The 144179-nt window shown below is 41.6% G+C and overlaps 1 protein-coding gene across 1 annotated transcript; it reads right to left on the minus strand.

Annotated features, from left to right (window-relative positions):
- Positions 1-32555: 32555 nt before the first annotated feature.
- MKX (mohawk homeobox) lies at positions 32556-102544 on the minus strand (the record flags this gene model as incomplete). The annotated part of the gene is made up of 7 exons (XM_079769339.1): positions 102515-102544; positions 99995-100267; positions 98022-98181; positions 90088-90241; positions 89349-89684; positions 32847-32874; positions 32556-32742 (listed from the first exon to the last, which is right to left on the minus strand). Exons 2-7 carry the CDS (start codon positions 100186-100188, stop codon positions 32556-32558), a joined length of 1059 nt encoding a protein of 352 aa, XP_079625465.1. The 5' UTR covers positions 100189-100267; positions 102515-102544.
- Positions 102545-144179: the final 41635 nt, after the last annotated feature.

Raw genomic sequence — 144179 nt, forward strand, 5'->3', positions numbered from 1 at the left:
ATAGTAACATGTAGAGAAAATAATCAATAAAAACATGGAATATCTGAACCTACTTGACAGGTATAGAACATCACACCCAGCAACTGCAGAACACAAATTATTTTCAAGTTTATATGAAACATTTACCCAAATAGACTATTTGATGGGTCATAGAGTAAGTCTCACAAAATTTCAAAGGACTAAGAGCATGTAGAAAATGTTCTTTGACCACAGTAGAATTAAACTTGAAATCAGTAACAGAAAGATAAGTAGAAAAGTAGATAAAGTTGGAACTTTAATAACACATGTATGAAAAAAGAAATAGTAGTCATGAGATATTTTGAACTCAATAGTAGTAAAAATTTGGCATATCAAAACTTGCAAATGCCATTTCTGACCAAAGAGAAATTTATAGTTTTAAATGAATATATTAGAAAAAGAACATTTGAAACTCAATTATTTAAGTCCCCTCAGGAAATCTATATATATAAAACACTAATATGCAAATAGACTGAATGGCGGAACAACTGAACTACTGAACAACAGGTTGCTATAATGTGTGCTGACCACCAGGGGGAATGCGCAGAACATAGTGGGCGTCGGCAGCAGACTGCAGAGCGTGGAACATGGCAGGCATCGGCTGTGGCAGGATGGTGGAGCAGGTGAGTGGGGGTGCCAGACCAAGGCGGAGCACCCGTCGCGGACTTTGGGGTGAGCCTCTGGTGGTTACTGAAAATTCTTTGCTCTCGCACACTATGGTCCTGCCTGGTGCTTGCACTGGCTGCCGGCACTGGCCCCACTCACACCTGCTGCCAGTGCCAGAGCCTCCACATGCACCCGCTGCTGGCGCTTGGCACCGGCCCTGATTGCTTGACACCATCAGTGGGTTCAAGCAGCAGCTGCTGGCCCTGATTGCCCCTGAGGGATTCTCTACCTCCCCCTTCTTCTGAGGCGTGATCGGGGCAGCAGCTGCCACTTGCACCTGTTAAAGGCACAGGCCTCGCTTGCACCCACTGCTGGCACTGGCCCCAATCGCTCCATACTGTCAGCGGGTGCGAGTGGGGCTGGCACCATCAGCACATGGAAGCAGCTGGGCTGCTGGCAGACAAGGGACCAGGGGCCACAGCGGAAGGGGCTGGGCGGGGGCACGGAGGATGGCCAAGATCCACCCCTGTGCTCACCACAGCCTCGCGGCCCACAGGTCCTTTCAAGGTGCACAAATTCGTGCACTTGGCCCCTAATTAGAAAATAAAAAGCAAAATAAACCCTAAGTATATGAAGCAAAAATAAAGCTCAAGCAGAAATTGATGACGTAGATAGCAAAGATATAATGCAAATGAAATCAACAAATTGAAAGTACAAACCACTTAAGAAAACTACTTAGCAATATCTACTAAAGCTAAACCTGTATATATCCTATGATCCACCAATTCCACTCCTAGGATACATACTAAGAAAAAATGAGTTTTTATGTCCTCCAAAATAAAATATATATAAGGCATGGACTAGACATGCATAAGAATGTCGCCCTAACCGGTTTGGCTTAGTGGATAGAGCGTTGGCCTGCAGACTCAAGGGTCCCAGGTTCAATTCCAGTCAAGGGCATGTACCTTGGTTGCAGGCACATACCCAATGGGGAGTGTGCAGGAGGCAGCTGATTGATGTTTCTCTCTCATCAATCTTTCTAACTCTCTATCCCTCTCCCTTCCTCCCTGTAAAAAAACAATGAAATATTAAAAAAAAAGAAAGAATGTTAATAGTAACATCTATGTATATAAAAGCCTAAGCGACTATTACGATTGAATGACCAGAATGACTGGTTGACCAGTCATTATGATGCACACTGACCACCGGGGGCAGATGCTCAATGCAGGAGCTGCCCCTGGTAGTCAGTGTGCTCCCACAACCAACCTCTCCCCCGTCGGCCAGCCCCCATCGGCCCCTGTTGTTAAACCATTCGTAGAGACCTGCTTCTGGGTCAGGGGTTTGTACATAGCAGAGCAGCTCCCTCACTGCGATCTATTGAAAGTCAGCCCTCGACACAAGGGTTTGTCTCGCTCCCGTCCTCTCTCTTCCCCGAGGGCCACCTACCTGCTGCGGTGGTGGCATGGCAGCGAGGAAAGGAGGAGTGGGGGAGATGGGGAACCGTGTGGTGGTGGGGCGCTGACGGTGGCGTCAGCATCCAGCATCCATTTTTTCCATGCCTGGCCCTGTGACTGCCACTTCCTCTTCTGACCCCACCCGGCTGGCCAACCTCCACGGTCCCTCCCCCACCCCCCGTGCACAAATTCGTGCACCAGGCCTCTAGTTATTCATAATAGCCCCCAAATGGAAACAACCCAAATGTCCTTCAATGAAAGAATGGGTAAGTAAATTATGATATATGCAGCATGATGAATCTCACAGACATAGTGCTGAACAAGATAAACGACATAGAACAAAGAGTAAATGCCATGTGATTCCAGTTAAATGAAATTCAAAATTAAGCAAAACTTATCTGTGGCAATAGAAGTTAGAATGACTTGAAGGGTATTGACAAGGAGGGTAGGTGTACATGAGGAGGCACTGCCTAGGTTCCCCCTTCAAGGAAGGACTTTGAAGCTGCTCAGCGGCTGGGAAAGCTGTCAGTGACCAGCTCTGGCTGTCAGTTGCTTCGGGGATTGCCTCAGCTGCGGAGAGCGGCCTCACCCAAGGTCATACTCTTCCAGAGGCAGCACACATCAATCACTGATAAGGGCCAAGGGCTGTCCATTTTGGCCCAATTCAGGGCAATCCTGATGGGTTCTTTAAGCTCTAGAGTTTCCTGTGGGTGTGGCCGAGGCTCAGGGTCCTGCACCACACCATGACATCTTCTACCCAATCCTGCTTCCTTCCCTCTCTCCCATAGGTATGGATCCTGAGAGTCTTAATAAATATCCTAAACACTCTGTCTCAGAGAGCCCAAACTGTAACAAGGGGGCAGAAGGGAGCCTGCAGGGTTGATGAAAATGGTCTATAATTTAATTTGGGGGTTGAATACACAAATGTATGCATATGTAAATACTCATTTAATTGTACATTTAAGATTTGTGCACTTTACTGTGTATAAATCATACCTCAAAAAGAAAAAAAAAGAAAAGACTCAAATTGAGTTTTAAAATGCAACTATTTGTTGTTTTCAAAAGACATACCTCAAAATAATAAGAGAAGTTTAAAAAATAGTGAAAACATAGTGTTTTGAGCACATGAGCTTATTCCCACTCTCTCCAGAAACCCCACTAAAATGACTGTAAAAAATATTCAAAAGGCATAAATCCACAAAGACAAGAATAATAGAATAGAAAACAATAGCAAATAAGATATATCAACATTTTGGAAGCAGGAAAATGGTGACTGACGTAACAAAGTAGAAAGTTGAGATCTAAGCCTACAGATGAAGAAACCAACTGCAACTTAAGTTAGGTTCTACAAATGGTCCATAAAAGCTCTGGGACATGGAGTGTAAGGTGTGGCCAAGATCAGGAAGGCTGGTTAAAAGTCCTTTATTGAGCAGTTAGACTCCTGGATCCCTTCCCTGACCCATCACTGTGTCTCTCTATTTTCAGCAGAATATTGGAGTTTTTATCTTTTGAGAGGGCAATTCTGACAGGTGCTGGATTAGGGCATACCCAGCATAGCAGAAAAATGAGAGGGAGGTGCCATATTGAAAACATCCTCAACAGTGAGACCTCTGGCCCTCTTCCTTCACTTGGGTCCCAGAAAATTAATAGCCAGCGTGAATGCTCTAGCAGAAGATTAGTTGATTTCTTTTTGAGGAAACCACCCAGACCAAATGAAAAGACTGCTCTCATCCTTTCTTGTAAGAGCCCTATATTCTTGAAGCCCAAGCATCTGAGTTTCAGCAGGAGTGGCTTCAGTCAGCTGAAGAGTCTAGGATATTTGTTCTAGACATTCTGCACATCACCAATATGCCAGCCTGTCCTTGAGTCTACCTACTCTGGGTTTCCCACTGCATTTGAGGGAGATTCAAGACAATTTGATTTGAATATTAAAAAAATGTACAAAGTCAGTATCTGGATTAAACCTATATGAAGAAAACAGAAAAAAATTTAAAGAGGAATATTTTAAAATAAAATTACAATGATGTTAAGTGAAATCTAACTTAAAAAATAAAATCTTATTAGAGGTGTTTTGTTTTTTTACAAAATCTGTCAAATGATTCTAAATTCACCCAGAATCTATATAATAAAAGCCTAAGCGACCACCTATGGCGGAACCACCAGAACAACTGGTCACTATGATGTGCACTGACCACCAGGGGCAGATGCTCAATGCAGGAGCTGTCCCCTGGTGGTGGTCAGTGTGCTTCCTCAGGGGGAGCGCTGCTCAGCCAGAAGCCAGGCTCACGACTGGTGAGAGCAGTGGTGGTGGCAAAAGCCTCTCCCACCTCCACGGCAGCGATAAGGAGCAGCAAGCCAAGTGGTAAGGAGCCTGCTACTAAGGAGCAGCGAGCTGAGCGGTAAGGAGCCAGCAGGCGGGTGGTAAGGAGCGAGGGATCCTGGATTGCAAGAGGGATGTTCGACTTCCAGCTTAGGCCCAATCCCCCCGAGATTGGGCCTAAGCTGGCAGGCAAACATCCCCTGAGGGGTCCCGGACTGAGAAAGGGCACAGGCCAGGCTGAAGGACCGAATTTTATGCACTGAGCCTCTAGTAATAAATATAAATGATAATAACATTTAAAGGGCAAAGAAAGTGGACTTACATAAGATATTAAAAGTACTCAGAAATTTACAGGAATAAAAAGTGTCGAACTCTGCTGCCAGATGTACAGTTCAATATCACAGAATAGAATTAAGTATGAGACCTCAACCTATGACAAACATGACATTTTACAATAGTGTAGAAGGAGTAGATTGTCCAATGGGTTGTACTGATAATCACTAGATAAAGAAATGGGAAATGATTCTATTTCTTTTTCAATGCTTTATTACGGAAGAGTTCAGGAGAGCTGGGCAGCCCATGTCAAAGTTGGTAACCTTGACTGCTCCCAGTTTCCCTAACCAGTAAATAAAACGTTGTCAAATTAGCTGCCCGCTAAGATCCCTCTCAGCTCCAATGTTCTGTAGTCAATCTAAACTAAGATGGTTGCTGCTTTTGTCTGTCTTTTTCAAAGCTCAATTGAGCAGTGGCATTTGGCAAATCAAAATAGAAAGACAAAAGTAAAAATAAACTTGTCTGGCTTTCTCCCTTGAAAGAAGAGAGATGACTGAGATGGGCCCATTCTAGCCTCCAAGGCCTCAGGGACTTGCGGAGCTTTTTGACATGCACTGTTTGTTTTCAATGGGAAATTACTCAAAATGTAATAAGGAAATATTTTGCTGAGTAAATAGATTCGTTTACATCTTGTGGCATGGATGGTTAAAAAGAATCCTGGCCTTTTAGCTCACTTGGCTGAAATCCCTAGTCAAAGAGAGGGATTTCTCTTTTCCTAGTACTTCTGTCTTTCCAAGGGCTTCTTCTTCCTTCTTCTTTTGAAATCAGATAGTTTAAGACACTGGAAATCCAAGGGAGGGAAAAGAAACTTTAGTCTACTGCGATGGGGAAGAAAATTATTAATGTCTGTGGTCACAGCCTTTCCAGAACCCCCTCTGCCCCTCTCATCAAGAGAATTCTAGTTTTGTCAGCTCAGAGTCTGGGTTTATGGTACAGAATTGAGGCGATGGCAGAGACATACACACTGGATGAGTGAGGACATAGCGTTTACATTGGAAAGGACAAGCTTATTCATGAGAAAGAAAACTGGAGATGAAAGGGAGAATAGACAGGGGGAGAATGGAGAGGAGCAGGATGTGGGCCTTGGAGGAGATTTGGATTGGGAGTTGAGAGGGAGGGAGAAAGAGGTTTCTGGGGTCAGTTGTGATTTCTGTGGTGAATATTGAGAGTGGAGGAGACTCAGAAAAAGGACTCAGGATGATTGGCTTTGCACTAAAAGTGTAGTCCTCTCCACGTTTCTTGGCAATTTTTCCCTAAGTAAAAGTTGGAACTGATTTCATTTGTTTTTCAGCAGAGTGTTGCCCTTTGAATCAAAACGTATGCACTGAACGAGGCCAAGTGGGTTCCAGTTATGTTTGAGTTATGCCACAAAAGCCAAAGGGTGTATCTTGGCCCTTCTCTCTCTCTTTTCCCTTGTCTTGCCCCATCTTTTTGCCCCACATAAGCATTCTGCTCCCTGTTTGCTAGCCTTCTCTTGGCTGCTGGCTGCCCTTTAACTGATTCCTCTAATCCAATACAGGTAAAAATACATTTATAAAATATCAGTGTCAAATACCAGCAATGCCACATCATATTTGTTCTCATCTGCAGTCTCTGAAGAAAGTTTGAGCTTGGAAATGATTATTCCTTTCAAAAATAATTGCAGGATATTCCCTTCCAACGGACTATCCATGGGCATGATGATATTATTTTTAAGAACAAAACCAAGGAAATGTTCAATGTTGGGTCCTTGCTTCCTCACATATCATTCCCCTGCCTTCAAATCACAAGCATGTATATTATACTCATGCATTCACTCAACAAATAGTCATTGAGTGCCTGTGTGCCAGGCACTACTCAAATGCTGAGGATACAGTAATACAAAAGATATAACAAAACAGACAAAAAAAAGTCTGCTTTCTTGGAGTTTGTAGTACAAACTCTGTAGATCATCTGTATTTCTATATTGTCTATAATGTGTATACTAGTTATAGTATACTATAATATACACTAATATATATAGGTATAGCATTATATATTATACTAGAGGCCCAATGCATGAAGATTCATGCAATAATAGGCCTTCCTTCCCCTGGCTGCTGGCACTGGCTTCCCTCTGGCACCCAGGACCCGGGCTGCTTCGCTCCTGCCATTGTCAGACACCCAGGACCCGGGCTGCTTCACTCCAGCCACCACCACCACCCACCGGGGGCGTGCTCTGAGCCGTGTTGTGGCCGCTTGGAGCACGCCCCCACCCCTGGTGTGTGTACGCTGGGGCTGGGGGCGGCACACAGTCCCTTCCCGCCCATCCGCGCGTGTAGCTCCTCCTGAGCCAGTCGTGATGCAGCCTCCTCCTGAGCCAGTTGTGACACCTTAAGGTGTCCTGGCTAATTTGCATATTACCTCTTTTTTCTATCAATTTTTAGGGAGAGTGGAAGAGAAAGGGAAAGACAGAGAGAAACATCAATGTGAGAGAAACACGTCGACTGGTTGCCTCCTCCACGAGCCTTGACCAGGGTCTGGGCGAGGGAAGAGCCTGCAGTCAAGATACATGCCCTTGACTGGAATCAAACCCGGGACCCTTTGAGTCTGCAAGCCAATGCTCTATCCACTGAGCCAAACTGGTTAGGGCTCAAGCTTTTACTTTATGTGAGATGGGAAGCCAGTGGAGGAATTTTGAGAAGAGAATGGACATGATGTGACTTAAATTTTAACAGGATCATTTTGGCTTCTGTTTTGATAATAGATTGAAGACAAGGGAAGAAACAAGATCAGTGTTGAAGCTTTATAGTAATCTATATGAGAGAGGATGGAGGTTTGTATCAGGGTAAGTAGCAGTGGATGTGGTGAGAAATTGAATTCTGATTTATTTTTAAGAAAAAGCTGATGTGATTTGCTGACTGTTGAGGTACAGGATGTATCCTTGAGGTATTTTTCTTTCAGTCTTAGTTTTTAGAGTGTTTTTATTATTAAAGGTTTGAATTTTTTCAAAAAATTTTCCTGCATCAATGGAGATGATCATGTGGATTTTGTCCTTCATTCTATTAATGGGGTGACTGCACTGATTTTTTACATTTAACCAGTCTTTTATCCCAGGAATAGATCCCACTTGGTCATGGTCATGGTGTATAATCCACTTAATATGTTTCTAGATTTGTTTCGCTAGTATATTTTTGATTCAATATATTTTTGAATCAATATTCATCAGAGATATAGGTCTGTGGGTTTTGTTTTTCTTATAGTGTCTTTGTCTGGCTTTGCTATCAGAGAATACTGGCCTTATATAATGAGTTAGGAAGTGTTTCTTCCTCTTTAATTTTTGGAAACATTTGAGAAGGACTAGTGTTAGTTATTCTTTAAATGTTTAGAATAATTAATTAGTGAAGTCATCTGGTGCATGGCTTTTCTTTGTTGAGAGTCTTTGATTACTGATTCTATTTCCATATTAGTTTCAGAGTTTCTATTTCTCATGAGTTAATCTTGGTAGGTTTCTAAGAATCTGTCCATTTCATCTAGGTTATCCAATTTTTGGCAGACGATTATTTATAGTACTCTCTTATAATCCTTTTTATTTTTGTTGAATCAGTAGTAATGTCCTTGCTTTCATTTTTTATTTTAGCAATTTGAGCCTTTTTTCTTAGTTGTCTAAGTTAAGGTTTTCTCAATTTTGTTAATCTTTTCAAAGAAACAATTTTTGGTTATGTTGATTTTCTCTATTATTTTCTAGTCTCTATTTTATTAATCTTTGCTCTAAACTATTATTTTTTTCCTTCTACTAGCTTTGGATTTAGTTTGTTCTTCTTTTCTAGTTGCTTAAGGTATAAAGTTAGGTTGTTGATTTTAAATCTTCTTTTTTAATGTAAGTGGTTACAGCGATGTATTTCTCTCTTAGCACTGCTTTTGCTATGTCCAATAAGTTTTGCTATATTGTACTTTTGTTTTCCTTTATCTCTAAACTAGTGGCCCAGTGCACGAATTCATGCACATTGAAAGGAAATTAATTAGAAGGTGGTGGGCGGGGTGGGACTGGGTGTGACGGGCTAGACACACCCTGGAGTCAACCTCCCGCAGTCCCTCCCTGGCCAGCTGCACCTGGGGCAGTGCCACGGCACAAAGGGCATCTGTGGAGTGAGCTGGGTCCCTCCAGCAGGTGGGGTCCCTCAGTCTGGCCTGCGGGGATTGGGTCAAAACCGGCTCTCCGACATCCCCTGAGGTGTCTCAGAGTTCGAGAGGGCACTCTGCAAAGTTGCTGTGGCTCGGCAGCTCCTGTGTTGAGCATCTGCCCCCTGGTGGTTAGTGTGCATCATACCTACTGGCTGGTTGGACAGTTGGTTGGTTGGACAGTCACTTAGCCTTTTATATATATAGATTTTTTCTAATTTCCCTGGTGATTTCTTTTTTGACCCATTGGTTGTTTAAGAATGTATTGTTTAATTTCACCTATTTGTAAATATTCTAGTTTTTCTTCTGTCATTGATTTCTAACTTCATCTCATTGTGATCAGAGAAGATAATTTGTATAATATTATCTTTTTAAATCTATTGAGACTTTGTGGACTAACATAAGGTCTATCCTGAAAAATGTTCCATGTGCACTTGAAAGAATGTGCATTCTGTTGTTTTTAAGTGAATTATTCTGCATATGTCTGTTAGGTGACCATGCTAAGTCCTCTATTTCCTTACTTATCTTCTGACTGGTTGTTCTATCCATTTTGAGAGTGGAATATTGAAATCTCCAACTGTTATTGTAGAACTGTTTCTCCCTTCACTATATTTTGCTTCATATTTTTTGAGGATCTATGATTAGGTACATAAAATCTTGTTTTATTTAAACTTTAATTAATATATAATATCTTTCTTTATTTTTTGTAACCTTTCTTAATATAAATTATATTTTGTCTGATATTGGTATGGCCACCCCAGCTCTCTTTTAGTTACTGTTAGCATGGAATATCTTTTTCCATCACTCACATCATGAATGTCAGTTGATAGTTTTGTTTATTTTGATTTAAGAAGAAAATAAAGCAACATAGACATGAACCAGAACTTCACTTGTTTGGTAATAATGTGAGAGATTTCTTTGTTGAATTGGATACTAGTTTTTGAATTCTGGAGAATGTTTTCTCAATTGTTCATGCTATTTATATGGTAACACTAAAAGACACAATACTCTTAATTTTAACATTTAAGAATATGTATTTTTAATATTTCCTTTCATTTTCTTGAATCTAGACCAGATCAGAAAATGATTTCTGTAAAGTTTTGGCTTTGCAGGCCATATTATCTCTGTTGCAATGACTCAACTTTGCCATTATAGCACAAAGTAAAGATAGAGAATACACAAACATGGCTATGTTCTAAGAAAACTTTATTAATAGATGCTAAAATTTGAATTTTATGTAATTTTCACATGTCATGAAATATTATCCTCCTCAGGAAATGTTTGAACTAAACCATCTTGACTACTCTTCTAATTGCACAGCCTGCCAACTCCTCACAATCTTCCATACCTCTCCCCCAATTTGTAGAACTTCATACCTCTCAGCACAAGAATGTGAGCCAGTGAGCTCTTATAACTTAACTTCTTATCTTCAGCACCTATTACAGTACCTGGAATCTGCTAAGTGTTCATAATTATTTTTAAAAGTAATAATGGAATTTCAATAGTAAATCCATATTCACCTTACAATTACTTTCATTCTAGTACGTGTTTTATGAAACAGAGCCAAAGACTATTTCACATTACAAATGATGTGGAGAATTCTCACTCCATTTTGCTCCAGGAAAGCTGCAAAGAGCCCTGCCTGGGCATGCTCATGGCTGCAGGAGGTCCTATGGCTCCTCGTAGAACGAGAGCAGTGTTTCAGCCAGGGTGGCTGTATAAGGCAACCTTCTGTTGGAAGTTGGTTAAAAAATATTTGTGAGAAATGTTTTCCTTAGTGTTCACAGCTTAATGGAAAGTTGTTATTTTAAAGGTGCTATACAAGGCCAGTCATGTTCCTCAAATGGGTTCTCTATGAAACAGCTCTAAATGAGTTTCAGGCTCTCTGGGGACGTTTTGATAGAGACCAAATTTCACCAAGTTCCTGACTTGGCCCTGTTTGCTCAGGGAGACACTCCTGTTTGTCCTGCTCGGTAATTGTGAGGCAGAGCTTCCTAAGGGACCAGCCAGTCCCACGAAGGACTCCCGTGCATGCCGGCTGAGGCTTCTGCTGCTCCTGCAATGTGTTTTAAGTCTGTCTTCTGACTCTACTGGATCTGCTGAGCTGCAAAACTTTGCAGAGATGTCACTACAAGACACACTCTAATAAAAATTGTCATCTTTAAAACTGATCTGTGTCCCTGTCACGATCTTGGAAACGTCTGGAATCATTTCCAAATAGAGCATTTTCAGTATTCTTTGCCACTTGTATCAGTAGAGAGTAACGTAATATTGCTTGTTGGAACATCTCTATTATCTAGATCCACAGCATTCTTACAATTTGTAGGTAGCATCTGCACTCCTAACATATAGTTTAAGCAGATATCCCACAGGTGTCTCAAACTCATCAAATGAAAAAAAAAATCAAATCTTTCCTCTGAACCCCACCAACCTGGTTTTCATTCAGTGTTCACTGCCTTAGGCCTTCTTTCATTTAAGTCACCCAAGTCAGGAAGGCCTCAGTATTGCCCTAGTTACTTCTCTCCCTGACACCCCACACCCAATCAGCCATCAGCTACTACAGTTTCTCCCCAACCATCCATTTCTCTCCATCCCTTTGCCACTCCTGTTTTGGGATGCTTTTATATCTAACCTTGGCCTCCTAGCTGGTCTCCCAATCTCCCACTAAACTATTCTACATATGGGATCAGGAGAGTGTTCTTGCTTAAACACACACGTGATGCTGCACACAGATTCTTGGATGCCCATTTCCCTCAGCATAACATCTGAACAGGTCAGCATGTAAGGCCTTCTACCAGCGGTGCCACTCTTCTCAGATCTCTCAACATGGCCCCCATCCTTGCTCTTCAACTCTCCCCCCTTGCTGGCCCATGGTTACGCCCGGCTTTCTTCTACTTTCAGACCTCTAACCATGCTCTTCTCTCTACCTAAGAAGCCCTCCCTTTCCTGTGCCTCATACGTCCAGCAGCCTAACCCACTTCTGCTATTTTCCTCTGGTCTCCCCTCAGAGGTGTCCACACAGGGAGCCTTCCTCAACCACCCTCACCTTTCCTACCTGCATCCTCTGCAAGCTTCGTCCTTCCCTGTGTGGCCCTTCCTCCTCCTGTTATTTGCCTGCCTTCCTAGTGGAGCAGGGACTGTGTCTTGTTCAGTTTGTGTCCTTAGAGACTCACGGAGTCTCTGGTTGTGGTGGCCTTGCAGGAAGTACATAGAGAGGATCTCAAACTTCATAAATATCCTCTGAGTCCAAAGGCAAGGAAAGATGGCCAGACTTGTGGTCCTTTTGGCCAGTATAAGGGAGACTCAGCCCACAGGCCCAGACACAGGCAGCCCTAGCCAGGGCGTGGGAACCTGGGCAGCAGCTTGGGGGACGAGGTCTCTGCGTTAGTGCTAAGGGTCTTCTGTCAACATTCTATCTTTAGGATCTGGGTCAACGGAGAGTGTGTGGCTCCGGGAACCCTGCCAAGCTATGGTCAGCGGTGAGCATTTTAAAGCTTCTCAGGCACCAGCATCAGGCAGAAGGCCAAGCAAAAAGAGTCTGGCTCGGCTGAGTGGCCGCGAGGTGGCCACACCATGCAGGAGCCAGAGCCGCTGTGCGGGGAGGCTGCTGTGGAAGAGGCAGAGCTGTGCCCTGAGGCAGTGGCTGCAGACTCAGGAGGAGACTGAGACACGGGGCAGCTGGAGCCTGGCCAGGCAGCATCGCCAAAAGCAGGCAGGAGTTCCACTGCCAGGAGAGCCCGCAAGCCTTTCCCTTTCCCCTAGTTAGTAGATTGTGTCTGTTTAGGATGTAAGAGGCCTTCCACGAGGAATCCTTTTGGCACAAATACAAAGCCTGTATAGAATCCTCATTGTTCAAAAAAAGTATAGAAAGGAAACAAAAGCGGCCAGCAGCACGAGGTTGGGGTTTTTTCTGCTTGCTCTCAGATCCTTGCATTATAATACTGCTCTGAATCAAAGGCTGTTTTACTCTCTGGAGGCTCAGAGAGACTGGAGCGTGAGAGGAGGGGAGAAGTCAGGATGTTCTCTCTGCTTCAGAAGGCTCTCGGCATGGCCTCATCTCCCCTGTGGCTCCAGCTGGCACCAGACAGGATAACCGCTCCCCCTTGAGGTCCCACTCCCTGCTCCTCCACCCCCAAGCAGACCGCTGAGGTTCAGCTCCCACCAGGTAGCCTGGCTCCTGGGCTTCACCTCTACCACTGCTCTCATCGCTCTAGTCAGCTCTAGTCAAGTCTCTGTGTATGACCTGCCTCTTTAAAATATCCAGAGTGTTTTCCAGATTGAACTATGACACATACAGGCCTCGGAAGAAGTTCTCTAATATAAGAAGGAAAACATAGTATTCAAAAGGCAGATGGAACATAGTTTTAGAAAAGATTTATTGCTGAAAAGGAAATACATTTGAATAGCATCTGCTATGAACTCAATAAAGTTTAAGGAAACAGACTCTATGAAATTGATTGAAATTAGGCATTAAGCTAAGATTTTCTTAAAAAAGCTAAGTGAGTAAAGAAAGGAATACTATGAAATATAAGATAAAATAAAAATTTGAATTGCCACCTTGATTAATGCGAGATTAGTAATTGAAAGACAAGCTTAAGAAATTTCCCAAAATGAAGAGAAAAGGAGGAAAAAATATCCTGAGAAAAGAAGATAGTTTGGGAGACCAACTTTGTAAACTTAGTAAGGAGTCTTATATTTTGGTAAATACAAGATGGAAACATTTATTATAAAGCCGAGGGACCTTTGTTTAACATTTTTAAGTTAGATTTTAAACAAAATATAATGTGTGTCATAGTTTATATCATGCAAACTATTGGAAGTCACAGGCAAGTCCAGAGAACAAAAGACAAGAGATTTATTTTATAGAGGAAAAGTGCAAGTTGGACAAGGCTGCTTTGTTTTTGGTTTGTTTTTTCATTTTGAATAAATTTTTTAAATCTTTATTGTTCAGATTATTACAGATGTTCCTCTTTTTTCCCTCCCATAGCTCCCCTCCACCCGGTTCCCACCCCGCCCCAGGCCTTTGCCCCCCCACTGTCCTCATCCATAGATGTAAGCTCTTTGTCCAATCTCTTCCCACACCCCCCACACTCCCTTCCCCCCGAGAATTGTCACTCCACTCCCTTTTCATGCCCCTTATTCTATTACATTCACCAGTTTGTTCTGTTCATCAGATTTTTTTATTCACTTGATTTTTAGATTCACTTGTTGATAGATATGTATTTGTTGTCACTTTGTTGTTCATAATTTTTTTATTTTCTCCTTCTTCTTCTCCTTCTTCTTCTTCTTCTTCTTCTTCTTCTTCTTCTTCTTCTTCTTCTTCTTCTTCTTCTTCTTCTTCTTCTTCTAGAATACCCTTCAGCATTTCATATAATACTGGTTTGGTAGTGATGAACTCCTTTAGCTTTTTCTTATCTGTGAAGCTCTTTATCTGACTTTCAATTCTAAATGATATCTTTGCTGGGTAGAGTAATCTTGATTGTAGGTTCTTGCTATTCATCACTTTGAATATTTCTTGCCACTCCCGTCTAGCCTGAATAGTTTCTGTTGAGAAATCAGCTGACTTCCTTGTAGGTAACTAACTGTTTTTCTCTTGCTGCTTTTGAGATTCTCTCTTTGTCTTTTGCCCTTGGCATTTTAATTATGATGTGTCTTGGTCTGGTCCTCTTTGGATTCCTCTTGTTTGGGATTCTCTGCGCTTCCTGGACTTGTAAGTCTGTTTCTTTCACCAGGTGGGGGAAGTTTTCAATCATTATTTCTTCAAATAGGTTTTCAATATCTTGCTCTCTCTCTTCTTCTGGGATCCCCATAATTCAGATGTTGGTACACTTGAAGTTGTCCAAGAGGCTCCTTACACTATCTTCCTATTTTTGGATTCTTTTTTCTTTTCCAGTTGGGTGTTTTTTGCTTCCTCATATTTCAATTTTTTGACTTGATTCTTGGGATCCGCTAGTCTACTGTTGAATCTCTGTATATTATTCTTTATTTCAGTCAGTGTATGCTTAATTTCTGACTGGCGTTTTTATTTGTTTGTTTGTTTGCATTCTCACTAAGATCCTTGAAGGTCTCACTAAATTCCTCGGAGGTTTCTAGAAGGTTCTTGATTAATCTTATAACTGTGGTTTTGAACTCTATATCCAGTATTTTGCTTTTATCCATTACTTTCATTTGTGACATGATTCTTTGTCTCCACATTTTGGCTGCTTCCCTGTGTTTTTTTCTATATATTGGGTGGCTGCTAAGTCTCCTTGAGTTGATAGAGTGGCCTTGTGTGTTTGGTGTCCTATAGGGCCCAGTGGCTCAGCCTCCCCAGTCACCTGAGGTGGACAATCTTGGTGCACCCCTTTGTGGGCTGTGTGCACAGTCTTGTTTTAGTTAAGCCTTGATTGCTGTTGGTATCATTGGGAGGAATTGACCTCAAAGCCAATTGGCTGTGAGGACCAGCTGTGTCTACAATGGAAGAACTGCTGTGCAGGAGACACCCTTATGGGTCAGGACTTGCTTCAGTGGGGGCTTTGGTGCTCACTGAGTCTGCCCCTTGAGTGTGTCACTTATGGATATGAGGAGTTGTAATCTGGTATGGTCTCACACTGACCACTGGGTATGCTGGCTCTTGGATCTCCAAGGAGGTGCAAAGTCAGCCACTGCCTGGTGCTGCCCAGCAGGAGCTACAGAGAGATCTGCAGATTCCTCCTCTTTGTATGGGGTTTGGAAGTGCGCAGATGAGGCCCAGCTGTGTAGCAAGGCAGGCTGATGCTGCTGGATTGATTACTTTGGGGCTCCCTGATCCAGCTGCTGCCTCTTTGACAGGTTTTAGGCTGAGAAAGCACAGACCATTCATATGCAAAAGCTGCTGTACACAGCTTGGGTGGGATTGTAAACTGGGTGGGGTGGAGTCTCAGGGAATCACCTGGGTGGAGCAAACCGCAATGGCTGCCAGTCAGCCCTGTACCAGAGAGGTCCCTGTGTCCCCGCGCACAAACAATGATTGCTGCGAGCACCTCTGAAAGAAAGCCGCCCTCGCATTCCTGTGTTCCTGTCTGATGCCAGACAGTCCAGTTTCTCCCCGTATGTGTCTGGGTACCCCAGAGTCTCACCTGAAACTGGAGTTCAGAGCAAGCTGGAGCTTGTATCTCCCTCCGAATTAAAAAAAAGCGGCACACCCGGGTGCCAGCCGGCTCTGCGCCTCTGCACCTCCTACCAGTCTCAATGTTCTTTCTTCACTTCTCTAGTTGTGGAACTTCCACACAGCCAGCTTTCCCGCGGTTCTGGATGATAGTTGCTCTGCCTTTTAGTTGTAATTTTGATGTGGTTGTGAGAGGCAGCAAGTATAGGTGTTTACCTATGCTGCCATCTTGGTTCTCCTCCTGAATAAATTTTTATTTTTAAATTATAGTTAATACAATATTATATTAGTTTTAGTGCACAACCCAGTGATTAGACTTCATATAACTTACTAAGTGATCACCCCAATAAGTCTAGGACCCATCTGACAACATACATAATTATTGCAATATTTTTTACTGTGTTCCCTATGCTGTACTTTACATCCCCACGACTATTCTTTAACAACCAATTTGTACTTCTTAATTCCTTCTCATATCCACCCCCCCGTATACCCCCAGCTCCCTCCCTTCTGGCAACCATCAAAATGTTCTCTGTATCTATGAGTTTGTTTCTGTTCAGGATTGTGGTGACTTCTCATTGGCTGAGATGTGATAGATAATCATTGGCTGGCTTGTTGCTGGGCAAGAAGTAAATCTTCCTTCCTCCTTCCAGGGTATGTAAACTAAACTTCTTCTTGCCAGGGTCTGCAGCAGATATGTGGAAGACATCTCCCCCTTCAGCGTTTCCAACTCTATTTAAATAAGGTTTTTCCTTTTATATTTTCCAGTACTGCACCACCTGATGGCAGCATATCCTAATTGCAGATTCTGGGCAGGAGAGGGGAAGGGTGGTTGTTGGCTAGAATAGAACCTAATTTCTTTGAACTGAGTTAATTCTATTCAACAAAAATTAGTAACTGGCTGCAAATGTTTTGGGAATAAAGAAGGAGATCATTAAGTGAATTAGCTGGGAAAAGGCAAAAGAAATACTAACATCCATATGAAGTAAGGCCAAGACACTGTCAAAGTAGTGTTATAAAGGTACTCCCTCTCTTTCTCTCTCTTTTTTTAAAGAGAAACCCCATATTTTTCTCTGCATTAGATTCTCCTCTGTAGGGTCATCATGGCCTTAGGAACTCATTGCATCCTTAAGATACCCAGAGCCTAAAAACTGGCAAAAAATGCTTTCCTTGACTCCCTAAGTAAAATTCTTTAATCATAAATGGGAATAACCACAGGCAGTTTGCCTTGTAAGGTAGAGCTTGCTGCGCAAAGGTGACAGCCCCATGTGGGATACCTGCTATCAAACCCAGCCTTCTTCTGAGACTTTCTTTTCTAGGTGTCAGTTTGAAAATGCTGCATTTCACAACCACATTCAGGAGCAGGCCCCTAGACATTGGACCTTGTACTGCCCAGGCCAAGAAAAGCTGAACCCTTTTTCATGCCCAGCCTGGTCCATGCTCTTGGTTCTAATTTCCTTTTTGAGGCACAAACTTCTTTCTCAAAGAAGTTGGTTCCTGAATCACTTCATGTTTCCAGTGAGACTCTACCTACCAATGGAGGCTTAATCCAACACTTACAGATTCAATAGCAAAACAGTATTGAAAAAACACCATCCTGTCATTTTTATTCTATAAGATATGCAAATATAGTAAAGAGAAGTTTCCAAAAAGAAGTTTTCACACCTGAGCTGTTGGATTTGTGTTTTTGCATGCGTTTTATGTTTGTTTTTTACCAACAGAGTGCTGACTTCAACTCAGAAACAAATAGCCGAACAGCTATGTAAAGAGGAGAAAGGGAAGAGAAAAGGGGGAAAAGGAGGAGGATTTGGGCAAAGAATTGAAGAGAAGAAAGTAAAACAAAAATGTGGGGCCTTGTCAGAGAAATCACATGCTTGTGTAGGCTATTTCTGGGGACAACAGTGGCAAAAAAGAGAGCGAATGTAATTCCAGATATTTTAGTGCTGCTACACTTTGAACTAAGAATGCAGTGCAGGAAGCAGTCGGCACCATTCTGGTTTAAAATGATCGGGAGCCTTCCCTCTGGGATGACATGCTAAGTCCACTGGCTCCTTTCTGACAGGCCTTAATGAGCCAGCCCAAAGCTGAGGCTGTTTCTCTATTGGTCAATGACACAAGTATGGAAAATTCCAGACAGTGGATAAACAAAAACCTTCCACTGTATTTGGCTTTGGGGTGAATGATATACGATGGTAGAATGTTCAGTAGCAGATTTCCTTCCTAATGATGTTTTTCTTAGGCTAATAAGGCAGTCCCCTTCCTGCGCCAGCACACTTGTGGCCCCACGGCCCACGCTGCCTCGGAAGCTCTGACACACTGCTTCTTGCCACCTTCACCTGCTTATGCAAATGTTCCTCTGATGATTCTTAACAATTTATCTCTACTTCCTATGTTTTCTGGAACATGGAATTATTTGTTATGACTAGGTAAAATAAAGAATATTTATACACTTATGTTAGGGCATGGTATCTCTCTCCCACTCTGTGTAACAAATACTATTTTCTGAGAACTATGAAAATAAGCTTTAGATAAACCAGAGTCATTTGTAACTGTGAGTCACAGGACTACGCATTCTACCTGAAAGCAAATTCACTAAACATGAATTCACTTAATCACCAATTTCCTGTAATAATGAAGATTTCTCCCAAATTTTGGTTTTTCCTTAGCTTCTGCACAGGTCTCCGAGCCTGCATCCTTCTGAGCTATCACTGCTGTTTTTTGTTTTTGTTTTTTTATACAGAATTCCCTGTGAGTCCCCAGGGAATTGACTCTTGGACTCCCTCAGATACCAAAATCCCAGGGTGCTCAAGTCCCTTAGTCGACTCTTCATATGCTTGGATTCTACATCCATGGATTCAACCAACCCCAGGTCAAATCATTGTTGGTTGAATTGCAGACATGAACCCAAAGATACCGAGGAGTGACTGTACAAATTGGAGGCTTTTCCTGTCACTACACACAACAGCTCACTATCTTTTCTACTCTGTCAGATTTAGCCCCTGGCCTGGTATTTGCTTTTTCAATGGTTTCTGCCCTTGCCTCTATAGTTTTTTGGAAAGAGAAGCAATCCTTCTTTAAACCCTGTTTAGGGCCTTCTCCGTTTGTGCTGATTTGTGCCATGCAGCTGCTCGGGTGGCCCTCCTCAGCCATGTGCCTGTATCTGCCCCTAGTTTCTGGCAGTGAAACCCCAGCAAGCTGGCCACCTGGCTTGAGGATTTAGGACATGGGCAGAGGTCAAACTGCTCACTAGCCCCTACATGGTGATTTGGAACCCTGGTTCCAGGCATCTGACCCTCTTCCTGAGCAGACAGCAGGGACGGGGCTATGGCTCTTCATGGTCACATGATCACTCAGTGAGCCACCTACTCTCTCTGAGAGCTCTTCTGTTGCTCATGAGGGGCTGCAGAGGGAGAGGAGCCATGGCATTTCTTCCCAGAAGGTCTTTGCCCAGCACAGAATTTAGCAAAGGGTATGCTTTGCTAAATTTCACAGCTGGGAATACTGCTGAGGGGAGTGTCACACAGTCTCAGAAATGAGGCAGAGGGACTAGGGGTTAGACTGTTCAGAGCCCCCTCATGAGAGAGAGGAATCAAGTGTGGCCCTTCCAGGGGAGAGGACCAGAAATGGAGAGACTGGGGAGGGTGATGGAGAGAGATTCACTGAGACACAGGCAAAGGGTCTTGGCATCCTAAGAGAGGAGAAAGAACCCTGGGTAGGACTAAGGACTGCATTTACCAGTACTCACGGTACCCTCAGAGGAGGGAAGGGTGGAAGAAGTAAAAGTCCTGAAGTTACTTCCCGACATCTTTTTTTTTTTAATGTGAAGTAATATATAAATCTTTTAAAAACCATGTAAACCACTTTTAAGTTACAATTAAGTGTCATTAATTACATTCACAACGTTCAAGCATCACCACTGTCTATTTCCAAAAGAAATTCTCTACCCATTAAGCAACTACTCCCCATTGCTCCTCTCCTAAACCTGGTGACCTTTAATCTACTTTCTGTCTCTATGAATTCACCTATTCTAGGTTCCTCACTTAAGTAGAATCATATAATATTTGCCATTTAGTGTTTGGCTTATGTTACCTAGCACAGTGCCTTCAAGTTTATCCATGTTGTAGCATGTGTCAGAATTTCATTCCTTCTTATGGTTGAAAAATATTCAATATCTTTTTAATTACTGGATTTTTCTCACTTTGGATACCTTTGCAAAAACACAGAGTACTTGATGAGATGCATGAAGTCATTTTGCACAGAGGTCTCATTCCCATCAAGTTCTGACCACATTCAACCTTACGAGTTGGGTGAACTTGGAAGAATGAACTGACAAGGAGTTGAACACTATATGGAGGCCCTGGCCAATGTGGCTCAGTTGATTGGGTGTTCTCCTGTGCACAGAAAGGTTGCTGGTTTGATTCCTGGTCAGGGCACATGCCTGGATTGTGGGCTTGATCCTAGGTAGGGGGCATGTAGGAGGCAGCCGTTCAATGTTCTACTCTCACATCAATGTTTCTCTCTCCCTCTCCCTTCCCTTCTTTCTCTAAAAGTCAGTTAAAAGGTCTTTAGAAAAAATATGGAGAAAGATAATTCAGTACCCATTTTAATATTTTCCTACACCTTAAATGGATAGAAATTTTCCCAATTTGTGGTTATTTACAGCAAGCATTGTAAATCAAGCAAATGCCATGAAGTACCAATAAAAATTTTTAAAAATCAGCCTTAAATAGCTAAACTTTCAATAGCAGCTCATAAAGTGAGGCTTGGCAGTTGTTAGGTAGTTATGGTTAAATTGACAGTCCTTTGGGGAATTAAGATATCCAAAAAGCAGAGGTAGTTAAGACTATAGTGATAAATGGTTGGGCTTGTTGGTTGGAACGATTTTATAGCACACATTTAAGCTTAACCGCTTGTGAGAAAGTGAACAGGAAATAGAGGTTATCACTTCTTCATAGCCACTCCATTCATTATTGACTTTAGGGGGTCTTATGACAAACTAGGAAAGGCAAGACTGGGGCTATTTAAAAGAGGAAAACATTTCTAGGTAACATGATATTGTCAGGTAGAGGTGGGATTAGAGAGTTGTGAAAATCTAGCAAAGGCACAAAAGAGAAAGTTAAAAAAAATGAAACATCAGAACAGAAAAATTTTAAAATCACAATAAAGAAAATGTTAAGAATGCAATTTCTCAAGACTCCTGGTGGAAGATGGTAGCACAAAGTTATACTTACTCTACTCTCTTTATTAGCTCCTGCCACCAGTACAAAGAAGAAGAAAAAACAGAGGGCAAAGTTCCATCTTTGATGAAAGTTGGCTTGGACCCAGACACAGAATATGAAGAATATCTGTTGCATGCAGTGACATTTTCACCAAACCCAGGGTTAATATAAAAGTTGATACATACCTCTCTACATCTCAGAGGATATAGATTGCTCCCCAAGTGAGTGAAACAGTATTCTAAAACAGCAAAACCATCGTCCCTTACTTAAAAAGACAAGCACTTGGATCATGAGCAGACCACAGGAAAGGAGGTGGGGATCAATCCTAATGGGTGTTCATTTTACAACATAGAATTAGAAGGGAAGTGGGGCTGCAAGACTGATCTTCTCTTATCAAGAAATGGATTAGAAGTGAGCCAGAACTGGAAAAGAAGAGAAAACAATGAGCTAGCTTATAGTTGCTGACCTGAGTCAGTTGAACAAAGAAGTAATCTCTAAGAATTACCGTATTTTACTATGAGCCTCTGTAGTGCCAGCCTGGGAGAACTGCTCGTGCTGGAGACAGGAGCTGTGCTCTCACACAGACACAGAGCCGCGTGGGGAAGGAATGTGAGCGCGGTGTTGTTCGGAAGCACATACGTGGACTAGAGCTGCAGGGACACTGTGCCCGTTCCGTTCCTCTCTCCACCCCTTCTTGAGCAAAGAGTACTAGTAAGGATAAAGGACAAAAAAATGGGACCTGAATGTAATTCTCAAAAAGGATAAAAGCAAACATAAGCAAGAAGCAAATGAAGAACCTGCGTAAAAATAACCTCCATGAAAAAAAATAACATTTCTGACAAATATTATTCTATATATTCAAAGAAGTTGAAGTGGAAATACAGCTTGAAAAGTGAGCTCAAAGTGGATATAAATGACATCACTATCGCAGAGGAGAGAATGGTAAGGAAGTAAAAGTGAACCTATTGAGGGCAGGAAAGAAATGGAAGATAATTTAAAAAATAGAACGAAACACATAGATGTAAAAACAAAAGGAAAACTTGATACTTCTAAAAGTAGCTATGAAAGACTGACTAACACAGAAAATTTAACTAGAATTCTGCTATACTCTGTCAGTATGTATTACAATACCCAATGCCTAGTAAAGTGCCTGGCATAGTATAGGTACATGATGAGTAATAATTGAATAAATGTATATGGCATATAAGCAATATTGAGGAAGAGAACATAAAAGGGGAACTTAAATAACTTAGATATAAGAAATATTTTTCTGAAATAAATTAGATTTTAATCTGTAGATGTGGAAGACACAAAATGCTACAGAATAACTCTTAGATGCATTTCGTTAAATTGCTGAATTTAAAATAAAGAATTGAATGAAATAGTAAGTAATGTATTGGTGGGAATACAAGGCTGGCATCAGAGTTTCCCACAACACTGTCCAACTAGTCAATTAGTAGGACAGCAATAACAAGAATCTGAGGATGAAAGTAATTCCCAGACCTATTTAGGTTATCATCTATTATATAAAAAGTCTGTGGTCATCACACCATCATGCCGTAACGACCAATGAGCAGGACGCTGCGTATGCAAGGTGGACAGGGACTTGACTCTGTATATCTTCTTTGGTAAGGGGACTCTTAAGGTCTTTGACCCATTTTTTAAATCAGGTTGTTTTCTTATTGTTGATTTTTAAGAGTTCTTTGTATACTTTGAATAACAGCCTTTTTTCAGATGTGTATTTTGCAAGTAGTTTCTCCCAGTCTTTCAGAAGTTTTTTAAAACTTGAATAAAGTATAGTTTGTTGTTTCATGCTTCATGCCTGGTGACATATCTATAAAGTTATTGCCATACCTCAAGGTCATCTAGGTTTTTTCCTATGTAATCTTGTAAGAGTTTTATAGATAAAACTTTTACGTTTAGGCATGTGATCCATTTTAAATTAATTTTTATGAGGGATGTAAGGTTTATGTCTAGCTTCATTTTTTTTTTGCATGTGAATTTCCACTTGTTCCAGTACCATTTTATAAAAAAGAGTATCTTTTCTACATTGTATTGCCTCTGCCACTTTGTCAAATATCAGTTGGCTTTATCTGTGTGAGTCTATTCTGTACCATTGTTGAATTTGCATATTCTTTTGTCAACACCACTGTCTTGATTAATGTTGCTTTAAAGTAAGTGTCAGAACTCTTTGTTCTTCAATATTGTACTGGCTATTCAGGACCTTTTTTCTCTCCCAATATTTGGAATAAGTTTGTTGAGATCCACAAATTAACTTGCTGGAATTTTGATTGGGATTGTGTTGAATCTGTAGATAAAGTTGGGAATAACTGAGAGTCTAAAAATATTGAGTCTTTCCATCCAGGAGCATAGAATATCTCTCCATTTATTTAGTTCTTTCATCAGAGTTTTGTAGCTTTCATATATGGATCTTGTACATATTTTGTTATATTTACTAGTATACATAAATATTTATTTTTGGGGGGAGTTCCTAGCTCATTTTTTATGCCAAAATAAAGTGCCAATGGATACAAGAGTTAAGCATACAAAAATGCTAATAGCAGAATAATAACGTAATAATAATAGCCAAAGAGATGGATGAATCTCTTTACAATTTTTGCACTATGTACCAGGTACTATTATTGCAAGTGCTTTATATATAATAACTATTTTAATCTTCACAAAACACTAAGAAATAGGTTATTATAATGATCAGTGTCTATTATAATTCACAGAGATGAAACTGAAGTTAGATAGGTTAAGTGTCTTCTCCAAGATTGCAGAAGAGATAAGATTGGAATCTCAGCAGTTTGGCTCCAGACTTTGTGCTCTGAGCCATATATACTACTACTGTGCTGACCAAATGTATGCAACCCCCTTCCAAATACCCTCTGTATATGCACAGATACTATTTAAGCTTCCAAGTTTAAAAATATTATAGAAGAATAAAAAATACATAAAATACAAACCAGGAAGAAATTTGAAACATATATTATAGACAAGGTACTGAATTTTTAAATATACAAATAGATCATAAAAATCACTAAGAAATGGATGAAAGGAGGGGAAGAAAGAATAAAGGAAGGAGGGAAGGAAGGAAGGAAAGAAGGAAGGAAGGAAATGAACAAATAGTTCACTGAAGAGAAATACCAGTGGCCAATAAGCTTATGCACAATGTCACTCACTGTAAAAAGTACAATACTACTTAAAACAATGATGATACATTATTTTTTTACCTAGTACATTGTTATATATTAAAAAGTTTAGTAATACTCAATGTTTTGACCAAGTTATGAAAAAAACAGACAGTCATGCCCTACTGTTGGAAGTGTAAATTGGTAGAATTTTTTTTTGTTTATTAATCCTCACCAGAGGATATTTTTTCTTTTGATTTTAGAGAGAGTGAAAGGGAGGAAGAAGAGAGAGAGAAAGAAGAGACAGAGAGAGAGAGAGAGAGAGAGAGAGAGAGAGAGAGAGAGAGGAGAGAGAGAGAGAGAGAGGAGAGAGAGAGAGAGAGAGAGAGAGAGAGAGAGAGAGAGAGACAATGTGAGAGAGACACATCACTCCTGTGCTCGCGTGTCTGCGGCCTGGGATCAAACTGCACCCCAGGTACGTTCCCTTGACCAGGAATCAAACCCTTGGCTCTTAGGTATGCGAGACAATGCTCTACCCTGAGCCACACAGGCAAGAGCTAAATTGGAAGAACTTTTAAACAGTAATTTGGCAGTGTCCATCAAAAACGTTAATGTACTTATTATTTGAGCCATTAATTCTACTGCTAGGTATTTATTCCACAGGCTATAAGTAGCCTGAAACACATATGCACAAGATTGTTCACTACACCAATGATTGTTCACTATAGCAGAGCTATTCATATATGGCCTGCACAAGGATGACAATTCACCAATTGCTTGTTATTAGTTTGTGAGGAGTTAAAGGGCCAGAATGTAAATCTACTACACTTCTAAGAGCACAGTGAGTTCAAGTAGCAATTTTTTTCCATAGAAAGACTTTTCTGATTAAGAAGCAGTGTGTTGTCCTGGCTGGGTGGCTCAGTTGGCTGGGTGTCATCCTGTGCACTGAAAGGTTGCTGGTTTGATTCCCAGTCACATGTCCAGGTTTTTGGCTTGATCCCTGGTACAGGGCATGTAGGAGGCAGCTGATCTAAATTCTGCTCTCACATCAATGTTTATCTCTGCTCTTCTCCTTTCTTCTCTCTAAAAATCGATAGAATTTTTTTTTTAAAGAAAGCAGTATGTTGATTTATATTCTGGTGCAAGTTCCTTATCTCAGTGTGAAACAGCACCACGAATAGCATAGTTTACAGTAACTAAAAATTGAAAACAACCCAAAAGTCTATCAAGTGGGTATTTACTAAAAAAATTAAAATAGATAAAAAATAAAATCCTATGATCTCACTCATTTGTGGAATCTAATGAACAAAATAAACTGATGAACAAAATATATCCAGAGACATAGAAGCATGGAACAGGCTGTCAAATCTCAGAGGGAAAATGGTGGGTGGGTGGGTGGATGGAAAGAGATCAACCAAAGAATTTGTATGCATATATGCCTAATCCATGGACACAGATAATAGGGTGGTGAAGGCCTGAGGGCAGAGGGGGCAGGGCAGTGTGGGCTAGAAGGGATCAATGGGGGAAAGAAGGGGACATATGTAATACTTTCAACAATAAAGATTTAAAAATCTCTCTCTACGCCCCTGGGTCCGGGTGAGGCTACGCGCCCCTGGGTCCGGGTGAGGCCACGCGCCCCTGGGTCCGGGTGAAGCTGGATCCTGGGTCCGGGTGAGGCCGTGCGCCCCTGGATCGGGTGAGGCTGGGTCCCGGGTCTGGGAGAGGCCACGCACCCCTGGGTCCGGATGAGGCTGGGTCCCGGGCCCGGGTGAGGCCATGCGCCCCTGGGTCCGGGTGAGGCTGGGTCCCGGGTCCGGGTGAAGCCACGTGCCCCTGGGTCCGGGTGAGGCCATGTGCCCCAGGTCCGGGTGAGGCTGCGCGCCCCTGAGTCCGGGTGAAGCCGTGCCCCTGGGTCCGGCCGAGACCAAACCAGAGGAAGTCGGACCTGCATTACCACCATTTGTCCACCATCCAGAGCTGAAAAGTCAGTGCCGACATGTACACATAAGGAACTGGTGGACATTGAAATTGGGTCTCAAAAGAACTGTTGGTCCAGAAAGAAACTCACTACAGACTGATTCATTTGCCTGTCAGCATAACTATTATTGCTCGTCTCACATTCGGTTCTTATAAGTATACTAGAGGCCCAGTGCACAAAATTCGTGCACAGGGGTGTGTGGGTGTTGGGGGGGGGGGTTGTCCCTCAGCCCAGCCTGCACCCTCTCCAATCTGGGACCCCTTGAGGGCAGTCGGACATCCCTCTCACAATCCAGGACTGCTGGCTCCCAACTGCTCGCCTGCCAGCCTTCCTGATTGCACCTAACCGCTTCTGCCTGCCAGCCTGATCACCCCCTAACCACTCCCCTGCCAGCCTGATTGATGCTTAACTGCTCCCCTACCAGCCTGTTTGCCCTTAACTGCCCTCCCCTGCAGGCCCGGTCGCCCCCAACATCCCTCCTCTGCCGGCCTGGTCTTCCTAACTGCCCACCCCTGCAGGCTTGATCACCCCCAACTGCCCTCCCTTGCAGGCCTGGTCCCTCCCAACTGCCCTCCCCTGCTGGCCATCTTGTGGTGGCCATCTTGTGTCCACATGGGGGCAGTCATCTTTGACCACATGGGGGAAGCCATCTTGTTTGTTGGAGTGACAGTCAATTTGCATATTATTTTTTTATTAGATAGGATTAGATAGTATAGAGGCCTGGTGCACGGGTGGGGGCCGGCTGGTTTTTCTGAAGGGTGTCCCAGATCAGGGTGGGGGTTACCTTGGGGTGTGGGGCAGCCTGGGTGAGGGGCCTGTGGTGGTTTGCAGGCTGGCCATGCCCCCTGGCAACCCAAGCAGAGGCCCTGGTATCTGGTATTTATTTATCTTCTATAATTGAAACTTTGTAGCCTTGAGCAGAACCAACCCTCCTGCTCTCTCTGTGGCCACAACCATTTTTGTTGGGATTTATTTATCTTCTATAATTGAAGCTTTGTAACCTTAAGCAGAGGCTAAGGCAGGTCAGGGCAGGCGGAAAGCTTGGCTTCCTCCATTGCTGGGAAAACCCAAGCCTCCTGCTCTCTCTGTGGCTGCAGCCATCTTGGTTGGGTTAATTTGCATACGCACTCCTGATTGGCTGGTGGGCGTGGCTTGTGGTTGTAGTGGAGGTATAGTCAATTTGCATATTGCTCTTTTATTAGATAGGATTTCTAGTAACACATGATCTCACTCATCTAGGGGAAATGATGAACAACATAGACTGATGAACAAGAACAGACCCAGAAACAAGGAGGCATCGATCGGACTGTCAGGCCTCAGAGGGAGGGTAGGGGAAGGTGGGGGTAGGGGGGAGAGATCAACCAAAGGACTTGTGTGCATGCATACGAGCCTAACCAATGGTTAAGGACAACAGGGGGGTGGGGGCATCCGTGGGGAGGGGTGTGGGATGAGAATGGGGGATGAGGACAAATATGTGACACCTTAATCAATAAAGAAATAAAAAAAAAAAGATAAAAATCTCTCTCTATAAAAGGCTAATATGCAAAGTATCCCCTCGGGAGTTCCACCAGGAGACCAAGAGTTCAATCGCTTGCTATGATGTGCGCTGACCATCAGGGGGCGGCGCAGAACAAAGGAAGGCCCCGGCTGGCAGCCGGAAGGCCCCAATTGGCCCTGGTCGCCGACCAGGTCTAAGGATCCTCCCCTTGCACGAATTTCATGCACCGGGCCTTTAGTAAATACATAAAAACAAATAAAATCATATGCATTCATTTAATAATGAGGTATGCATATCTACATATATGTACCACTTTTATATATACATGACAGAATGGAAAAATATTGCAGAGAATTATAAATATAGTTAAAAGTGCAAGATGAAAAAGTATGAGTTTGCATATTCATAGAGTTTTTGGAAGTATACACAAGACATTGTTAGCCATAGTTATCTTTGGGCTATGGAACTGGGATCGGAGAAATAGGGCAAGGAGATTTTTATCTTGTGCTCTGTTATACTGCTTACACTTTTCTACAAACTAGCATAAGTTACATTTATACTTTTTAAAACCATGAATTAAAATTTAAAATTTTGTTTAAAAGTAATGAATACAAGTCAAATTGGACTCACTGCAGATCAAATTTCCAGAAACTGGCTTTGGGATGAAATTTATTTCAGAAGACTTATTGAGACAATCTTTACATGAATTTCCATGGAGTCATTTGTGTAAAGATGTAAAAACACATGAGCATGTTTTTCCAAACTCAGAAATCTGGTTTTCTCATCTTAAAAAAAAATTTATTATGGGCAATATACACACCTCCCAAACCAAATGTTTAGTCCATCTCTAAGATACGTCTCAAAGCTAGAAAGTGGTGAAGTTAGAACACTTTACCTGCAGTGTGACAATCAGTCATCTAATTCTGATCACAGCTGTTTCAAAGAAGTACAGGACCAAAGACGCCTTGTGCTCAAAAAGGCTCAAAATGGTAGATCATAACATGTTTTTGACAAAATCGAGGGGTCCTATATGCTTCATGGAAACCACAATTTATATTGCCAAAAATTATGGGATATTAGACCTTTCAGAGCATCTGGAATACATTAATAATTGTTAACAGTTGTACAGTACCATGCAGTGTGCAAAACACTTTTATATCTGTCTTACTTAGTCTGCACATCTTTGGAGAGGTGGATTTCATAGATGAAATTTTATAGATGTAAACTCTAGGTATAGGAGACTTATGTTTATACCCCAAAGTCACTAAGGAGTACAGAGGCAATGCCAGGCTATACCAGCCACGTCCTGACCACCACTCCGCACTGCCTTCCAAGGCATGGCCGGCCTAAGCGCCCCAGACGGAAGAGTCTGGGTGACTTGCTCTTATTTTCTGTGCTTATTTGCATGATATTATGGCATTGAGCTGGCTGAGTTTAAAAGGAGACCATTGCTGTTGCCACTGTTTATTAAACATCGCTACTTGCAGTGGGCAGAGAATACAGATAGTGGCTTGAGTTCTCAGTCATCTTAAACAGGAGGACCGAGCAAGATGATTCGAGGGAAAAGCAATGCGTGTTGATCTGAATGAAGGAAGCTCTTGCACACGCTGTGTTTTCTATTGGCATGTCTGTTCTTCTCTTTGTCCGACTTTATGCTTTTTCCAGAAAGTTCAAACTAATGATCAAATGATCTTCCGTGCAGGTCTTTCTAACTCTGATACCAACTTTCACTGTTTCATTGCAGTCTCTCATGTCAGATACCTTTCCTTTCCCAAGGCTCTTATTTAAACTGCCCATATCTCATGTGTCATTTATATTTCTGTTTTCTTGGATCTAAACCCTATATTGAGGAATTATAATTATGTAATAATACCATTTATTGAGCACCTATTTAAAAATCCCAGGCACTGTGGCAGGCACTTTATATATTATATATTATCTCTAAAGTTTGTAGCAAATTCTACAAGGTTTACCTCATTCCTCTCACTTTGCAGATAAAGAAACTGGAGCCCAGAGGGACTGAGTCTGGATCTCACAGTAACGAGTGGCAGTGCTGGGATTCAACGTAGACCTGTCTAGCCTCAAGGCCCAGGTTCTCTCCAGGACAAAGCACACAGAAATAATGCTTGTTGTATTAGCTACCGAAAAGAAGGTATTTAATGAAAACGTTCATTTTAAATGTATTTTAACAGAAGCACACTCTCTTTTCCTCAGCTCTGAGAAGGTGGGTTGGTGGTCTGAGGTGATGAAATCAAACCTAACACCAATGCGGTGTTCCCATATCACATCCCTTAGTAACCTAAGGAAAATTACGGCATATAATGGGCCCTTCTGTTCTACTTCTTTCTCCACCTGGTCAACTCTCAAAGAAAAACAAAATTCATATGATCATTGAGGTCTAGAAATTAACTTTTATTTTAAATCTGTCAAGAACTCTTGGCAGTTATTAATTTTATTAAAATGATTACACATGGCAAAACAAAGCATAGAGGTAATTCTATTTCTCTGCAACATAAATTATGAGTTAGATTTTTAACTGCTGGCTCAGCATTGTTCAAGATTCTTCTATAGGATTGGGGGGACTTTGGTTTCCAGAAAACGTTAAGCAGCAAGAGAAAGAAATGAGAAGTACTTGCAATTGGAGATATTGCCAAGGATGTGCAAATTATGAAATCTTCTTGATATGTTTATAGGCCAGACTCCAAACTTTGGTATGTAAAAAAACACGCACATATGAGTAGCCATTCTATATTGGCTTGTCATCCATAGTTTATAACATTGAACAAATTTGCTGATTTCTTTTTTAAAAAATGGCAACAATGAGTTATAACCAATTCAAATAAAAACAACCAGCATCCATTCATCTAACTGGAATATGTCAAAACAAAACAATTTATTAAAATATTTAATACCAGAATAACTTATAATAGTATGAAAAAGAGTGAAGTACTTGTCTCTAGTTTTCATTGACATGATCCCATTTTGACAAAATTGTTTTACAAAGATTAAAAAGTTTTTTATAATGTAAAAAACTACTTAAGGATGTAAACCAAAAGAACGCATACTTCATCTGATCATACAGTCATAACTTACATATCTTGCGTTGCACTTACTTTTACTAAAAACAACAATTTAGAAAACAAAGTAAAAATATGTACAAAATATTTTTATATCAAATTATTTTCATACACTAAATAAACCCAATCCCCAAATGCTATGTTACATGAAAAAGTGTCCTACAATTTATGTCAAGATTGATACTGTCCACATATGGACTAGAGCAGCCTTTGGTTTTAAAAGCATTTTGCAAAATAAAATAAAAAATGTCACCACATGGCTGCACTACTGGCTCTCATTCACACTCACAAAAATGCTTTCCAGTTAAAAAAAATTACAAAATATATTACATACACATAAAAACTTCCCCCATGAAAGAGTGAAATCCTTTTGACATCTGATATTTTTGGTGTCTCCACTTTTATTCAAGTTTCAAGCTTATTTGAATATTATTGTGTGATTATAAAAGACATTCTTCTTTCTTCATATTGATTATTCTCACTCAATGATAGCCTAATTTAGAAACAAAATGTTCTTTCTTTTAATGCACAATTTCACTTAATTTTTACTTAAAGTCCTACTTGGCAAAATTTAGAGACTGTTTGTTTTATTATCCATATGTTTTAAATTTAAAAATCAATTTTATGTGTGTGTGTGTGTGTGTATGTATATATGTGTATATATATATATATATATATATATATATACACACACAGAGATTCATTCCTTTCATTATCTTGTTCTCATTGCAAAATAAATTGCTCATCAGCAATTGTAATTTGAAATGAACCAAATAAAAGTTTTTTTTTTAGCCATTTCTTAAGAAAAACAATTTCCATTACAAAAATAGCAAACAAGTTTATATTTTAAAATTAAACAATAGGTTTACTTGTACACAGGAAAATTTTGGGTTATCTATATAATAAATTTTTTTAAAAAACTTCAGCAAAACTTGAGAAAAAGAAAATCCAAATTAACTCTAAAGGGCATGTATTTTCCAGCAGTGCATGGAAAAAGCTTTTCTGATCACAACCTACTCATTGCGATTTTTCTTAATTTTACACATTATGTGATCACCGCACCTTTCATTTTGAAAGTTTGTAACGTATCAGATATGCAGGCACGATACATGCATAAACGTCTTACTGTCACTCTGCAAAGAACACCGAGCAATTTTAAGTACCGCAGAAATTTTTCTTAAAGGAACATTTCCTTTGGGCAGAATGGATTTCCAAGTTTTCACATGTGAATTATTGAATATATTTCAAGGGCTTTTGGCAATTATGGTTTCAGTCCTGGAATGGTCAGGTCCATCTGGAATGACACACAGAGACTAATAAGCATGATGGCGTCGTCATTTTGAGGCATAGCTGCTCTGCTGTGCCCACGTTGTAGCTTATTTTCAGGAAGCAAGGCACTTACTGTGATGGCAATGCAGACGTTGTATACAAAGTTTGAATAACATAAAATAAGTTAATATTTTTGATTAAACTGAGGGTTTTTATAATTTATATGTCTTTTATAGAAGCAACTAAATGAAATATTTAGGATATTTAAAAACAAGAAGACATTTCAAAGGGAGCCGTTATCACTCCTGCTTCAGCTCTCAACATGAGGATTTGTGAGAAAACCCTGGGTGAAGGACAGCCACTGGTCTGCAAAGCGCAGACTGTCAGAACTGCGGGACCAGGGGCACCTTGACTGTCTTCACTTCGGCTATATGCGACGACTTCTGGATGATGCAGCTGGCGGTTCCCTGCAGTCTGTCCTTTCCTTGTGCGAGATTCGTTAAGGCCATAGCAGCATTGATCTCCTTCCAGTATGTGTCATCCTTGCTCAGCCCCTTCCTGTTAGCTGCACTGGATTGAAACAAAACAAAAAGAAAATGATCACACTCACTGCAGCTGCACAGAAAATGGCAACACTGAAAAGCACAAACAACCAATCAAAACCTATGGCTCACCTGTTATTGGATCCATTTTCCAGAGTGTCTGTAAAGAAAAGCAGAAATTCAATTACTTTTCTTTCTCTTTTAATCTCAGGAGTTTCATCATGAATTACCAGGAATAAAAGTTCATCAGAAAATATGGTTGATCTCTCACATTGATGTTTCTCTCTCTCTCTCCCCGTCTCTCTCTCTCCTCCCTCTGTCCCTCACTTCCACTCTAAAAATTAATGGAAAACATACCCTTTGATGAGGATTAACAACAAAAAAATAAAATAAGGTTGTAGTTTTTTTTTTTAACAAAGATAAAGTAATTTAAATTAAAATGCAAAAAAAATATTTACAAAGAAGCAGGCATAAAACCAGACAGAGTCGGACCCGCATTACCACCATTTGTCCACCATCCAGAACTGAAATGTCAGTGCTGACATGTACACATAAGGAACTGTTGGACATTGAAATTGGGTCTCAAAAGAACTGTTGGCCCAGAAAGAAACTCACTACAGACTGATTCATTTGCCTGTCACCATAACCATTATTGCTTGTCTCATTTTCGGTTCTTATAAGTGTATTTCTAATAGCACATGATCTCACTCATCTAGGGGAAATAATGAACAACATAGACTGATGAACAAGAACAGACTCAGAAACAAGGAGGCATGGATCAGACTGTCGGGCCTCAGAGGGAGGGTGGGGGTAAAGGGGGAGATCAACCAAAGGACTTGTGTGCAAGCATATGAGCCTAACCAGTGGTTAGGACAACAGGGGGGTGGGGGCATGTGTGGGGAGGGGTGTGGGATGGGAATGGGGGGATGAGGACAAATATGTGATACCTTAATCAATAAAGAAATTTAAAAAAAAGAAGCAGGCATATATATGATAAGGACAAGTAATAAAGAATAAAAAGTAGCTTTCACAGACATAAAATAGTCTAAGGTTAATTTATTCAAATAAATTGGGCCTTTTCACAAGGAGAACGATATCGCGAAGTTCTGGTCCTGGTGCTGGTTCCACCCCACCACTAAGCCACCGTGTACCTTTGGCCAGATTTTGCTGCACCACAACGTCTAGGGTGAAAGTTCCTCAACTATAAAATGGGGGTGTTCCTAGAAGGTCTCCGGGGTGCCACTGGCTCAATATTCTATGATTTCAGAGGAATCAAACCTCCATCTTTGAAAAAGCACTGGCAGCTGGTCCCCTCAGTCTAGTAAGCAAAGGAGTAACAGACCCAATGCTGACAGCAACACAGGAGTCCCTGGCATATTCCAATCAGCAGGAACCAGTCTCCGAAAGACCTCCTCTTCCTGCTGCTCCCTCACTCAGAACACTAATGTCCACCGGTACCACATCAATATAAAGAGAGACAAAGCAGGTTCTTGATCTTGATCTTGATCTTTGGGTCGCTCCTCTGGCTAAACAAATTGGCAACACAAAAGTGGACAGACAGAGGGAAAGAGAGGCTACCAGCATGACAGGGAAGTAGGGACAAAGGAGTGGGGTTGGGACTCCCCCTCAGCCTATGAGACTCCAAAACTAGACAGTGGTTAAGTCACCACCATCATCAACAGCCACATTACCAAGCAGCTACAGAATGAGGCACTGTGCCACACACAGGAGACACCAAAAATGCAATGTTTGCTCAGGGCCCTCTTCTAGCTCGAGGACCTTTGGAAAGCTGTTTCTTCTTAAGCCCTTTCCCTTTGTTTTAACACCCCCACCCCAATACTTCCGAAGGCAATTTATTCCCCCTGCAATGTTTAAGGCTAGATTGGCCATGCGGAAAAACATCAACATGATCATAATATAGTCCAACCAGGGCAAAAATTCCCCGGGAAGATGTGGTCAAGAGAATATAATCACACAGCCGTGTAGCTAAGGCAGCTCAACTTTGATGCCCTTTATGAAGGAAAAAATGCGGAAAGCCTATTAATATATCCTAAGTCAGGCCTCACGGGGAGACAATTCTGGGTCACTGTGAGCTCTTTGTGTAATCTTTCACCCTGGGAGCGTAAAACAAACAAACAAACAAACAAAAAAATATCAAACAAAACAAAAGCATTCAGTGAATAAATGATAAGGTTGTTAGGAAGAATAAATGAGATAATGCATGTCTGACCTAAAATGGAATAACTGTTGTTAGTTCCTTTCATCTCCTTTCATTTTAGAGATCCTTTGGAGAAATAATCGGATCCGTGAGCCATTGGATGCTCAGCCTCTGAATCTTCTGGCTCCTATTAGGCAGACCTGAATGATTAGTTATGCTTGTGCTGCTTTTGGAATTACAAAATTAGTCATGTAAATGGAAGAAAAGAATGACTAGTGTTAACTCACACAACTGATAATTCTAGTTCAAGATCACTTCCTATGTGCCAGGCACTATTCTAAGCACTTTGTATCTTAATGCATTTAGTACTAGTGACTCTGTGTGTGGACAGCACGTCCCTGTTATGTCCGTTAAACCATTCTTTGCTCAGTACTGTTCTCTATAAATCTTTCCTCAGTACTGGCAGAGACAAGGCGCTACCAGAACACAGAACAAGTCAAGGCCTTTGTGTAAGAGGAAGAAGGCCGGCCAGCACATTGGACATTTTACAGGGGGGGGGGGGGGGTGGGGAAAGTCAGGCCTTTGCTCAATTTTGCCCACAAATTGCAACAATTCTATTGCCAGAGTGAAGCAATAGGTTGTGGAGATATTTATTCACTGGAAAGACTTGGCAAAAGCAGAATAAGTTCCATGAAGCTTAAATAACATTAGGGAAATAACAAAACATAATTTAGAAAAGACCATGTAATTGATGCTCTGGCTCACACACCAAGCAGTCTCGCATACACGAAGGGCCAGAACCAGACTCCCCACCTGAATGGCCAACCTGAGAGCACTTTTTGCACAGACAAGAAGGACGCCTGTGGCTATCAAATAGGTAATGGGTTACAGAGCCCAGAAATGTCAGAAGTGAATGGAGACTGTCTGTGGAAAGGGAGCATGTAATTCACTGCTAAGGTTCAAGGAGAGCTTCTAGTTGAGACGAAGAGTGAAGCTGTAGGTCCCACAGTCCCCTGAACGTCTGTACTCCCTGTGGCTGCCTCCTTGAACTTGTGCCACCGAGAAACAAGTTTACTGCAGCCAACTGTGAGATTATAAAATTCTGCTTACTCTTTGGGTATGTGTGTTTTACAGTTTGGTGCCTATGAAAATACCTTTGAAGTGTAAAAACACAGACTCCACTTCCCACTCGGGTATTCCTAATTAGTTTCACAAATTTCAACAATGTACTCGGCAGTATTCCAAAGATTGAATCCTGTATTTCATTTCTAAGGCAGATGGGCACCAGCAGTGTCCTTAGGTATGGAATCAGGTTTCTTTCCCAGAAATAGAAGAAAAATCTTTATAAAAAGTAATGTAGAGCCCTAACTGGTTTGGCTCAGTGGATACAGCGTCAACCTGCGGACTGAAGGGTCCCAGGTTCAATTCCCGTCAAGAGCATGTACCTTGGTTGTGGGCACATCCCCAGGAGGGGTTGTACAGGAGGCAGCTGATCGATGTTTCTCTCTCATCGATGTTTCTAACTCTCTATCCCTCTCCCTTTAAAATATAAATCAATAAAATATATATTTTTAAAAAGTAATGTATAGAAGAAACATTTTGATTCTTTGTCAATAGTTAATACTAAATAGCATGGAACAAAGCTCTATGTCAAACATTTCAAACCAACAAGAGAAAGCTGACTACCACAGCTTTCGGGGGCGGAGAGGGGGGGTCATCTCTTTGTCCAGAGTGGTTTTGGTTCAAAACCTAAATTGGTGTTAAAAGGGCATGCTTTCCGGCTGCTGTTATTGGGGAGCTGCCCGTTGTCCCTAGGATATTGTGCATCTGAGAGCCACCTCCTGCAGTGCAGGGTTGCTAGTTTCCAGAGCTATCAGAAGAAAGATGGAAATCAGGGGCCCTTTCGCTCAGAAACATTTGTTCTTTCGTAGGTAGGCAAAGAACTATGAAGATCTGGGATTTTGGGGAAATTTTTTTTTTTTCTATTTGTTATGCTGAGGTGCAATCTGGGGAAGCGCCCCAGGAATTTTAGAGAACTGGTATCATTTGTAGGGAACTCAGAAAAATACACAATTCACTATCACATTAAATAATTGTATTAAATATATAAAGATTTGGTTTTTCTTATGCTCTTTTCCTTTGAAGTTTAAACTTGCTGGCTCTCATCTTGTTCAAGTATTTTGTGCCTTATTCGTCAATTGTCAGTATTTAAGGAGTGGTGGGTGTGGACCCATCACCAGAGCTCAGGGTCTTATGTCGCTTCTGCCCACTGCAGACATGTGGTCTCACCACCTCCTCTCCAGAAGTGGCACCCAGCAGCTCAATCTGACAGGAGAAGGAAGGATTCTGAATGCTGCTGAAAAGAGGGCACCCATCTGTCTGAGCTAGAGCAGACGTTTTGCTGCTGCTAATTAACATGCGCAGACTTCCGTCTGACTGCCCCCTACATTCCGCTCAGCTGCAGCTCTCACTCTGCAAGTAGCTTGGCTCAGCCTCTCCAAAGTCTGGGCTAAAATGCCTTTTTAGATTCTAAGGTTCCAAAAATCAGCTATGCTGTCAATTACCATAAAAGCAACTGGTTGGCAGTAACAACTTATTCAACCAGCCAAAAGAGCGTGTTTTAAGACCAAAAAATGAAAAGGAAAGTAAAAAAAAAAAGAGGTGCGTTGTTAGGAAAATCTTGAACATTATAAAACCCAAACCATGTTGAAACTTAAAGTGGGGCCATCCTTGGTTTGGACATGTGTTTCCTTATAAAGTTAAGTAGAGAATGAATTATACAGAGAATCCAGATCTACTGCAACTCAAGATGGGTAAGCACAAAGCTCTGTGGGCAAAGTGTTCATTCATTTTGATAAATGCCAATTTAGAAACACATTAATTCTGATATATATTCTTGAAATAGGAGTTTATAGGCATAAAAAGAGACCAAAATATGACAATTTTTTTCCAATTTAATCAATAAGTTCTAAAGTTGGGAAGTTTTTAAATGTTCCACAAAATATTACTCATATCCACTACAATGTAAATAAAATTAAGTATGATTAAGAATATGTGTATTTTTAAATTATTTTTTTGTTAATATTCACCCAAGGATATTTTTTCCCCCATGGATTTTTAGAGAGAGTGGAAGGGAGAAGGAGAGACAGAGACAAACATCGATATGAGAGAGTCACATCGATTGGTTGCCTCCGCATCCCTCCCCTTACTGGGGCTGGAGATGGAGCCTGCAACTGAGGTACATGCCCTTGCCCAGAATCAAACCTGCAACCCTTCAGTCTCAGGGTCGATGCTCTAATTACCTAGCCAAACTGGCCAGGGCGAGAAAATGAGTATTTTTTTAATTAAATAATTTAAAAATCATACAATATGTTTTCCTAAATTAAAATAGAGTAAGTCAGAGTTCCAGATGTTTGACAACTGTGTTGCCTCGCACTTGGGTCAGTTCAGGGGCCGTGACTGGTGACAGCAGGTGTGGACAGCCAGAGTTTCGTGTGTTGCTGATCTCAGGGGTCCCAAGAGCCCCCCAAGACACCAGGTTGGTTTCTGGAACAGTTACATGCTTGGAACAAGTGAGATAAAACACCAGGCTCTGATGAGTAGAGCCTGAAGATTCTGAAATATCGATGGCTCCAAATTCATAGAACCTTACACCAAATGGACCGAGCGATTGCAGGTTCCCTGCTGCCCATCCATCACTAGGGTCTCTCTCTACTTCCACACACAGTAGATCCAGCCTGGCCTCGCACACACCTACAGATTGGATCCATTGTGACTCTACCTTCCATTCCTTTTAAAAATACCATATGTTGTTTTTCTCTAATAAGAAAAGACAGGTTCACTTCAGAAAATCTGGGAGAAAGTGTAAGAGAAAAAACAAAGGACATTTTAGGGATAACTGATATTAATATTTAGATATATGGTGTTTCAAGCAAGTTTATATACATTTTTTAAATGGAGCAATTCTGTATGTTTTATAACTACCTTTTTTCACTGAACTGTTTTAGCCTTACCCTTTATTAATAAATAAGATAATAATCTACCATTTGGCCTTCCTTGATGTGACAGTGGTTTTTGCCTGTAAAATGAAAACAGCTTGAAAGAATTCAAAGTCCAGCATCATCTAATGTAAATGTGAATACTGAGAGACTCCAATGTTACAAAAAGGGGTTATCTTTAAAACAACAATTACTAATATTGATTGAATGCTTATTCTCATGCCAGGCATTCTACAACTGTTATCTCTGGTTAAATGCTTACAATATCCCTGCAAAAGAGTATCATCGTCCTTATTTACAAACTAGAGGCCTGGTGCATGAAAATTTGTGCACTTTTAGGGGGGGGGGCTCTCCTCAGCCTGGCCTGCGCCCTCTCACACTCCAGGACCCCTCAGGGGATGTCCACCTGCCGGCTTAGGCCCGCTCCCCAGGGGATTGGGCCTAAGCTGGCAGTCAGACATCCCTCTGGCAGCCTGGGAGCTGCAGTCAGACACCCTTAGTGCTGCCAAGGAGGCAGGAGAGGCTCCTGCCACCGCCGCTGCACTCGCAGCTATCAGCCTGGCTTGTGGCTAGTGGAGCTCCCCCTGTGGGAGCACACTGACCAACAGGCGGCAGCTCCTACATTGAGTGTCTGCCCCCTGGTGGTCAGTGCGCATCATAGTGATGGGTCATTCCTGGTTGTTCCACCATTAGGGTCAATTTGCATATTATCCTTTTATTATATAGGATGATGCTGTAGTTCAGAGGAGTCCAGAAACTCGCAAAGGACTCAGTTGTAGGCAATAGGAGTTGTGAGACTTGCTCCCAGTCATCAGACTCTGAAGGCCATGTTTTCACTGCTGCATTCTTTTATCCAAGTGATCTCAGTTGCTAAAGTCACTTCCAAGGACCCTGACAAAGCCCAATGCATTGTTTACATAGAAAGTCTGTGGAATGATAACCTATCAAAAACTTATTAAACACCTTTTTTGTTCTTTTTACTAGTCTTTTAGACCCTAGAGATAAAAAAAGACTTTTTTTCCTTATATTTCAACCTTTAATATCAAAATATCTGTCCAAATCACAGAATAGGGACTCTAAATAAACTCTCTTGAGCTCCTTTTCACACTTTAGTTAGAGTGACATTTTAACAGATGTGATATCTGTATAGTCATATTTTTCTTAGCAGTGAATTACTTCTAAATAACTTCCAGACAGCTATTGCTGCAACACTTTTAAAGGACATTTTGTGGTTACCCTCTCTTTAAGTAGTTAGAGCTTTTGAATGAGTAAAGATAAATCATTATAAGTGATTTTTCCCAAAAAGGAAGGGAAAAAACCCAATAATCCATAACACTTACCTATTGATGACTAAGCTGCTTCTTCCAGTTCCACTGACCAAAAAAATGAGTTCCACTTGAAATCTTTGCATGACAGGAAGAGGTTGCAACTAAAGCTTAGTGAATGTCAGGGTTACTGCTTTTAGAAGAGTTATTGGAGCCTGAGTTCTGTGAGCCTTGAGATGGGGGATCTTTGCAAGCTTTCTGAATAGTGAGAATTATACAATGAAATCCATCTCATCTTCATGGGTGGATCTAGTATTTTTTTCCTTCTGTAACATACTAGCTAAACTATTTATCCTGGGCCCTTAAAGAATGAATGGCTTCCAAAATCATTTCAAAGAAAAATCTTTTCCAAAAATTAAGCCAGTTTTTCCTCCAGCCATGACTTCCCCACTCTGGCCAAAGATTCTTTTCCTTTCTACTACCTCTCCTGTGGGCTGGCCCCTCCACAGCTAATGATGCCCAGATGTCCAGGATCTACAGGATGCCCACCTTTAGCTGCCTTTCTGTCAATGCACCATCCCCTCTATCTCCTGTTACAAAATAAAAATAAAAACCACATTTTTCTATTTTGGACCAAAGTGAAGAGTCCTCTGGTCAGGAAGGGGGTAAATAGGCATCAGAAAGCCTCCAGGATAGGTCATATTTCCATCAATACCACCAACAGCAGAACATCTTTATTGTTCCAGGAATACCCATGTCTGTGGGTAAACTTGTGAGAGTGCTGCTTGGTTCCTTGTCAGTTAGGGAGTTATGGTTTTGATGGCTTTCCTCATTATGCAGAGCATAAGAGCTGGAGGCTGGTGGCTTCTTATTAAGCCCCAGCTGTACCTTTGTTCAGATAAAATGCCCACTGATTCTGACCTCATCCATCTGGGCTGGAGGACTTAAGGTGTAGGCAATGGAATTTATAAGTTAAAGAAACTTTTCAAATAAGTAGAGTGCCAACCAATTGTAATGTCTCAACTTTACTTTCAAGCTTTTTCACAAAATATATTAAATACTAGAGGCCCGGTGCACAGATTTGTGCACCGGTGGGGTTCCTCGGCCTGGTCTGTGCCCTCTCGCAATCTGGGGCCCCTCAGGGGATGTCAGACTGCCAGTTTTGGCCTGGTCCCCGCAGGCCAGGCCAAGGGACCCCACCAGTGCACAAATCTGTGCACCGGGCCTCTAGTATGCATGTAAGATCTTTGGTTAATCTCTTCCCACCCTCCCCTCTCCCCTCTTCCCTCTGAGATTTACTAGTCTGTTCCATGTTTCCATGCTTGTGTGTTGAGTGTCTGCTCCCTGGTGGTCAGTGTGCGTCATAGCTACTGGTCAAACAGTCGAACAGTGGAATGGTCACTTAGGCTTTTATATATATACACTAGAAGCCCGGTGCACGAAATTTGTGCACGGCGGGGGGTTGTCCCTCAGCCCAGCCTGTACCCTCTCCAATCTGGGACTCCTGGAGGGATGTCCGACTGCCCGTTTAGGCCCGATCCTGGTGGGATCAGGCCTAAACAGGCAGTCGGACATCCCTCTTACAATCCAGGACTGCTGGCTCCCAACTGCTTGCCTGCCTGCCTTCCTGATTGCCCCTAACCGCTTCTGCCTGCCAGCCTGATCACCCCCTAACCACTCCGCTGCCAGCCTGGTTAATGCTTAACTGCTCCCCTGTCAGCCTGTTTGCCCCCAACTTCCCTCCTCTGCCAGCCTGGTCACCCCTAACTGCCCTCTCCTGCAGGGTTGATCGCCTCCAACTGCCCTCCCTTGCAGGCCTGGTCCCTCTCAACTGCCCTCCCTTGCAGGCCTGGTGCCTCCCAACTGCCCTTCCCTGCTGGCCATCTTGTGGTGGCCATCTTGTGTCCACATGGGGGCAGGATCTTTGACCACATGGGGGAAGCCATATTGTGTGTTGGAGTGATGGTCAATCTGTATATTACTCTTTTATTAGATAGGATAGAGGCCTGGTACACAGGTGGGGGCCAGCTAGTTTGCCCTGAAGGGTGTCACAGATAAGGGTGGGGGTTCCCTTGGGGTGTGGGGCAGCCTGAGCGAGGGGCCTGTGGTGGTTTGCAGGCCGGCCACGCCCCCTGGCAACCCAAAGGGAGGCCCTGGTATCTGGAATTTATTTTCCTTCTACAATTGAAACTTTGTAGCCTGGAGCGGAGCCAAGCCTGCTGTTCCCTCCGGGGTGGCAGCCATTTCTGTGGCAGTTAATTCACCTTCTACAATTGAAACTTTGTAGCCTTAAATGGGTGAGCCCGGCCAGGGTGTGCGGAAAGCTTTGCTTCCCCTGGTGCCGCTGGCAACCCTGGCCTGCTCTCTCAAGCTCCATTCTGCCGCCATTTGTTTGAATTTGTTTACCTTCTATAATTGAAACTTTGTAGCTTGAGTGGAGGCTTAGGCCTGCAATGGCTATGGAAAGCTTGGCTTGCTCTGTTACCTGGAAAACCTTGCTCTCTGTGGCTGTAGCCATCTTGGTTTGGGTTAATTTGCATACTCGCCCTGATTGGCTGGTGGGTGTGGCTTGGCTGGTGGGCGTGGCTTATGTAGCGGAGTGATGGTTAATTTGCATATTACCATTTTATTAGAGAGGATATATAGGTTCTTTTTAAAAAACCTTTATTGTTGAAAGTATTACATATATTCCCACCCCCCCATTAACTTCTTCTAGCCCCCCACCCGCACCCTCTCCCCCATCCCCTCCTTCACCACCCTATTGTCTGTGTCCATGGGCTATGCATATATGCATACAAGTTCTTTGGTTGATCTCTTCCTACCCACCCACCCTCCCCTGCCTTCCCTCTGAGATTCGACATTTTGTAAATATTCTTGATGTTAAGTTACTCTCCATAGTCCATCTACAGAGATTGTCCCTCTGTGATCTCAAAGGCTCCACCTTTCCAAAGTCTAACATTTTCAGTCTGAAACTTCACTTTGAAGATTAGAATGAGGTCTATGGGGAGGCAATTACTGGTGAGTGACCAGAAGGAGGTCTGGAAATGTTAAATATTATTGTTTCTATTATTAGCTCATCATTACAAACTATGAGTGTGGTCTGGTGTGAGGCATGAGGCAGTGTAGTGCAGTGGTTGGAGCCCAGACCCTGGTACTAGGCAGCAGGAGTTGACCTCTTGCTTTACCACACACTGTGTGAAAGCTGGCCAGCAGCTCGACTTTCTCCCCTATAAAATGGGGCTAATAATAGTAGGCCCATAGGCTTCTTATAAAGACCATCTGATTTAATATTTTGTAAAAGACAGTTTGAGCCCATATATTTAGTACTATATAAATCCTGTAAAATAAAAGAAAGTTAGCCTTCTCTCTTACTTTATTTTTTTTATATTTAGAATATGGGGTTGATTGCAGTCACCAGAAAATTTTGTATTGTCCAGTGATTTAATATGAAAACCGGTATGTAAAGATGACTCAGATCAATGAATTAAGTGTGCAGAATCTATCATCTTCAAAGATAAAAAAAAGCTTTCTGGCACTATTTTGTGCCAAAGCACCACAACATGCCAAGACAAAATGCACTATTAATTTTAAGTATCTAATGGATTTTGTTACTTCATTTTCTCAAGGAGAATATTGGAGATGTTCCTCAAAATGTTTCATCCATGAAATCTCAGTTTTTAGCCAAAGTCTCAGAAAAATGACTTCTTAACTATGTATGAGTAACTTCCGTGTGCCTGTGTGTTACAAGGGGCATTAATTGTTTATAAAAGCATTCCTTTGTACATGCAAGTTGGGCCACTATTGCTGAAAATTGAATGGACTTACTCTGATTCTTAGCTGAAGTTTAATGAGGGCTGTTTTTCTTGAGTTCAACTTCTAGCTGCTACACTGCAGTTCTAGAAGGTTGACTTATTTAATAAATATATAGTTGAATAGTGTTAAATTACGAAATTATGATATGACTTTATTCAGCAAAAAGACCATTTAAATAAAGAAAAAAAGGCATTTTTAACAATCTAGAAATTAGCTGGAAAGTCTGGCTCTATCCATGTATTTGACAAGGTCTTTGATATCTCTGAAAAACCATCCTTTGATATATGAACTGCCATGCATCTTTAAAATGGCTCACATTATTGCCATACTTTTCAAATTCCTCAAATTACCATCTCTATAAATGACACTTCAGACTAGGAGATCTTAATGTTAAACCTGTCTGACTGCATAAACACCAGAAATGACACAATAAGAGATGATGTTTGCAACTTTCTTGGATCTTTCCAAAGAGTAGCAAATGGCAGTTTCCCTACTCACAGTTCATTTGCTGCATTTATTAATAGAAAAAAAACATATTTTAGACATAAGATGCATAATATTACCAGGCCTTCTTCTACAGTTTAAATACATTTCAATTTTCTTAATACACTTAAAATGTTAAAATTGTACTTGGCATGTTGCTGTTCTATGTTCACACGTTTCTACATTTAAAGGTTCTGTGATTTTCTGCTTTTAATTTCAGAAACAGTCATTTAAAGTCTAAACTGGGGAGGGGAGAGCTTTGAAATGAAATTTGGAAAGTTTGTGGCTCTGAAGGGCAGGATAAGTTAAAAAGGAACAGGCATAAAGATGTCAATGCCTTGACTTGCCTTGGCTGTGGGTGGAGGTCCAAGAATACTTAGTCAAGAGATTTATGATGACCTGTTTTGACCAAGAGAATACCAAATAACCCCTCTCTACTTTAAATCTTGCCAGAGGGATCCACTCTAAATTTTGCCAAGGGATGTACATCCCAAATCATTTGTTAAACTCTGATGGCATACAGATCATAGTCCACTATCATCCCCTAAATTTAAAATACAAAAGATCTAGAAAAAAAAAGTGGGAGATAATTTCCTTAAACCTAACAAGTTGATATGTTTGGGGAGAAAACAAAACACATTTTATAGCTCAAAACCACCTTTTTGTACAATAATTTGTATAAGGCACAGATGTGTCTTAGGACCATAGGACAATAGTTAGCTGACTCGCTAGTTAGATGACCTTGGGAAAATTATTTATGCACACTGTATCTAAGTCTTTAGCTATAAAGTGGGGATAATGAGTACATATACTTCTCCAGGTTGCTGTGAGGATTAAATGATATACAGGAAGTTCTCCTGGATAGGTTCTTGGAAACTGCGACTTTAAGTGAAACAGCATGTGAGGAAACACGTTTTACCATAGGCTAATTCAGTGATTTTCAACTTTTTTCATCTAATGGCACACATAAACCTAATTACTGAAATTCTGCGCCACAACAAAAAATATGTCATACTTTTTGCCAATCTGATAAAGAAAAAAAAAGGTATAATTTTGATTCATTCACACCAACTGGCTAATGTTGTGTTGGCTGTTGTCAGTTTTTTACTTGACCTTCTAAGGGAAAAGAGGTCAGTGGCCCTGACTAAATAGTCAGGTCTTGCATGTTTTAAAAACTCTTGCAGCACACAGGTTGAAAATCACTGGGCTAATCAATAGAAACAAGAGTTAAGTTTCTTTAACATGTTCTGAAAACAAAAATATCACCAATCTTCTAAGTAAAGACCCAAATTACTTCTTTTTTTTAAAAAAAAATATATTTTATTGATTTTTTTACAGAGAGGAAGGGAGAGGGATAGAAAGCTAGAAACATTGATGAGAGAGAAACATCGACCAGCTGCCTCCTACACACCCCCTACCGGGGATGTGCCCGCAACCAAGGTACATGCCCTTGACCAGAATCGAACCTGGGACCTTTCAGTCCGCAGGCCGACGCTCTATCCACTGAGCCAAACTGGTTTTGGCCCAAATTACTTCTAATATTAAACATTAAAATAAATATGAGCTAAACATACATTTTAAAAAGATGAATAAGATCTCTCAAGAAGATAGTGGCATAGGTAAATGTCCCTATGTGCCATCTCCCATAACCACATCAAAATTATAACTAAAATACAGAACAACCATCATTCAAAACCACCTTAAAGCTGGCTGAATAGAAGTCCTACAACTAGAGAAGTAAAGAAGAAAGCACATTGAGACTGGTAGGAGAAGCAGAGGTATGAAACGGGCTCATCTGACAACCACGTGTGTGTTTTTGTAGCTTGTTTTTTTGTGTTTTTGTTTTTTTTTAATTCGGAGTGATATCTCTGTGGAGGCCTCCTGTGAGGACTAAGGGGTCCAAGTCCCACACCAGCCTCAGCCCAGGGGTCCAAAGCTGGGAAGAGAAGTCCCCCTAACTAAGTGCTGTAAAAACCAGCAGAGATTGTGGCTGAGTGACACAGAGGCTGCTGAAGACCCAGGTGCTCCTTTTAAAGGGCCAGTGGATGAACTTACTCAAACTCGATCCCTCTGGGCTCCAGTCAGGTGGATTTGGGGGACCCAGACACATACAGGGAGGAACTAGATTGTCTGGTATCAGGGCAGGAACTCAGGGACGGCTTCCTCCCAGATGGGGGTGCTTGCAGGGGTCATTGTTTCTGTGCTGGGACCTCCCCTGTTGCAGGGCTGACTGGCAGTGGCTATATCTGAGTCTCCATCAGCTTGGCTCACACTGTTTGCTATGCTCTAGTGATTCCCTGAGACCCCAGCCCATCCAATTTGCAGCCCCACCCAAGCTGTTTGCAGCAACTTTTCCATATGAATGACCTGTCCTGGCTCAGCTTTCAGACTGATAAAATCTCTCAAACAAGTTGCAGCTGGTGTCAGTGTGCCCCAAACCTCTCAGTAAAAGGCCCAAGACCCAGCACTAGCAATAGCCTTCCTTGCTTCACAGCTGGGCCTCGCTTGGGCAACTCCAAGCCCAATACAAATAGCAAATAGCAGCTGTCTTCAGATCCCTCTGTAGGTCCTCCTGGGTGGCCCCAGGCAGTGGCTGACTTTGCATCTTCCTGGAGGCCCTAGAGCTAGTGCACCCGATGGACAACTTCAGACCATAGCAATTTACAATTACTAAAGCCCCACTGAAGCAAGTCCTGTTCCATAAGAGTGTTTCCTGCACAGAAGCTCTCCCACTGTAGTCACAGCTGGTCCTCATAGCCCATTGGCCTAAAGGTCAACTCCTCCCAATGACGCCAATAACAATCAAGGCTCAACTACAAGACTGTGCACATAGCCCACACAGGGACACACCTAGAGTGCCCAGCTCAGGTGACAGGGGAGGCGGAGCCATTGGGCCCTACAGGACACCTACTACAGAAGGCCACTCTACCAATTCCAGGAGACATAGCACTTCTACATAATATACAGAAACAAACACAAGGAAGCAACCAACATGTGGAGACAAAGAAACATGTCACAAATAAAAGAAATAGAAGAAAGCAAACTACTATATACAGAGTTCCAAACCACAATTATAAGGTTACCCAAGGATCTTCATGAGAGCTTCAAGGGACTTAGTGAAACTTTTAAGGATCTTAGTGAGAATGTCAAAGACATGAAAAAGGATCAGTCAGAAATTAAGTATACACGAATTGAAATAAAGAATAATTTATAAGGATTCCACAGTACAGCAGAGGATTTTGAGAATCAAATCAACAATTTGGAATATGAGGAAGCAAAAAACACCCAAGCAAAAGAGCAAAAAGAAAAATGAATAAAAAAATATGAAGATACAGTAAGGAGCTTCTGGGACAACTTGAAGTGTGCCAACATTCGCATTTTGGGGGTGCCAGAAGGAGAAAAGAGAGAGAGCAAGATATTGAAAACCTATTTGAAGAACTAATGACAGAAAACTTCCCCTACCTGGTGAAAGAAATAGACTTATAGGCCCAGGAAGCACAGAGAGTCCCAAACAAGAGGAACTCAAAGAGGCCCAAACCAAGATACATCATAATTAAAATGCCAAGGGTTAAAGAGAAAGAGAAGTGACGTCAGAGGAACGGTGGCTAAAGGGCATGTCTTTTCCTCTCACCCTGACATTTCAACAAGTTAACCATCTATAATTAATCAAAGAAGTTCCTGCTCAACACAGATGCCTGCCTGAGAGACCCACCATTGAAACACCTAAGGTGGGCTTCCTGAAATATGTGGGGAGATGAGAAGGGAGGAAAGCATGAACATGGCTAGCCATGGATGCAGCAGCCCTACAGGGCAGTACATCTGCAGCACAGCTGGGAACTTGCAGCCTAGCCAGGAAAGGGGAGAAAGCCTGCTGCGGTAGCAGGCACTTTCTATGACTGGCCGGGAGCAACAGAAAGTTGTGGGAACAGCCCAGCAAGGTAATCTGTGAGTGGCAAGGAGTGAGCTGCCAGCAACAGGAGAGGACATTGTCTGTCTGAGTTGTGTGGTCAGACGCACAAGCAATGAGAGTGCAGTGACTGAATCATGGGTGTGTTGGGAAGAGGGTATGAGTTGCGCATGTGAGCAGCATGAACAAACACTGAGTCAGTGGATGCCTTCCCTACAGAGCACTGGGTGCTGCCAAGTGGCTCCCCACTGCTGGGCCTGGCGGTGGTCTTTCAGGCAAAGAAAGTAAATCAGAGCCCTCGCTGGTTTGGCTCAGTGGATAGAGTGTCAGCCTGAGGACTGAAGGATCCCAGGTTTGATTCCAGTCAAGGGCACATGCCTGGGTTGTGGGCTCAATCCCCCGTAGGGGGCATGCAGGAGGCAGCCAACCAATGATTCTCTTTCATCATTGATGTTTCTATCTCTCTCTCCCCTCTCCCTTCCTCTCTGAAATCAATAAAAATATATATTAAAAAAAAATAAATCAGAGCCCTGCCCCTGATTAGACAACCAAAACTCGCCCCCTGTTGCCCTTGGAGTTGGCTCCAGGAGGATATTATCTGTGAACCAAGAGCTGTTGCAGTAGAATCACTGTTTCTCTCTAAGCCCCAGGAGGGGTGCTTGGGCTGGACCCGTGGAGGTCAGGGGTCACCATTACAGTGAGGAAAAAACAAACCCCACTCCCAAGCAGAGGCAGTACTGCCTTACAGAAACTGCAGAGGCTCAAAACTGTGAGGCCACAGAGGTAAAAATCTTGCAATTCAGTGCCATCTACTGGAACAGAGTAGAAAGACCTCCTCAGAGATAAATAGGAAAACAAGAGGACAACAAATACCATGAACAAACACAATAATGACGATGACCAGAAAGATAATGAAAAATCCCCGGATGGTAGGCTGGAACACATGGAATTATCCTATATAATAAAAGCCTAACATGCTAAGTGTCTGGTGGTCCGGTCATCCATTCAAGCAATCAAAGCATAATATGTTAATGATATGCTAAGGCCACTCAACTGCTCGCTATGACATGCATTGACTGTCAGGAGGCAGACAGTAGACTGGTCGACCAGTCACTATCACGTGCACTGACCACCAGGGGGAAGATGCTCCAACTGGTAGGTTAGCTTGCTGCTGGGGTCCAGCTGATTGGGACTGAGTGAGATGGGCCGGACACACCCTGGAGCCCTCCCACAGTCCTTCCCCGGCTGGCCAACCTCCTGCATCACTCCCTGGCCCTGATTGTGCACTGGTGGGGTCCCTCAACCTGGCCTGCACCCTCTCGCAATCCTGGACCCCTCGGGGGATGTTGGAGAGCTGGTTTCGGACCAATCCCGCAGGCCAGGCTGAGGGATCCCATTAGTGCACGAATTTGTGCGCCGGGCCTCTAGTGTGATATAAATGACAGAGATTTCAAGATTGCAGTTCTGAAAATACTCAACAAGATATGAGAAAATACTGACAGGCAATTCAGTACACTCAGAAAAAAAATCAATGAACAAAATGAGTATTTTTTTGAAGGAAATGGAAACTTTAAAAAAGAATCAATCAGAAATTCTGGAAATGAAGCATGCAATTAAGGAGGTCAAGAGTGAGCTGTTGACATGGATGGTCCTGGAGAGCATTATGCTAAGTGAAATAAGTCAATCAGAGAAATATAAATATCACATGATCTCACTCATTTGTGGAATATAATGAACAACATAAACTGATGAACAAAAATAGATCCAGAGACAGAGAAGCAAACCTCAGAGGGAAGGTAGGGGAGGGTGGGGTAAGGGGGAGAGATCAACCAAAGGACTTGTATGCATGCATATAAGCTTAACCAATGGACACAGACACCAGGGGATTGAGGGCATGAGCGGGGGTGGGAGGGAGGGGATGGGAGGATAAGGACTCATATGTAATACCTTAATCAATAAAGAAATAAAGAAAAAAAAAGAGTGAGCTGTTGAGAATAGAAAACAGGACCAGCCAGTTAAAGGACAGAGCTAGTGATATCAAAAATAGGAATCAAGAAATGACACAGGGAAGAAGAGAGAGACCTGAGAATAAAGAAAAATGAGAGCTCTATGAGACCTCTCTGATTCCATCAGAAAAAGTAACATGAGAATCAAAGGCATTGTGGAGGAAGAAAGGAAGCATGGAATGGAGAGTCTATTAAAAGAAATAGTGGATGAGAGCTTCCCAAATTTATGGAAAGAACTAGATCCTCAGATCCAAGAAGCAAACAGAACATTTATTTACATCAATCCAAAAAGGCTCTCTCCAAGGCACTTGGTAAAGAAGCTGTAAAAAATTAATGAAAAAGAAAAAATTCTAAAAGCAGCCAGGGAAAAGAAGGAAAAGACCTACAAAAGAAAACCCATCAGAATTTTATTCGACTTCTCAGCAGAAATTCTACAAGCCAGAAGAGAGTAGAACCAAATATTCAACCATCTGACAGAGAGAAATTACCAGCCACATATAATATATCCAGCAAAATTATCTTTTAAATATGAAGGAGAAATAAGGACATTTGAAGACATATAGATGCTGAGGATTTTATCACTAGAAAACCTAAATTGCAGGAAATACTCAAGGGAGTTATTCTACCTGAAACGGAGAATATAAGGTCACAACACTATGAGTGAGATCGCCAAAAAACATGCAGCATAAACAGGGATAATTTGTGACAACAAAAACATGCAAGGGAAAGGAGAAAGGTATGAACTGGTAAAGAGAGATGAATATCAGATGGACTCAAAAGGGAAAAAACTACGGTATATTTGCAACTTCACTTTTTATAAACCTACACAAAAGTCCCCAAAACAGGACATCTAGCTTAAAAAAGAGGAAACAGAGGAAAGAAGTATGGAATACCATCAAACAAAAACAACACTCAGAAGCATAAAGGAAAAGAACAAAAGGAGGCACAGAGCTACCAGAAAACAAAAGATAAAGTGGCTATAGGAAATCCTCATACATCAATAATTACCCTAAATATAAAATGCACTAGTAAAGAGGCACAGAATAACAGAGTGGATCAAAAAACAAAACCCAACCATATGCTGCCTACAAGAGACACATCTAAGCTGCATAAACAAAGGTAGATTCAAAGTGAAAGGGTGGAAAATGTTTCTCAAAGCAAATAACATCCACAAAAAAGCAGGTGAAGCCATACTTACATCTGACAAAATAGATCTCAAGATAACAAAGATAACAAGAGACAAAAATGGACACTTTATAATGATAAACGAAACACTACATCAAGAAAACATAACACTTTTTTAAAATTTAATAAATCTTTATTGTTCAGATTATTACAATTGTTCCTCTTTTTCCCCCCATAGCTCCCCTCCACCAGGTTCCTACCCCACCCTCTGCCCTTACCTCCCCACTGTCCTCATCCATAAGTATACGCTTTTTGTTCAGTCTCTTCTGCACCCCCCACTCCCTTTTTCCCCTGAGAATTGTCAGTCCACTCCCTTTCTATGCCCCTGATTCTATTATATTCACCAGTTAATACTGTTCATCAGATTTTTTATTCCCTTGGTTTTTAGATTGACTTGTTGATAGATACGTATTTGTTGTTCATAATTTTTATCTTTATCTTTTTCTTCTTCCTCCTCTTCTTAAAGAATACCTTTCAGCATTTCATATAATTCTGGCTTGGTGGTGATGAACTCCTTTAGCTTTTTCTTATCTGTGAAGCTCTTTATCTGACCTTCAATTCTGAATGATAGCTTTGCTGGGTAGAGTAATCTTGGTTGTAGGTTCTTGCTATTCATCACTTTGAATATTTCTTGCCATTCCCGTCTGGCCTGCATAGTTTCTGTTGAGAAAGCAGCTGACAATCATACGGGTGCTCCCTTGTAGGTAACTAACTGTTTTTCTCTTGCTGCTTTTAATATTATCTCTTTGTCTTTTGCTCTTGGCATTTTAATTATGATGTGTTTTTGGTGTGGTCCTCTTTGGATTCCTTTTGTTTGGGGTTCTGTGCACTTCCTGGACTTGTAAGTCTATTTCTTTCACCAGGTGGGGGAAGTTTTCTGTCACTATTTCTTCAAATAGGTTTTCAGTATCTTGCTCTCTCTCCTCTTCTGGGACCCCTATAATTCTGATGTTGGTATGCTTGAAGTTGTCCCAGAGGCTTCATACACTATCTTCAACTTTTTGGATTCTTTTTTCTTTTTTCTTTTCCAGAGGAGTGTTTTTTGCATCTTGGTATTCCAAATCTTTTGACTTGATTCTTGCGATCCTCTAGTCTGCTTTTAGGTCTCTGTATAATATTTTTTATTTCAGTCAGTGTATGCTTAATTTCTAGTTGATTATTTTTCATATCCTCAAGGGTCTCGCTAAATTTATCGGCCTTTTCTAGGAAATTCTTGAAAAACCTTATAACCGTGGTTTTGAACTCTATATCCAGTCTTTTGCTTTCCTCCATTTCCTTCAATTGTGGCCTGACTCTTTGTCTACACATTTTAGCTGCTTCCCTGAGTTGATGGAGTTGCTTTGTGTGCTAGGTGTCCTAGCAGGGCCCAGTAGCTCAGCCTCCCCAGTTACACTCTTGGTGCACCCCTCTGTGGGCTGTGTGTGCAGTCTTGTTGTAGTTAAGCCTTGATTGTTGTTGGTATCACTGGGGGGAGTTGACCTCCAGGCCAATTGGCTGTGAAGATGAGCAGTGTCTCCGCTGGGAGAGCTTCTGTGCTCAGCTTGGATGGGGCGGAGTCTCAGGGTGGAGCAGACAGCCTTGGTTTCCCGTCAGCCCCGCCCTAAGAGGGCCCTGTTCTCAGTGTCCCGTGGCAATGGCTGCACACATCTCTGAGAGAAGGCTGCTCTCAAGTTTCGCCCGCTGCCAGACAGTCCAGTTTCTCCCCAAATGAGTCTGGTACCGAAAGTCTCACCCAGAGCTGGATTTTAGTGCAGTCGGGAGGTTTTGTTTTCCTCCCGCACGAGAAAGCTAGCTGCGTGTTTGCTGCCCACCCTCTCCGCGTGCACTGCGAGTAAGCCAGCTGCATATTTAGCAGCCCACCCTTTCCACGTGCACGGGTCTCCGCATCTCCACAGCTCCTGAGTCTCAGTGTCCTTTTCTCTTTCCTTCTAGTTGTAGAATTTCCACTCAGCCAGCTTTCTGGTGGTTCTGGATGATGTCCGCTCTGTCTTCCAGTTGCAGTTTTAAAATTGTTGTGCCAGGCAGCAGTATAGGTGTTTACCTTATGCCACCATCTTGGTTTCTCCTCAACACTTCTTAATATATATGCACCCAACCAGGGAGAACTGAAATATATTATACAGCTACTCACAGAACTAAAGGGAGAAACAGATTAAAACACAATCATAGTTGGAGACCTTAACACTCCATTGACAATTCTAGACAGATCAACCAAATAAAAAATCAATAAAGAAATATCAGCCTTAAATGAAACACTAGACCAAATGGACATAATTGACATTTACAGAGCCTTTCATCCCAGAATCAGATTATGCATTCTTTTCCAGTGCACATGGAACTTTCTCAAGGTTATACCATATGTTGATCACAAAACTAGCATCAACAAATTCAAGATGATTGAAATTATACCAAGCATATTTTTTAGAAATCAACTGTAAAAAGGAAGTGAAAAAATTCACAAATACATGGATATTAAACAACATACTATTAAATAATGACTGGGTCAAAGAATAAATAAAAGATGAGATCAAAAGATATATAGAGACAAATGAGAATAATAATACAACATATCAAAACCTCTGGGATGCAGCAAAAGCAGTAATAAGAGGGACATTTCTATATTACAGGCCTAACTCAAGAAACAAGAGAAATCCCAACTAAACAACCTAATATCACACCTTAAAATACTAGAAAAAGAAGAACAAAAGCAACCCAAAGTCAGCTGAAGAAAGGAAATAATAAAAAATAGAGCAGAATTAAATGAAATAGAGAACAAAAAGACTGTACAAAAAAACCAAAGAGCTGTTTGTTTTTTTTAAATTAATAAAATTGACTAACCCCTTGCTAAACTCACTAAGGAAAAAAGGGAAAAGACCCATATAAACAAAATCAGAAATGAGAGAGGAGAAGTCACCACAGACATAACAGATATACAAAGGATCATACTAGAATATTATGAAAGACTTTATGCCACCAAATTCAATAACCTAGAAGAAATGGATAAGTTCCTAGAAATATATAACCTTCCTAGACTAAATCATAAAGAATTGGAAAATCTAGGTAGACCAATCATCAGTGAAGAAATTGAAGTAACCATCAAGCTTATATCATAAACTCTTTGTAAATCTAGGTAAAAACATATATATTATGGCAATACCTCTAAAAGACATTAATCAAACTTAAACTGGTTTTAGTATTAAACATTTTGTCCAGACCAACATAAATTAAATAAATAAATAAGATGAATAAAAACAAGTAAGAGAATTCTTGTCCAACCCGCTTATTCAGGTGCAGAATCTTGGGTGGCCAGAGCTATCCTGGTAGCTCAGGGTACAAGGTGGGACCTGGCCATCAAAAGGTGCACTCACTCACCCCCGACACACACCTCTGCACCCACACTCACAGAGACTGGGACAATGGGGGTGTACCAACTAACCTCACATGCACATCTTTGGGACAAAGGAGGAAACAAGAGCGCCCAGAGAAAACCCACGCAGACACGTGGAGAACATGCCAACTCCACACAGACAGTGGCCCAGACAGAATTGATTTTTTTTTAATCTCATCAATGTTATAAGAAAACAACATTGAATGAAACAATGTTATTCAAGGATCAACTTTATATTAAGTGTCAAGTTCTTGGTATTGTGCATGGTCCATAGTAAGTAAGGGCTGTGGTGCTACAATTCCTAAAGTGAAGAAGTGATGTTCAGTCATTCTTCTTCAAAGTGATTAGTCATGGGGCCACTCCAAGTCCCACTGAGATGCTAAGCCTTCCATGCAGGCTTCTACTACCACACCTAGCCTCTAACCCATCTTCTTAGGATGCTGTCGAAAAAAGAATAAAAATCTACAGGGGAATTTCTCAAAAGGGCATTTTTGCTGTCCCATCTCTGAGATCGTGATTATGTAGGTCACAGACACGTGAGGAGCAAGCTCCCAGTGTTCTGCATAGACGGAAGAGGGGCCACCGTGAGCAGAACTATTGTGGAGCATAGAAGGGGACTGCTTTCAGTAAAGAGTTCCAGGAAGCTGGAAGTCCTGGGGGTTCACGCAAGGGTAGCAGTACAGGCAGCATTTCTTTGCTACTTAAAAAACACATTATGGATTCCTCGTATTCCAACAAGGGTCAAGTAACAGGCTTAGGTCTGTATTTAATGGGGGAAAAAAATTGATTCTCCCTTCATGTGAATAGCAGAAATAACATTTTTATGAGGAAATATTGTTCAGATCGTAGCTTCAAAAACACTTTTTATTATCTATTTTTGCTTAAACATGAATATAACACCACCAAAAACACATTTTTTAAATAAAATACTTCACTTTACTTGCATTATTTTCCCCAGTTAATGCCATTTTTCCTATGCTATGACATATAATTTGAAGACAGTCATTACAAAGTTGAGAATAAAGGAACCCAAAATTTTCATTGTGACATATTATAGGCTTCTTCAGAATAATCAAATCACCCTCCTTCTTCTAATTGGAACAGCTACGATAATAATATACTGTTATAAGATCTGTTTTCTGTTTTGAAAATAAACACATTGGCCCAGCTCTATATTGCTGTGATTGTGGGGCCTTTTATTTTTGTAAGTCTTGTATTTTTTTTAATATTTCCTTTGGGAAAATAGGGTGACAAATATTAATCCACACAGGGTTATCAAAAACTAATTATTCAATCTCACAGAAGTTTTTTTCTAGGGTAGCATAATAAGCTTTTATAAACTAAAGTAAACTTTGTTTCTGCTGCCCTCAGTAGAATATTTTACTCAGGCCTGCCTCAGAAAGAACAGAGCATTGTTTTATTGTGCATCAACAGAGTGATTAGGTTTTACAAACAGTTTTTGGTTAGTTTTAACCTGTTATTTTTACAGCAGCCCTGAGAGGTAGATGGAGCTATATGATCTCTAAAGAGGAACAGGGATAAGGGGTTATAAGAAAGAGAACCACAAATGCAAACAATCTGGCCATCACCAACACCAGAATTGCTAAAACAGAGTGCACTAATCATGATAATGAATCTAGTTGCAAAGGAGGATCGAGAGGGTCCTGTCTAGGCCTGCTGGAGGCTTTGCTTTTGAACAACAGTGGAATGTCAAACCAACTGGGACTAAATGGCTAAAGAGAACCAAAATGTTAATGGTAGGCATCTCGAAGCCACCCAAAGGTCCAGGGACAGACTGAGAACTGAAAATGACTCTTGGTTGGGTGTCTGCTGGGAGTGAGCTGAGCTGGTTCTCTCCCTGAAGCACGCGGAGTCATCCTGTGCTGGGAACACTGCTGTACTGGCCACTAAACTAGCTATTGTGACTCTAAAATAATAAGCTCCACAGCCACAGCCTTAGAAATGTAATATTCAGGAGGGGTATTTTTATAGGCATCACAAGATATTAAAAATATAGTACTTAAACATGAATCAGAAAAGTTATAAAAAGAGAGCAGGCACCCTTATAATCTTAGACAAAACAAAAAAGCCAGAGCTCAATGACTACCAAAAAGAACAACAAGAATAATATGTAGAAAAGTTCTTGCAAAGTTATTCCATGGAAATTTAAACACAAAAGAGTGACATGTTCACATGACTTAAATATATTTAACTGCCATACAGCTGTCATACATATTGCCTTATAAATGTCATATGTTTTTATAAGTAAATAAGATACCTTAAAATAAAAATATTTGGTTTTGTTATTAAAAATTATTGATTTAGAGAAAGGGACAATGAACATATTAATTATTTCTTTTTACTAAATGCAATCCTCTGCTATTTCTTATATTTTCTACCCTATCCCTTACTTATTGATAACTTTAGAGAGAAATGTAATATCTTAACAATAAATAATATAAACCAATTAAAAATAAACAAAAGGAGTAGAGAGGTAGTAAGCTGTGCCAAAAAAAAGGAAGGAAAGAAGAAAGAAAGAAAGAAAGGAAGGAAGAAAGAAATTATAGTTTCAGAACAAACCAGATCCACTTATCAGCATATTTGGTGATGGGATATACTATACATACTGGAAAGTGATTTAAAAATCAAATCCTCTAATTCTAAATTCTCTCCAGACACTCAGAAATAGATGGTGAATGAGTAACGAGAAGAAGGTAGTAGTTATTGCCTTGAATCAAAGTTTTGTATACAAGAGCCTGGCTATCATGGACAAGAGTAAACAAACTACATATGTATTTTTATCATGGAAGCACAAAAAAGTTTCCTTTTTTCTCTTTTTTGGGGAGGGGGGTGGATAACAGCCAGAAAAATCATACATCTCTTGCAAGATTCTCCTATTCCTATAGGCACATAGCCTTCTCTTACCCCTAATAGGACGAGGTAGTTCTAGTTACTTTTTTCGCACTCAGAAAGTGGGGTTGGTATAGCTCAGTCATAGATTGATGGGCAGAAGAGTTTCTCACAAGAAACCAAGAGATGTGAGGGACCCTCAAGCTAGAAATGCACCACAGCACCATTGGTCATGATGCCCTCTATTATTTCAGATGTCTATCCAGTTAGACACACACCCAGTTCATGCCTAGAAAGAGCGCCCACGCTCTATTATGCATACCATTTGCACATGGGTCCAAGGCTAAGGGAAGCCAAGGAGGAGAAACCATCCTCCTATCATAGGAGGAGAAACCATCTTTCCAAGGCCACCCACAATGGTCACCTAACACAAGACATTACAAAACACATATGAAGAAGTAAGCCATTGTCTCAGACTCAGGGCAGCATTTAACTACATAGCCTTCAGCATGAGATAAGAATAGGAGGTGGGAAGGTGGAGTTGGTCAGGAAGGCTTTTTAGAAAAAATATTTATTTTCTTTTCCAAACTCTAAGAAACTATATACATTATCTAGCTGATTTTCAGCTTACTTAAACAGGCTTATAAAAGTCATCCTATAATATAGTTTATTAGAAAATGTAGTATATAGACTCTTACTTGGACAAGATGATGTAGAAAAATATCTTCAAAGTGAAAGAAGCAAGGAATCTGTATGTGTGCTACTTATATGAGCTCATGGGAGAATAAAGAAATAAAAGTTTAGTGATAATGAAGGTGAAAGTGTGAAAATACATTTGTTAATTATTCACATGACTATTCATAATAAAAATAATTGGCAGGGCTAAGAAAAGCAGAAAGTGGCCCAGAGTTGGAAGCATCTATTCAAAGGTTGCTTTAGAAACAGGAGTCAGAATTTATGATTAATTGAAGAATTATTCAAATAGAATTTCATGATAACTTCAGTAGTTTTTAAGACAGAGAGAGAAGAAACAATTAATGGCTCAACTTCCTAACACCTGCTATTTTGGTTTCTCTTGAATTGAGAAATTGATTGCATCTGTTTACTACGAATCAGCTCGAACTGTGAAGGGTGGGCTGACTTAATCACACTAGATTCCCCCAACAGTCAGGTGCACTGGGAAGAGGACAGATTTGGAACCAGAGAGTTTGAGGTCTGAATTCCAGTTCTACTGCTTATTAGCATGGGATTTGGGAAAAATTACTTAATCTCTCTGAGTCTCTCTCCTTCTCATCTGTAAAGTACAAAAGTACTGTACAATAGGACTGCTGTAGAAATTTGTAATAATCACTGTAAAACACCAGGCATCCAGTAATAGTAAGTAAATAGCAACTCTGATTATTCCAGAATTGCAAATACTCTTTTTGTAGTGGCAGCAAACTTTGATGAATGCTGAACCTTGGAATGGAACAGATAACAAGTAACACAACAATTCAAAATGGTTTTTGTATTTGAATTGTCTAAGCTCAGTCAAGGTCAGCCGTGTTATGTCTGTGGTGCTCTGGTGCAAGAAATTCTCAAAAGAGCAAGACTGCATACTATGGAGGCATTAGTTTTGCAATGGCTTGGAGAAGGGCACTTAAATTGCTTAATAGCCATAACATGCAAAACATTAGGATGGGATGAATCTGCTATGAGAGTGAGAATGAGCTTACCAAGGCAAATTCCAGCAATTGATCTTCTGCTGTTCATTTTTGGAGTTGGCCCATGGCCCGTGTAACTGTTATTGGACTAGAGGTTTACACATGTTACCCATGCAGTCATATAGATGTTAGAGTGTTTTCTCTCAGTTGCTTGGAGAAAGTTTTAAATGTGAAGGTCCTTTCTCAAGATAGAATATATCATTTAAATCTAGGGGAGCAGCTTTGGAAATTCCCAATTCTTAAAAGCTACTTCTCTAATCCTTGTTATTTTTTAAAAAAATTATCTTTACTGTTGAAAGTATTACACATATCATTTTGTTTTTTTCTCCATTGACTCCCTCAACCCTGCCCCAGCCCCTCCCGGGCCTTCACCACACTATTGTCTGTGGCCATGGGCTGTGCATATAAGTCTTTGGTTAATCTTTTCCCACCAGCACCCACCCCCACCTTCCCACTGAGATTCGTCAGTCTGTTCCATGCTTTGATGTCTCTGGATCTATTTTGTTCATCAGTTTATTTTGTGCATTAGATTCCACATATGAGTGAGATCATATGATACTTGTCTTTCTCTGACGGCTTTATTTCACTTAGCATAATGCTCTCCAAGTTCATCCATGCTGTTGAAAGTGGTAAAAGTTCCTTCTTTTTTACTGCCATGTAGTATTCCATCGTGTAAATGTACCACAGGTTTTTTTTTATCCACTCATCTGCTGATGGGCACTTGGGCTGTTTCCAAATCTTAGCTATGGTAAATTGCACTGCTATGAACATAGCGGGTGCCTATATTCTTTCTGATTGGTGTTTTGGGTTTCTCAGAATATATTCCTAGAAGTGGGATCACTGGGTCAAATAATCCTTGCTATTGAGAATTTTCTACAAAAATCGAACTGGTATACCTACTTTTCACAAGGAGTAAATAACTACTTAGAACATACATTACTTAAAAGACCTTAATTGTATCACTGCTTTATAAACAACTGTACTTAATTTCTTAGATTGACTGAAGCAAGAATACATAGATTATTTCAACTCCCGATACCTTACAAAAAGATTGACCATTATTAAAGGTTTTCTCCACTGCAGAGCAGAATGGGAGGAATACTCAGTTTCCTGTGGAATAGTTTTGCTGCCTTTGGATGCCCGGTACTTTGAGAGAGAATGGGCAAACACATTGCAGCGAATCTGAGCTTACCCAAGTGAAAAATCAAATGATCTTTCTGTAAGTGTCAAACGGAAAACTATACTTTGTACACAGCATTTTATCCCACCCCATCCTAAATTTGGGGGCATAGTTAAGGACCAGGTCAACTTAATTCATGGAAATGGTACTATTTATGGAGCATACTGCAAATTATAAATGTGCGATTAATCTCACGTCCTTTTTGTGCACACATATCATGTCTCCATTTTATAATGTGAAAATTGAGACTCAGAAAAGCAGACTGACAAGTCCAAGGCCAAATTATTAGTAAACAATGGGGCTAGTACCAGAAGCCAGATCTCCTAACTTTAAGTGGAATATAATTTGTCCTTCTCCATGTTGTCATCATTGACTTATTCACCTGTTCATGGGTTCATAGCACAAACATTTATTGAATACATGCTATATGGCAGGCACTGTGATAGGCACTAGAAATACAAATTACAAATGGATTTCATCACCAAGCAACTCACAGTTTGCACAGTTTGGTAAATAAATGACAACAGCTCAGTGTGGTAAGTGCTGTGGAGCATCCGGAAAGGGAGCAATGGCAGTGGGGCGGGGCGGCGGGGAGGTGATGGTGTCCAAAGGAGCTCCAAAGGAGAGAGGAGATCATATACGCTTGGAGCACAGAGAAGAGACCCTGGGCAATTGCTTCCAGCAACAAGCAGCCTGCTCCATTCCTGCCAGAGTGCCCAACCACCTTACCATTATCTGGATGTCTAGACCTGGAAAAGACGGGAAAGCATAGGCCTGAGGTAAAGATGAGCAGGAGTCACCGAGGTGAAGATGGGAAAAGCATTCAAAGGAAAGGGAATAGCGGTATGAAAGCCAATGTCACGCCACTGCACCACTCCTCCGGGAATTCTTTTTGGTGAAGCTGAAATGAATGAGGTGTATAAAGGAGTCATTGGGAAATGAACCAAGAGAGATGAGCAGAGCCAGGCACTGAGGAGTTAATGGTTTTGGGTGCTAAGAGAAAGAATGTGAACTCTATCCTGAAAGGTATGGGGAATGCCTAAAGGATGTTTGACAGTGATCTGATCGGGTTTGGATTTCAGAAAGACCCCTCTAGCCTTAGTGAAAGACTGGATTGGGAGGAGCTAGGTAGAATCATGGCAGGAACCAAAGACAGATTGAGGAGTCTCAGGGTTAAGGAAGTAGCAGTGGGATGGATGGGAAGACAAGCTTTGAGTGAGACGGAGGGGCAGACTTGCTGAATGACCAGATGGGGTTTGGAAGAGGGAGACAGGAGTCAGTCATGTCTCTCGGATTTCCGCCTTGGATGATTGGGTGGATGGTAACAGCATTCTCTAAGTCAAGGAAGAAAGGAGGAAGAGCAACTTCTACTTTGGAGGAGGCAGGTCATCACGGGTTTGATTTTGAGGATCCTCAAGAGTGGATGCTGACATTCTCTTAGAGGTGTGAGGCGGCCCTTAACAGAAAAGAGGAAGCTTCACTGCCAGATTACTTAGCAACATATTTAGAAATGTTTTAATATTTTCTCCTCAATGCATTCATTTTAACATGGGAACACATGAACGTACAGGGAAAAAAGGTATACAAATAAATACACAAATAAGAAAGAGTCTTAACAAATCTAACTACAGAATATTTTGGCACATAGATCTAACATTTTCACATACTCTTAGGTAATATTATTCAACATGTGATTTTAAAAAAATAAAACTGTAAAATACCAAAGTCTTGAAAGATGAATTATTTTAAAATCTTATTAGTCACACACCCTTAATACTTTCTGCATTTCCTCTCAGAAGAAAATGTACCCCTGAAAGGGGAAGGGAAAAGAAATTGTTTCCTTAAGTGAAAAAAGGGAAAGATTGGAGGATCTGGCTGCTAGCCAGTCAGACAATACTGAAAAGCCAGCAGTTTCAAGGCAAATCTCTACTAATCCATCTTTCACCTAAGTTCTCACTTAAAGTCCACCTCTTTAAATGAAATGTTTACTAGAACCTTCATTTGAGCCACGAAGTGACCTTAAAATTTTTAAATATTGGATTCCATACCACGCCAAAAGAAGACAATATTAGGTGACTGAAAAGAAACATGTACTTTTAAAAAAGAAGAAGGAGAAAAGACTTATGGAAAGCATAAAGCAGTTAATGAGAATTTCTATTGAAAATGGAAAGTTAATGACAACACAAAGTTTCTGTTTGAGGACAGATGCTTCCTAATGAATGGATAAATCAATAAAGTTCATTTTCTACTGGCATTCAAAACCATAATTTCAATCTGTTGAAAGGCACAGAGACAAAAACAACAACAACAACAACAACAAAAAAAAAACACAATACAAATAAGCAAGCAAACAAAAAAAGTTTTCTTTTAGAAAGAAACTCCATTTAACTGGCTTCCACACTCGAAGTTTATATTCAGCTCCCTGGCAGGGGGACATTCAGCTTCCCTCAGGAAGGTGGCTTATTGCTGGGTGCGTGTATGATGTTCATTTGTCATTTGTCTTGCCTCTAAAAACTAGAACATAACAAGCTTCTAATCATCACTTGTTAACGTGAAACAAGAAGAATTCTTTTTTCCGTTGAAAGCAGATCGTAGTAAAAAAAAAAAAGCAGCATTCTCCAAGGTCATATGCTGTTGGCAAAGCTCAAGAAAACCTTGTAGTCCAACTTGCTTATGTTCAGCTGTGTTTACTTAGACTTAACTTGACAAAGTCTGCCTCTGATTATACTGAACCGTCATCTGCCCACAGATAAATAGATATTACACAAACTTTTGGAGAAAATGACATTTGGCCTCCATAATTTTGGAATAATTTACTCTGTACCCTTAACTTAAAACACCAAAATGATCCACAATATGTTTTGGGGGTTGAAACATAAATATTTCATTTAACAGAGGGAGCAGCCTCCATGACCTTTATAGATTTTAGGTGATTTACTAACAAAGTATGGTACTACTTTGGAAGGTGTGGAGTGCTCAGCAACAGGCAGTTTCAGGGAACATTTATTTCAGTCTTTTCAATAACCATCAAGATTTCAAGGAATTTCTGTAAACAAACTGTCACTTAAAGAAAATAACTTTCCATCAATTTTTGCAACAAATCCCCAGAACAGAACATGCATATAAAAATAAGCGTTACCCTAAATTATCTCCAGAGACTATATCTTGGAGTAATGTTTACACTATCGGTAGAAAGCAAAAGCTCAATATTTTACCACTGTATCTTACACTAAATGCAAAATTTTGCTTGTGGAGTAATGTAAACCATTTGCATGGCACAGAGTCTGTTCCCAATTACCCAAGAATGGATTCCGGCCCATCGTATTTACCATGCTTGATGTTATATTTACATAACGAAAGATATACATACTTTCCTCTCCAAACTAAGATTGCTTCAAAGGTGGAAGTATTTTTATATTCCCAGAGATCAATCAATGAACCAGTCATTCAACAGATCTTGACTGCACTTTGCTAACAACTGGTAATGCAGTCCTGAACAAGAGGAGGATGCTCTGTGTCCTCTGAAGTTTACCTGGTGGGAAAAATGATAAATTGAACACTTACTGCCATTTTCTAGCTTGCTCGTTTTAATTTCTACAGTTATGAAGAGTCCCCCTTCACCACTGAAGGGAATACATTTTGTTCCCTGGCTCCTGTTTTATTTTTGAATTAACAGGGACGGAGCCCTACGCTTGGAGTGGTGGTGTGTTCAGGGAGCCGCGAATGTTCCCTGGGCATGCCTCCTCAGCCATTCAGGCCATGTCTGAGGAGGGTTAGTTTGTTTTTTTTTAAATATATTTTATTGATTTTTTACAGAGAGGTAGAGAGAGGGAATAGAGAGTCAGAAACATCGATGAGAGAGAAACATCGATCAGCTGCCTCTGGCACACCCCCTACTGGGGATGTGCCCGCAACCAAGGTACATGCCCTTGACCGGAATCGAACCTGGGACCCTTGAGTCCGCAGGCCGACGCTCTATCCACTGAGCCAAACCGGTTTTGGCGAGGGTTAGTTTTTGAGTGATTCATTTAATGCCTCCTATTTTGGCTTTTATTCTAACTTACTAAATTTGCTTTGACAAGCGCTCTGTAAAGTGGAGGAGTGTAAACGATGGTACTGCTATTGTTGGAACAACTGCCACTTGGGTCTAATAAACAAAGGTTTCCAAGAGCTTTTCCTTAGAAAGAACTGAATCTTTCGAGGTGCCTCTGGCACATTCCCCCATTGTTTTCTCACCATGCTTTTGCTTTGAGATTCACAAAAGATGAGTTAATATATAAATAAAAGGAGTGTGTTTTCCAAGGTGTGGTGCCTCTAAGGTCAGAAAATAAATTCATAACACGTGCTGGAGATAGAGGGGCCTCCCCAGACCAGTCTCTGTGAAAGAAGACATTAAGGCCTCACTAGCTTTTAATGCAAAGCTGCATCCACAATCTCTCTAGAAAGGGATTCGATGTGCAGAGAAATGAATCCAGGAAAATGAGTTTTAGCCATTTCTCCTGAAGCCCAGCCACGTGACGCAGCCAGAGGCATCTCCAGAGCCACTGATGCAACAGCCGGGCAAGTGCAAAGGTTGCTGCTGCAAAACAACTTCCACAGCTTAATGCTGAGACCTAAGTCAGCAGTCCGGAAGAGGAAGCCAGTGGTGTCGGAACACACTGGGCATATAATGACCACACATTTTCCTTTTCAAGCATGGAGGGAGGGGGCAGTTGATATTTCCAACTTCAAGTAGCATAAACCCTTTTAGAAGTGGAGCTATTTGGGGGTGACTTCTCACAAAGAAAAAGGCCATTTAAGTCACAGCAGGTTGGACCAAGACAGAACTCTGCGCAGAAATTAGTATGGAAGCCCCAGCAAGGCTGTCAGAAGGCCGTGTTATGTCTAAGAAAGTAAGTACAGCCATCGGTATCTGCAGACACACAGTTCATTTTCTAAAACAGAATTGAACACAGAAGAAAACATTAGTTGCAGCTCACGGAACGGAATTCATTTGCAGAAGATCTGCAGTTGAGTCAAACTTATGTGGCCTTTGCAATGCTACCAAAGTGGGGGAAGGGGGAAGGAAAAAAAGCGTTCACAACCAAAAATCTTGAAAATTTTCCTACGTTTTCTGATTTCATTTTCCCCAGAATTGAAACACCACAAAATAACACCACTTCAGTGCACTCACTTCTAGCTCAGTCAGGAAGTACTGAGGCACATAAACATTTTTTATTTCACTTTTTTTACAAGAAGGTGACCAATATTTTTTTTAGCATTCCAGAAAGCTCCAGGTTTGGAACACATTTTGATTAAATGTCAGCAAAGGAATTTGCTCATCATTCAAAAAGCATTTTTTCTTTCCAACCTTGGAATATATATAGAAACTGTATTGTGAATGGAATTACAAAACGGCTCAGAGCCACAAAGGGAGATCCATTTTCCAATCTTTAAAGGAGTTCTGTAGGGAAGGCTCTGTCCTGGAGGAAGCAGGAATAACAAGAGACATTTACAGAGCACAGCTCCTCAGGTGCTTTCATAATCATTATCAACAGTTCTGTGAGGCATGGATTTTTCTTTTCCTCGTTTTATAGATATAGGAATAAATTTTAAAAAGTTAGACGATTTACCTAATGTTTCTCAGTTAGTGGTAGAGAAAAATAAAATCTGAACCTAGATGTTCAAAGTCTAAAACCATAATCTGAAGGCATTGACTGAAACCCAAAAGCCAGCATCATAGTTAATGGGAAAATACTGGAAATATTGCTACAAAGGGCCAAAACAAAATAAAATTTGCGTTTATTACCACTATTATTTAACACTATGCTAGAAGCACAATTCAGTGTAATAAGCCAGAGAAAGAAACCCATGGCAAAAATTTCAGAAAGGAGGTAAAAACCATCACTATTTATGAACAATATAATTATGTACTGTACAAGAAGTCTACTGAAAAACTACTGAAAAATGTAAGTAATATTATGGCCATAGCAGAATACAGTACTAATTTTGGGGAATTATTATGATCTCTGAACACATAATAATCTGGCCACTCAGTATATATATAATGCTACTTATTGAACATCTGTCTTTCTCCTCCCTTTCTAGTTGGAAATACCACTTTTAAAATGGAATTTATCTTATCTTTCTATTATCCTGTATTCATTTTTCTTTGTACTCATGTTCTAGACCCACAGTTTTATTGAGACTTTAAAATATGTTTAATATCTGGCTTTGCTTATTCTTCTTTTTCATATTTTTCTAGCTATTACTGCTTGTTTATTTTTCCATATTAACTTTAGATCAACTTATCTACTAAAAGAATAATCTGGCCACTCAGTGTAAAAGGGGAAATAAGAATTTACATTCAATATTTGCTCTAAAATATATAAAAAATTTATAAGGATATATTAAAAGTTAAATATTTTTTAAATGTGCACTATTGGTTAAGTTACTTCAAGTCCTTATCTCCTTAGTTTTTAAAAGTAAATATGTTGGACGAAAATATTTTTATGGCTCTAAAATTGTTATGAATGTTGCTTAGTATAGCCTTAATTATATCTAAGGAATAGAGCAATATGGAACCAGAAGTAACATTTTATTGGCGGGTATATCATATATCTCCACAAATTCCTCCAAGAGTCAATTCAAGCCTAACTTGCCAATAATTCTTGGCATATAAAGATTCTCTGGTCCTCAGCATGCACAGCTTGACCCAGAAATAAGAGTCATGTCCCATGAAATTCTGATTTTTCCTTTTTCCTCGAGCTCTCTCATTTCTCAAGTCCATCAACTTTTCCAATATCCTTTTCCCCACATCAAATGAAGTTTTTTTTTTAATCTTTCTCTTTTAGATTTTCTTTCCCATTACTTATTATTTCTTCTGTCTTTCTTTCTCTGACATCATTATTTTTTATACGTGACATATTATCATATTTGTATTTTCTGTCTTTGCTCTGAATTATTCTCTGTCAAAAGCAGATTTTCTAATTCTTTATTAAAATAGACTTATTTGATATATCATCATATATTAAGACACCCCTTCTTCCCCCCAAAATAATTTATATATAATTTGTTTCCAGTACCCAAAATGATTAAAATAAAGAAGTAAATCAAGTGCCCTTTGACCTTGTTGAGGTTTTTTATGAAGGCAGAAAGAACTTGGAGAGACCTGTCTAATAATAAACTGTTCAGAAAAGACACAAGATGCATCTGATTTAACTTTCTGATACAGCATCCTCCCAGCCTTCCTCTGACTGATCAATCAGAAAGTGAGCTAAGGCATCAGGAACCACAGAAGGTCTCCAAGGCTAGAGGGAAACCTGGACAGGGCCTAATGTCCAGTTTTCAACACAACTTCAGAATTGCAGTGGGTATATAATATTTCTGGTTTACCTTTAACTCCACACCTCTGCCAATTTCTTAATGCTTGTGTTTACCAATGATATTTCTAAATCACATCATGGCACTGAATAGGGAGTTTCCTTCAGGAATGTGATAAATTCTTGTGTACTGCCCCTGAGCCCAGATATCACTTCCATGCCAGCTGTCCTGTCCTGGATGCAGCCCTACAGAGGTCATGAGAGAGCCCTGAGCCTAATTTCCAACTCTGCTGCAAAGATGAATTCCAAAAAAGTTCTAAACTCAGTCCTTAAAAGACAAGAAATCCCCAAAGCTATTTCCAAATGGGGTTCCAAATCTGGTGAGGATGATGATTGGGCTTTAGGAAATCCTTGAAACCCCTAAAATTATAAGCAGGTATAACTGTGAAATAAATTGCCATCAAACATCACAAATGCTTTATAAGGAAGGTTAAGGGTATGAACTACAAGGCACCTTCAATTTGTTTAACATCTGGGTGTGTGCGTTTGAACATGAAAGGTAGGCCTGGGACAGTGTTTGGGAGCTGAAGCTGGAGAGATACGGATTAGATTATACTGTGTGAAAAGAACTTTGAGAATATGAGGCAACTGAGGAACTAGGGGGTGATTAGGAAAGGTGAAAGAGGGGAATCGTGGAGCTAGTGAGATGCTGTGAGGCTGGGGACCACGTGGGGCAGAGCAGGCAGGGAAGAGTCTCATGTGCAATGGCTAAAGGACACTTCAGAACAAGGAAACAGTGCTCCACATGAAGTTAGGTGAACTGCATGGTGTGTGATCTTTCTTCATTCCCTTCAAGTTTTCCATAAAGTCTGCTACACATACACACCTTCTGAGAGCAGGGGAATCTTCTGGCATTTGAGAAGGGAGTACATTTCATATCTGAATCAACATGATATAGTACAGGGACCACATGTGTGGAATTGTGATGACACCCATAAACTAAAAGCACCTTGTAAAGTACACAGTGACATATGCTTTAAAGACAGAACCCTCAGGTATCAGCAATAATCTTCAGATGGGACTGACTTTTGACACTATGAATAAAGTGCCCAAAAAAATCCTATTTAGATTTTGTTGACCCTGAAAAGGAATATACCTGCCAAAAAGGTGTCCTTGTGGTTAACTGGGCCCAAATTCATAATCAGTCTGGCAGCTTTTATTTATTGGGTGACTCTCATGAACTTCAGGGAAAAGTCACAGATTGAGCTGCCAAGCCTCCTGCACTTCATTCCTGCCATCTGAGCTGAACCTTACAGAGGAGTTCCTGGAATCTTGTTTCGACCAGTGAGCTGAGACTTGCCCTGCCCAATAGTAATTGGGCAGCGATAGTCTCATTTGCATCTTTACTGACTAATCAGAGCAGTTCCATAATGACCAATTAGGACTTGTGATTCTGACCAATCAAAACAGTGTTATTTGAACCAATCAGACTGTGCAAAATTGGATCCTTCATTTGCATAAAAATGGACCAATCAGTGACTAGGGTGGGCACTTTCTCTGTGTAAGTGGCCTCCCCTTTGTCTCTGTGTAATGTATTTTTGGTTTCCATCAGAGGCTGTGTCTCCCCAGTTTGCAAATTCTCCTCCTGACTAAATTTTCTCCTTTTATAACACCAGATTAGGGACTCCTGCTGCCACTAGATTGGTGGAGACAATTTTATGTTGATAATTTAAAAGATCAGAAGCCCTGGTTGGTAGTGCAGTTGGTTAGAGTATTGTCCCAGTATGCCAAGGTTGTGGGTTCGATCCCCAGTCAGGGCACATACAAGAATCAACCAATGAATACATAAATAAGTGGAACAACAAATCAATGTTTCTCTCTCTCTCTAAAATCAATACATTTTAAATAAACAAACAACTAATTAAATAAATAAAAGATCAGAGCTATCCCTGCTGCCTTTTAAAAAAGTGTGGCAGTGCCCTGGCCAGGTGTCTCAGTTGATTGGAGCTTCATCCCATACACCAAAAGGTTTTCAGTTTGATTCCTGGTCAGGGCACATACCTAGGTTGCAGGTTCAGGCTCAGTCAGGGCTTGTATGGAAGGTAACGAATCAATATTCTCTCTCTCTCTCTCTTTCTCTCTCTCTCGCTCTCTCTCTCTCTCTCTCTCTCTCTCTCCCCTCCCCCTTCTCTCCCTCTTCCTCTCTTTCTCTAAAATCAATAAAAAACATATTCTCAGATGAGGATTTAAAAAAAATAAAAGTGTGGTGGTGAATGGAGTGGGTACCATTTCCCTGGAGAGAGATCCAAAGCATTTCATCCAATTTTCAAAGCAGTGTGTATACAAAAGGAAGTTTTGGAGAGTTCTCCATAAATGATTTTTTATTTTGAGTACACTTAACCAGGGTGGAAAATCCAGTAAAACCCAGTGGAAAGAGCCTGAATGAGGAGCTAGAGACTCAACTCCTCTTTCTGGACGATCATCAGTGGGTAATTCCCTCCCAATTGAGAGAAAGTGGGAATAATTGAAAGTGGGAATAATTATCTTTATTTTTTTCCTCGCAGTGTTGTAATGAAGATCAAATAAAAATAACAGATGTTCATGCACTTTCTAGAGTACATAGAGCAACACAATATATTATTATGTCTAATCTGGCATGAGATTTGCTAATCCAATACCAGAATAGTAAGCACAAAAATGACCTTAGTAAAAATATTTTTACAATTCAATCATGGATAGTACCCCCTTTTCTTGCCATAATAAACAATGGCATTCTACTTTAAAGGATATTTTTATCATTCATCTAACCTTTGTAGTTTCACTGTGTTCTGGCCTCACTTTACAATGTCTGTTTTGTGTCTATTCCTGCCAACTGCCACACTTCTCTTAGGCGAGCGCATCAAATTTGTGGAAGGCAAAAGAGGTTTTACTTGCTTTTTCTATGCATGGCAACTGGCATGACATTCGATCTTACATAGGGATTAAGTCATTCATGAGAAGCGCCCAAAGAGAGAACAGCTCCCAAAAAACAACCAGCCTTGTTGTTACTACAACATCCAGAAACGCAGTCGCTTCAGCTAGTTATAATTTGCAGTTTGTCTGGCACTGAGAAATCTAACCACAGTCTCTGTGGTTTAAATAAAATGTATCTACAGCAACCCGGAGCCATGTTTTAAAATGTTCCATGTTATTTTAGTTCAAGGACAAGCTTTGAAAATTAAAAGAAAACTTTGGCTTTAATTATAGATTAAAAGTCAAAGTTTATTTACTTTTTTTTTTTTTAAGGAATGCTGTTGAGTCCCACTTTTGGAGTAAGCATTTGAAATTTAAAAATATTAATTATTTTCCCCAAGTATCAATCTTCATTGTTATAGGAAAAGTAAAAAACTGAGTGCATACACTCACACATAAAGACAACATTTTTGTGGTTTTAAAACTATGATAGTCACAGTTCATACACTCAGTATTATATTTTCCAGTTATTTCAGTTCCATTTTATGACCAGGATACAATATTTTAATAGGCATTACTGCTGACACAAGGACAGATGTAAATAGAAAAAAAAGGCAGTTGATGTTGTTTAACCTTAAATTTCAGAAAACCCCTCTATCTTAGAATCTAAACTTACAAAACCCAGAAGTTGAGTTATGCTGTTCATACAATAAAAGGATACATGACAGGATTATTTTAAAATATCAAGTGTCTGCACTGTCCTTAAAACATGATTCTATTTAAATCTCAAGTTTGGGGAATGTATCTATCCTGAAATTCAAGGCACAACTTTATTTTCTGTGGATGTAGGGTGGCCTGAAGTAGAAGCCTTAAATCAAATGCGCCATAGCTAAGACGGTAAGGGGAGGCCTGGACACCAGGATCCAGGCACGTGCTGCCTCCTCTCCTGCCCTCAGCACTCAGGAAACTACCGGAAGGAATCTGACTACAGGTCTGCTTGTTTTCTCCACAGGTTTGCTGTCCCTTCCAAAGGAACAGCTTCCCCCTGATAAAGGGACCTATAACTTTTGTTCGGTGAGATTGCTTTATCTTCCTTCACCACATTTTTAAACTCCGTAACTCGAAGGAGGATTGCTTCCGGCAGCTTGTCTCCCTCTGACCACTGTTATGCCCCTGGGTTCCCCTCCTCTCTACAGAGATGCTCCATGCTCCCTCCTGGGAATCCCAGGCCGGAATGCCCTGGCCTCTCCTGCAAAGAAGGCTTCATCCTAATGGCATTATCTCAAACGCCCACACCAGGACGCTGAAAGACAGGATCTGCAGTAAGATCATGGAGGCGATGAAATAAATTCTGGACTGAAGGTGCCACGTGGCTGATCCTAACCTTCTGGAATGGGGGAAGGATTAGGATGGCCCAGAGGAGTTAGAGAAGCTCTCTTTAAACTCTCTAGCACATTTAATCTCTTAAATATTTACTAGTTCTGCTTTCCAAATGCCCTGTGGGAGATGAGAGTAATGGGAGTGGCTTTACAGGGTTGTTATGAGGACTAAGAAAATGCAAATCAGGTGCTTAGCACAGTGCCTGGTGCTTGATGAATGCTCAATGACTACTATTATTGTGTGACTACTCTGACAGCTATTATTATTGTTATTATTATGCCCCTGTGCATTACCTCACAGGTAACAGCTTCCCTGCAGTGTTTGATGGAGACATGGATAACCGTTAACTCTGGAGGATTGAAGGGGCAGGCAGAATACCTACTGGACTGGGATGGGGATTGAACATAGCATAGGACGTAGGTGCCTTTGGAGGTAGAAGAAACTTAGAAAAGGAGGTGGAAGGATCTCTCAAAGATAAACTATCATCTTTGTAACTTCCCTCAGGTTTGAGACAAAGTAAAAGGTAGATGTCACCCTGGCCAGTTTGGCTCAATGGATAGAGCTTCGGCCTGCAAACTGAAGGGTCCCAGGTTCAATTCTGATCAGGGCGAGTACCTCCATTGCAGGCTTGATCCCTGGCTCTGGTCAGGGTACGTGCAGGAGGCAACCAATCAATGTGTCTCTCTCAGATCAATGTTTCTCTCTTTCTGTCTCCCCCCCCTCCCTTCCACTCTCTCTAAAAACCAATGGAACGGTATCCTCAGGTGAGGATTAACAAAAAAGCAAAAACGAAAGGTAGATGTCAAGAGCAAGGTTTTAGAGTCAAACAGATCTGAGTCTGAATCCTGCCTCTGCAGCATCACAGTTTCTGTGGGCAAATTCTGCCACTGAAGTCTATTCTCTCATCCTCAAAATAAGGACAGCAATACCTACGTCATAATGTGACTGTGGATACTAAATGATATAACACATCTCGGTAAAGCACGGCGCCAGGCACATAGTGAAAGCTCAGTCAATGACAGCTGTTGTTACCATGTGTAGTAAATATTCATCATACCACTGGGAACCTTCTAGCAATCAACCTTAGTAATACATTGTCTGATGCTGGCCTGCATAAGATGTCTGCCTTATGAGACAAAATATATGCATTTTTAAGGAAAGCAAGATTAACCAAATATATAAAGAAAATACATATGTGTGGGTTTGGGGGACTCATATGTAAATAATTATGTAAATTTCAACTAACATATTTAGACAAGCTTTGATTACTGTTTATAAACTATCCATACAAAAAGCATTTCCAGCTGTATATTTTTTACACTTTATAATGAAAAGATCACACTAATGATGATTTGAGGTTGAAAGGGCAAAACCTTATCTAAAAATTCCCCTGCCTGGTGATATCTGGTGGGATAGGGAGAACTTTCCTCCACGACCCCCCGTGAATATGTTATACCTTAAAAGCGACTTTGCAGATGTAGTTAAGATTACCAATCAGTTGACCTTAAAACGGGGGGATTATCCTGGATTATCGGGGTGGGCTCAGTGTGAGCCCAGGAGCCTCCAAATGCAGAGATTTCTCCTGGTCGGAGGCGCAGGGGGAAGTCAGAGAGACTCAAGTGTGAAAAGGACTCAGCATGCTGTTGCCAGTTTGAAAATGCAGGGACCGGGGAGAAGGCATAGGGCAGCATCCAAAGCTGAAAGGCGAGGAAATGGGGACCCCCGTCCTACAGCCACAGGAAATGGGTTATGCCAGCAGCCTAAGTAAACCTGTGAGCGGGTTCTTTCCCAGTGCTACCAGCTAAGAACCAGTGTGAGGGACACTTTGATGTCAGCCTGGTGAGACTCTGAGCAGAGAATTCAGCCATGCTGTGCCAGCCTTCTGACCTGAGGCAATAAATGGTATTGTTATAAATTGCTAAGTGTGTGGTAACATGCTTTTTAATTTTAATTTTATTGTTGACCATATTACAGATGTCCTCCATTCTCTCCCTCTCCTATCACCCCTGTGTGGCAATTTAGTTTGCACCAATAGAAAACCAATACATAGGCATAAAAACCATTCCTTGACGTATAACCACAGCCATCACTTTTGAACCTGTCATGGTTAATTAACTATAAAACAACATACTCCATCCTGACTATGGCATACCAGCTGACCATTCCTGGCAATGTATGGCCACTATCTCAGGCTGGCCTTCTGGCATTTCTCTTGTCCTTCTGAGTTTCATGGCTTCACTTACTATTTTCTTAAAGTAAGTTTTGGATATGCTGCTGCTCATTAGCATCTCCAACAGAGTATGTACAGGATCATCAAAAAAGGACACCCTTCAAATCTATATATTCTAGGAAAAGCCTTGTGAAGTGATACGCAGCAACGACTGGCTAAGAATTAGGTTTGGATATCTGCTGTTTAGCTGGCTGCCCAACAGGGAGTTCAAATAGTGATAACATGAAAAGCTCTTGGCCTCATCAGAATGATTCTAGTCATTCAAAGGATGTACCCAGGCATAGCTACACAATCCAGGGACAGACCCAGCCAGGATAGGTCACTGGACGGGCTCTGGAAATGTTTGGTGCTCCAATAAAAGTGGGTGCTGCTTTTGAAAGATATTGGGAACAGTGACCCATTTTAAATTCATTGCTGTATAAACAGCACAGTTTCCACATGTTGACAGCTGGACAATCAAGCATATCCCTGAGGGAAGAAAGAAAAACTCATAGAAAAGTACTCTGTGGTCAGCCCACCAGTTCCAGAAACATAGAAATACTGTGAAATATTCAGTCAGCTCAGCTGCAGTGGAACAAACCAAGGAAGAATCTGGACAACAAAGCCTTGAACAAAGACAATGCACTTTATTGTTTAAAAAGAAAAGGAAAGAAAGAGGAAGGGAAGAAGAGAGGGAGAAAGAGAAATGAAAAGAAAACCAAGATATTTTGACATCTTTGAAATAAATTTAATATGCAAATTTTAATATGTACTTTATTGATATAATGTTTTGAAACATGATAACCCTTTCCTTCCCATTGTATCATTTTATTTTGATGAATAACTTTAATTAAGTACATTTGTAGCACTAATTAAAATTATTAAACTAATCCAAGTATGAAAAGGTAAAAAACATATAAAGCTTATTATTATTTAATGCTCCATTAACTGATAATTTTGCTTGAAGGAAAGATTGGCAAAAAGAAATGGAATTTCTAGTTCCTTGTTTTTACTTAAAAATTCCCAACACTACTCACTCAAACAAAGAACTTAAGTTTTCCACTGGAAGGAAGAAAGAAATGTCACTTCTAGCATGCCCTGCCACATGCTTAACTACAGAGTAAAACAGTATTCATTTGGATTCTAATCACATTTCAAAAGTGTAGTATTTATTAGGTGCACGGTTGCCAAGTACCACTATACAGTATTATATTATTACTAGAGGCCCAGTGCACAAAATTCTTGCACTGGTGGTGGTGGGGGGGCGGTCCCTCAGCCCGGCCTGTGACCTCTCTCAGTCGGGACCCCTCAGGGGATGTCTGAGACCCCTTGCTCCTTACCACCTGCCTGCTCACTGCTCCTTCCCGCTTGGCTCGCTGATCCTTAGTGCTGCCGCTACCACCACTGACTGCACTCGCCATCCTTGAGCCCAGCTTTTGGCTGAGCAGCGCTCCCCCTGTGGGAACACACTGACCACCAGGGGGCAGCTCCTGCATTGAGTGTCTGCCCCCTGGTGGTCAGTGTGCATCATAGCGACCAGTCTTCTGGTCATTCCGCTGTAACAGTTGCTTAGGATTTTATTATATAGATAACTGCAGTCATATTTATTTAAATTGTATTTAGTGTTTTATTTTAAGCACTGTACTTTAGAAAACCTTACCCATCATAATGTACATGAAACCTATCAGGAATTTTTAGGAGTTCCCATGCTCCATTCTATATATAATTACTATAAATTAATTATTCTGATATTCGAAATCTGTGCATAGCTCTGAATGTGTGCAAGTTCCCACTAAAAACTCTCAGAAACAGAGAAAACATCTTTTATGATAAAATCATTCACTAAAAGTGTATATTACAGTATTCCCTTTAAGTTGGTACACTAAATAAGGTTTATTTACTTCTCTGTCAAAATGCCATTAAAATTACAGAATGAAAATTTAAAAACAAATAAATACCTAGCAATGCTTGAAAACAATATAAGGTACCATTACCAAATCAGAAAAGTTGAGAAATTCATGAAAGATGAAATGCATATGGCATCAAGTTAGTGATGAAATTGGAGCAGAGAACTCAAAACAGATGGACAGCAAGACCATGGTAGAGTGTGAGAAGACCTAGGTCATGCCTTTCCTCCTGAGTCTATAGAGCGCCAATGAGTCATCTGACCCCAGGACACAGTTTCTACAGATTTTTTAAGCAAGTTAGGGGACGCATCTAAAGATGGCTTCTAGCAAAGGCAGTGAGACCATTAAGAGGTGCAGAGTCAAGATTCAGGTAAATTCTGATCTCTACAGTGGTCATAGATGCTATGAAAAAAGATCCATAAGAAAACAAGATGTTCTTGGAAAGTGAAAACAAGATAGCAAAACTAAAATGGAAGGGGCAAAATTGAATACTAAATTAATAATCTGGAAGGATAAAGTTGAGAAAAGTGTTCATAACATAGAAGGGAGGGGGGAAAAAGGAAAATGTGAAAGAAAAAGTAGAGAACCAAGAAATCCTAAGCCAAGATAATTTCAAACCTTCAAGATACCAGAAAGAGCTAATCCATACTTTATTTAAACTTTAGCAGAGTAGAAAAAGATTAAATACTTTCTAGTTCATTCCACAAGACAGGATAACTCTAATATCAAAATTGTGCAAGAAGAGCATTAGAAAAAAGAAAGAAAATTATAGACAAATTTCACTTGAGAATTTTGACCTAAAATTACTAAAATAAAATGTTAATAAATTGAATTCAAAAATATATTAAAAGAATAATATATTGTAATGGAATAGATTTTTTTCCCAAAAACTCAATGACAAACACTAGGAAATATACTCAATATAAATAGATTAAAAGAGGACAATTAGATGATAGTCTTAAAAATTTTGGAAAAAGAATTTGATAAATTCAATAGCCTATTTACTGTAGTTATGTGTATGTGGGTGGGAGTGGAGAAAATCTCTTATTAAATAACTTAGGAATGGAAGGAGAATCCCTTCACTTAATAAAGCGATTATACCAGAAATATCTTGCAAAGATTATACTTAATGGTAAAATATAAGAAAAATTTCCTTTAATATCTGTCATCACTTTAATACTCAACATTGTTTTGGAAAACCTGATTAATGCAATGTAATAACTGGAGGGAGAGAGAAAAGGAAAAAGGGAGAAAGAGCTAAGTACACAAAACCATTACTACTTAAAGGTTAAATGCTTGTGTGTTCTTTGACAATCCAACTGGATACAAGAAAACTATACAAAACCCAACAGATTTCCCATATATCAGTGCTAACTATTATAAATGTAACAGAGAAGAAGTCATCTACAATAGAAACAATTAAAACAACAAAATAAAATATCTAGTAATTAACAATAAGAAATATGTAAACCCTATATACAGAAAACTGTAAAAATTTATTGTATCAGGAAAGATGATCAGAATAAATGGAGAAATAGGCCATGTTCCTGAGTAAGAAGACCTGATATAATAAGGATAAAAAATAATATATGCATTCAATGCAATCCCAAATTAATTTCCAAGAAAGTTTAAAAACTTGTCAAACTTACTCAAAGTTCATCTAGAAAAGTAAATTCAAGATCCTACATGAGAATATTTTTTTAAAGTGAAAGTAAACATACCCTACCATATGTCAAAATGCACAATAAAGCTACAGTCATGGGAACGGTGTACTATTTGATATAGAAATATTTTAAAAGTTTGATGGAATACATTAAAGCATAGAAATAGACACACAAAGCAAGTTAGTATATAATAAAGGTAGAAATTCAAATCAGTAAGGAAAGGTGGGTCTACTCAATAAATTGTGTTAGGACAACTGACTATCAATTTTGGGGGAAACACACTGATAGGTGTTACCACGAGCCCTCTCCCTTCTTAGCCTTCTAACCCAGGATCCTTTATCTGCCAACACTGTTGCTATGCTCCCCAATGCTCCTTGGAAATGTCCCTGTCCTGTTACTCAGAGCCCACGTTCTGTTTCCAATAGAGATAATAAGGTATGCATGTAACTGTGACTTTCTGTAAACCGTGGGCTTCCTTCTCTTCCTGTGCATGTCACAGAATCTCAGATTATCAGAGGTAATAAGGTATTTGTGGATTATCTTGTCACACGCCCTCATTCTACAGCTAAAGGAACTGAGGTCCTTGTTAATAAAGGGACTTGCCTTAGAATACATACCCAATTGCTAGCAGTTGTGACTGGATCCCAAGCTCCTGATTTCTAAGGCAATCCTCCCTGCTTTTGCACATTATACTTCCTGTGGCCTCATCTACACGTGGGTAATTTCAGGTCAGACAAGGAGACTGACTGGAGAGAAAATGTGCGCCCAGTAAACCACAGATAAAGCAGCAGAAGTTCAACCAAATTTAATTAAATTATAGTCAAAATATAGATTAAACTTGTATTGCTCCAATTGATCCTCTACCCAGACCTTTATACTATCATTTTAATTAAAGCACCCTAGAGAGAGGCTGAGGTCAAACAGAACATAGATCATTTGTCTTTTTGCTTTTGCTCTGAGCTTCCTAATAACATTTCACTGAGTATGTGTGTTAGGGGGTGGGGATTAGGAACAGTATTTGGGGATTGGTAATATGTCATGAAATCATGAAGTTGAGCCTTTTAATATTTTCCTAATGAAAGGAAAATTATTGTAACTATAAACTAAATTTTACTGCTTCAATCATAGTAACTATGAAATAGTCCTCAAACACCTTTCAAGATAGTTGAGAATTACTATTCCAGATAATTTATGTTTATTCCTTTAAAAGTACATTTTAAGAAAAAATAAATTAAAAATTATGTTCTGAAAGACAAAAGTACACAGGTTAGATCAACTGGAGGCCCCATGGGTTATGAGTAAATCTGAAGTGGTGCCATATTTCTGAAAAGGTCTTAAATAAAAAACCCAGGAGACAAAATAAAAGTGAAAACAAGACCAAATGCACTAGACGGGTTGTGAAAAAAAACACAAAAAACACACACCCTTGATCTAGCTGGATAGATTTAGCAGCTCAGAAGAGAATTAAAGGAGAAAATGTACAGCAAGAATAAATGCAACTGAGACAACGGTAAAAGAAAATGCACAATAGCGCTCAACCTCAGCTGCAAACAAGTAAAGGGTATGTGGATTCTCAAGCAGTCACAATGTTGCAACCACCCAGCTTTGTGCTGGGCAAAGACATCACAGCAAAGGCACATGGCACCAAGCAACTTTTGGCCGGAGATTTTACGCTTAGAAATGTAAGACCCAGTAACATTTAAGGAATTCTCGCTCTTGCCAGGTAGCCATCCTTTTGTCCTAAAGCCATGTGACAAATGATCCCAAATACCACTTTGCCTTTTCAGCATCTGTTGTCTAAATCAGTGTAGAAACTGGAAGGACAAACTCTGAATTTTGGCCCTTAGCAAAAGGGTACATTTTAGTGTCATAATGACAGTCTTGGCAGAACAGGACATTCTTACTTGAAATGTCTCTGCCATACTGAGAGCTTTGTCCACCGTAACCGAGTTTGGCTCAATCGAAGGGACCAGTAGCCCTAAATTTTAAATATACAGGCAACGATGTGAAAACTCAAAGAACAAACTGTTTCTTGGAAATCACACGTTATGAACGGTTGTCTCGGACCATCTTTCAGCGCTTTAAAAGGTTTCATTTTCATTGTGTGTGTGTGTTTTTTTTAATTTTAATTTACCAAAATATTCTTCTCAAAATTAGTATTTTGAGAAATTTTATTATTTTTTTATCTAAATGAAACTTGATCAAAGGCAAAATTGCCTTTGGGTACAGTATACATACATACATATATATATATATATATATATATATATATATATATATATATGCATGCTATATTATATATTCATATATAATGGTACCAAACAGGGAACACATTCTTTTTGTCAAAAATGTCCATCTTGGTCACTGTGCCAAAGATGCTTCAAAGCACTGAAGTCAGTGGGCAAGAGGCTGTTTTGACCCGACCTGCAGTTCAGTGATTGTTTAAGGCACAGCATGCACTTGAGAACACCCTGGCCACAGTGCCATCGTCAAGGTATTACCCAAATCGGTGCCATAGTAAGTTTTTCCTCAGTACATTCACTGAAGTGCCTCACCTGAGGAAGTGTAAAAGGTGATGTTGACACCGAAGCACATCAGTGTATCCTGCACCATGATGTCCTACTGGGCACAAAAAATGCTTCACAACTGGCTCTTCTGACTGGGCAGACTCAAAATTGTTAAAAGTGGATGACTGATGTTATTACTTAAGACTGAGACTAATCTATCTTCCCAGCACCACTTTCCAAGTGGGTTGTCATCATCACTCACATTTTTTCTGACCACCTTCAGGTAATGACTCAAGGTCTCTAGTGTGTGCACAAGACAGAGGGAAGATACCACTGGTCATTTCCAAAAGCTGCTTTCCCCAGCTATGTTCAATTTCTATTACTTACTCCTACCACACGACTCAATCTCACACACACACACACACACCCCACAGGAGTATTAACTGTTTGGGATCTTCTGCAAACCATGTCAGCTTCCCTTAGGATAATTCCCAGGTGTATGTCTATTACAACCTACCACCTTATCAACATGTGTGAAGATCTTTCTACTGCAGCCATTAAAGAGAGACTTTTTTTTTTTAAATGCACCCACACCTTGCCTAAATTCTCAAAAGTTCAACACTGGCGATTTAAGTATTTTATAAGTAGAAGTGAATTAAACACCTGAAATTGCCAAAAGCAATTAGACTTACTGTTCTGGGATCAGGCACATCTCCACCAGACCAAACAGCTCATATCCAAAGACCCAACAATTTTGATGCTGACTGAAGAGCCAAAAGCAATTTTCTGATCTGCAAATTAAAGGACTGAAGTAGAGGACCCTTTAAAACTCAGGGCTGGATTTATAAAATTCTTGGCTATTTCCCTTTTTAGTATGACAAAAAATAGAGAAATTGGATAAAAAAAAGAAGAAAGGGAGGAAAAGGTTATTATGCAGGGGCTATTTAAACATGCCATCTAACCTGAAAACTAAAAAATTCAAGTTTTGTGAAAGAAATTGGGCAAAGTGAACAAAATTATTATTACATTGATTTCTCAAAACACAATTATAAATTACATCAGTTCTAATGGAAAACAAGCATACAAATTTCCCAAATTGAAAAGTACAAAAATTCTGAACTGGAAGAAAACAATATTTACCTGAGTAAAAACTCTATTACATCAAAAAGACAAATTTTGACCTGGAAAAGTATCTGTTTAATTTTAGAAACAAAGTAGGGAGGCAGAAAGGAAAAACTAACTGCAATGAACCAAAAAAGAAAGAAAGAAAGAAACCACTTCCGTATTCATTAAATAGATGGCCTTGTTATTTTCACAGACAGTAAAACCTTTTACATCCTTTTTAGTGCTGGACTGGAGAGGTGTCAACAGATCTTATTTGGTCTTGTCGGTGTGTAAAGAGTTTACAAACCTGACTAAATTTAGAATTAGTGAGATTTATGCACCTATATTCATTATACATAGGAGAAGGAGAAAAAGGGGCCCTTTATGCCAACTTTGAGTTTGGCTTGATTTTTTATAACTTATTTAGAAGCCCTAGGGAATAAAAAAAAACCCCTCTCTGAATGGAAATACTGACACAGTCTTCAATATAATGACATGAACAAGCACTTCTATGAAATTGTACCAGGATGTGACTGGCAGCTCTAGTAAGTTTGAAATTCATGGAGTATCAGAAAATCAATGGCAATTGATTTAATGCCAGTAGACAGTAATGCCAAAATATAGTGAATACACTGCAGAGTCAAAATTGATAAATTTGTTATTTTTTTTACAGGAAAATATGTAAAGTGTGTGGGATCTTTATTCTCATGAGAGGAGGAAAGAGAAAAATTTTAAAATTTCTGTCTAGACTCTCTCCAGTTCTATCATATGATTAAAAATACTTGTCCTGGCTGGTGTGGCTCAGTTGGTTAAGCGTAGTCCTGTGTACAGAAAGGTTGCCGGTTTGATTCCTAGTCAGGGCACATGTCGGGTTGTGGGCTCGATCCCCCGTGGGGGGAGGGGGGACGTGCAGGACGCAGCTGATTGATGTTGCTCTCACGTCAATGTTTCTCTCTCCCTTCCTCTCCCTCTAAAACTCAATTAAAAGGCTTTAAAAATAATAAAAATACTGATTCTGAAAAAGTTAAAGCTGTCCTGCAAACACAGAGTGAGTGTGGAGAAGTGTTAAATCAGTAGATCTAAATCTGTGCTTTGTTTCTTAAGTCTCACCTGCAAGGCTGTGCACTCGATATGCACAAAAGTATCATTACTTAGTAAAGTCGAAATCACTAAGGCTCCACTTATTTTTGTCTAGCTGCTATACTTTTTATTCTTTGGTGGATTTTATCACCCTTACATTTTCTTGAAAGTCGCTCTTTTATTTAAAAATCTGTTTAATTTCATTTTATATTTTCTAAGTTTAAAAATTTTTAATCTCTTAAACATCTCATGATTTTAAGTTTCATTTTATTTAAGTTTTTCCCTCTGGTTTTAACCTTTTATATTTGTCTTTTCTTTTTGACCCACTTAAAGTTATTTAGGACCATTTTCTTTCTCTTATCATGTTCACAGAGATAAACATATACATATGTACATTAAAATGTCTTTATGACTTAAGAGGTAGACTAACTAAATCAGCAAAACACTAACTCATGCATTTAAGAAAGAGTTATGGAGCAAATATGTGAAAGATAACGTACTAAGGGCTAGGGGGACTATAAAAATGAATAAAACGCCATTTCGGCACTTCAATAAGCTTTAATATGTACAAGGCAGTGGGAATCAGCACAAAAGAAGAAAGGAGATGCAGTTGCATTTCAGAAAGCAATTTGTCTAATTCACACAAATGTGAAATCAGTGTTACGTCATGCTAGATGCCACTGGGAGGAAATACACCATAAAGGACCAAAACTGTCAGGGTCAAACACAGCCCTAAAAAATGTGGACATTTTGTCAACTGAGCTGCCATATACTTTCAGTTTGTTTGTAAGTCACGTTGTTAAAAGGGGCTGTGTGTTTCAGCGTTTACAATTACGTTTGGTCAGGCTCTCACATGATACCAAACAACAAAAACCCCAGAAGGAACCAGCAAACTGCTCATGCTAATATTTTCTATTTTGGTCTGCCATTAATCTCTCAGTTTTTAACAGTAGGTGGAAAACATCAATGTTTCATTTAAATTTTGCAAGTAAATCCATAAAAATACTTACTTTTCAAAAATCAAGCTAATTTTAATTTCAGAAATAATCCATGTATTTTCCCATCACCATCACTGATAAATATTGAAGACTCTCTGGTATTTAGAACAATGCTTAAGTTTTTATAATTCTATAGTAACCCCATGCCTATCCAGCGGTCAGAATCTTTTGAAATCTCATTTAAAAGATTGCTGGTTTAAAGCAAGTAATTAGAAAAGATCCCCTTTTAAAAGGCAATCAAAAAGTCACCATTTTTATATTCAAAGGAGTTAGAGGCAAGTTTAGGGTTGTGGTCATCCTAAAATTACTGAGTTGAAAGGATGGAACAACATATAAAAAGCAATAGGAAAGCGATTAGAGAAGAGAGACATTGATGCACGCCTCACATGCTATGTTTAATACTGTAAGTTTAGGAGAGCAGAAATCCTACATTTAAGAAATTGGTCTTACATTTCTATCTAGAAATTTCATTTATGTGGAATGCCTTATTCATAGATGATGTTTGAAAGGAGGTAAGTGTATTTTTGTAGTAAAGATACAAGAAATTGGGTAACCTTTCAAGTACCCTAGCTGGGCCGCTGATAGAGGGTTTTAGGGTTCTCTGCTGGAGTAGCTTGACAGCCATGTATTTGCATGCCAGGGAAAGAATATCTGGAATAATCCAAAGCACAATTCTTTCACTAAAATCAAGTAAGTGACAAGCACAGAAAGGGAAATAAAAGTATTTTTAAAAAATGTAGAAAGTAGACTTACTGATCAACAAAACCCCAAAGAAAAACCCTAGCATATACAGTTGACCCTTGAACAACGTGGAGGTTAGGGTTTCCAAAGACCCATGCAGTCGAAAATCCACATATAACTTGTAGCTCCCCCAAAACTTCACTATTAGTAGTCTACTGTTGACTAGAACCCTTACCGATAACATAAACAGTTGATTAATACATACTTTTTATGTCATGTGTATTATATACTGTATTCTTACAATAAAACGAGGTAGAGGAAATAAAATGTTATTAAGAAAATCATACAAAAGAGAAAATATATTTACAGTGTTTATTGAAAAAAAATCCACACATAAGTGGACTTGTGCAGTTCAGACCCATGTTGTTCAAGGTCAACGATACACAGAAACATACCGTCCTTAACATCTGGCTTTGGAGGAAGTCTTTTCTCAAATGCCATGTGACTTTCTTTAGGCTAAAGAAAACCTAAAATTGATGAAACATAAACTAGGAGTGATTATTCACTGTTCAGAAACATCTGCTGAAGCATCTCTTTAAGTCTTTCTTCTGCTTCATTCAACCACAATTTCTGTGATGAGTAGGCTAGCACAAAACCTAGGGCTCCAGTGAGCCTACAACAAGGCCTGTGGGGACTGAGTCTCAACAAACATTTTTGTGTTGAATGAATGCACAAAAGAGTGCCTCATATATGAATGGATTGTGTTCCTGAAAACTACCTGTTAACTCAGTTGTTTAGAACTGAGAATGTAATTCTCCAAACAAACTATGCTATAAAATAAGGTTAAATCCCAGGCTAATTCAATGGTTCATGAAGTCATGCGCATACCTAAGTTTTGCTACCATTGATACCAGCTTAAATTCTAAAGTATATGATGTACAGGAAGAGAGGGAAAAAGGAACATCTCTTCCTTTGTGGGTCATCACTAGCCAAGAAAAAATGTTTGAAAATGGTATTTAGCCTTTGTCATTCTCCCAAATTTCTTTCTACTTCCTAGTTCCTCTTTCCTCAGTCACCAAAAAGCCTCATTCTCTTATTTTGCTCCAACTGTGGCAAGTCATCCAAATGGATTCTATCTACCCCCCAAAGTGTACCATGTACCAAATAAATGACCTTTTCCCCCCTCTCAATAAAAATCTCTATTTCTTCAGGGATATTCACTTCAGTCAAGTAGACACCAGGTGTGTATTATTAAGAGGGATTTTAGACAGTTTAACAAGATGAAGTCTTGTGGGAGAGGTTAAATTTATGAATTATACACCAGCAGAGCAGTAGGGCTCAGAATGTACTAGCCACTTAAAATTTGATCATTTGTGAGCTGCAAAAAGAAAGAACAGAATAGGGAATTGTCCTCAAGCCAAGCAAAAGAAGAGGGGGAAGTCACACATTTTATTTCAAGACTTGCCTGATTTTTCCCTGATACTGAGGCCTGGAGGTCAGTTTGTAATGGGAATTCACTCTACCAAATACCTGAAAACTGTCATCTGTTAACCCAACATTATGAAAACGAATTCTAATTTTAATTTGGATGACTTAATTCAACAGATAGCACTGAGTGACTAAATTTTCTTGAGTATAACTTAATTGTATTTAAAAGCAATGACCTTAATAATTTTGATCATCTCTAGTGTTATAATTGCTGCTGTCAGAAATGTTTTAACCAATATTTACTGAGTTATATAAATAACCAATATTTACTATGCCCCTCAAAAAAAAACAAAACATTTTTTTCTGCATGTTGTGGGAGACTGCAGATTACAGAAAAACATTTAATGCCTACATAAAATCAATGAAAACGTTTGTATCTACTTTGATGGTATCTAGTAATATCTTCTATTAGGATTACTACTTTATAGCCTTCTAGGCTTCTCCCTGCTAAAACTTAACAAAAACCAGTGAAATTAAAGTCAGTGATACATTATCCTTCCATACACAAATTCCTTTAAAATGCATCATGAGATAGCAACTCTTTTACAAAAAAATGGATGAAAAATATAGATACATTTTTTTTTAGCACAGATAAACTAATAAATTGTATTTAAAGGTGATCCATTCTTGAAAAGAATTTAAAATTCGAAATATTTGTACTACTATAGAACTGGGAAGGGGAGTGGTGTTAATAGCAGACTTAGAAGATTTCTATTTAGGTGAGGAAAAAAAGATATAACCAGAAGGAATTAAAGGAATTCAGAGTAAGTCTGTATGCCAGAGAAAACCATAGCAGTTGCTCAGAAAGTATTTATTAAAATCCCCTGTTCTACTCCTTATGCAAGTGTGCTAACCCAGCTGCAGCTCTACTGTCGCTCAGTTCCCATAGAGGACGACAGCCATTTACTGTTTTGGTCAGAAACTTAGCAGACCAGTGTTTTACCACCAGTCTTTCTTAATTCTCACCCACAGGACCAAAAAATTGTGTTCTGTTCTTTTAAAGTTTATAAACATGCATAAAACCCCAGAAGTTTACGTGTCTAGGCTGCTTTCTCATTGCTTGAGCAACTAAAAAATACGTTTTTATTTAAAAATAGAACTTGGCAAATGGAATTTTTTAGTAGAAATAAATGGCCAAGATATTTAACTTTGAAAAGCATCAAATATACAGGCATGCTATTCCTGCTTTGATTTTTTATTTTGTTTCCTCTGAAAAAGCATGAATTTTCAGAAGACTCAGTACACTGGGTAAATTTCATAGAAATATGACCTTGTTTTTACTGGGCAACAGAAAGAAATTTATAATAGTAGACCTTCAATTACCTAATCAAAATTAATTTTCATTATTTCCAAAAATCTTTTTTGTCTATACATACTTGTATTGTTATAATTGTATTCAGTGTTCCCACAATTTTAAATTGTTTTTCACATAACATCACATTATCAATATTTCTCATGTTGTTTCATAGTCAATATCAGTATCATAAATAACAATTTTGACTTTTATGCTATTTTAATCTAGTTTGGGATTTGGATGACATTCACATTTTAAAAAACTGAGACACTTCCCATAATTTTATATGTTTCAGAGGAAACGTATAAAGCACAGAAATTAATTATTTCTTCAAAGTTTGAAAGAAATCCAATGAATCTATCAAATCATGTGTTTAGGGAGGTAGATTTACTAAAACCTTAATTTTCCCTGAATTAGTGGTAATTTACAACTTTTCTCATTATAAGTTTATAATTTAATTTATGTGGATAACAGCAACTCATTTCACCTGCATACTCATATACAGTATTTTGTCAACAATTATTCATAGTATTTCATCATAATTTTAATAATATTGCTTAATACCTATATGATTGCTTTGCTATATCTCCTTTCTCATTTCCAACTTTAACTAGTACAAATTTTTGTTTATCTCTTTTACTATTGCTTTCAAAGAGTTACCTCTTGATTCATTTATCTATTTTTCAGCTTTCCTTTTTATCTTTTTTTTAAAAAAATTCTTTTCAATTATCTGTACTTGAATAAGTTATTTTCCTTTCTCTGTAAATTAACATTCATAAAGCTCTAAATTACTTCCAAGTTCTGCTCTAGTCATATTAGTTAGATGTTAATGTGTAGTTTTAATTTTTTTGTGATTAGCTAAATAGCCTTTTATTGCATTTTTTACTTCTTCCTACACTCAATCATTATTTACAAGACTATTTTTGTATTTCAAACTGTTTGGAGTTATTTTTATTGTTGGAATTGGAGATGCAAACAAAAATGATATTAAGTCTTTAAAAGTATATTGAGATTTTTCTCTGAATCCTCAGAGATAATGTATCTTGTACACATTTATAGACACTTGAAAATCAGATTTCTGGCTAGATAATTTGAAGGGTATATTAAACAAGCCAAATTTAAATTCCTTTATAAAGCCCTATGGGTCACATATCAGCCTCCTTGATATGCTAAGAACTAAATGTAGTAACATTTGTGTAGCATTTAGCATACAGCCTAGCATATCAGAACTACTCAATAAAATGACGGTGGCTATATGTGTAATCATAACAGGAAAGCTGAGTTGTGGTTACGTTAGTATGTGTAATAGCAACAGTAATGGTAGTCTAAGTAGTAGTTACATCCCTCCTACCTGTTGTGCCGGCTCACCTGTACTATAGATCTGGACCAGAATAAACTAGCCGTGTGTTCTAGGGCTGGATTTTCTTATTTATGACATAATGTGGCTGGACTAGATGCTTTCTGAAGTTATCTTCAGGACCCAAACTTTATTTCCACCAGATATAGGCTGTACATATCCTTTGTTCTGAAGCTACTTGCTCAAACACTGTGTGATCAAAGTTCTCAGGGAACTGAAGTCAAGATAGAAAACTTCACCAAACTCACTACTCCATCTGAATGTTTTGAACCAGTAGGAATCGATTCATTATTTCTGAAATACAAATAAAATTTCCAAAGCAATTTAATCCAGATACTACTCCATCACAGAAGTCGTGGTACCCATGATAATTTGTGTTTATTTTCCACTATTATTAGCAAACAAAGAATTTAAGAGAAAACACGGAATACAGAGTATTAGCATGTCTGACTATGGAATCCAAAACATTCCTCCATTAATATTTATTGATAAAACCCAAAATATATTTCCTCTAAGAATGTTTATCATTAAGATTAAAAATTATTATTAAGAATAAAAATTCTTATCATTGTTATTAAGAATGAAAATTTCCCATCATCTACTACGAGAATCTCTGGTAATTAAAATCAAAACAAAAACATTAAAACCTTATTATAGGTAATCTATGAATAATCTAATGCAAAAGCAATAAAAATCATGGCTTTATACCTGCTGAAATAAATGCCTCTGCTGCCGTTTTAATGGTTTTAAACAAGATACAAAAAGCAGAGACTTACCCGTGCGATAGACAAAGTTGCCTTCAGTTTCCGATGACGAAGGAGACACTAATTCTTCCTCAAATTCATTGGAACTAAAAGATCCTGAATGGTTTCTTTGCCTTGTTTTTCCCATCATAGCAGCGTTTGTGGCCATGACATGTCTCAAAGAGTCGTTAAGGTAACGGTTCAATAAGCTGCTCTTGTATTTTGGGGGTGACACATAGTCCTCATTGATCCGTGACTCTGGCCTCACCCCTGCCTTTATGACTGAGCTCTCACTTTTAATCACAGGATGGTGAACGGGATTATTATAGCCCCCTTCGTTCATGTGGCTTCTTGGAGGGTTTTCTCCATCTAAAAGGGAAAAAATATTACTACGTAGGACTTGCATGTGCTTTTCCCCAGCCACCCAACTGTTATGTTTAATCATTAAAAATATATCTAAAGAAAGAATATTTAAAGTGTATACAATTATCTTTTATATTCAAGATTAATTTTTAGGCAAAGAAAAGGAGGAGTCTTTGTGATCTCTCCCTATGGTATTTTAATTTTAATAATTTTCACAGAAAATGGTATTCTGACACACAATGAATTATAAACAAGAGGAAACAGCCATTATCATTTCTAATATTATAAAAGTGAAAAAGGAACCATTAGGGCACCATCATATTTTGTGGGATTGACCTTAAAAATAGCAATTGAGGTAAACTTATTATAAAGGCAAAACCAATAAAGAAAAATAAAAATATGAACAAACCTTCAGAACACGAATCATCGCTGCTTACACTAAGCCGCTCAGCATTTCCTTGAACATACTTGTTGTACAACTTTATTCTTAAAGCCCAGCTTAAATCTGGCTGTCGAACAGTATTCTTAAGTCGACGTCTTGCATTAGCAAACCAATTTGACACCTAAGAAAGTATTATTTCTCAATTAACAAAACAAAAAATTACCCATTATACAATTACTTTCCCATAAAGGGACCTAAGCCTCTCTCAGTAACTCTGATCATGAAATATCCTCAGGGTGTAACAGTATTATACACTCCTTCCACTCATTCATTCACTCATTCATTCATTCAACAAATATGCTGAGTGCTAACTACAGAGATTGAACACTTATTGTATTCTGGGAATTTAAAAAATGAAGATGCCTTGCCATCAAATTTTCAGTCTAATCAGAGAGGTAGAAGAGTATACAAACAAGTCTAATTACAGCATAGGAAAGAATGGGAAGCATAGCTTAAGATGCATTAAAATAAAATGATACAGGCTCTGGTTGGTGTGCTCAATGGTTAGAGCGCTGCCAGCTACACCAAAGTGTCTCCAGTTTGATTTCCCGTCAAGGACACGTAACTGGATTGTAGGTCCCATCCCTGGCCCTGGTAGGTGCAAGTGCAGGAGGCAACCAATCCATGTGTCTCTTTCACATTAATCTCTCTCCCCCTATCTCCCTCTTTCCTTCCCTCCCTCAATCCCTTCCTCCGCTCTCTCTAAAAATAGAAAAAATATCCTGGGGTGAGGATTAACAAGAAAATAAAAAATAAAACAACACAGGATTCCAAAAGAAAGAGGGGATACATGTGACTCAAGACTTCATGAGAAATTTAAGGTAGACTTTGAAGGAAAATGTGAGGTATAATGGGTAGGGAAGTGTGTTCCCAATAAAGAGGACACTGGAACAAAGATTAGTCAAATTGCAGAGAGAGTGTGGTAAGGAAGAGGGAGCATTAAAGATGACTTTGAATCATCAAATCTGTGTAACCAAGAGGAGGATAGTACCATTTTGAGAATGAAAGTAAAACTTTTTAAAGATGGAATGATGTTTGTTTCGGGGCATGTTTAGTTGAAGGCAACAGAAAAGTATATAAGTGAGATGCGCAGCAAGAAAATAAAAATGGTACCTGACACTTAAGTGAGAGGAAGAGCAGATTTGGATCAAATGTGCAGAGGTGATAGCTGAAATTGTGAGAGTAGGCAGAACGAAAAGATGGTCAAGGACCAATGGAAACCTCCAGTGATTAAGGATGTTTATAATAATAAAAGCGTAATATGCTAATTAGACCAGATGTCCTTCCGGACAAAGCTGGGGCTGCCAAGGAAGCCTGGGTCCTGGGTGCCAGAGGGAAGCTGGTGCCGGCAGTGGGGGGAAGGAAGGCCTACCTTTGCACGAATTTCGTGCATCGGGCCTCTAGTAGGACTATAAAAGAGGAACTAGCAAACAGCCAGAGATAGAGACAAGTGGAAGAAGAAAAGGCCAAATAACACCCAGCTTTAAGCTAAAAGTCAAGTGCTCCCAAAGAAAAAAACACTACAAAACAAAGTACAGTTACTTCCATTGTTTTTTTATAGGATGCTACTGAATTTCTAGAGGCTACAATGGTACTTGAGGTTTCTTTTAAAACATCAGGTTATCATCAGAATACATTTATGAAAAACCCAAAGGGCTGATATTTATTTACCCTTAAAAAATGAAATGTGGAAAGAGAAATACATCTTTCTGTCAATTTGTCCCAGACCACAGCCCCACATTACCAAAATGGTTTGTGTGGCAATGATTGCACTGGAAGTTCTTTTTCTCCTTATTTTAGATTTATAATATAAATAACACAATTTTTGCATATTGTTCAAGCCCTAATTGTTGAGAGTAGACCTTAAAAACAAAACAAAACACAAAGCTGCATTTTTTTTTCTCTCTGTTTCCATGAGTAAAACATGGTAGTTTCCCCCATTTATTTATATATGTATCTGCACAAAATATATCATATGTTTTATATAAATTCAATATTACTGCCTTTGTGTCTTAAACTTACATGTAATAAGGTAACATCTCACCATGGCATTTCAGATGTCTTAGTCTTCATCCACCCTTCTTCCTCCCAAGCTATGCTATTATTACTACAATTCAATCTGACTTCAAATTCTCAGTCTTTCCCAACCTCTGTAGACAGACAACTTCTGGGACTTCTCATTCAATAAACATATATCAAGATGCGCTTGTGCTTTAGCCATGGTATTGAGTGCTAGGAATGGATAAATCATGTCCCATGCCCACACAGAAGGACCAGCAGTGAAAAACTATCCACGATTAACTGTGATGCACAGGTTATTGCTACAGAAGCACAAAATGCCTGGTCCATTTCTTCACTACATTTCTCAAATCCCTTTCTGTTGTCCAAGTCATAGCCAACATGTTTGTCCAGGTCCTCCTTACTACTGACTAGGAATTTTAGAACATTCTTTTCTGGAACTTCCATTCTGTCCAATTGAATGGATCTTAACAACCACCCTCAAATTTGTGTTGATCCACCATTATGATTTAATTACTTAACTTCTTCAAATGTTCATGAATGTCCCATTATCCTGTCATTGTGGTATAATGGAAAAAGACCTAGTATCTTGTCCTGTATTTGCCAAAAACATGCTGTGTGCGTTGAGATAAGTCACCCACTTTTCTGAACTTCAAACCCTTCATCTATAAAATGCATTAGATGATTCCTAACACCTTTGTCAACTCTCAGAACTAAGATCTGGGAATACAGCCCACCCCGTCTTACAACAGTATTAATTCCCTTCATAGTTGATACTAACCTACCCTCTGCTCTCGACCACTACTCTCCCTAGCAATCAGATATGTGTGTCTATGTCCTTCTCTGCCCCTCTCATACACTGAGGACACAATGCATCTTCCCCTGGGCCTAAGTCACATATCTATTAGAATCCAAATCCAAAACTTTTTGTTGCTTTCTTTACTAAATATCATAAAATTCAGACAAACCTTAATTCTTAACTAACCTTAATTGTAACACAACCACCACACAGTACAGTGTAAAATCCAGTTCTTATAAAACTATTCATATTTTTATTAAAATGCAATGGCCTAATTTAAAAAAAAATAATATACTATAATTTTAAAATAGAAAAATGGGGACCTTTCATTGCCATGGTGGAATTAACCAGCTTTTCATATATAGGGGTCATATCCTTCTTTATGTTTTGTATACCCATAGTATATTAATTATGTATTAGATTTTCTAGAAAGATTTGCGGATATATAATATAGGCTGTTTCTAAATTGATTTTATAAGGTTGATGAAAACTCAATCTGATAACATATTTACTCTGCCAGCATTTTATTACCAAAAATCTATAGTAGAGACAAAGGACTGGATACAGTGAGGCTTTAATATCTACTCACATTAAGTTGTGTAACAGCAGACAAATAGATGGTTAACAAATCTGCATAAATATTATTTTGCATTTTTTCTGCTATATTAATGCAAGCCCTATCTGTTTCACTGAAGGTAAAAATAGCAGTTCAGGTTTTCTCCCTTTCACTTACTATGGGTTCATTCAGGTTATTATTCAAATTCTCTTTAAATTCTCTTTTACATGAAACAGCCTCCTTACATGTAGGTTCTGGAGGAATGGTATTTTAATGTCAAATTCAGAGCTTTAAAAACACTATTTTACAGTAAATGCTTAGAGAACCAAATATCTAGATGCTGGAAGAGAAAACGAAGTAATTTTCATCCTACTCTAACTGAGGTGTTTATGTTCATCATATTGACTGAGCAAGCATTACAGTTAGCCCAAAGGGATATGCTGGCATCTGCCCACCTGTGAACATAAAGAATTAATAAACTTATTCTGGGTTATTCAACTGAAATATTGAGCACCTCATTCCCACACCACATTGTATGACACTTGGAATAATGTAGAAGGACTTTCTGAGACTTTGTTGAATATTTAGCAGTTGCTATAATCCTTGCAGTTAATAACTACATATCTCAGCAGAGGCACTCATACCAAGCAAAAGTAGAGCTATGTCAATATAAGAGGTAAAATTTTGCAACATAGCAGTTTTAACCACATGGTGTATGGGCATCACCCTAGAAATCTGAAAGTTCTACTATAAGAGGAGGAAACATTAACATCCACTTGTTAAACTGCAATCTCAAACGTCTCTTGCCCTGCACTCTGTATTATGATCATGAAAGAAGCTATCCCAAGGAGACATTTCACTCCTATAATCCAGAAAAAAAACATATTTTAAAATGTACACACATAAACTATGGAAAATGTTAAAACCAGATACAGCCTCCATCTGCCTTTTTAAAAACTCTCTAAAAGCAATTATTCTTTGGTAAGATCCACTTCTTACAATAATACAAAACCTTAATTGTATACCAGTTTATATTATTCTACAATATAGCTGTTTATATTTCAAGAGTGCAGAGTATATTTTTTATATTTCCATAATTGTTAGCCATAGAAACCATGCACAATGGAAAATTTGGTTGATTAGAGTCAAAACACACACAACATCCCTGTTAATTTTATAAAAATGCTTATATCTCATTAGGAAGTAAGGTGCCAGATTAATAATGCAAATGAGAGTCAGTTATAGCACATTAAAACAAGTTGCCAAGTCTAGTAGTGAAAGTTTTGTAAATAATTCTTTCTGCTTCATTTTTCAGGGGTAAATAAAATAGGTGCCTATTAATGTCATCAGAGATTCTATTTATCGGAAAAAGTATCTTTTGTAATCCTAAAGATATTCTCTCCACTACAGTTTCAACTTTTTATTTCTGGGCTTAACGAAGATTGCTGACCAGGTTTTATACCCCTCTTTATTAATTTAAGAGTAACAAAATAAGTCAAAATATTTCTTATGAAAAGTTTGACACACAATCAAAAGGAAAATATTAAGTGTAAAAGAAATGATCAAAATATAAGATAGTCTTGATGGTAAGGAATAAAAATTATGCCAACAGCTTATTAATATAAATTATGAAAAACAGAGATAGGTGTTGCAATAAACAAGAAATAGGAGTTTGAAAACTAGAAATAAGAATGTTCCATATGTATCAATAGACATAGAAATAGGACACATTTCCAGATATATTGAAAATAACAAAATTGGTTATACGCTTACTTGTTCTGTTGAACCATCATATAGCATTAAAGGTAGAGAGCTGCCCTCTGTGTATTCCCTACAATTGAATGAATTTTAAAACTATTTAAATCAGATTTTAAGACATTCTTTAGCTTTCAAAAATATGTTTTGGGAATCCAGATGGTGATTATAGTGGTATTCCCCTATTAGAATCTATTCACTCTTTAAAAATGTAGGGCTAGTTTACTATATGGAAAGTACTGTGCTGGGGTGGTACCGGGGTATGAAAATGAATAAGACATGATCACTCTTCTCAAGAAGCCTGACTCCATAGGAGAAATTTATTCAGTGGGAGAACCTGACTCATTAAATCGGGGTCTAATTTGCAGGGATCAAAAGCTTTATTCAGTTTTGTATTTTTTTCACCCAGAAGTGTAAAATATTTACATAATTTATTTGACTTCCCATAGTGTTAGAATTTGATTTGGCTGTTAATATATGCTTGACTTTTACAAACCTCTCATATATATAAACATATAGGTAGGTAGTAGATATGTGTATATTCATATTTTTTTTCTTACATAGATATCCTTTATGCCTAATTGAAAGTAACTGAAATAAAAATGGATTATATATAAGGTCCTTTGATTACAGTATAGATTTTTATATTTTTATTTATTTTCAAGTTCCAGAAACCAACTTCACATACTATAAAATTAAAAATTGTTAAACAAATATCACTTATTGCTATAAACATATTTTCCCTATTTAAAATTACATAATTTTGTGCATTTTTATTTTCTGAGGACTATAAGAAAAAGAAACTGTAGTAAGGAAAGTTTTCATTACATGAATGAAAACTTCATGTAAATTAGAAAAATGCAATAGCCTTACCAAGACCTTATGGCAAAAAAAATTGTTATTTGTATTTGCACTATCATTAGAGGTAGAAAATGATTTGATTCTGTATTAAAGTGAAAACTACTTATATTGCATCTTACTAAACTATTGCACATGAAAATGTAAATGTCTGCTAATGGCAAAAGTTACTTTTTATAATTAAAAAATGTTCTAAATATGTCATAAGGAGGTTTTGCTTTTATATCAAAGAATGGCAAGCATTAAATGTGGAACTATATAATCAGTCAAAATAACCTAGTATTTTCTTGCTAACACCATTGTGAAATATTCAAATAGCTTTATAAATTATTGTATTTTCAAAATAAATAGCATACCTGCTTAAACTGAAATTTGACCATATGCATTTATTTTCAAAAGTCAAGTTTTTCTGAGAGGAATAATTTATTTAGAAACTACTTTTGTAAATCACTGAAAGTTGCATAGCTTTATGTTAAACAGATATTAAGCCAAGAAAACTAAATTAATTTTCCCCTCCAGTGCTGCAGCAAATCACTATTACTACTATTGCTTGTCAATATGAAGCAAAACAGATGTTTTCCTCTATAACAGTATTCTGAAAATAACCAGACAAATGCATATTATAGTTTTAATATGCTTGAATACAAGTCAACTTTCATGCTTTGTCAAATTTTCCAGTAATTCCTAAATTATGATCTTAATTACTCTGGAAAACAATTTCCATTTTTATTTAATAGTTAAATATTGTTTGGTTTTTTTATTTTTATTTTGGGGATTCTCCTTTAACATATAGCTAATGGAATAACCAAATTTCACAGCAGTGATGTAGTGGTACTACAATGTATGAAACTTCTCAGCTCATTTAGCATCTCCTACTCTTTTGAATACTTGTGTTCTGTTTGCATTTATAAAATTTCCTATCACCATATTTATGAAAGAAAACTGGTGTGATGGAAAGAGCATTTGACCTGGAATTGCATTATTTCCAGGCCTAAATCTATCCTTACTAACACATAACCTCCATGTGCCTTGGTTACGTCATCTGTAAAATGCTGACAATAACTTCCATATCTCACCATGTTTTTGTGAATATCAAATAAGATTTGTAGGAAAATAAGCAAATCAAATGTAAAGTAGTGTTGTTCACTAGAGGAAATAAACTTGTACCATTTCTATACTTGATGAGTATCCCAACTATTTGAAATCTGCCTCTTCTTAACCCCAGTAGAAAGATGCCATCAGGGAAATTTGTGGATTCTAGCCAATGCCCAGAATGCTTCTACTTAAACAAAAAAAAGCAATCCAACCCCATTTCTTGACCTTTAAACCCACCTCCTAGATCTGTCAGTAATGCTAATTTTGCAAGTTATCCTGTACTTGGTTCTCAAAGTGTGGCCCAGCACCAGCACCTTCAGCACCACCCCAAGAGCTGGTTAGAAATGCAAATCATGGGCCCACCCCAGACCTACTACTGAATCAGAAGCTCTGGTTTGAGTTTCCACAAGTCCTCCAGGCGATTCTGATGCAGGCTCCAGTCTGAAAATCACTGCGAGTAGTCCACCTGTATCCATCTATATAAGGTCCACAAGTCCAGGTTCCCAGACAACTTCTCATAACTTTTCAGTTGACTTTTCACTGTCCTCCCTAACAGAACACCATGCGATCCCTCCTGGAACCAGCATTAACACGGAACTGATAGGGTTGAGAGGAGACCCAGAAACCCTTCCCACAACACAGCTCTGCCCCTGGGCCAAGCCCATCATCATCCTCAGCAGCAAAGTAACTCGCTGGCTTTTCTCTGCTCTGTCCTTCTCCGGGGCAAGCGCCAGGTGGAGAGCTGCAGAAACTAGGACGAGTGCCCGCTCCTCCCCCCCCCCCTTCCCCCAGGAGAAGCACCAGGTGGGCCCGGGTTACCTGCACTAGGGTCATCTGCGAGCCCAGCGCCAAGAGTATCTTCTCGGTCTTGGTGGGGTACGGATTGTCACGGTGCTTGTAAAGCCACTGCTTGAGGGGCCGTGCCATGTCTTGCAGAGCCTGGCGCTTGTGCCTCACCTTCCCGCTGTTCTGCCGGGCCCTGGGACACCGGGAGAGGAGAAGGCCCTCGTGAGTGGTGCTCTCTGGGTGTTGCCCGCCGGGATCCCTCCGGCCGGGATCATTTCAGCGGTTGCGGAGGCCTCCTCCCCGAACCCCTCCCCCGCCCCCCACCCCGCAGCAGGGCACCCCCAGGCACCCAGCCCAGCCTCGGTAACCCGCCCTGCGCGTCCCGAGGTTGAGGCGAGGGGGCCACACATTTTCTGGGTGCTAATATCTTTCCTTGGTGTGTCTCTTTGAAGGGGCCTGTTGGTCGCACAGGGGTCCTGTGGCGGTGAAGGACCCTAGTTTATCTTAAAAAGGGGGAAATCTTGAAGCCAGTAACCCAAGTTAGAGGTTTAGGCGACGATGGTTAAGTGACTTGAAGAAAAATGTTATTCAATAAGTTACAGATCTGTGCGGCAAGGCCGTGCCACCCTCCCCGTGCCCGCCTGCACTGCGCCCTCCTCTAGCGGTTCTGGCCCGGTGCGCTGCAGGGAGGGTGCTGCAGGCTCTTGAATAACGTTAACTCCTGCCTGCCGCTCGGGGCTTCCAGTCGCCTGCAGTCAAAGGAAAGGTCGCCCACTGGACGGCGGGAATGGAGCAAGGGACGACCGCCGTCCTGCCGTCCTGGTTCCCTTAGCGCTCTCTCCAGTTTCTTTTGATCCTCTGGGGAAAAGGAGAAACTTCCCCAAGGAAGGGTACGAGGAATACACTATAGGGGTCTTCTCCCGATATAAGGAGAGTTAAAAAGTTTGGAAAGCTCTGTTCCACGAAGAAGAAAAGAAAAAAAAAGACCTCTTGAAAAGCATATTCCTAGGAGAAAGACTAGCAGCCTGGAGCCAGCCTCGGGCGTTGCGTTCCCAGGAGGCTCCGGGAGGTGTCGCCGCGCCGAGGCCCGCGCGCCCGGCGACTCCAGGAGGCTCCCGCGCTAGCGCCGCAGTCTCTGGGGCTTTTGCCTCTTCAAACGCTTTGTAATGCAATTCCACCCGAAAGGACTGGTCGTAACGTTGTGAGGAAACCTAATCTCTACTTAACTCACCAGCAGCGCCGCAGAACAAGCAGCCGATGCGATCTTCCAGGTGGAGACGGCCGGTACCGCAGCCCCCGCTCCCGCTCCCTAACCCCGCGCTCCTGCAGCCTCTCGGCGGTGGCCGGGCCTGGGACGGCTGTCCACGGGTCTGCAGCCTGAGCTGCTGGGGTCACCTCCTCACCCTGCTTAACCGAAACCCGGCAACACACGCTCCCGGCCGTCCCCTCCCGGCTGGCAGCCGGCCCGGCCGCGTGCGCCCAGGGCGCCCAGGGCAAAGCCGACCTTCCCGGTTCCCTGGCGGAGGCTAGGCGAGCCGCGAGGCCGTGGCGAAGCCTTGTTTGACAGAACGGAGGAAGCCCACGGGGCTGGCCTGACTTGGAAAGCCCCAACCGTTTGGCCCTCCCTGTTCCTACTCTTCCCGCTCAGTCCTTGATAATTGGCTCTCAGTCGCGCGTCCGCACCCGAGGTTCGGAGAGGGCCTGGGGTCACCCACTATCCTGAGGTCCAAGTAGGGGAGGATTGCGGGGGCCAGTTCAAGCTGTCCTCAGTTTCCAACATGCCTCTTTGGAGCTGGCCTGACTAACCGATCCCCCGATATTTTCAGAAACTACGACCTTAAAATGAGAATGCGAAAAACCAGGAGGCGGAGACCTGCCCTCCTGGGATCCTCCAAGCCGCTAACCCTCTCTCGCTCCGGTAGCCACCCACTTGCAAGCCTCCGCCGCTCACTGTCCCCACCCCTCCGGGCTGCGGGCGGGCCGGGGCCCAGGGAGGATGCGCATACCCGGTCCTCCGGTGTCTCAGGCCGAGGTTGTCTTTGAGAGGCGGGCAGTCCGGAAGGCCCATCTCCGGGCGGGCGTGGGGACTGTCCAGGACGCCGCCATAGGGCCGCCCGCCCCGCTCCCGCTCCCGCTCCGGAGCGCTGCGGTCCTCAAACAGCACGGCGCCGTTGAGCTTTTCGAAGACGATGGTGTTCATGGTGCGGGCGGGCAGGGGCGCCCCGCGCGGCCACCGCGCCTAGGAGCCGGGCCACCGGGCGCTCCGCAGGGCTCGGGTTCTAGGAGATGAAGCGGGCAGCAGGTTACTCGCTGAGAGCGCTCACACCCGGAGCGATCCGAGCCCCACATGCAGCCAGGGCGAGCGGCGGCGGAGTTCGGGGCGGGAGCTACACAGCCGCATCCGAACCAGGGGATCCGCACCTGGCTAACCCATCCCCTTCGCCCCCGCACACTCTGGGGACAAATCCCCGCCCTCGTCCTTGACGACGGAGCTCTCTCAACCCGCTTCACCCAGGAATGGGGTACCCGCGGCGGCCACGGAAAGTTAACTCCCGAACGAGCCTTTCGGACTCGGTTTTGATCTGGAAGAAGCCCGCGCCAGAGCGCGGAGCGGAGCGGATCCGGCGGGGCCTCGCGCGGTCTCCAGTCCCCGCGGAAGCCTGAAGCCTCTCGGAGGTCCCACTCGGGTCGTAAAGAGGGGTTGGGAGGAACGGAAATGGGGTGTAACGTGAACGGCTGCCTGCGCAAGCCCCAGCTAATGAGTCTCAGGCCGAACCGGGATTTCGGGGATTTTCATGTTCTCTAGATCTTGGATGGTTTGGCTGAACCCCCCCCCCCCGCGTCCGTCCCTGGGGTGGGGGGTGAGGGCTGGGAAAGCGAGCAGACTCAGAGCTAGAAAGTTAAGTGGTGTCTTGGACAAATGCACCACCTTCTCCCTCTTCCCCTAAATCTTTCTGCCATCACAACCCGCTCCAGGATGTGCCGGGTAGAGACAGTTAGGAGACAGTTAGTTCAAAGGCGCAGGAGGCCCTTGACCCCGGGAGTCCCAGCCCTCCCCCCCCCCCCCCCCCGGGCCCACTGTCAGTGTGGTCCCCTTCCACAGCGCGGTGCGATCCCGGAGCTCCGGGCCCTGCCACGCCCGCCCCTCTCTGGGGTTTCAAGGAACCGGTGCAGAGGCTGCAAGGTGTTTGGAGAGGAAGGAGGAACCGCGGCCCTTGCGCCGTCGGGGAAAACCTCCAGCTCACCTCCCGGGCCCCGGCGGCCGGAAGCCTCTGCCTGCCGCCAGCCGTCTCTCAGGGGCAAGTCCGCGCCGCCGCGGATCAGCCGAGCGACCGGCCGGAGGAGCCCAGCCGCCCCGGCCCGCCCACCTCCCTGCCTCGCGCCACCGAACAGCTCTCCTTCCTTTTGCAGCCAGCGCCCCTCTCTCCGCCCCGCCGCGGCGTGGGCTGCCAGCCCCCCTTCCCCCCAACACACACACACACACACACACACACACACACACACACACACACAGCCATGCACCGGTCCTCTGCCTCGCCGACGGTCCACACTCTCCACAGAAGCCGCAACACGCGACCTGTAGGGCCGTGACCACGGCGATTAAACGAAGGCTCCCGCCGTGGGAGGTGAAGTCAGACCTCTGTGGGCAGGCCCGCGTCCCTTAAGACTGAGTCCTCCCGCACAGACAGGTAGGTGTCTGGGGTTTGGACACCAGGCGGATAAGTGTGCAAGCAGATCTCCGTGCTCGCAGCCCCCGTTCTAAGGTCAGGACTGAAATCCGCGCGCTCAATACTGGGCGTTTACGCTGCTCCGTTGGTAAAATACACCCTTTCCCAGCCCCAGGGTCTCCCCCAACCCCAGCCCCGTCCTCCTATTTGTAGGCGTGTTTTGCCCAGCGCATCCGCCCGAGGTTTGGCACCACGGGGGGCCTTCTCTAGCTGCCTCCAGCCGCCCAGGGTCTGGGTCCAGGCGCCCAGGGTCTGGGTCCAGGGGCCCAGGGTCTGGGTCCAGGCGCCCAGGGTCTGGGTCCAGGCGCCCAGGGTCTGGGTCCAGGCGCCCAGGGTCTGGGTCCAGGCGCCCAGGGTCTGGGTCCAGGCGCGCTGGGAGCGGGCGGGAAGAAGTCCGAGAGCTGGGTGCTGAGGCAAGGGGTCCTAGGGGCGTGGGAACCGCAGCTTCTCATCCTCCCGGGGAGCCACGCGCCGTCCGTCCCCCACACCCCCTCTCGGCTCCCGCGCTCACACTTACCCTGATTCACTCCAAATTGCCACTTGTGGGGCTCCCTCTCTGAGGAACTGCCCCGCCCAACGCCCGCCAGCAAGTTTAAAGCAAACGGGGAGCGGCCAGGTGGGTCCCCAGTCTCCACAGTAGACCCTCCGGCCTGCCTTAGGGCCCCCCCCGGGGCGCGTCCCCTACGGACGGGGGAGAGAGGTAGGGGGAAGGGCGTGGAGCGCCAAGGGGCCGGGGGCCGGAGCGAACCCCCCCATCCCGAGGCCTCGGGCAGGGACTCGGCGACCCAAAAGCTGTACCTGGGGACGTGGGGCCGGCCGCGGGGCTGCTGGCTCTCCCGCGTCGAGGCTAGGCGCGCTCCCATCCCCGCCGCATGTTTTCCGCGCGGGATCCCAGGCGCTCGCCGCCGCCCCCGCCGCCGTCTCGGCTTTATTGACCCGGACAGGCGCGCGCGGCCCGGGAACAGGAATGCCGCGGCCTTCTCATGTTTCCTGGCCGCCGGGCCCAGGCCGCGAACATCCTGCGGGCGCGGTATCCACGTTCCGGGGCCGGCGAGAGCGAGCCTCCGCGCCCGCCCGTCTGTGCGGATGGCCGTTAACCCTCGCAGAGGAGAGGCCGCGGCGGGGCGCCCCGGGGAGCCCCCCCCGCCAGCCCGCCGAGTGCCCCCCCCCCCCCCAGCCTGGCCGGCCTCGCAGGCGCGGAGCAGAAGGGGCCACTTCCCTCGCACTTAGGGGGAGAAATTCTCGGAGAGGCCGCAAGCAGCTCTGGCAGCTGAGAGGCTGCGGTGCAGATGCCGTGTCTTAGCTGGCTCGAGTGTCGGAAATTTATCTACGAACGGCTGGGCGGGAGAGACCGCTACATGTACAGCGCGCCCTTGGTTCCCCTCGCGGTGAGCCGAAGTGAAGTTAGAACCCGGGTTTGTTTGCTCCTGCAGGGCGCGAGCGCATTTCACCCCGGAGGCGCTTGGAGCCTGGGAGCCTCTTTTCCGGTGTCACTAGGTGTCTGGGGTCCCGGCTGTCTGGAAACCGGGCACACATTCACCTTCCGGGGCTCGCGCTGGAGTGGCCGAGCTCGCCTCGGGGCCCGGGGAAAGGGGCCGGGCTAGGCTAGGTGTGGACGAGAGGGCGAGCCCACGGCCAGGGGTCTGTGCGAAGCCAAGGGAATGGGATGTAGAAGAGTCCGAGCGGGGACCGGTGCAAGGAAAGAGAGAATGGCTATCAGATTCTCTGATCGGTCATACCTGACGTCCCACCATCGCCGCAAGTGGAAGAGCAGCGAAGTTGTGGTTTGGGTGCAACGGGAGGCTCAGAGCTCCTGTGAGCCTAGAAGATCCCCAAGACTTGGCGCACCTAGACGCCCGCGTTCTCGCAGCCCGCCTCGCCGCTGCAGGGGCACCTTTCATCTGTTTTTAAGAGCGAAAGTAGATCTACCCTCACCTGAAAGTCATGGCATCATTTGTCCTTTTCTTCTCTCAAGGTGGCTGGGCAGCGCTGGGGCAGTGGCTCACCTAAGCACCTTCCTTTCATATACCAAAGCTATTTTCCCCCAAGACTAATCAGGCCCCTGAATTTTCCATATGTTACCCCCTCCCCCCCACTACCTGGCAGCAAACCGGGCAGTGGCGCAATCTAAAGGAGAAAAGGATGGAGGTTCACATTTTTGAGCATCAGGCTTATAAATAGCATCATTTGATCACGATGTCCTTAGCTCTCTTTTATGATATAACTTGCTGTTGTAGCGCAGGCAGGCAGCTTGTCACTGGAGCTGCACTTGACCACTAGCTGTGGTGTGGATTCAGTGCAGACTACCGTTTACAGACCTCGCTGGAGGGATTCAAAGTTTCAGCAACAGACTCGCTATGAATAAGTTGCACAACAAAAGTAGTTCTAATGGGTAACTTACAGGAGGAAAAGAAACCTGTTCCGCCTCCTCTGGTCTCCATGACTGTGATGTGGTCACCAGGCAGGATAATGAAATCAGCTGTAACACTGCCCTCTGACATATAGCTGGTCAGCTGTGCTAGGTAAAGCAACAGGCATGTATGCAGTCGCTTGCATTTCTCAATACCTACTCTACTGACTTATACAGCTGACTGCTGTAATATAGGCTGGTACAGAGCAAATTAATTTTGTTGTTTTAGTCTTACCTTGTTTACACAATTTTAAATGCATTTAGAGAATTTTGGTTGAAGATATATTTACATGTAAGATTTGTTTTCTTAAAATCTGATATAAAATATATAGCAAAATATCTTTTGGCAATTATTTTCTTATGTAGTAGAGGAGTAATATACACCTCAGTCTCAGTTTAAGTCACTGAAAATTAATATAATTACTTTAGAGTATAGTTTATTCATTTAAAAATGAAAGACTATTGGAGGATCAATTTAAAGTGAAATTGTGTGGAGAATCCCTCTCTAATATACAAATGAGCATGTATTTTGTGACAGACCAAAATTTTATTTTTGCATGTCATCCTTTATATATTTTAATCCACTTTTAGATACATTTATCATTATTTTAAATGTCACATTTTCCTAAAATGTGTTTTACTCAGCTTCTTATGCTATGTTCCAATCTCAGTTTATGAAATGCTGTATTATAACCTTCAGAAGTAAAGCTTTCAGTTTTAGAAAGACTTAAAAAAAGTGTATGTAGTTTGTGGGAGATCGCTATATGTAGCAGGGGGAGAAACTTAGGCCAGAGTTAGGAAACTTGATCCCTAATCTTAATTCTAGTTAATTTGATGTTGATTTAACCTGAATTTACTGAAGTGTAAAATGAAGATGATTGAGTTTTCCATAAACTTGTCTTATGCTCTCATCAAGATAGTTTTTAAATGTGAAAGGTACTTATTGCTAAAGCTAGAAAAATGTTAAGTAAGAACATTTAGTAGAAATCTAAATTCATTCTATTGGATTGTGAGTGGTTATAAATATAATTTTGCTTTTTAATGAAGGGGGAAAAGAAGTCTTCATTTTTGGCATGTTGATATTTTACCAAGGAACTTGACATTTCAGAACAAATATTGGTCATAATTTTGAAAATAATGATTGCTTTTAAACTCTCTTTTCCAATTATTACTTATAGGCAATTAAATAAATTACAAAACATGGAATGACTGTCTCTTCCTGTCCCAATGGCATAAAATAATAAATTTATGAACAAATAGGTTCACCTCACACTTGGCTAGTCAGACCTGTAGAGATACATGTTGGAACAACATAGGAAGACACAGCTGCAGAAACATTGTGAGCAAACTAGTAGAATGGGTGGCCCGCAAATACCTCACAGGTATTTTTGCTTTATTAATACTTTAAGTGTATAAATAATGCAGAATAGGTTCTCTCACAGAGGGTCTTCTCCATAAATTCACTCTCTAGCAACCAAAGATTAGAGTACAAGTGGAAGTTCCTCTTCAACTAGCTCAACCCAATCACATTTCTCAGAGACAGCCACCAACAGGTGGCCATTGCTGGTCTGATGTACATCAATTCTACCTTTCTCTATGCATTCACATACAGGAATACAGACAAAACATTATAGTTTTGTTTCATTCATTTTTAAAATAAATGATACCATACTTTACATAAGTGTATACACACAAAGAGATGTATTAAACTAAAACTTGCCTTTTCACTCAATAATTTCACAGAGAATGTTCATAATAGTATATATAAATATAACACCTTTTAACTGTTATATAATCAATTTAGCTATTCCCCTATGAAAGTTTTTGTCTTTCTAGTTTTCACTATTATGAACATCGAACATTCTTGTACATGATCCTTTCTGCACGTGTGTAAATATTTCTATAGGGATAGCTACACAGACATAGAATTACTGGATTGAAGGATACATTATTTTAAAAATGTTGATAGATATTTCCAAGTTTCTCTTCAACCTACACCCCCACTAACACATGAATGTCCCCATTGCCTCACATGCTTATACACCATTGTATATGTTCAGTCTTTATAATGTTTGCCTACATGATGAGTAAAATAATGTCATTGTTTGAGAGCCTTTTCACTTATTTATGTCATTTTTATTTTGCAATTGAAGACATTTGCTTATGGCCATTGCTTACATTCTTTTTTGTTGCTGGTAATCCTCACCAGAGGATATTTTTTCCATTGACTTTTAAAGGACAGTGGAAGAAGGCTGGGAGGGAGAGAGAGGAAAGAGAAACATAGATGACAGAGAGATATCTATATGATTGGTTGCCTCTGGCTTGTGCCTCAACTGGGGCCGGGGGTTGACCTGCAACCAAAGTATATGCCCTTGACCACTAATCGAACCTGAGACACTTTAGTGTGTGGACGGATACTCCAACTACTGAGCCACACAGGCCAGAACTATTGCTTACATTCTTATTAGTTGCATTCTTATTATAATTTATAAAGGTTTTCTTTGTAAATAATTTTTTATATTTATATGCTTTATATATTGCAAATATGTTACCTAGTCTAATGTCTGCCTTTTACCTACTTTCTATTTTGCTTTACTAAATGTTTAAGTGTGAATATAGGTCAATAATTCTATCTTTTCCTTTATGGATTCTGGGTTTTGTGACTTTCCTACAAAGATGTTTTCCTATATTTTCTTCTAATACTTTAAAATAATTGTTTTCACTTGGTTGCTTAATCCTCCTAAAATTAATTTGCATATGTTGTGAGATAGAAATCTAATCTGATTTTTTTCTCTCCAATTGTGTCGGCAATTATTCCTATGGCACTTATTAAAGAATTTTTCCCCCATTGATTAGAAACAACTTTTCTCATAAGTGTAATGAATTCTTTTCCATATGTCGGTTGGTCCAAAAAGCTTTGAGCCCAGCTGGTGTGGCTAGTTGTTGAGTGTTAACCCATGAACCAGGAGGTCATGGTTCTATTCCCGGTCAGGGCACATGCCCTGGTTGCCGGCTCGATCCCCAGTAGGGGGCGTGCAGGAGGCATCTGATCAATGATTCTCCCTTCCTCTCTGAAATCAATAAAAATAAAAAGGCTTTGAGAGATGTTGCAAAACACTAATAGACGGTAACAAATTTACAATAGACCTCACAATTTAAAAACCACCTTGCACTTTAAAGACTTCCAGTATTATTCTGTCCTAATTTCAGAACATGTCAAGTATTGAAATAGTTATGTGCACTGCCTGGTAATGGCTCTAATTTAGAAGGCTAATTCAATACTGTTCCAGGATGAAGCTGCCGTTTATTCCGTCATTGGCCTGTTCAGAAGCAGGAGAGCAGTTTCAGGCAGCCGTCGTCTTCAGAGTAGAGTATGGCTGCACAGAGATTTTCAAACACATCACATGGTGAGGTGATAACCAATCCCGAGCAATAGAAGATTAATTTGTAAAAGTGATGAGCCCCTGCACCCATGATTTGAAGAAGTAAACTGCATCTATGTTTTTATTCAATTTTTTAATGGAATGGGAATTAATTTTTTTTCACAAAGTAGCCAGTCAAGATGAGAACCTTGAATATGGTTGTACATTCGTCAAATTCACTCTGGACAAAAATGCAAGTACTTTATCACCACCATTTCTAAAAAAACATGAGCTACATATAAGTGCAGAAGGTACAAACAATAACCAGTTAGTAGAGCTGAGATACAGGTGGGCTAATGTCTTGTGCTACTTCACAGAGCTTGAGACAGGACCTGAAGTAAACCTGGAGCTCGAACACCCCAACTTTTCACTTGATATCAAAGTGTCTTCAGTAACCTGCAACAATTACTGAGTCTCCACTACGTTACACACATGAAAATACTCTATATACTGGGGTCCTGAGGGAACCCTGGGGAACATTTCATCTTCAAAACATGCATTGAAACACTAGAATTCCTTCCAGCAGATTATTCTAACTTAAACATCAGCTTGCCTTACAACAAAAGTGGCCATTTTAATAAATACACTAAAGACTTCCGACCATAGGCTAGTATGACTATATTTTGAATTTAATGGATTTCAGGTACTCAATAGATTTTAAATATTTCATTATTCTCTGTACTTCATGCAGTATCAAGCTTTTGGCTGACAACCCCAGCCCCAAATCCACTCTCCTTGCTTTCATTATGTGTATGATATTTTAATAAATTCACCAAAGGAATCCCTATGAGCAAAAGTGATGGTGCGATTTCTGCTTCACATGTTTAAAAAAATTGCTTGCCTTCCTTCTAAACTCTTCCATGTAACCAACCGCTGAAACATGGATGTGTTAAGAACAGAAGAACTGCAAGATGGAAGGAACCTGGGGCCTTTAATGTACCACAGGAGTGAGAGCTCCCTAGCTTGGGCTGAGCAAACTTTTTCTGTAGAGGGCTAGGCAGCAGGCAGTGTTTCAGACTTTATGGGGCATACTGTCTCTGGTGCTATTCTTCAATTCTGCCATTGTAGTGTAAAAGCAGCCCTAGATAATCACGTGACTATGAATGAATCAATGAATGAGTGTTGCTGTGTTCCAATAAAACGTTATTTAGTGGACTGAAGATTGAATTTGCTAATAATTTTCATGTGCCACAGAGCATTATCCTTTCTTTGATTCCTTTTAGCCATTTGAAAATGTGAAAACTATTCTTACCACAGAAACAGAAACAAGAACAGGCTAGATTTGACCAGAGGCTAGGTTTGCTAGCCCTAGACCTAGACTTCTCAGCTCTGGACTGTTATGGGGAACAAATAAACTTCCCTGGTTTATGTCACTGTATTTTGGTGTTTCCTGGCTAAAGGAACTCAGCCTACACCCTACAGAATGCACACTTGCACACAGATGATGTTGGTTACCACAGATTGGCTTAATAAAAGTGCTTTTTAGATGACTAGGGACTGCCATACCAGGGAGAATTGGAAAAAAGATGGAATAAAAAAAGTGTTTTTTCTCTCCTCCTCCTGAAAACGTGTTGCATGTGTTTAGAGATTCAGCCTAATTATTTTCTACAATATTTTTGGTACTATGTTCTTTTATTTTAACCACTTTTTAAAGGTACTAATATACCTTTAGACATGTGATTGCTGTTTGGGTTTTGAGGCTTATGCTTTTTCTAATCACAGAAAATAGTGAATAATTTTTAAGAATTATTATTTTCTGGCTCACTCCCTCCCTTCCAAAAAACCCTCACACAATTGGAACTACTTTTTCATTGTTTTTTTTATTTTTTAAACAATCAACAATAAATATTTATGGAGCACCTGCATGCAAAATCCTGTGCCAAGAACTGCATCAAATTTTATTTAAAAAACACGATTTTTGCCTAACTTATAAGCCTGTTAAGAAAGCCTAGGGAAACAAATATACCTCATCTCATGTTTTAGGATGTCTGATAAAAAGATTGTTGAACCCAGTAAATCTGTAAATCATCTGTAGAAATGCATGAGGGAGCTTGAAGATGATAGAAGGGCCATTTTATGTGTCTGCTAAAATTTTTGTAACCACATTACCGACATCTTTCCCGAAAACATGCGAAAAGAGATCCTTGTTTCAGAAATTTGAGCCCGATTGGAAAATAGCATTTTCACCTCTTACATCAGACTTTTTCATGTTCTATGCCAAAAGCCTCTGGGTTTCAGGAGAGATTTTTAGGACTTCCGTTGAAAAAAAATATACAGTAAGTGTAAACACACCGAGGTTTGCTTAAGATCTCCCTCTCCTCCTTCCCTTGTCCAGGCCTTCCTTGGGTCTCCCACTTTCATGCTCCTACTGTGGAAAAGTGCAAAAGGGAAAGGGGGTTGGAGGAGAGGAGTCGAGAATAAACTTGTCATGTGGGGTGGTGTACTGATTCTTGAGGCCTCTACGGAGACGCCTCCCCTGCTCCCCAGCACAAGGAGACTAATTCTTGCTCAAGTGTCTGGGCCGCTGACCAGCCAACAGGCAGCTGGCGGGGAGGAAAAGGTCAGGTCTGCACCTGAGACTACGTAGTGACCATCAGTAATCAGTCATCTCTTTCATTGATTTTTCTTAAATGGGCTCTCATGTTGTAGCTACCACAAATTCTTAATTTAGAAGAGAGTTTGGGCTCGGAGGAGGGGAAAGGAAAAAAGATGTATGTCAATTAACTGTGCAACGTAAATGGCCCAAGGTCTAGGTCAAAGGGATCCTTGCAATATCCAAGTGCCACGTTTGTTTATCTTGGACCTGCAGTAGCAGTCAGTGCTAAAAACACATGTCCTGATACTGCTCTGCTAGACTCTTATAGGTGGGAACATAATTAAGGACATATAAAAATTTGAGTAATATACACACAGCACTTACTGAGTGCCCATGCACTAGTCTAGGCACTTAACCCATATAATTCTTACGGCCACCCTTCGGGGCAAATACTCATTAGTGCCCATATGGTAGAAGAGGATACCTAGGCATAGAATAACACAAGTTGATAAACTGATGGAGCCCGAATTTGAATGGAGTCAGGCAGGCACCAGAGCTTTTGTGATGAATCAGATTACAATGCCTCTTTGAAGGTGCACAGGAAGAACAGAGAGGAAGAGCTTTGAACACTTGACTGTATCAGGAGGCACAGTTAACTGTAGGCACAGCTAACTATGTAGTTGCATACCTTTTGGCTCCTCACTTAACAGCAGGAAAGTCAATGCCAACGTGTTCATTTTCACTTCTGTATGTGATCTTTTTCGTAGGTAGGGAGCAAATGCAATCTCAGTGTCACCTGGAATATGATGTCTTCGCATATGTTCTGTATGTTCTGTCAATGTTCATGTGAACTCACACTAAAAAGCCAATAACTGCCGAGTCTTCTGTGAGTTCTCTAAATCTAGAGGCCTTCCTCCCCACTGGGCAATGAAACACAACATGCTTTCGAGTAGCCTCGGGAATCCTGAAATGTTGCTTTATTTTCAGAGTAGGCACAGCATGATTATATGTAGCATATCTTGCTGGTGGGGTGAAACCCAGTAGCTTTGATTAAGAAGCCTAAGCAGGTGGTAGTGGCCTCTACAAGTTCACAATCTTCTTCTTGCTGTTTTGTCTCTGTTCTGTTTGGTTTTGTCTTGTTTCCATTTGTTATAGTTGTTAGGCCTGCCTCCAGGCACGAGTACAAATGAATGCTCACATACCATATGTCTAAATACTTAAAAGTTACAAATCAAGTTGTTAATCATTTGTAATTGCCTATCATTATCTATAAATCAAAACAAATAAAATATGTCCTTCTATCTTGACAAATATACTATCACAATGAGAAATTAAGAACTGTGTGAAGTTATGATTTTTTGTTGGGAAAATATCAAAGATAAGTAAGTTTAATTGTTATTGCACATGTCTGGATGTTTTGTTGTTGGATGGCAATGTTTAGATGAGTAATAAAATGAAAGACACATAATTCATAATTTGTCATGCATTTTATTCTATTAAGTTTATTTGTCTTCATTTCAGCAAAAATCACTAATTGTGTTATTATAATCAATATTCTGTCATAATCTGTGTTCTGAAGGATACAAATAAAATGTAATTCTACTAAAAGTGTCCACAATTTGAATATATTTTCATCATTAAAACAAAATTTTGAAGTTAAGCTTATTTTAATATATATTTGTAAAATACTATTTTCTTCAAAAATACTAAAATTATACATAAAGTTATAATAGAAAATAAAAATTATAATTAATGAATATAATATTTTTTAAAAACTGAAAACTTTAATTTTTGAAAATTAATTAAGAATGTTTTATACAAAAACAATTATTTGCAATGCTAGTGTTCAATGCACAGCTGGTTATCTATATAAAGTATTGGCATCAAATTTCATGAATGGTTTTTCTAGATCTACAGACTTACAAATTTGGGAGTTGTATGAATTGGTTAATATTGCAAAATGTTTTTTGGTTTTTCTTTTGCCAGCTGCAACTATTGCAAAGATTCACTGAAATATGAATATTAAATATCTCAGAGAAGGATTATACTGGAGAAGCAAAAAAATGATGCCAGGCACCACTGGGAAACAGCACTGCATGAGGTGAGGCTATACTGCCTCAGGGGACTTGTCTTTTACCCCTGCTCCTGGAAGCAGGATTCACCCCCCATGCTCTTAGCAGCAGATCACAAACAGCAAACCTTTGGGACATTGGGATGTGATCACCTTTACCTTGAGGATACAGGGCAAACACTGTGTAGGAGCATTTCCATGGGCCCCGAATGGTATTAGTCACAGAGGAGATGTTTGGGTTTAAAGTTACATTGCATCCTGTTGTGCATGCTAAATCCCCAACAACAGAGGCAACATGTGTTCTTTAACACTATCACATGCACACGTGAGTGTGTGTGTGTGTGTGTGTGTGTGTGTGTGTGTGTGTGTAGCGTCAGTCTTTTAAGAAGGGTTCAGAGCAGTGGCTCTTTGCCTGGATCTAAGGGTGGTACTGGTTGTTGGGAGTGTTTTGAAAATGGTATGTACTTATGTATGCATGTGTGTACGAACTTACTTTTTTACTTTTTTATTTTTAAAAGTTTATTAGACTTGGGACCTCTGATGAATCAAAATGAAATCACACTAATGGAAGACTTTCTGTGAGTTTATCTTCTGATGCTCCTACAATGATTAACACATACCCCAACACCTAAAGTTGCAGGAATCAGGGTCTTTTTTTAAAGCCCACCCAGGCAACATCCATTTTTAACAGGGGCAATTATTACAGAACTAGTGGCCCAGTGCACAGATTTGTACACATTGAATGGAAATCAGGAGCCCGCCCCCCGCCCCCAGGCGGGGGAATTTCCACGTCCCAGTGAGCCCCCCTTTTTCCCCCCCCACCCCTCCCGGAAGTCGCTTGCGTAGTCTGTCCTCCTCCCCACAGCTTCTTGAAAAAATATTTCCAAATGTCCCTTCTGCAGCCAGGGTTGCACCTTGCGGACTGGGAGGTTCCCAGTGGATGCCTTGGGCTGTGCTGGACACTTTCCACCGCTCGGAGCCGTATAAGAGACGCTCCCAGGTGAACAATACAAAGTTGGGGATCTTGGAGGGCAGGGTGCTCTCTTCCCCCTCCCCCCCGCCCCAGCCTCCCACCTTTCAGATCCATCTCGCTGACTTTTACCCAGATTGTCAGTCGCCACCTTGTGGTCATTTTTATATTGCTGCCTTCCTTCCTCTGTAGCTCCGTGGCAATTGATAGGAGATGAGATTTGATCTCGATGCACCAAGCAGAGTTCCAGGAGCCTGGCAGTGATATCAGGCTCGTCCTGGTTACTCCGAGTGTCCAAGCTTCATCTGTTTTCCGGAGATTGTACCTGTAGGCTTTTGGGGTATGTGCCTCGTGGCAAGTTCTGGCTGAGCTGTGGGCGTCCTCGGGCCGGTACCAGCACCCCCGGGGGACTGTCCACAGGAGCCACTGTCTGTGGGCCCGCCAGCCGGCCCACCCACGGGAGCCGCCAGGGAACCGCGGGGAACATGGGAGCCCAGATGCTGGCCAGGCTGGGGGAAGGGTTCAATGCACGGCCACGGACAAGCTTGGGAGGCCCGCTTGTCAGATTGGGATTTTCTCACTTTTTCCAGGACTCTCTCGGGAGGTGGGGACAGGTCCAGCTTGGAAGTGGCAGCTGGGGGTGGTAGGAGGGAAGGAGGGAGAGGCCGATTGCCGTCCGGGTAAGGCGCGTTCTTAGTATTTCAGTTCCGCATCCGAAGGAACATGGCAATAGCTAAGGGCTGGAATGTGGCCCTGATGCCCGAGGTGAGTTCCAGGGGGGGTGGCGTCAGTATCAGGGTCATCCTGGTCACACGCGAATGCTCCACGCTGCATTTGTTTGCAGTAAATTGTACCTGCAGGGTATAGGGGGTGATTTTTCCATGCAACTCCCAGCCCAAGTGTGGGGCTGCCTGAACCAAACAGGTCAGGCCATCACCTGCTGGTGCCTCTCCAGCCACCAGAGTCGACCAGAGCTCTGCAGGGATCCAGGAGCGGGTATTCGGTGCCAAGATGCCCACCTTCCTGAGAGATGGGGCCGGGGCAGGGTGGTAGGTGGAAGTTGTGAAGGACTCACCCGTGGACACGTGTGTATGTTGGGTCATTGGGCTGGACTTCACAGGTGCTTGCTCTGGAGATGGGGACCAGCCCAGGCAGTATGTGCGTGAAGTGTCTCTGTGGGTTTCTCCCGAGCCCACATCCAAAATCCAGAGGGCCATAGGTAAGGGGTGCGGTGCAGCCGCAGGGAGAGTCCAGGGGTTGGTGGTGGCTGATCCATGGTCATTCCAGCTACACCCCCACCACCTGCGCATCCGGACTGCAGTCTGTTCCCTGGAGATTGCACCTGCCAGAGGTGGGAGAGGCTCCCGCTAAGCAGCTGCATTCGCCAGCCATGTGCCTGGCTTTTGGCTGAACAGCACTCCCGCTGTGGGAGTGCACTGACCACCAGGGGGCAGCTCCTGCATTAAGCGTCTGTCCCCTGGTGGTCAGTGCGCATCATAGCGACCCGTAGTTCTGGTCGTTCTGCTGTAACGGTCACTGGGCTTTTATATAGAGATAATCCTTTAGGAAATGATGGCTTCATTTCATTCCTTGAGACGTCAATTTATGAAGGGTCTGCAACTCTAGGACATTATCCATATACTAGAGGCCTGGTGCACGAAAATCGTGCACGGGGATGTGTGTCCCTCAGCCCAGCCTGCACCCTCTCCAATCTGGGACCCCTACCGGGATTGGGCCTAAACGGGCAGTCGGACATCCCTCTCACAATCCAGGACTGCTGGCTCCCAACTGCTCGCCTGCCTGCCTTCCTGATTGCCCCTAACTGCTTCTTGCCTGCCAGCCTGATCACCCCCTAACCACTCCCCTGCCAGCCTGATTGATGCCTAACTGCTCCCCTGCCAGCCTGTTTGCCCCTAACTGCCCTCCCCTGCAGGCCTGGTCACCCCTAACTGCCCTCCCCTGCAGGCCTGGTTGCCCCCAACTGCTCTCCCCTGCAGGCCTAGGTCCACCCCCCAACTGCCCTTCCCTGCAGGCCCAGTCGCCCCCAACTGCCCTCCTCTGCCAGACTGGTCACCCCTAACTGCCCTCCCCTGCAGGCTTGATTGCCCCCAACTGCCCTCCCTTGCAGGCCTGGTCCCTCCCAACTGCCCTCCCCTGCTGGCCATCTTGTGGTGGCCATCTTGTGTCCACATGGGGGCAGCCATCTTTGACCACATGGGGGCAGCCATCTTGTGTGTTGGAGTGATGGTCAATATGCATATTATTTTTTTATTAGATAGGATTTTAATTTTAGTTATTTTTCTAGTTTCCAGATCTTTAACCTGAGTTACTGAGTTTTGTGGGTATGTTAGGATTAGAAGTATTTTATTTAGGTAGGTAGCATTTTAGGCCTTACTTTCAGCATGAAGGAGTGTATTTGCTACTCGATGTCAGTGAAAAATTGAAAAGCAGCATTCTGAAACTTCAGCATGCATACAAAGTCACTAGTGGATAGTATTCAAATAAGATTCTGATGCCCTGTGACCCAAGTTCTGCATTCCTAGTCAGCTCCTAGGCGGTGCTGTTGGTCCAAGGACCACATTTCAACAGCAAGGCTATAAAGGGCTTGGCTATAGCTTATTTCAGTCTTTCTCTTCTTATCCTAGAAAAAAAAATGGCACCCAGTGAGATCCTGTCATCATAGAGAAGGATGGGGACATGGGTAGGGATGAAAATAATGACCTTTATGGTATTACTGGTATAGATAAATATTTGTAAAACTAACTAAGACAGCTATTTCTCTATAGCATAGTGGCTAGGCTATGGATATAAGTCTGAACACTACATACAATAGCAGCTTTGCCTATAATTGTTGAGTTGTTTTAGTTATCACATTTTTTTTAACAGTGTGTGATCCTAGATTGGATCCTTTTGCTTTAAATTTTATTTATTGATCAATTTCAGAGAGAGAAAGGAAGAGGAAGGTGTGAGAGGGAGGGAGGGAGAGAGAGAGAGAGATAGAGAGAGAGAGAGAGAGAGAGAGAGAGAGGCATAAATTTGTTGTTCCACTTAGTTATGCATTCATTGGTTGATTCTTGTATGTGCCTTGACTCGGGATTGTACTCTCAATCTTGGTGTATTGGGACGATGCTCTAACCAGCTGAGCTACCCATCCAGGGTTGTAGTTATCAATTTTTAATCCACACTTTCTAGCTAGATTTAAACTTATTTTACTCTCCTTTGATGAAATTTATTTTTTTTCTATTTCATATCATGAATATACCAAATTACTTTCTACACAGAAACTTCATATACAGAATTTGGTGTTTCAAATATCATAAACCAAAGAAAATTTTATATTTTGTACCTAAAGTTTACATTTAGATCTTTTGAGCCAAGCCCAATTGCCTTACTTCAAGTAGTGCATATTTTATTTATCGTCATTTATTAATTCAGCAAAAATTATTTCTTGAACAACTTCTTATTCATTAATTATGCTTTCTGAATTTTTCTTGTCATTTTATTTTATTTTCAACTTTATTTTGTATTGGTTTCAGATGTACAGCTTAGTGATTTGACAATCATATACATCATGTTCCCATTGATATTTTCACAACTGGCACCATACATAGTTATCGCAATATTATTGACTATATTCTCTATGCTTTACTTATATCCACAAGATTATTTTGTAACTACCAATTTGTACTTTTTAATACATTCACCTCTTTCACCTTGTCCCTCAACCATCTTCCCCTCTGGCAACCACCATTCTCTGTGTCTATGAGTCTGTTTCAATTTTGTTTGTTTATTTTGTTCTTTAGATTCCACATATAAGTGAAGTCATGTGATATTTATCTTTCTCTGACTGACTGATTTCACTGAGCATAATACCCCCTAGGTCCATCCAGGCTGTCACAAATGATAAGATTTCATTTTTTTTATGGCTGAGTAATATTCCATTGAATATATGTATCATCACCTTTTTTATCCACTCATCTATTGATGGGCACTTGGGTTGCTTCCATATCTTGGCTATATTGTAGCTAACACTACAATGAACACAAGGGTACATGTATTATTTTGAATTAGATAAATCCCCAGCAGTGGAATCATTGGGTCATAAATTCAGGAATGACAGAAAGGGGGATGGGGAGGGCAAGTGCTGATCTCTCATCATACTTCATTGAGACTAGCCTTAAATTTATGACTAACATGTAGAACTATCATTGCTCAGAAAGAGTGTGAAACCATTGTTTTTAGACTTTTTTAGTTTTATATATGGAATCCAGTTTCTTTTTCTGGAAAGAGCATTGTTTATCAAAGTGACATAATTTGATATAATTTGATTCTGACTTTTCATAGAAATAATGTTAAAATAAGGACCAAAGGGGAAACTAAACACCCAATTTCTAAAATAAAAATTACTACAGATACTATATTTAACTAGCCAGAAATAGTATATTTGATTAGCATGTAGAAATAAAGTTATTCTAATAAATGGGAAGATGTATTAACCAACACAGAACATTTATTTAATAAGGAACATTATCATAATACACTGTGACTAACCAATCAACCTATGAAAAGCAATTTCAATAACTAGGTCATGAAATTCAGAAGGGCTTCTCTGAAAGATCGACAGGTATTTTTTTGGGGGCGGGGGCAAATTTTGGTCACAAACTTATCACATGACTTGTTCAGAGATTTGATGACTTTATTTTTCTCATCACTGCCCCATAGTAAGCTCAGACCTCAGGGATCAAGCAGTTGATCTTCCAGATACATTGGAGGTTGGTCTATGTTTCCATAAACTTCTCTGGGATCCACAGTGTTCATGTATGTCTAGAGGTTCAGGAACCAAAATCTGAAGGGACCAAATGTGGATCTCTCTGCTTTTATAAAATGAGCTTCTCATCCATTTAGGCCTCAGCTCAGGAAGATCTTCCCTGACCACAGTGTCTAAAATAGTTGTGTCCTCCCGCCCCATCATTTCCCAGCCCTTGCTTTTCCTTCTTTTTTATTTCTTTCCTCCTCCTCCTCCTCCTCCTCCTCCTCCTCCTCCTCCTCCTCCTTCTCCTTCTCCTTCTCCTTCTCCTTCTCCTCATCCTCCTCCTCCTCCTCCTCCTCCTCCTCCTCCTCCTCCTCCTCCTCCTCCTCCTCCTCCTCCTCCTCCTTCTTCTTCTTCTTCTTCTTCTTCTTCTTCTTCTTCTTCTTCTTCTTCTTCTTCTTCTTCTTCTTCTTCTTCTTCTTCTCCATCTTCTTTTGGTTGCCTTCCATACACACCCCAACTGGGGTTGGAATCCACAATTTAGGTATGTGCCCTTACTGGGAATGGAACCCCAAACCTTTTGGAGTATGGGATAATGCTCCAAACAACCAAGCCACCCAGCCATGGCTTTCCTTATTTGCTTCATGTCACTTATCACTAATTGAAATAATGTGGTTTATTGTCCTATTTCTATACTAGCATGTAAGCTCCATGAAGGGAGAGCTTTTATACAACCTCACTATATCTTCAACAAATATTATATTTCCTGGTACATAGTAGGCAATATTTTTTAGGTTTGCCTAGAGACTTATTCTGTTCTTTTTCTTCTTTTCTTTTCAATCCTCACCCGAGGATATTTTCCCATTGATTTTAGAGAGAGTGGAAGAGAGAGGGAAAGACAGAAAGACACATCAATTGGTTGCCTCCTGCATGTGCCCTGACCAGGGTCCAGGCTGGGGAGGAGCCTGCAGTGTATGTGCCCTTGACCAGAATTAAACTCAGGACCCCAGATGCTCTATCCACTGAGCCAAATTGGCTAGGGCTAGAGACTTATTCTTTTTTTTTTTAATTTAAATTAAGAAAATTTAAAGTATTACATATGTCTCCCTTTCCACCCATTGATCTCTCCCCAGCGACCTACACCTCCCAGCACATGCCCTCACCCCCCTTCTCGCCCCCCACCTAGTATAGAGACTTAGTCTTAAACTAGAGGCCTGGTGCATGGGTAGGGTCCCTAGGCCTGGCCAGGGATCAGGGCTGGCTGGGGCCTTCTTCATTCCGTGCTGCCCCCTGGTGGTCAGCGCACATCATAGCGAACAATCCAACTCCTGATCTCCCAAACTCCGAGGGGACACTTTGCATATTAGGCTTTTATAAACATAGATATCATCTGAGACACAGAGCTCTTTCAGTTACATTCCTCTGTTATTACACAGGAGCACTATTGATGTGGTGAGTTGTGGGAGGGGAAGCATTCTATAGTCCTATGATTAGGGCTCAGTCTTTTAGTGAGCCTGTGCCCCAGGGCTGTGAACTTCACATATCCTTCTTAGTGTCCTCTCTCTGTTTATTGCCCCCTCCCCAACCTTAGGTGGGACAGGATGGCTAGAATAGGGTAGAGTTGGGTATGTCCCTTCCTCCAGGCCAGTTAGGCTCTGGTATAACTTCAGTAGATTAGGCTCTCGAAAAATAGTTTCTCTTGAAGGCAGGCCTTGTAAGAACAACAGACTGCGCTGCGAGTATTTAGAATGACTATTTTCCCCTCCCCCTGCCAGAAACAGGAGGGACTTTTCTCTTATATTTACTATGAGACCCTGGTAGGGCTCCAGGAGGTAAAACTTATAAAAGTGGCCCCCACATCCCTAAGGCCAAACCGTCCCTGGAGTTTTTAATTTTCAAACTTGTTCACATGGAGCCTCCAACAACTTGTCAATTAAAGTATTTCTACTCTGGCACTGGTTCCTGAGGAGCTTTCTCCTGGTGGGATCCACCTGTCTATCTCTACAATTTGGGGGCAGAGGTTTGCCCTGTGACCTCTGTTCTCCCTGATGGAACTAAGAGGAGTTGTTGACTTTCAGTTAGTCCAGCTTTTTTCTTTTGTGTGGATGGGAGAGAAACTAGAAATCCTTTGGTATTTTTATTATTAAGTGAATGGATGCTGTAAGAATGTGCAGCTATCAGCTAGTTCACTACAATTGTTTGCTCTAGTTTTGCTCATCTGAACTCAACATAATTGTACAGGAAGAGATGAATTTTCATACCAGTGCATGGTATTTCTCAAACCTGATGATGACCCCAATGACTGTAGTTTTTACTACAACAGGTTATTTGCATAACTAGAGGCCCGATGCACGAAATTCGTGCACGGTGGGGAGGGAGGGTAGTGGGGGGTGTTGTCCCTCAGCCCAGCCTGCGGTCTCTCCAATCTGGGACCCCTCAAGGGACCTTTATTTTTTCCTTCAAGAGTGTGGTGGAAAAACCCTAGATTACCTTCTTGGATTCTTATAACCCAAATTACGAAGAACACTGCAATTGGTGGCCTACAGGGAGCTTAGCCAATGAGTTGTCAGAAAAGGTATTTACTCTCAAAATGGTTTGGCTCAGTGGATAGACCGTTGGCCTGCAGACTGAAGGGTCCCAGGTTTGATTCCTGTTAAGGGCAAGTACCTTGGTTGGAGGCATATCTCCAGTGGGGAGTGTGCAGGAGGAAGCTAATGGATATTTCTTTCTCATTGATATTTCTGACTGTCTATCCCTCTCCCCTCTTCTCTGTAAAAAAAATAAATAAATAAATTTTTTTTTAAAAAAAGGTGTATCCTCTGCAGCTCATGCAGCCCCTGGGTTGTGTCCACTGGGCTAGGGGCGTGTCCCTGCCACCCGGTGGTGGCTGCTGGGGTCTCCGCACACCCCAGAGGCCAGGAGCCATCCCCCTGTGGAGGGCGCTAGGCTGGGGGCATGGACACAATCTGCCACTTGGTGCTGGAGCTTGGAAAGCCTCTGGGGCGGGGCGGGAACATCCCTGTCTCCAAACGCCCCAAGGCCAGCAGCCAGCCCCACCATGGGCCCCAGGCTCGAGGCTTGCAGGGACCCTGATCAGCACGCAGTGGTGGCCGCCAGGGTCTCGGCAAACCCAGGAGGCCAGCAGCAGCCCCTGGTCCTGGGCGCCTGGCTGGGGGCGTGGCTCCAAACCGCTGCTTTGTGCAGGAGCCTTTGCAAGCAGCTTGGGGAGGCCAGCAGCCAGCCTGACTATGGGCCTCAGGCTCGGGGCTTGCAGGGACCCCGGGCAGCACACAGCAGTGGCCGCCAGGGTCTCGGCACACCCCAGAGGCCAGCGGCAGCCCCCGGTCCTGGGTGCCTGGCTGGGGACGTGGCCCCAAACCGCTGCTTTGTGCAGGAGCCTTTGCAAGCTGCTTGGGGCGGGGCGGAACATCCCCACGTCACTATATATAGCGACGCGGGTATATTTCGCTCTCCAGGTTGCTTGGCACCTACACCATAGGCTCTGAGTGGCCAGGGGGCGTTCTGGGACCCCTGCCGCTCAGGACCTAAGCACGGGCCTATAGACTAGGAGCGGCCTGGGTCCAGAGGATGTTTCCTGGACCTAGGCCTCTCAGTGCCTGCATATGCAAATTAACCGCCATCTTGTTCGCTCTGATTGGCTGTGGGCATAGCGGAGGTGCGGTCAATTTGCATGTTTCTCTATTATAAGGTAGGATACAGACAATAGTATATATGTTATATTACACGTTAGTCAATAATTCCTTAACTGAAAGCAACATATTCTAAATGTATTGATTATATATGAGTATTATTACTTATAGGCTAAGTTGTACTAACAGATACTATCATAAGTCACTGGTTAAAACATATTAGAAGTGTACTTCTTTCTCATGCTGACAGTTTGGGAAGGAGTGGTTGCCCTGGTTGGGTGGGCAAAAGATCATGGAGAGACTGGGTTCTTTCTGTGTTGTTGTTACTATGGTCTTGTTCTACCCACGTGATTGAAACTGATTCAGCTCCTTGTCCACAGTTTAGCCTGCAGGAGGAATCTAGAGAGCAAGCAATTTCCCTTTAAGTGTCTGATATGGAACTTGCATAATCACCTCTGCTCACTTTCCACTGCTCACAGTCCAATGGCCAATTAGCTGCCAGGGAAGCTGGGGAATCCAGCCTCGACTGTATGTTTGATGAGGGAGGATGGACTGAGGATCACTTAGCTATCTTCACCCTCTGTGACTCTATGTGTATGCAAAAATCACCTTACTTGTAATTTTTAAAATGGATTTTTTTTTTCAATTTTTTTATTAAGGTATTATATGTGTACATATCTTACCATTGCCCTCCCCACACCCCACTCCCATATATGCCCCCACCCCCCAGAGTTTTGCATCCATTGGTTATGCTTATATGCATGCATACAAGTCCTTTGATTGATCTCTTATCTCCCCCACCTCTCCCTAACCTTCCCCTTGTAATTTGACAGTCTGTTTGATGCTTCACTGTCTCTGTATCTATCTTTTTGTTCAAGTTTATAATGTTCTTTATTATCCATAAATGAGTGAGATCATGTGGTATTTTTCTTTCATTGACTGACTTATTTCACTTAACATAATGTTCTCCAATTCCTCCCAGGTTGCTGCAAATGATGAGAATTCCTTCTTTTTTATGGCAGCATAGTATTCCATTGTGTAGATGTACCACAGTTTTCTGATCCAGTCATCTGCTGACGGGCACCTAGGCTGTTTCCAAATCTTAGCTATGGTGAATTGCGCTGCTATGAACATAGGGGTGCATATATCCTTTCTAATTGGTGTTTCTAGTTTCTTTGGATATATTCCCAGGAGTGGGATTACTGGGTCAAATGGGAGTTCCATTTTCAGTTTTTTGAGGAAACTCCATACTGTTCTCCACAGTGGCTGCACCAGTCTGCAATCCCACCAGCAGTGCACGAGGGTTCCTTTTTCTCCGCATCCTCGCCAACACTTGTCGTTTGTTGATTTGTTGATGATAGCCATTCTGGCAGGTGTGAGATGGTACCTCATTGTTGTTTTGATTTGCATCTCTCGGATAATTAGTGACGTTGAGCATGTTTTCATGTGTCTCTTGGCCTTCCTTCTGTCTTCTTTTGAAAAGATTCTATTTAGGTCTGTTGCCCATTTTTTTATTGGATCATTTATCTTCCTTTTATTAAGTTGTATAAGCTGCCTGTAGATGTTGGAGATTAAACCTTTATCAGTGATGCCATTTGCAAATATGTTCTCCCATGCAGTGGGCCTTCTTGTTGTTTTGTTGATGGTTTCTTTTGCTGTGAAAAAGCTTTTTATTTTGATGTAGTCCCATTTGTTAATTTTCTCTTTAGCTTCCATTGCCCTAGGGGCAGTGTCAGTGAAGAATTTCTTTTGGCATATGTCTGACATTTTGCTGCCTGTGGATTGCTCTAGTATTTTTATGGTTTCCCGTCTTATGTTTAAGTCCTGTATCCATTTTGAGTTTATTTTTGTGTATGGCATAAGTTGGTGATCAAGCTTCATTTTTTTGCATGTATCTGTCCAATTTTCCCAACACCATTTATTGAAGAGACTGTCTTTATTCCATTGTATGTTCATGCCTCCTTTGTCAAATATTAATTGAGCATAGTGGTTTGGGTCAATATCTGGATTCTCTATTCTGTTCCATTGATCTATATGTCTGTTCTTGTGCCAGTACCAGGCTGTTTTGAGAACAGTGGCTTTGTAATACAGCTTGAAATCTGGTATTGAGATCCCTCCTACTTTATTCTTCTTTCTCAGGATTGCTGTGGCTATTCGGGGTCTTTTTTTATTCCAGATGAATTTTTGGAGAGTTCTTTCAAGGTCTGTGAAATATGCCGTTGGTATTTTAATGGGGAGTGCATTGAATCTATAGATTGCTTTGGGTAGTATGGACATTTTAATGATGTTGATTCTACCAATCCATGAACATGGTATGTTCTTCCATCTGTTTACGTCTTCCTCTATCTCTTTTTTCAGTGTCCTGTAGTTTTCCGTGTATAGGTCTTTTACCTCCTTAGTTAAGTTTATTCCTAGGTATCTTAATTTTTTTGGTGCGATGGTAAATGGGATTGCCTTTTTAGTCTCTCTGTCTGTAAGTTCACTATTGGTGTATAGAAAGGCCATAGATTTCTTGGCGTTAATTTTGTATCCTGCTACATTGCCGAATTCATTTATTAAGTCTATGAGTTTTTTGACGGAGTCTTTCGGATTTTTTATGTACAATATCATGTCGTCTGCAAATAAAGACAGCTTTACTTGTTCTTTTCCAATCTGGATGCCTTTTATTTCTTCTTCTTGTCTAATTGCAATGGCTAATACTTCCAGTACTATGTCAAACAGGAGTGGTGAGAGTGGGCATCCCTGTCTTGCTCCTGTTCTTAGGGGAAATGTTTTTAGTTTTTGTCCATTGAGTATGATGTTTGCTGTGGGTTTATCATATATAGCTTTTATTATGTTGAGGTATGAGCCATCTATTCCCACCTTGTTGAGAGTTTTTATCAAGAAAGGGTGTTGGATTTTGTCAAATGCTTTTTCTGCATCAATTGATATGACTATGTGATTTTTATCTTTCAATTTGTTTATGTGATGTATCACGTTTATTGATTTGCGGATATTGTACCATCCTTGCTTTCCTGGGATAAATCCTACTTGGTCATGGTGTATGATCTTTCTGATGTACTGCTGGAGCCGATTTGCTAGAATTTTGTTGAGGATTTTGGCATCTATGTTCATGAGGGATATTGGTCTGTAATTCTCTTTCATTGTGTTGTCTTTATCTGGTTTTGGTATTAGGGTGATGCTGGCTTCATAGAAGGAGCTTGGAAGTGTTCCTTCCACTTGAATTTTTTGGAATAGTCTGAGGAGGATAGGTTTTAGTTCTTCCTTGAATGTTTGGTAAAACTCTCCTGAGAAGCCATCAGGCCCCGGGCTTTTGTTTGCCGGAAGCTTTTTGATGACTGCTTCAATTTCGTCCATAGTTATTGGCCTATTGAGCTGTTTAGATTCTTCTTGATTGATTTTTGGAAGGTTATATTTTTCTAGGAATATGTCCATTTCCTCCAGATTGTCCAGTTTGTTGGAATAGAGTTGTTCGTAGTATTTTGTAACAATCCTTTGTATCTCAGCGGGGTCTGTTGTTATTTCACCTCTTTCATTTCTGATTTTGTTTATTTGGGTCCTCTCTCTTTGCTTCTTGGTGAGCCTGGCTAGAGGTCCATCAATCTTGTTTATCCTTTCAAAGAACCAGCTCTTGGTTTTGTTGATCTTATGTATTGTTTCTTTGGTCTCTATGTCATTTATCTCCGCTCTGATCTTTGTTATTTCCTTCCTTCTGGTTACACTGGGCTTTTCTTGCTGCTCTTTTTCTAGCTCTTTGAGTTGTAGGGTTAAGTAATTTATTACCATTGTTTCTTGTTTTTTGCAATAGGCCTGTAGAGCTATGAACTTCCCTCTCAAGACTGCTTTCGCTGTGTCCCATAGATTTTGGATTGTTGTGTTTTCATTGTCATTTGTTGCCATGATGTTTTTTATTTCTTCCTTGATCTCTCTGGTGACCCAGTCCTTGTTTAATAGCATGCTGTTTAGTCTCCATGTGTTTGATTTCTTTGGATTGTTTTTATTGTAGTTGATTTCCAGTTTTATGCCACTGTGATCTGAGAAGATGCTTGATATAATTTCTATCTTCTTGAATTTGAAGAGACTTTGCCTGTGACCCAGCATATGGTCTATCTTTGAAAATGACCCATGTGCACTTGAGAAGAATGTATATTCTGTGGCTTTGGGGTGAAATGTTCTGAAGATGTCAATTAATTCCATCTGGTCTAGTGAGTCATTTAGGATTGCTGTTTCTTTGCTGATTTTTTGTTTAGAGGATTTGTCCAGTGGTGATAGTGGGGTATTAAAGTCTCCTACTATGATTGTGTTGCTATTAATCTCTCCCTTGATATCCTCCAGGAGTTTTTTTATGTATTTGGGTGCTCCTATATTGGGAGCGTATATGTTTACCAGAATTATTTCTTCTTGTTGGATTTCTCCCTTTAGTATTATGAAGTGGCCTTCCTTATCTCTTGTTATGGCATTTACTTTGAGGTCTATTTTGTCAGATATAAGTATTGCTACCCCAGCTTTTTTTTCATTTCCATTTGCCTGAAAGATATTTTTCCATCCCTTCACTTTCAATCTGTGTGAGTCTCTTGTTCTGAGGTGGGTCTCTTGTAGACAGCATATATATGGGTCGTGTTTTTTTATCCATTCAGCTACTCGATGTCTTTTGATTGGAGCATTTAGTCCGTTTACATTTAAAGTTATTACTGAAAGGTATTTGTTTGCAGTCATATCTATTTTTGTGTCTGTATTCCTTCTTACCTGTTTATTTCTTCTTTTTACAGTATTCCCTTTAGCAATTCTTGCATTGCTGGTTTTGTGGTGATAAACTCCCTGAGGCTTTTTTTGTCTGCAAAGCTCCTGATTTCCCCTTCAATTTTGATTGATAGTCTTGCTGGATATAGTATTCTTGGATTCAGTCCTTTGCTTTGCAACACTTTGTATACCTCCTTCCATTCACTTCTAGCTTGTTGTGTTTCTGATGAGTAATCATTTGACAATCTGATGGGTGTTCCTTTGTAGGTAACTCTCTGTCTCTCTCTTGCCGCCTTTAGGATTCTCTCTTTATCATTTATATTTGCCATTGAAATTATGACATGTCTTGGTGTGGGTCTTTTGGGGTTGATCCTGCTTGGGACTCTCTTTACTTGCGTAACTTTTATCTTTCCCATATCCGGGAAGTTTTCTGTCATTATTTCTTCAAATAGATTTTCTAATCCCTGCTGCTCTTCTTGTCCTTCTGGCAGCCCTATTATACGCATGTTACTTCGTTTCATGTTGTCCCGAAGCTCCCTTAGGCTTTCCTCCTGCTTTTTAATTTTTTTCTCCAATTGCTGTTCAGCTTGAGCTTGTTTCTGTACCTGATCTTCTAACTCACTAATTCGGTCCTCTGCTTCTTGTAATCTACTGTTGAAACTTTCCATGGTGTTTTTGATTGTAGCTATATCACTTTTCATTTCTTCCTGATTCTTGCATAAGTTGTTGATTTTCTCATCCATCCGATGTATAAATTCCATGACCATTACTCTGAACTCCTTTTCGGTCATGTTGCAAGCTTCATTTTCACTAATTTCCTTTCTTGGCGACTCCACATTTTCTTTCCTCTGTGAGTTATTTCGTTTCCCCATTCTGGCTATTACCAGAAAGCTCAAGCTTCTGTTTGCGTGGACCTGGGCCGTGTGCTGTGGGGACTTCGCTTCACCCTAGTTTCACTGAAGTGCTCTGACACTAGGACGTGTGACTGTCTTTGGTTGGTGGGAACCAAACTTGCCCAGGATCAGTGTCCCCAGTGTTCCGTGTGGTCTCGTGTGCACATTTAGAATCAGGGGCCCTGTCTGCACCACACTGTTGGTATGTGCCGAGAATGAGATCCTTAGCATGTGCCAGGAGTCAGAGTTTCCCTGTGTCTGCACCAAGACTCGAGTGTCAAAGTCTCTGTTGCCTTGTGCGGTTTCTCGTTGAGAATCAGGGTCCCTGTGTGTGCACGCACCAACAATTGGGGTCGCTGGCTCTTAGTGTGAATGCGCTGTGAGTCAGGGATCCCAGGCAGCTGTGTCCGGCGTGCCAAATTCCCTGAAGTGGGGCTGCGTCCTGTGTGTGCTCTCTCTACTGAGCCAAACCGGCTAGAGCGCACATTCTTAAAAACCTGAAGGTGAGCCGGCTCAGTGCACTCTCCCAAAGTCCCAGCAGGGGGGCGGAGTCCGTCCTGCGCGCCAAATTCCCCAAAGGGAAGCCCCTCTGTGCACGCTTTTAAGAATCTCCAAAGGGGGAGCTGTGCCCCGCGAGCCAAATTCCCCCAAATTCCCCGAAGGGGAGCCCTCTGTGCGCACTGACAGATTTCCCCGACGGGGAGCTGCTTCTGTCCCGTGCGCGAGCGCGCGCCAAATTCCCTAAGAGGGAGCGCGTCCCTGCGCAAAGCTCGGCAGCTTGGGCCAGGGGCGGGTCTATCAGTTACTATGGCGCTGTCTGTGCGCGCGCGCCTGTGAGCAGCTTGGGCGAGGGGCGCGTCTATCAGTTACTATGGCGCTTTCCGCAGGCCTGTGGGCGCTCAGCAGCTTGGGGGAGGGGCGGGTCTATCAGTTACTATGGCGCTATCAGCGCCTGCGAGGAGGGGGATAGGCTCTTTGACTCACGGAAATCTGCCGGGAAGTCTGGATTCTTGTTTGTTTGTCTGAAGCTGTGATAGCAGTTCTCTGTCCCCAGTGGCTGCAGGGTCCTGGTTTGTGTCAGAAGCCAGGATCCGAGTCTCGGGCAGCTCTGTTTCCCAAGATGGCGTGGTCTCTGCGTCCGCACCAGCCGCCGAGAAGTGTCCGCTTTGTGCGCGGGGCTCCGCCGTCTAGGGCTGCCCTGTTCGGGAGCCCCTTGGAAGACCTGCAGAATCTAACTGACCCTAGCTCATACACACACACACACCACACACATCTACACTCTCCTCTATGGGTTCCTCACTCACACTCTCTCTCTCCCTACCTTCCTGCCGGTCGCCATCTTTTTTTCCCCCTAAAATGGATTTTGAAGTCTGACAGAAGCACCCGTGTTTACAAGAAATATCAATATTAGTAACTTTCTCTTGAGAGAATGTTCAAAAGAGAATCTTACATGAAATACACAGAAGACACAACAGAAAATGAACCTTGGTGATTTTGCTGAGCTTTGAAGAGAATATGGGATCCTGCTGCTAGCTGTTTCATTAGGAAGGACTGCATGTGACCCAAATGTATGTGTGTGCATGGGGTTCAGATACATTAGTTTTAACATAGCATTCCATTTAAAGAAATATATACTCCAGCAGCCCAAAGTAATTTACAAGGAATTTCAATATTCTATGTGCATTTCTCAAGAAATCTTATGGAGATTTATGTTATAACCCACAACAATACCTTTAAAAATATCACGTCTCTTCCACACTTCTTTCATATTCTACATTTGTTTTAGAGTCTTCCTGAACTCCCCTATTCTCCTGACATCCACCTTTTAAGATTCTTCTGTCTTCTTCCTCCTGCCTCTACCTCAAGCTTTTTTCTTTAGACCAATTTAGAATTGAGGGTTTGTTTTTTTACAGTTTTATTTCTGCTTTGCTCATTACCTGGATTCTATACAAGAACGAGCCCAGGGCTGACCCAGAAATCCAAAACCTTTCCCCTTTCTTCATGCATCTCTGGCCTGGTAACTCTCCCTGTCTCCTAATTTTGTATCACAAAAATACCAAGAACTAGACTGGCAAAGAAAGAATGCCTCAGATAGTAGGAAACAGTAGAATCTGCACAGACAGGAATGGGGAGGCTATGAATACTTACGCATTAAAACGTCTTGATTCCATCACACATATATCATTAAGAGCTCAAGTGAGGATAATGTGGATGGCTATAACTCCAGAACAGATGGAAAAGCTCTCAGTTTAAAAATATTCACAAAACTTGATTTATACAGATGTTCCACCTGAAGGCAGAGCTGAACAAATTAATGCTCACAGTGGACTAAGAAACTCTAATCTATAAAGTGAAAAGGGAAGGGAAGGAAACTGAAAATTATTGAGCACTTACTCAAGTATTGTGTTAAGCTCTTTAAACAATGTCATGTCATTTAAAACCCCCAATAATCCTTCAGATCAGTGTTCTCAGCTTGGGGATCTAGAAACTATATTCTCACTAGTACACAGGTGATGAGATTTAAAAATGCTGTGCTTTCACATCAAAAATAATGTTAAAATGTTCACCACAATGTAGTACCTGACAATAAGCTTCTGATGGCAGAGGCATCCATTTCAAAGACATCCATCTCAAATGAACATATGTGTTACATGGGCACTAAGTTCCCATTTTAAAAGCTCTTGGTAATCGGCATAACTGACCACATGAATGACCCTGCTTTTCCCTTCCCAAGCCCTAATTCCTGCTCTTATGTTTTAAATTTACCAATAAAAAGTGAACCCACAAAACCCTAGGTACCCCACCCTTGGACCCAATAAAGTTAGAGCCCCAAGTCCAGGCTCCCTCTCTCTCTCTCTCCCCACTACATCAGTGTGTGGCCCTCTGGTGTGCTGTGTACCCTCCAAGACTCGTGAATAATAAGCCTTTTTTTTAGAGTTCCCTGGTGGTTTTACTGAGGTGCATTGTGTCTTGCAAACATAGTAACAACCACAAGGGCTGGTCCAGCCACATTGGCTCTGGTTTAGGGAAATGTTCATGGGGGCTCATATAAGTAATACAGCCCAGGTGAATGCCCTCAGGCATTCTTAGTCAATACCATCACTATCGATAGGCTGAGAAGACAGGAAACACGTGAGCATATTCTGTATTACCAGGAGGATTATCTTATAATCATATACTACTTATAACCCAAGAGTCACACCATATCTCACTGTGCTACTTTAATTGAGATGATAAATGAGAAAGGCACAAAGGCAGACACATATGTAAATGACACATATATGCCAAGTAGAGGCCATATCGCATGAAATGAATGATGGCTTTGCGGAGCCGCCAGTTCAGAGATTTGAGTCATCACCTGACCCATGGTAGTCAGGTCATATTCTAAAGGATGCATCATGGCAGTGTCATATTAATATTTTAAACTGTGATTTGGTACAAGCAAGGCAATATCACATTGTTAATGCTGTTCTGTTGAGTTTTGACCAGAATTTTAACAAATGGACAATTTTGTGTTGATTTAGATCAGTGGACAAATTGAATTATCCTTCCCAGTCTTTCACTTCCTCTTTATTACTGACTTGTATCCTGTGACTTTGCAGTACCTCTCCCTAGAGAAGGCTGAATGTTACCGAAGGCTGGAAGAAAGGCAATGCGTGATGTAGTGAAACATGGGCAAAACTGCCATTTAACCTAAATAACTTGTGGCATTGGACAAGGAGGTTCTGAATCAGAATGTTGATAATGTTTACAGGTTTCAATTAATGCATTTGAAAAGGTACAACGAGAAAGTGATACGCCCAGAAAAGAATCGGCCAGTTTGTAATCACAATGAAGAGAGAATGGGATTACAAACTGGCCAAGAAATTCCAGAAGCTGTGGTTGATAAATAAAATTGTTTCTTATTTCTAATCAGTAAAAGATAAAATTGAAACATACCTTGCATTTGAAAGATCTACTAAAAAGCCTCAGGGAAATGACAAAATCTGAGTGCTGCATACAAGTAAGACAAACCTCAAGGCAATGTCCAACAGTAGGTACTTTTACTTGGACAAAATGACTTTTAGAAAAGTGGCTGCATAAGTGGTTCCACTGGTGCCTGATGTACCCAAAGTTCTTGTAATTAAGTTTACAAAGACACACCTCACTAACCTTACAAGTGTGGCATTTGGCATATGGAATTGCCAATAATTAACTGCATCAAAAACCAACAGGTTTTTGAGAGCTGTATTTGCAAAAGTTCCAAGATGTTAGATTAAAAGAGACTGAGACAGAGAAAGAGGTCTGGGCTCCCAATTAGGAGCCCATGTGGGTGAGAGAGCCGCTCATATTCTCCAGTACTCTCTTAAAACGGGCCAGGAAGGATGAGGGAAAAGGAAGGTCATACCTGAGGTGGCGTGGGACCACGAGAACAATGGACAGGGGCATTACTCTCAGGGAACAGAGCCAGGGCCTGGTAAAGGAATGCGGCAAACCCCGGGGGAAATTGGTCAGTATGTTCATAACAGGATTTCAGAGTTCCTGGAGACCAATGACCACCATATAATTTACTGTTATTTCTTGTCCTTGTTTCTGTTGGCCTGTAGGTGACAGATTCTTTATAATTTCTGTGACGGAGACTGTGCTGAACTATTGTTCTCAGGTCTTCACTTCTTCCTTGTTATAGATTCATAGCTCCATGCTCATTGCTGTGGAACTTTGCAGAATCTCCACTAGAGGAAACAGAGTATAATTCACTGCCCATGGAGGGTGCACTTAGTTGGAATGTTAAGAACACCACACAAGATGAGGCTTTAAATAAGTGTGTGTATGATTTGGTTTGGTCTTTGATAGTCCTTTAAAGTCCTGAGATACATCATTAAAAATAACCACCCAAAACAAAAAACAAACAAACAAACAAAAAACAACCAAACTAAAACCTCATTTCCCCTGGAGCTTCCAATTCTGTATAATAAAACCCTAATATGCAAATCGACCAAAGAGCAGAACGACCAGTTGCTATGATGCACACTGACCACCAGGGGGCAGACACTCAACACAGAAGCTGGCCCCTTGCGCTGCTCAGCCAGAAGCTGGGCTCAAGGCTGATGAGCGCAGCGAGGGTGGTGGGAGCCTCTCCCGCCTCCACAGCAGTGCTATGGAGCAGCCAGCTGAGCAGTAAGAAGCGAGGGATCCTGGACTGCGAGAGGGCGTGGGCCAGGCTGAGGAACCCCTACCCTTCCAGTGCACAAATTTCGTGCACCAAGGCCTCTAGTCCAGGAATAAAGACCTGGGAACAGACTGAATCTACTTGTAACTGGTGATAATCCTCACTTAACCCATCTGAGATCAGCCAAACCCCACCATGAATAAGAAAAACAAATACTTCATTTGTAAGTTACTGAGATTTGGGGATATATCAGCTATGCAGTGTGATTTTAGTAGTAGCTGACTATACAATTGGTATAAGAAGCATAAGCATGAAGAATTCACACCTAGTTTTATGTTTGTACATGGCTCAGTAGCATTAAATTAGAAAACATTTGAGACTTTGAGACTTTGCGTTAACACTAGGGTTCTGTGTGGTTTTTTGTTTGTTTGTTTTGTTTTGTTTTGTTTTTGTAATTAAGTCTAGGAAACTCTGCCTCAGAGAGTTGTGATTAACCCCATTTTATGGATGCGGAAGCTGAGGTAACTCAGATGGATTGATACCTTTTTCAAGTCATAGGGTCTGACTATAGCGGCTGCCTGATTTCAACATGAAGGTTTTTCTACTCTGTGTTTTGCTGCCACTTTTTATTAGTTTTAAGTAGCTCCCTTTTTGTTTGGGTGACTATTAAGTTAAAATTGATGTAAGAGCATACAGATATCAAAGAAAAGGAAAAAATATTTTCTAAAAGGAAAGATAGGAAAGGAAAAGATAAATTGCACAATTCAGATGATGCAACCAGGCAGAATAACTATAAGCAAACCTCTGAGTGTCCAAATCCTGTCAGAGATTCTCACCATCAAAGGATCGGCACATGAAGCTCATGTGTCTCCATGATTAGCAGACAAGAACTGCTTTCAAAATACTTCAAAACTCGTGACCATCCACCAACAAGGTGAGTGCTAACATCAAAGTATGCAGCCTAGAAAAGCCAGGCTGGAGGATCCTGCAGAATTAGACCTGGGGTGAAGGACTTTTGGAAATAAAAGGGCAGATTACAAAACAAGAAAATTCTTTTAATGTTCAAGAGAGCCTTTTTTAAGTTTTCCTCATTGGAGCATAATTTGAGTGGTTTCAGATGTTAATCACATAACGGAGGGGAAAAAATCCCTTTAGTGTATAATTTTTTCATGTGGCTCAGGGTTAACTGGCCCTTTTAAAAGTGGAAGAAACTCGTAAGCTGCTTAGGATAGTTTTCACAAACTGTCCACAAGACACGCCATTCTGAAATTGTCTTCAGCCAGGTGTGGTGAGGGCCTTCGCTTCCTTGAATCATTGCCTCTTGGGAGGTGGGGGGCACCCTAAACCCACAGTCACCTAGCAGCTCCAGCTCCTCCCTGTCTGTCTAGGCAGGCGGAACTATGGTTGTTTTCACAGAGACAAGTTGATAACAAGAAAATGTTATTTATGGCATATTTTTCCATCCCTTCACTTTCAGTATGTGTGAGTCCCTTTTTCTGGGACTGTTGCAGGCACGCATGGGTGACAGCATGCTGGGGGATGTTTGCACGCCAGTGGGGGAGGAGAGGATGCATGCACCGGAGGCCTGTGGCTGCGCAGATCTGCAAAACCCCATGGCACGGTCAGGAGGACGTCAATCTGGCCTGCCACGGTGGATGTCCCTGCGATCGTGCACCTTCTGGGCCAGGAGGTAGGACTTGCGCAGCCACTCCTTGGTGCTGATGGCCTGCAGGCACTACTTCAGCTTGGCCTGCAAGCTCCACTTGGCGTGCTCACTGGCTGCTGCCACCGCCATGTGGGGATTACAGGCCACCCTCCACTGGCCCACCTCCCCTGCCCAGAGGCTCTCCATGCAAGCTGCCCACAGGCCCGGAGTGGCCTGGATGGGGCGGGACACCTGCACGCACTGCCCACTAGCCTGAAGTGTGCTTCCCACTGGCCATTCTGTGCCTGCACGCACTGCCCATTCGCCCAGAGCACGCTGCCCAAGGCAACAAAGGCAGGCGTCCCGACCCGCCCCGCTTACCAGCCTCTCCGCACCTGCATGCACTGCCCACCAGCCCCGAGCGAGGTGCCTGGCTTCGTCGCCTTGGGCAGCACGCTTCGGGTGGGTGGGTAGGCGTCCTGCCCCACCCATTGGCTGCTCTGCGCCTCTGCGACCTGACCACTGTCCCGCCCCACCCCGGCCGCTCCACACCTCCACGCCTGAATGCTGCCCACAGGCCCTCCGTGGGTGTGGTGGGGCGGGATGCCTGTGTCATCGCCGTGGGATGACGCAAGCATCCTGGCCCGGCCGCTGCCATCTTTGTCATGGAGTGACCCTCAATTCACTCCTTATTGGCTGTGGGCACCGCCATCTTTGTGACAGAGTTACGGTCAATTTGCATATTCCCTCTTTATTAGATAGGATGACTAGGCATGGGCCTGTTTGGGTTCTTCTCGCTTGGCACTCTCTGTGCCGCCTGAACTTGTGTGACTTTTTCCTTCACCAGGTTAGGGAAGTTTTCTGTCATTATTTTTTCATACATGTTCTCTATCACTTGTTCATCTTCTTCCCCTTTTGGCTCTCCAATTATGCAAATGTTGTTTCGTTTTAAGTTGCCCCACAGCTCCCTTGAGCTGTATTCCTATTTTTTGTTGTTGTTGTTCTCTGATTGAGTGAATTTTTCTACCCTATCTTTTAATTCACTGATCTGATCCTGAGCTTCCCTTAATCTGCTGTGTATTCCTTCCAATGTGTTCTTTATTTGTGCTATATCATTCTTTATTATTATTATATCTTTTCTCATGCTGTTGAGCATCTTTGCCATCATTATCCTGAACTCTATATGTCTGATAAATTTCTTATCTCCATTTCATTTAGCCCTGGAGAATTCTCTTGTTCTTTCATTTGGAGATTGTTTTTTTGTCTCCTCATTTTGGCTGCCTCTTTGGGTTTGTGACTATGTATTCGGTAGATCTGCTGTGTCTCTTAATCTCTAGTGCAGGACAGTGTCAAATGCTGTTTCTGACCAATTAGATCAGGCAAAGACTTAAAGCCTCCAGATACATGCTTCTGCTCACAGACTGACTGGATTCAGTTTTGAGTAGCCTTAGGCTATTTCCCACAGGTAGGGTGACACGTTTTTCAACATAGTGAGGCAATTGCTTTTGCCTGGAATCTAATTGTTATTCTCAGTCTCTTAATGGGCCTCAAAATATCCACAGGGTGGGGCAAAGGATTTTCCAACAAGGTGGGGGAACTGCCTTCTTTCACCCTCCCCCACACAGGCAAAATCCACATGTATAGCAAAGGTCTTTCAGAGAAAGGTGTCTTCCACAGCATGAGGGAATGACTCAGCACAGGAAACCTGGGTGTCTGTCTTCCAAGCTGTAAGCCCAGAGCTCCCAACCCTGGCTTCTGCTCACCAGTCCACTCTGCCCTCCCTCTGCCAGAGTTAGTGGCTGCACACAAGATTTCCTGCATTAGCCTTTTAAGAGGGTGCCTGGAAAGACAAAACTTCAGAATAATCAAGATGGCAGCATAGGTAAATGCCTGTCCTCACCACTTCCCCCAACCACATCAAAATTACAACTAAAATACAGAACAACCATCATTCAGAACCACATGAAAGCTGGCTGAATGAAAGTCCTACATCTAGAGAAGTAAAGAAGAAAGCACATTGAGACTGGTAGGAGGGGCAGAGGCATGGAACAGGTTGGTCCAACACCCATGTGTGCTGTTTTTTAAACAAGAAGGAGATTGTCTCTGCAGAACTGCCTGTGAATAACAAGGTGTCCTAACACCATACCAACTCCAAGCCCAGGGTTCCAGAGCTAGGAAGAGAAGTCCCCACAACTACTGGTTATAAAAACCAGTGGGAATTGTGGCTGAGTGACACAGCAACTTCTGGAGATTCAGATTTTCCAATTAAAGGGCTGGTGCACAAACTTACTCAGATTCCTAGCACTGTGTGGCTTGGGGGACCCAGGCACATACAGAGAGGACCTGGATTATCTGGCATAGGGGCAGAAATTCAGGGGCAGCTTTTTCCTAGATGGGGTGCTCACAGGGTTCATTGTTCCTGTGCTGTGACCCTCCCCCCCCCCCCCCCCCCCGCCATTGCAGAGCTGACCAGGAGCCATATCTGAGTTTCTATCAGTGTGGCCCACAGTGTTTCCTCCACCCTGGTGATTTTCTGAGACCTATCCCATCCAATTTGCAACCCCACCCAAACTGTTTGCAGAAGCTTTTCCATATGAATGGCCTGTCCTACCTCAGCCTTAAGATTTTGCTAAAATGTCTCAAACAAGCTGCAGCTGGTGACAGCATGCCCCAAACCATTCAATAAAAGGCCCAAGACCAAGCACCAGCACCAGCCTGCCTTGCTTCACAGCTGGGCCTTGTCTGGGGAACTCCAAGCCCAATACAAATAGCAAATTGCAGCTGTCTGAAGATCTCTCTGTAGCTCCTGCTGGGTGGCCTCAGGCAGTGGCTGACTTTGCACCTCCCTGGAGGCCCTAGAGCCAGTGCAGCTGGTGGACAGCTTCAGACAATACCACATTACAACTCTACATATCCACAAGCAACATACTCAAGAGGCAGACTCAGTAAGTACCAAAGCCCCAGTGAAGCAAGTCCTGCTCCATAGGGGTGTTTCCTGCACAGCAGCTCTTCCATTGTAGCCGCAGCTGATCCTCATAGCCAACTGGCCTGGAGGTCAAGTCCTCTCAGTGATGGCAACAGCAATCAAGGCTCAACTACAAGACTGTGCATTCAGCCCACATAGGGACACACCTAGAGTGCCCAGCTCAAGTGACTGGGGAGGCTGAGACACTGGGTCCTACAGGACACCTACTACACAAGGCCACTCTACCAATTCCAGGAGACATAGCAGCTCTACTTAATACATAGAAACAAACAGGGAAGAAGCCAAAATCATGTCACAAATAAATATGAGACAGAGAAACATGTCACAAATAAAAGAAATGGAAGCAAACAAACTATTGGATACAGAGTTCAACCCCATGGTTATAAGGTTACTCAAGGATCTTCATGAGACTTTCAAGGATCTTAGTGAGAATGTCAAAGACATGAAATTAAGCATACACTAACTGAAATAAAGAATAATTTACAGTGATTCAATAGTAGAATAGAGGATTCTCAGAATCAAATCAATGAGGAAGAAAAAAAAAAAACCCAAGCAGAAGAGCAAAAGGAGAAAATAATCCTAAGATATGAAGATAGTGTAAGGAGCCTCTGGGACAACTTCAAGCATATCTACATTCACATTATGGGAGTACAAGAAGAAGACGAGAGAGAGCAATATATGGAAAACCTATTTGAAGAAAAATGACAGAAAACCTCCCCTACCTGGTGAAAGAAATAGACTTATATGTCCAGGAAGCCCAGAGAGTCCCATACAAGAGAATCCTAAAGAGACCCACACCAAGACACATCATAATTAAAATAATGCCAGTGGTTAAAGATAAAGAGAGAAGCTTAAAAGCAGCAAGAGAAAAGCAGTTAGTTACCTACAATGGAGGGCCCATACAACTGTCAGCTGATTTCTCAAAAGAAACTTTGAAGGCCAGAAGGGACTAGCAAGAAAAATTCAAAGTGATGAATAGTACGGACCTACAACTAAGATTACTTTACCTAGCAAAGCTATCATTTGGAATTGAGGGTCAGATCAAGGGTTTCACAAACAAGAAAAAGCTAGGAGTTCCTCACCAACAAGCCAGTATTATATGAAATGTTGAAGGTTATTCTCTAAGAAGAAGAGGAGGAGGAGGAGGAGGAGGAGGAGGAGGAGGAGGAGGAGGAGGAGGAAGAATAAATATGAATAATAAAAATGCAACAAACATATGTCTATTAACAATTAAATCTAAAAATAAAAAAAATAAGAAATCTAAAGAATAAAATAAACTGGTAAATAAAATAGAATCAGAGGCATGGGAGCATGGAACAGACTGACGAATCTCAGAGGAAGCGGGGGCGGGCAGGGGGGGGGGGAGATTAACCAAAGATCTTACTTCTGGAAACAGTAGGGTGGTGAAAACCTGGGGTGGGGTAAAAACTGGGTTGAGGTGATCAATGTGTGTGTGTGTGGGGGGGGGGGTGGGGGGTGGGAACATCTGTAATACTCTCAACAATAAAGATTTTTTAAAAAAGAGGATGCCTGCATTTCCAGCCTTCACTCCCTGACAGACAGCAACCCTGCTGCTTTTCACAGCCAGATAATAAGTGAGCACCTTTCTCAGTTCTAGTGCTCTGGGCTAGAGGGCTCCATTTAGGGTCTAGACCCCAGAGTTCTCAGTGGCAACCCCCACAGCTGAGATATCTCTCTGGAACTTCAGCTGCTGTCTGTGGGAGCCTGGCCAGCCCTTTCTGCCTCCACCCTTTCTATCAGTCTCTATGCGGTCTCCACTTTCCATCCTTGGTTATCAGGTTTCTCTCCAGTTAGTCTTCAGTTTATTATTCAGGATTTTTTTTTTATATCTATACTAATAATAGACTAGGGTTGTCATGACCAGACGGACGACCGGTCCAGGCGGGATCTCCACATAGGTGCACTGGGCCCACCGCCAGGCACGGGAAAGCAGAGTCCAGGCAGGAGAGTCCCAAGCGCATGTGGCCAGGTGGCCTGGGGGGTCGTGCAGATGAACAGACTGAGCTGGATGGACCGTGCTGGACAGTGCTGGTGGGCTGTGCGGAGGGCCGCAGAGGTACAGAGCTGTTAGGGCAGTGGCCCACAGGGTCAGTGAGGCTGGGGGGCCACATAGGCCCTAGATCCTTGGGCACCACTGGGGGAGCGTGGCCGTCCAGAGTGGGAGAAAAAGCCCTTCTTTCTGGAAGAAAGCAGATGGTTTAAACATGCATAGAGAAACTGCGGTGGTACCGACATGGCTATGTAGTTCCCCAAGCCACCGGTCGGTGCCCAACCGCAGGCTTCACTGTGGGGCGTAGGTCCAGACGTGGGCCAGGACGTGGCCTTAGCAGCCGGACTCACCCCCGGCGTCACCTCAGTGTCACAACTTCACGACGTCACCCGCAGGTGGCCATCGCTGCTGGTCTGTGGGCCCCGTGAGCCGGCACCGTGCGTACTAGGGGCAGCACTCTCTGTGTTTCCGTGGAAAGGACACCGTATGTGATGGGTGCTGTTGATTCCTTAGGTTAAAACGGGGCAGCCTGAACTTGCTTACGACGTGATCTTTTCTCCATATTTTACCGCACAGTCTTCTCGGGCTCAGGGAACTGGTAGCCACTGGAGCGCCAGCTTGGCCATCCCACACAGCCAGATGCCACCAGGAAGCACAGGAATGCCAAAGCCCCAACGTAACCCGCCATGAAACAGACCTGTGGGTCTGTCTGCAGGGTTCCTGCACTCTGGCCGTGATCCAATGGCCGAGGAAGCTCTGTAAGCCTTGATTCTGGAGTTACAGATCTCAGCAAGTAGGCAGGTGCACAAAGGTGGAGTCGAAAATAGCAAGGTTAGACTGTGTGTGAGGGTGTGCATTTATACACATATATGCCCATTTCCCCCAGTCTTTTTCTGAGCTGTTTGAGAGCATGCTCTAAACATGACAGGATGCCTGGATACTCCCCTGTGTATTTCCCAAAAGCAGACACTCCTACATAACAATTCTCCACCCAACCACATGAGGAAATCTCCATTCAAACGGTGTTAAGGTTCAATCCACAGACCCCATTTGAATTCTGACAACTGTGTCAACAATGTTCCCCACTCCCCATCCCCAGGATCCCATCCACCTAGGATGGGTCCTCTGTCATTTCTGTCCCTGACATTTTTTCAGTTTTAATTAAAAATCATAGACTTTTGCCCTAAAAAAAATTAGAAATAAAAAGAAAGACCTGCTGGTTCTCTGAGTTAGGAGCCAGTGGTCCCGGATTGTGAGAGGGATATCCAACTGCTGGTTTAGGCCCACAGGGGATCGGGCCTAAACCGGCAGTCAGACATCCCCTGAGGGGTCCCAGATTGGAGAGGGTGCAGGCTGGGCTGAGGGACACCACCCCCCGTGCACAAATTTCATGCACCGGGCCACTAGTATATATGTATATGTATATATTTTAGTTGTAATTCCAGTTTTTTTCCTGGGGGTGTATCAGTATAACATCCACTTACTCCACTGCCATATTTAATCTCAGGTTCTGTATTCTCGGTTGCAGGATTGATCCATGTCCCTGGTTGGGGCACATGTCTCCTTTTTTTTTTTTATGTTGAAAAATGTTCCATTGTATGTATATACCACATTTTTATTATCCACGTTGTAGCATGTATCAGTGCTGTTACTCGATTAAAGGGGTCCATTTGCCTGTACAAAATAAGGCCCAATAAGACATGCAGCAAAGGAAGTAAGGGTTTATTTTTTTTAGGAAGTAGTCCACATTCAGAGACACAGGTGAGCTAATGCTCAAAGACCTTGTTGTCTGATGACTTCCAGGGAATGGGTTATATGAGGGAAAAATCATTAATCATTGTGATTAAAAGAGTTAGGGTCATGGTCATTACTGATTGGTCGGTGCTAGGGTAGGAGGTAGTTGATCAGTTTGTCTGATCCTGATATCAGCCATGGCGTTGCTTTGCCTGGTTTTGCTGCTTTTCTTGGTCTGGAGCTGAACCACAACTGAGGCCTAGATGTTACCTGTAGTTTGACCAAAACTCTGTCTCTGTGTTCAACACACCTGAGGATTTGTTCCTAAGATTATTTGGTGCTAATCAGAGCCTCTTTGTCCTGAGGGCTTAATGATTAAGGGAAGTGGTCTTGCAAGAGAAAGGGAGGCAGGTGAGTCAGAGTGCTGGATGAAGCCAATTTGAATCAAAAGGAAAGAAAGAAGAAAAGGTCATATTAAATAAATTAAGTTTCTATGTGTTTCAGTACTTTATTTCTTTTTATTTCCAAACTAGTGACCTGGTGCATGAAATTCATGCACATTAAAAGGGGATTAATTAGAGGAAATAATTTAATATTGCTATTTGCCCTTTCTCTATAATAGAAGTGTCAGAGATGAAAGAAAATTAGTAAAATGTATATGAAAACCTTCCTCCTGTCAGAGTCTGGGGCGTACCACGGGACCTAGAGTCAAGTCCCCACCCATCCACATGCACCGCAAAATCACATGAGACCCAGACCCAGCCGGCCACCCCTCCATTGGGTTAGATCCAGACCCGGCCAGTCCCACCCTTGTCAAGCCCTGCCAGGCAGGGGGTGTAGCCTCAGGTTCCCTGGCCCGGCGCCAGGACGGGGGCCATGGCCTGAGGTCCCCCAGCCCAGACCAGGGGGCGTGCCTTGAGGTCCTCCATCAAGCCCCACCAGGTAGGGAACACAGCCTGAGATTCCCCTGTCAAGCCCTGCTGGGTGGGGGGCATGGCCTGAGGTCCCCTGTCAAGCCCTGCCAGGCGGAGGGGTGGTGGGGTACAGCCTCAGGTCCCCCGGCCCAGCACCGGGAGGGGGGCGCAGCCTCAGGTCCCCCGTCAAGCCCCGCTGGGTGGGGGCACGGTCTGAGTTCCCCTGACCCAGCACTGGGGGTGCACCTTGAGGTCCCCGTCAAGCCCCGCTGGATCGGGGGCATGGCCTGAGGTCCCCTGTCAAGCCCCACCGGGCAGGGGGTGCAGTCTGAGGTCCCCTAGCCCAACACCAGGACGGGAAGTGCACCTTGAGGTCCCCTGTCAAGCCCTGCCCGGTGGGGGACACAGCTTGAGGTCCCCTGTCAAGCCCCATGGGGGCGGGGGAGGGCGTAGCCTCAGGTCCCTGCTGATTGCTTGTTAAGGCTCCTTATGGGAACTTGGCCTCAGCTGTGGGTGCAGCCATCTTTGTGACAGAGTGATGGTCAATTAGCATATTCCCTCTTTATTAGATAGGATAATACCCCATTGTATAAATGTACCACATTTTTTGTTTATTCATCATTAGTTAATGGTCATTTGGGTTGTTTCTACTTATTGGCTATTGTGAATAATGCTACCATGCCTCAGGAGTTTTAGCGGGGAAAATGGAAGGGTTTGGTGCAGGGGTGTGAGAAGACAAGGAATGGTAGAAATTCTCCATGGCTGCTCCACCCCATCCTATGCTCTTGCAAATGGACTTGCCTTCTTTTGCTTTCTCCTTTGCTTTCTATTCTGGTACATTCTTATTTATTCCTGAGCTGCTTGTCTGCATTTTACTATTAATGACTCGGCAGTGCCCTCCATGTCTTCTAGTCAGCAAAGACAACCATGGTGAGACAGGACACTTTTCCTTAGCACTGCTGAGATACTGACCTGGGTGAAAGGGCCCTCTTTCCCTGCCACAAGAGTTTCCTGGGTTTCTTTTTCTCCTCTGTCCCAAATAAGCCTTCCCCAAACTGAGAAGGATTCACAAGGATGTTTAGGATTTTGACTCACCTTCTATCTCCCTCACACTTCCCCACTGCTCAGGAATGGAGAATTAGGAGCTCTAATAAATGACATAGCTGATTGGTTTTTCTCTTTTTAAGTAAGACTTGACTTCTACTTTTCAGGTATTGTTGTAAGAAGTTGGCCTTCTCTTGGAGTGCTGTGTTTTTTCTTTTTCTTTTGTTTTTACCTACTTTTGCTCATTTCATTAGTTTTAAGAGGAGGGATAGTTTGTGATTTAGCTTCACTTTTTCCAGGAAAGTCTTCAGGTGATCCTCTAAAAACCATGATTAGTTATTTATTTAATTGCTATAGAATAGCCCTTTGAGTGACTGTAACTTTTTTTTTAATTCCCCTATTTCTGGACATTAAATTTGTTTCCATTTTTGGCTAGTATAAATAATGCTTGGAGGAGCAATTTTTCACACAAATATTTTTGTTTTGAAAACATTTTTTTAGGTTAAATGTATAATTACCTGACCAAAGAATAAGATGCTTTTTAAGGTTCTTGAAACATCTAAGCCAAATTATGTCCCCAAAAGATTGTTCTAATTTGCACTCTCACCAGTATAGGCTAATCATGCCTTTCTCATTGAATCCTGTTTTTACTAAAACAAAACAAATCAACAAAACACACCACTTATGTCTTGTTAGGATTTATAGCAGACTGCATAAAGGTGTGGCAATGCTATTGTTATTTTGTTTTCTATATCTGTGTACTTTTTATTACTATGGTTTATTCAGTCAAGAGTAGAAAGACACTTCTCAGATCAGTATGATCTAGCAAGTTTAGGTATAATTAAACAGATTTTTCAGAATCTTGACTTCAGATGGGCCAGTTTTTGTTTTTAACCCTTTTGTTTTTACATATTGATACATATAGCATACTGCATATTTTAAAGTATACTATTTGATAAATCTTGACATATATATACCATGAGACCATCATCACAATCAGCATAATGAACATTTTCATCATCCCCAAGTTCTCTCTTGTCCCTTTCTATTTTTTTTTTCAGATCCTTCCTGCCCTCCCACTACTTCATCTGCTTTTGTCACTGAAGATTACTTTAAAATTTGTAGAGTTTTAAATAAATGAAATAATCAATTATGTACTTTTTGGGCGGGGGTCTGGCTTCTTTCAATCAGTATATAACTGTTTTGATGGTCATCGATATTGTTGTGTTTCCAGTTTATGGCTATTATAAAAAAAGTTACTATCAACATTTGTGTACAAGCCTTTCTCTTCTCTCGGGTAAATACCTAAGAGTGGAAAGGCTGAGTCAATATGGTAGGGGTAGGCTTAACTTCTATAGAAACTGCCAAATTATTATCTAAAGTGGCTATGCCATGTCACATCCTACCAGCAGGATATGAGAGTTCCATTCCTTCCACATCATCACTGTCAAATGGTATGGCCAGTCTTTTTGAATTAAACACTATAATTCTAATGGGTGTGTAGAATTACACATCTCCTTGTTTTTAACTTGCATTTC

Source organism: Cnephaeus nilssonii (assembly GCF_951640355.1).
Source record: "Cnephaeus nilssonii genome assembly, chromosome: 4".
NCBI classification, from domain to species: domain Eukaryota; kingdom Metazoa; phylum Chordata; class Mammalia; order Chiroptera; family Vespertilionidae; genus Cnephaeus; species Cnephaeus nilssonii.